This window comes from Taudactylus pleione, unplaced genomic scaffold, assembly GCF_031769625.1.
Source record: "Taudactylus pleione unplaced genomic scaffold, aTauple2 ptg000130l, whole genome shotgun sequence".
NCBI lineage: Eukaryota > Metazoa > Chordata > Amphibia > Anura > Myobatrachidae > Taudactylus > Taudactylus pleione.
In genome coordinates this window covers 6,715,152-6,822,358 of record NW_028284532.1, presented here as the reverse complement: position 1 = coordinate 6,822,358, position 107,207 = coordinate 6,715,152, and the positions used below count along the sequence as shown (strand labels likewise).

Genomic DNA, 107,207 nt, shown 5'->3' with positions numbered 1-107,207 from the left:
CAAAGCTATTTTAATAGCCAAGCAAGGATTCTTCAAGGTTTGACAAGAGAAGTAAAGAAAATTTGTTGCACTGCAGAACTGGAAATTCCAAATAAGCCTGTCTTACACAAATATTAGGAGTTTGACCCACTGGCCATACTAACCCCCTCCTCCCTCATAAATTTGCTTTGGAATCAAAAATGTAATTTAAATTTAATAACTTATCAATCCTTACTTTCCCTGCCTTCAGCTACATACTCCACCTTCCTCAGACCTCTGATCTACTTCTTGATTAATGAAAACATTCTTGGTTTCTAAAATGAAGTCATATAATTTATTAAACAGCAAAATATGGGACATGTTCACCCAGATGTAAATAATTTCTTCCCTGGCAGTCTAATGTGTGCTCTCCTTTCAGTGGTCCTGTGTGAAATGGTTCTGGCATGAATATCCGTGGGGGGGACTTATATAGAATCCAAAACCTGTGAAATCCAATGCCATAATGATGACATTTTGCCTCGATTTTGAATCCATGTCTGGCAGGAAAAACTCAAGTTGGGGCTCTGATCCATCAAATACCCCTCCCCCTTCCTCCCTCAAAATTTTTTCTCTAAATTCAAAATGTAAATTATGTTTACAAACAAATCAATCCTTACTTTCCCTGCCTTCCACTACATAAATACTCTACCTCCCGTGGGCCACTGACCTAGTTCTTAATTAATGAAAAGCTAAACATTCTTGTTTTCTAATATGGCATTGTTTAGTTTATGAAACTGCCATCCTGACTACCATTGCAGTGCCACTCCTAGATGTTATAAGTTGGAAGTGACTCTGCCACAGCCGCTGAAATCCTTGACATGCAGTTGGTGAATGTCAAAAATATCCAGAAATGTTTATGGCCACAGACAGCATTTCCTGCATGCCCCTTTAATTAAAAAAAAATTGTGAACCACCCAGTTTATTTTGTGGGCCAAATATGGAACTTGTTCACCCTGTTGTAATGCGCTCCCCTCCTCCCTCATAAATTTGCTTTAGAATCCAAAAATTAAATTAACTACCAATCAATCCTTCCATCCTTTCCCTTCCTTCAACTACATACATTCTCCATCTCCCTTGGGCCTCTGATCTAGTTATTGATTCATGAAAACATTGCTGATTTATTCTTATGGGGTCATATAGTTTATGAAACTGCCATCTTGTCTGCCACTGCAGTGCCACTCTGTTTTGTTTATATGTGCCATGTTTTAAGTTGAACTGCCTTGTGTTTGTGCCGCCCACTGTTGTTGCTTGTCTTAATCAGCCAGCTAGCACGGTCCAACCTTTTGGCCCAAACTAGATGAAAACAATATTGTGAGCTGTGAGGTGGTCAAAATTGACTGGAAATTAATGGTATTAATGTTAATAATATTGTACTAACAAAAAATGGGCCCACATTATGTGATTTTAGCTGTTTTTATCATTTTTTTAAAAACCGGTCCAAACCCAAAACACTTGAGGGTGGTTTTGGCAACAGCAAAACCAAAACATAAAGTTAATACAGATCCAAAATGAAAACACTTGGGTCGGTGCACATCTCTAGTAAAGTAGCAAAAATGCAAACTATGCATGAACACAATTTATGTCTGTGTAATGGTGCGTACACACTGGACAATAAAAATGCACGATATTAATGATATTGATATCGATCATATCATTATCATTCATATCATGCATTTTTTGGTCCCCTCCAACCCACTAATGACCTGAGATGCATGGGCACGTATGTACAATAACGATATCGTTCATCGCCCGTGCATGCAGGAAAACCTGGTTGATATCAACCAGGTTACTATAGGGACCTGCAATCATTGAACCGTGGGTTGTTGGTCATCATTGGTGGGTTGGTAGTGTGCTGGATGATGTTATATCGATTATCCAGCACTCCGGGAAGGTGCAGGACGATCAGTCAGTGATATTGTTATCGCTGATCGATTGTACCATGTGTACAAACCATAAGGGTTACATGTATTTTGCATGTATTTGTCACTAGCTCATAGAGATGGACAAATGTTTGGCAAGTATGGCCAAGATCTTCACATGTACATTATGAATGGCAATTTCCTGTGCATTCATACTGTACAGATGTGTCCGGCTCCGTCTTTGCTCCATACACCATGTAGCACACCCTGCTAGTCATGCTGTGCCGTGTATTGATTAGCATCATAACGTACTGAAGCTGAAAAAGCCAGAGAGTGTAATACAATTTTCTGTCCAACAGATGTCGCTTTTTCTAAACTGCATTGCTCATGCGTAAATAAAAGACAATGCAATGTCTGTAGTACCGCTTGCTGATTGCCTGACTGAACCTGTCATTTGATACGCTATAGTTGTCATGGATCGAGAGCTGTAATTGTGTGTAATAGATTATTAAATCATTCGGTGTGCGAGTTCTGAGTACACGTTTGAAAACAATTTATAAGTGTGTTCTCCCATCATTATTACAGTATATTATGCTAGATACATGCATCAGAAAGATAACACCTCACTTTAGAAAATTCAGTATGAAGTGTGACATTGTTTTGCAGTGATCTGCGGCACTACCACAGTGATCACATGCCTTAGAAATGAACAGTTGGGTTTGAAGGGTACCATATAAAACCATCACTGAACTAGAAGTCTCAGCCCAGAAAGTATCTTTGAATTACAAACTGACTGTGCATTTTATGCCACACACTTGTGGCAATGTCGGCATTGCTGTGCTGCTAGGAGCTTGACTCTAATCATTACACATCAGTAAGGAGTTCCAGACTATAGATAGACAGTAAAAAAGTTCACATTGTCTAGATAAACACCAGATGTTAGATGGACAAAAGGTCAACCTGGACAACAGGTATGTAAGAAGGTCAACAGGGTCAAAAGGTCGACATGAAAATGGTTGACACAAGAATGGTCGACCCATGATATATATTTTTTTTTAGGTTTAGGCACTTACCAGATGGTTAGGGTTAGGCACTGTCTCCGATGGATAGGGTTAGGCACTTAGCCTATTGGTTAGGGTTAAGCACTTACCCCATTGGTTATGGTTATGTACCAGGAGGGAGGGTTAGTGTTAGCCACTTACCGGAGGGTTAGGGATAGGCACTAGAGGGGATGGTTAGGGTCAGGCACCTACCCTGATGGTTAGGGTTAGGCACCAAGGGGAGGGTTAGGGTGTAGATTAGGGCTAAAAAACAAAAAAAGTAATGTATCGACCAATTTTGAATCAACTATTTCCATGTTGATCTTTTGTCCATGTCGACCATCTGTACCTGTCAACCTTCTTACATGTCAACCTTTAGTGTGTCGACCTTTTATACCTGTCGACCTTTTGACTGTCTAACATCTGGGGGTAAATTTACTAAGAATCGAGATAGGTCAAAATTAACATCTCGGGTGATTTATTCAATTTTTTCCTGCTTGCAAATTTACTAAAAGGCAAAAGTCGGGTAAGTTAAAGAGAGATTTCTCTCATCTCACTCGTAAAACTCGGGTGAGATAGCAATCTCGAATCAAATCACCATTGGGCAAATCGGAAGTACTTTTCAAGTACTTTTCCAAGAATCGGGAGGACAAGCTCGGGTGAGACATTAGCAAACTCTCTCTCCAAATCACTTTTCAATCTCTCAACCCCCTGAGCTGCAAGATAGTCAGAAACATACACAAATCATTGTGATTTGTGTTTTGTTTATTTCTGTAAATGGTTAAAATAGGGTTAATTTTTTAAACAAAATGACGTGAGGTCCCCCCCAAAAGACTAACCAGCCCCAGACTTGCCAGCCAGTCCTGGTTCTTAAAATTACAGGGAAAAAAATGTGTAGGGTTCCACTGTAATTTAAGAACCAGCACCAGGCAGCAGGGACAGAGCTGGTTTTAAATATAGGGATAAAAAAATTGGTGTGAGGTTGTCCCTGTATTTAAAACCAGCTCCAGTCCCTTTCTAGCAGGGGACTGATGGGGTCTGTTCGAGGGTGGGTTAAACAGTTTTGGGGCCACTAGACTGTCAAGCATATTGAAACCAACAGCTTACACACATGTTGTGCTATCCATCCATAGGGGCTGGCTGTCAGTTGTCCATTATATAGGGGCTGTCTGTCTGTTGTCCATTATATAGGGGCTGGCTGTCTGTTGTCCATTATGTAGGGGCTGGCTGGCTGTTGTCCTGACCATAGGGGCTGGCTGGCTGTAGTCCATAGGGGCTGACTGGCTGTTCTCCACTCCATAGGGGCTGGCTGTTCTGCTGTGTTGTCCAGGGGCTGCTCTGTCCATAAGTAGTGCTCTTCACCCCCAGTGTGAAAAAAACAAACAATTTATTTCTGTGTGTGTTTTAGCCACACTTGTCATCAGCATAAGTGTGTAGGGGTGCTGTGCTGCTGTCTGTCAAGGACTGCTGCCTCTTTCAGGGGTTCACCCCCTGTGTGAAAATAAAAACTATTTTTTGTTGTGTGCTTGTTAGCCTGCCACACCACCAGTGAAAAAATAAAAACAATTTGTGTGTGTGTGTGTGTGTGTGTGTGTGTGTGTGTGTTAGCCACACTAGTAATCAGTGTAGGTGTGCAGGGGTGCTGTGCTGCTGTCTGTCAAGGGGCTGCTGCCTCTTTCAGGGGTTCACACCCAGTGTGAAAAAAATAAAGTATTTTTTGTGTGTGCATGTTAGCCTGCCACACTACCAGTGAAAAAATAAAAACAATTTTTTGGTTGTGTGCGTTAGCCACAACTGAGCTGCACTATAATTGCTTTGTGACACTGCTATAAGACCACAGTGAGTATGGAGGACAGTCACATGACAGGACAGCAGGATCCACACACCAAATTTGTAGCTGCCAGCAGCAGTCATGATGACAATGCAAGGCCGTCAACGTCATCTATGAAGGTCGATGCACCAGAGCTTAAGTCAGGCCATGTAAAAAAAATTAATTTTTACCCTGAAAAAAAAAAAAAGCTAAAGCTAAGTTAGCTTTAGAGAAACAAAAAATTGCAATATGCCATTCACTACACAAAGTGGCAAGGAAAGGATAGGGCATTGCCTGTATTTATGACTGATGGTTCTAATGAAAATTTAAGCCCCTCTGCTTGTAGGAAAGGTACAAAAAAAATTACAATTGTTAAGACGAGTAAAACACCGGAACCAACTATGACCTTGGAAAGATCACAAATCCCAGAGGAGAGTTCAAGTGTGTCCACGGTTGCCATGTGTGAGCCTGATCTTTCTAATACTGTACCTGAAGAGGATCCTCCTTCCACCATTTGTGTGCCTTCAGAGTCTGACATAGAAATCAAGGATGTTTCTGTGGAATTGCATGAGGACGATGAGGAGGATATTTATCAATTTGGATGTTGATGGTGAGGATGTTTGAGTAAAAACTGCAAATCAGCCAACAGTTGTTGCCCATGGTGGGAAAAATCCCATTGTTGCCATGCCTGGGCAAAAGACCAAAAAATCCACTTCTCATGTGTAGAATAATTTCCACCCAGATCCGGACAACTTTTGCCAAGCCATTTGTGACCATTGCCATGTAACAGTGAGTAGAGGTAAGGACCTTAACCATCTTGGAACCTCCTCCCTGTTATGTCACTTGCAGCACATTCATCAAATCAGAAAGGGTATTGAAACTTTGGGGACAAAAAACAAACAACAATCAGTCCAGTGTCACTAAGCTGCTCCCTTGTATCAAGATCCAAGCACCTGCAATATCCACCACCAACACCTGCATCATCATCAACATTCCCATTCGTGATTGGAAGTAGTCCTGCATCCAATATCATAAGGATTGACTCCACACCTATCCGTTGTTCCTCAGAAGGATCCTTGAGTGTTATGCCTGCTGCTACTGTTGCTGTAAGTGGATCTTCATCCCAGAAGGGGACAAGGAAGAAGTCTACTTTTACTTGTTCAGGAAGTTCAACCAAACAATTGACTATCACACAGTCCTTTGCATTTGTGAACAAGTATGACAGCAAACACCCAGCTGCACAGCGGATTACTGACACCATAACAGCTATGCTGGTACTAGATGTGTCCACCATTAATGCAGTTGGTTTTACTCAGTTAATGGAGGTCCTGTGTCCCTACTACATTGTGCCTTCTAGATTCCACTTCTCTAGAATATCAATTCACAATCTGTACAAGGGCATTAGAAAAAATCTTATTAATGTCCTCTGAATTGCCGTTGTGCCCACTGTCACTTAACCACAGATATGTGGACAAGTGGAACAGGGCAAACTAAAGATTACATGACTGTGACAGCCCACTGGGTAGGTGTATTGCCTCCAACAGTGCAAACAGCAGCAGCATCTAACAAATGCCAGCTCATTCAGAGGCAGGCTACTGTGTATCACCGGTTTCAGTAAGAGGCATACCGCTGAGAACCTCTTAGAGAAACTCAGGGAAATCCAATGCAAAATGGCTTACCTCACTTGGACTCTCCTTGGGATTTGTGATTTCTGGACACAATTAATCTGGTGGTGCAACATTTTAAAAGAAATGACAGGGGCGTGCAGGAAAGATTTCTGGACATTTTTGACATTCAGCAACTGCATGTCAGAGATTGCAGAACCAGCAAGTACTGTTGTATTCGCCCTGCCATTAGCTGAAGCAAGAGGTAGTAACTAGGTGGAATTCTACCCTATATATGCTTCAGCGGATGGAGGAGCAGAAAAAGGCCACCCAAGGCTACACTGCAGCCTATGACATAGGGAAAGTAGCGGGAATGCACCTTAGTCAAGCACAGAGGAGAATAATTTCCATGTTGTACAAGGTTCTCCAACCCTTTGAACTTGCCACACGTGAAGTTAGTTCAGACACTGCCAGCTTGAGTCAGGTCATTCCCCTAATCAGACTTTTGCAAAACCAGCTGGAGAAACTGAAGGAGGAGCAGAAATGGAGTTATTCTGCTAAGTATGTGGGACTTGTAGATCAAGCCCATCATTCGCTTCGACAGGATCCAAGGGTCGTCAATCTCTTGAAATCATATCACTATATTTTGGTGACCATACTTGATCCTAGGTTTAAGTCATACCTTGTGTACATAAATCTGAAAAGATGCAAAGAGCTGGTGATGAAAAAAGTGTCAGCTCAAGTGGACTGTGACACGGCATAATCTCCTCCTTCAGTTTCTACAGCTGCCAGGAAAAAATGACATTTTCCTAAGAGACCACTGCTGGTGGTGATGCAGATCAGTCAGCAAAATCTAATGACATTTGGTTGGGTCTGAAAGAACTGCCTACAATGAGTGACATGTCTACCGTGACTTTGTCTGATATGGTCACCATTCAGAGAATGGTGGATGACTATTTTAGGGATAGCATCCAAATTGGCATGTCAGACATTCCGCTTCACTACTAGTAGGAAAAAGAGGCAATTTGGCGTACCTTACACAAACTGGCTTTGCTGTACTTAAGTTGCCCACCCTCCAGTGTGTACTCTGAAAGAGCATTCAGTGCAGCTGGGAACCTTGTCAGTGATCGTCGTAGGAGGTTACTTCCCCAAAATGTGGAAAAAATTATGTTCATCAAAATGAATTACAAATTCCACGAGGAAGACCAGCACTTAAGTCCAAAAAATACAGAAGCGTCTGACTCCGTAATGGTGGATTCCAGCAGGGACTAATTCATATTGTGTGAAGAAGAGGAGGATACACACACTGATGGGGATGACAATGAAGATGACGCTATCTAATCTAATTTATTGTAAAGCCAGTTTGTGTATGGGATCATTGCCACCAATATCCACTGCGCATTGGAAGCTTGTTTTGTGGGGGGTCCAAACAAACCATCATTTCAGCCACAAGTGGCAGTCACTGTCGCTAAAGTGATTGCTTTGTTAAACTGTGAATGTCCTATTTCATATATACAACATAAGGGTGGGTTGGAGGGCCCAAGGACAATTCCATCTTGCACCTTTTTCCTTTCCATTATGTGTTGGTTGGGGCATTGCTGCCTGACATTTTTAATGTTAGGGATTAAGAATGTCCAGAAATTGTAATGGCCACAGACAGACTCTCCTGCATGCTCCTTTCATTTAAAAAAAAAAAATTCTGAACCAATTGGTGCTTGTTGTGTCAACCCGATGGCACAAGTCACACAACAGTGACATTCAGCCAAGGGTTCTCAGCTCTTAAGGCTGCTACACGATCCAAAGGCCACATCCTGCTTGAAGGCCCAAAGGCCACTTGTCATCACATCACTCCTCACCAGCCCTCAAGGCTGTAATGGCCACAACTTGCCAAGAGTTTAAGTCCTCAAGGCTATTGCAGGACTAATCATAGCTCTGCATTCCACTACTACTCAGCCCGGAGGCTGCATCAACAATTAACTATCAACTATTAATTCTTCAGCCAGGGGCTGCACCAATTATCAATTCTTCAGAAAGGGGCTGCACCAATTAATCAATATCAACTCTTCTTCCTTCAGCCAGTGGCTGCACCAACTATCAATTCTTCAGCCAGGGACTGTGCCAATTTATCAAGTATCAAGTCTTCTTACTTCAGCCAGTGTCTGCACCAATTATCAATTCTTCATCCAGTAGCTGCACCAATTATCAAGTATGAACTCTTCTTAATTCAGCCAGTGGCTGCGCCAACTACCAACTACAGTATCAATTCATCATTCCTCAAGGGGTACCCCAACCATCATCTTTGCACAGTCCTCAACTGTATTTATCACTCATTTTTGAGCCAGCTAGCTGGATGCTATCTTTTGGCCCTTAACTAGATGAAAAAAATCAATATTGTGAGCAGGGAGGTGGTCAAAATTGACTGGAAATGAGTGGAAATAAATGTTATTGAGGTTAATAATACTGTAGGAACAAAAAAAGGCCAATTTTATGTGATTTTATCTGTTTTATGAGTTTTTAAGAAAAAATCCAGATCCAAAACCAAAACCGAAAAACAAAACATGGAGGTAAGCTTTTGGCAAAACCAATCTAGATCCAAAACCAGGGGAGATCCAGATCCAAAACCAAAACAAGGGGGTCAGCGCACATCTCTAGTTGTGAGATGGTTAAAACTGACTGGAAATGACTGGAAATAAATGTTATTGAGGATCATAAAACTGTAGGAACAAAAACAGGCCCAAATTATGTGATTTTAGCTGTTTTTATGATTTAAAAAAAAAAAAAAATACAGATCCAAAACCAAAACACACAAGGGTGGTTTTGTCATAACCAAATCCAGATCCAAAACACAAAGGATATACAGATCCAAAACCAATACCAAAACATGGTGGTCGGCGCACATGCCTAATATTTACCAAGGTTTCACTTCATTTTATAGAGAAAACCTACTATAAATTGCAAATCACATAGGTTAATGCTGCAATACATCGAGGTAATTGATGTGAACTTACTGTTACCGCATAGGATGGGCTTGTCTCATGGGTCTGTGGCTTGGACTCTGAACCTTGGCTCTGTGACGGTACTGTCACATCTGTGATGGGGATTGGTTCGAAGATCATGGTGGTAGATGAGTCGTCATCAGGTTCATCATCAAATAGGACCTGCGATGTTGCCGGGTTCTGCTGGCTGCACTCAGCGTTGAAGGCGTGCCTGTTGCTGACAGTGTGCCAGCATCACTTGATGAAGATAGGGCAATGGGGTTGCATAGTGCTGTATGCCCAAAAATGAAACTGCAGAAATCATATAAGGGCCACTCCATCCTTCCCACACCACTGCATTTACGATTGTGGTCATGGACCTTTGTATATTGTTTCTTCATTGACTCCCCTCACATGTAAGAGCTCCCGGACCTCCTCCTCCTTACAATGAGACATGATCTGAAACCACCACTGGCACTCCTCTCCTCTCCTCTGCCCAGTCTGCCCTCTGACACTGCCACTCCTCTCCTATCCCCTCTCCAATCCAATACACTGGCCAGAATCGCTAGTCTGTCTGCAGGATGTGCAACGTCTCTCTCCCTCTCCAGCTGCCGCTGATGATGTTATCATCGTACAGCAGGCAGCCATAGCCGGCGAATCAGAAGCTGCTAGGTGCAGCCTAGGAGTAAAATCCTGGGTTGCATCTTTCAGACTAGAGCAGGGTTATCTTCTCGGGACTAAAGTCCTAGGAAATACCCTGGCCAATTGCAGGGGTGGCTACCTGGGTACATACGTCCAGGTAGGTGCCTTTCAGACATGACTCTCAGATATATGGGGCCAAATGTAATAGGTAGTCAGTTTTAGTAACAGTACAAACTCGCACTTTCTCGCACTTTTAAAAAGTGCGAGTTTGTACTGAAACTCTAAAATTTAATAGCCTGCGAACTTTTCAGCTCGAGGCTACTGCATTTGCGAGTGCAGGCGAGTTTAGGACTATGTAAACTGACACCTTTTAATGCGAGTAGCATTAAAAGGTGCGAGTTTTAGAGAAGCCATCACAGATCAGTGAGATCCGTGATGGCTTCTGTGTGTGTTAAAAAAAAAAAAGTGCACCCCCTCCTCAAAAGCATAACCAGCCCCGGGCTTTATAAAGCCTGTTCTGGTTCTAAAAATACAGGGGCCAAAATGCGTAGGGGGCCCCTGTATATTAAGAACCAGCACAGGGCTTTGTTGAGCTGGTCCTGGTTCTGGAAAATCAGGGGACAAAATGAGTAAGGGTCCCCTGAAAATTCCAGAACCAGCACCGAACTCTGTCTAGCGGGGGGATAATGCCACAGCCAAGGAAAACCTTTCAGCGGTTTCCCCGGCCAAAGCATTACCCCTGACCGCTAGTCAGTCCAGGCCGGGGATCCCTGGGGAGTTGGGTACCCCCCCAATAAAGGGGTACCCCTCTCCAGGGCACCCCAGGCCTAGACTGATAGCCTGGGTCTATCCCCGGCACCCTAGGGCGGTGGGTGCCGGGTTGATAGTGTAAAGTGTAAAATAAATTTTTCCATATTGTCTTTATTTGTAGAACCACAAGTACCAGCAAGCCTCCCCTGCATGCTGGTATTTGGAGAACCACAAATACCAGCATGTGGGGCATTACGGGCCCGCTGGCACTTGTAGTTCCACAACTAAAGAAATACATAAATAAACAAACTGACACCGTGAAAGTATAATTTTAATAAAACATACATGCACACTCACACTCACACTCAAACATACTCACCTAGTATCCGAAGTAATCCATAGGGGTGTACCTGAAAAAAAAAATCCATACTCACCTCTCCTATGCGTCGATCACGTCCTCTTCTGCAAGTAGGCAATCCAGTGGTTAAAATAAAAAAAAGGAAAAAAAACGAACCATACGGGCCGAGCAAAGGTATGTGTGTACACATACCTTTGCTCCGCGTAAATGACCGGGGCACATGTGTGCCCCGTCAGTGAAGGGGCCGCCAGCCAATCAGGGAGCATCTCCGTTGGAGCAGCTCCCTGATTAGCTGAATGCGGCCAGCCTGTGTGTTCCATAGACGTCTATGGTGAGAAATCCCCATAGACGTCTATTGTGGGAACCGCTACATCGTAGCCGCAAGATTAATTGATGTTAATCTTGTGGTTACATCAATGATACAATGTCGCGGTTCCCACAATAGACATCTATGGGGATTTTTTTTTTCAGGTACACCCCTATGGATTACTTCGGATACTAGGTGAGTATGTGCGAGTGTGAGTGTGCATGTATGTTTTATTAAAATTATACTTTCACGGTGTCAGTTTGTTTATTTACGTATTTCTTTCGTTGTGGAACTACAAGTGCCAGCGGGCCCGTAATGCCCCGCATGCTGGTATTTTTGGTTCTCCAAATACCAGCATGCAGGGGAGGCTTGCTGGTACTTGTGGTTCTACAAATAAAGACAATATGGAAAATTTTATTTTACACTTTACACTATCAACCCGGCACCCACCGCCCTAGGGTGCCGGGGATAGCCCCGGGCTATCAGTCTAGGCCTGGGGTGCCCTGGAGAGGGGTACCCCTTTATTGGGGGGGGTACCCAACTCCCCAGGGATCCCCGGCCTGGACTGACTAGCGGTCAGGGGTAATGCTTTGGCCGGGGAAACCGCTGAAAGATTTTCCCTGGCTGTGGCATTATCCCCCCGCTAGACAGAGTTCGGTGCTGGTTCTGGAATTTTCAGGGGACCCCTACTCGTTTTGTCCCCTGATTTTCCAGAACCAGGACCAGCTCAACAAAGCCCTGTGCTGGTTCTTACCATACAGGGGCCCCCTACGCATTTTGGCCCCTGTATTTTTAGAACCAGAACAGGCTTTATAAAGCCCGGGCTGGTTATGCTTTTGGGGAGGGGGTGCACGTCATTTTTTTTAAATTAAAAACATTTAACATAAGTACACACAGAAACATGTACATATCTCATGGATATGTGCATGTTTCTGTGTTAATCTGACCTGCTCAGGATGTACTCGCTAGCCTGAAGCAGGTCTATTATTTGGGGACTTTTTCGTAATCTTTTTTTTGTGAGTCTGAAACAGACACTCTATTACATTGGGCGAGTTGATTGTTTTCAATGTGAAAACATCTGGATGCGAGTTTGAGAATGGAGAGTTCTAGTAACTCTGAAAAATGCAAGTTTTAGTGAACAGACACCCTATTACATTGGAGAGTTGTGAAAAATTACGAGTTTAGCACCAAACTCGCAATTTACCAAAACAGACTACCTATTACATTTGGCCCATGATCTTTGATCTGGCACATTTGGCTCAAGCTTGCACACATTTTGGAAATGAATATGGGTCCTGGGTTAAAGAGACAGGACCACACCCAGGGACATCAGTTAATAAGCACCTGGCGATAGACTGACACAGTTTATCTTACATTTGAAAATAAAATAATGTAATAATTCTATAAAATATAAAAAATAATTAAAATAAAAGTTAAATTTTAGTGTTTTGTTACTGCACCAATTACAGACTTTTTTTCTTTGAATTGTTCTCATACTAGTCTGTGGTAGCACCCTCTTATCTCAAAGGTAATATCTGATCCTATATCACAAATTTTAGGGGAAAAGCTCATACTTACCCACTCCCACCCCGGAAGTTGCTGGAGGCTCCAGATTTTTCAGGGTTTCCCCTGCACCCCTGTAAGAGTATTCGGATCTCCCACATCCCTCCCACTTCCTAGAGAAATGGGCAGGATGGGGAGATAATTGCTGTGAATCGTGGCTCCGTATGGAGGGGGTGGATCTATATAATGGGAAAATGCATCATTTAGCCCTGCCCCTCATCGCGCTTCCATGATTTGCGGCAGTTTGCCGTTGCGGGGCCTTACGACATAGTAACACGGTCCCGCTCCACAAAGTGGCCAGCTGTGTCAGCTCATTGGGCATCTCCCAGGGAGTAGATAATAAAAGTTGCTGATGCATCATCGGGGTGTGGTGACAACCAGTACGCACTCTGACTGTGCCAGTGTCCCTGTGCGCTGGATGTGCGCCCTAAAAGGGGGTGGGCCTAAAGAAAAGTGGTGTGGCCTCGTTTGCATCCCAATTACACCCTCAGAGACTGGGCTGTTGGCTCCTCTTCTAGGACAAGAACCAGGTGCTGCAGGAGAATGTCACACTGCAGCACCCGGCTCCTGTCACTTTAGAGGAGCCGGCATTTTGGTGTCACCCCCTTCGAGGGTGACACCTGAGTTGCGTCCGCACTCCACTCATGACATATTGCCCAAAGTGCTAAGTGGGAGGACAGAAGAGCGGACAGTGGCGAATGCTGGAGTGGGGATTCATGTAAGTTTTGTGTTTTGTTTTGTGTGCGTCTTTGTGATATATGTAAGGGGCACTGCATAGGGGGACCACTACTGGGGGCACTGCATAAGGGGCACTACTGGGAGCACTGTATAAATGGCACTGTTGGCGGCACTGTATAAGGGGCACTACTGGGGCACTGTATAAGGTTGCACTACTGGGGGCACTGTAAATGGGGCACTGTATAAGGGGCACTAACTAGTACATGGAGCACTGCATAAGGGGCACTGCTACTGGGGACATTGCATAAGGGGCACTACTACAGTGGGCACTGCAAGAGGGCCATTACTACTGGGGGCATTAAGGTGCATATAGGATGGAAAGGAATGTTCCCAGAGTAACGAGAAACTGAGGTGTATCATGTTGACACACAGGAGTGGTGATTCAGGTAAGAATTGTTTTGTGTTTTGTGGGCACTTCTGGGGGCACGGTATAAGGGACACTACTGGGGGCACTGCTTAGGGGGGACCACTATGGGGTCACTGTATAAGGGGCACTACTGGGGGCATTGCATAAGGGGCACTACTGGGGGCACTGCATAGAGGGGACCACTGCAGGGACTGTATAAGGGGAACTATATAAGGGTCACTACTGGGGGCACTGCATAGGGGAACCACTACTGGGGGCACTGTATAAGGGGCACTACTTGGGTCACTGTATAAGGGGCACTACTTGGGGCATTGCATGAGGGGCACTACTGGGGGCACTGCATAGAGAGGACCACTGCTGCGGGCAATGTATAATGGGAACTGTATAAGGGTCACCACTTCTGGGGGCACTGTATAAGGGGCACTACTGGGCGCACTGCTTAGGGGGGACCACTACGGGGTCACTGTATAAGGGGCACTACTGGGGGCATTGCATAAGGGGCACTACTGGGGGCACTGCATAGAGGGGACCACTGCAGGGACTGTATAAGGGGAACTGTATAAGGGTCACTACTGGGGGCACTGCATAGGGGGACCAATACTGGGGGCACTGTATAAGGGGCACTACTTGGGTCACTGTATAAGGGGCACTACTTGGGGCATTGCATGAGGGGCACTACTGGGGGCACTGCATAGAGAGGACCACTGCTGCAGGCAATGTATAATGGGAACTGTATAAGGGTCACCACTTCTGGGGGCACTGTATAAGGGGCACTACTGGGGGCACTGCATAGGGGGAACCACATAGGGGGATCACTATGGAGGGCAATGTGTAAGGGGCACTACAGGGGCACTGCATAGAGGGGACCACTACTGGGGCACTGTATAAGGGGCACTACTGGGGGCACTGCATAGGGTAACCAGTACTGGAGGCAATGCAAAGGAGGGGACAGTATAAGGGGCACTAGCAGGGGCACTGTATAAGGGGCAACACTGGGGGCATTGCATATGATGGACCACTACTGGGGGCACTGCTTAGGGGGGACCACTACTGGGGGCAGTGTATAAGAAGCACTACTGGAAGCACTGTATAAGTGGCACTACTGGGGGCACTGTAAGTTGGGCAATACTGGGGCACTGTATAAGGGGCACTACTGGGGGCACTGCTTAAGGTGGACTACTACTGGAGGCACTGCATAGGAGAGACAACTTCTGGGGGCAATGTTTAAGGAGCACTACTGGGGGCAATGTTTAAGGAGCACTACTGGGGGCACTGTATAAGGGGCATTACTGGGGGCACTGTATAAGGGTTCAATGCTGCATAGGAGGGGGCATTATTGGGGGCACTATATAATGGGTACTGTATAGGGAGAACCACTACTGGGGGCACTATTGGATGCAGTGTATAAGGGGCACTACTGGGGGCACTGCATAGAGAGGACCACTACTGGGGCACTACTAAGGGCACTACTAGGGACACTGCATAGGGGGAGCAGTACTGGGGGCACTGCATATTAGGGCTCTGTATAAGGGGTACTACTGGGGCACTGTATAAGGGGCACTACAGAGGTCACTGAATAAGCTGGACCACTACTGGGGGCACTGCATACGGGGAACCACTACTGGGGCAATGTATAAGTGGCACTACTGGGGGCAGTCTAAAATGGGCACTACTAGGGGCACTGTATATGCGGCACTACTGGGGGCACTGTATAAGGGGCACTACTAGGACACAACTACATGGAACACTGCTACTGGGGACATTGCATAAGGGTCATTACTACAGGGGGCATTGTAAGAGGGGCACTACTACTGGGGGCATTAAGGTGCCTGTGGAATGGAAAGAAATGTTCCCAGAGTGATGAGAAATGGAGGTGTGTCATGTTGACACACAGAAGTGGTGATTCATGTAAGTATTGTGTTTTGTTTTGTGTATGTTTGTGATATATGTAAGGGACACTACTGGGGGCACTGTGTAAGGGGCACTGCAGAGGGGGTACCACTACTGGGGCACTGTATAAGGAGCACTAATGTGGGTAAGGTATAATTGGCACTACCGGGGGCACTGCATAGTGGGTACCACTACTGGGAACACTGTAAAAGGGGCACTACTGTGGAAATTGCATTAGGGGCACTACTGGGGGCTCTGTATAGAGGGGACCACTACAGGGAGCACTGTATAAGGGGAATTGTATATGGGTCACTACTGGGGGTACTGCATAGGGGGCCACTATTGGGGGCATTGCATAAGGGGCACTACTGGGGGGGCACTGCATAGAGAGGACCACTACTCGGGTACTACTAAGGGCACTACTGGGGGCACTGTAAAAGGGGCACTACTGGGGCCACTGCATAGGGGGAACCACTACTGGGGGCAATGTATAAGTGGCACTACTGGGGGCACTGTATAAGGGGCACTACTGGGGGCACTGTATAAGGGTGCATTACTGGGGCACTGTATAAGGGGCACTACTGGGGCACTACTACATGGAGCACTGCATAAGGAGCGCTGCTACTGGGGACATTGCATAAGGGGCATTACTACAGTGGGCATTGCAAGAGGGGCATTACTACTGGGGGCATTAAGGTGCATATGGAATGGAAAGGAATGTTCCCAGAGTGACGAGAAATGGAGGTGTGTCATGTTGACGCACAGGAGTGTTGATTCAGGTAAATATTGTGTTTTGTTTTGTGTGTCTTTGTGATATATGTAAGGGACACTACTGGGAGCACTGTATAAGGGGCACTGCAGAGGGGGTACCACTACTGGGGCATTGTCCGGAACACTTGTGACACCATATAAATAAAGGAAAATAATAATAATAATAATATAAGTAGCACTAATGTGGGCAAAGTATATGTGGCACTACTGGGGGCACTGTCTATGGGGCACTGTATAAGGGGTAATACTACATGGAGCACTGCATAAGGGGCATTGCTACTGTGAACATTGCATAAGGGGCACTACTACAGTGGGTATTGCAAGAGGTGCACTACTACTGGGGGCATTAAGGTGCATATGGATTATGACGGAATATTCCCAGTGATGAAAAACGGTGGTGTGTCATGTTGGCACGTAACCATTTTTCAGTGGCCATGCCCCTTTTGCCATGTTACCATGCCCACTTTATTGGGCCGTGCACACGGGTGGTGGGGGCTCCATTTTTCATCTTGCCCTGGTCTCAAATACCCTAATTACGCAACTGGTTCCAACCCCACTGTTTCAGGGCCTGGATGTTTATGTGAAGTCTGCTGTTTTGGAGGTAGTGTCTGATTATGTGAAACATGTTTCTGTTATTGCCAGAGGATTGAGGTTGTTTGACATTTAGAGGTCATGGATGGATGTTAATTTGTAACAAACTGAGCGCCTGATTCATCAGCTATCACGGGATGTAGTCAGCATTCCGACAGTCAGGATGCCAGCGGTCACAATACCGACAGTGGCATGTTGAATGTCAGAATACCGACAGAGGCCCTGTTTCAGAGCCGGACGCTCTGACAGAGCGCTCGCTCTGAATCAGGGCTGTCCCTCTTACCTTTTGGCGTGGCCTCCTGGCCGCTCGCATAGCTATAGCGAGCGGCCAAAATGATGATCACGATGGTCAAGACCATCACGACCATCGGGCTTGCGACGAGACCCTTGCGGTAGGGTCTCGCTGCCGCAAGCCCTGGAGTGCTTTTGTTCTATCAGAACCAAATCACCATCGACAGCACGTCCCCTTCGGTGCGAGACCCATAACAACGGCTTGGCCGTCGCTATTTGGGTCTCGCGCATGCGCACGATGGAGCCACCTCCGTCGTGTGCATGCGCAGTTGGGCAACATCGACCCGCTTGCGAGCGCTCAGCTTGTGGAGGTAATTATTAGGGTTAGGGGGAGAGTTAGGCACCAGGGGCAGGGTTAGGCTATGGGACGGGAGCAGGGGCGTCTTAAGAGAGGAGGGGGCACGTGTGCACTCCCTGTGCGGGGCCCCCTCCTCTCTCCCTGGTGGCCAGCAGCTGACTGATGCGGTTAGCCAGCCACCGAAGCCTTAGTAGACTCCAGGCACTAGAGTGCACCCAGAGTCTACTGCGCATGCGCAGAACACCGGAAAAATGGCCGCGGCGGCCATTTTCCGGTGTTCTGAGCAGCGCAGACACCAGACGTGATGGGTGCAGTGTGTGCGGTGCGGGGCGCCCCTGGACCCGGGGGAGCCTGTGTGCCCTGCACACACTGCACCCATTATAGATATGCCACTGGACAGGAGGGTTAGTGTTAGGCTCCGAAAGAGGTGGGTTAGAGTAAGGTTTATAGGGCCTGATTCACTACCATACGTAACTGCGAATATGCACGCAATCTGCCGATTGTTTCGCAATGCGCATGCATATGCTCCACAGTGCACGTGCGTGAGCCAGCAATGGGGACTGCGATTGCAGAGTGATTGACATGAAGTGCCATTTGTGGGTGGTAACAGGGGGGTGGTTGGGGGGTATGCAATTGGGAAGCCGACTGCCTAAACACCGGCAGCCAGCTTCCCGACTGTCATATCCCAGCAAGGGTGAAATGCCGGGCGTCTAGATGTAGACGCCCGCATTTCCCCGACGCCGGGAGACCGGCGCCCGGTATCCCGATCATAGTGATGCCGGGCGCCGCGAGTGGACAGCCGCTGGGGGGGAGGGTTAGATTTAGGGCTACCGGGGGGGACTTAGGGTTAGGCACCCCCCGGGAGGGTTAGGGTTAGGCTAGGGGGAGGGAGGGTTAGGGTTAGGCACCCCCCCGGGGGACTTAGGTTTAGGCAGCGGGGAAGGGGGTGGTTAGGGTTAGGCACTTAGAGGGGGGATTAGGGTTAGGCACTTGGGGGGGAGGTTAGGGTTAGGCACCCCTAAGGAGGGTTAGGGTTAGGGGGGTTAGGTTAGTAGATACTCACCTATCCACAATCGGGATTTCCATGCGGCCGGCGGTATTTCATACCAATTCCGGTTGGGGAAACGCAGATATGCCAGTGCATTCACACGCCATTGCAGGGGCGTGCATAAATTAGCCACTGCGATGCCCTACACAGTCTGAGGTCTCATAGCGTGTGCGGAAGTTAGCAATTAATGAGTAAGGTCTGGGCTTGTACAAGTGTGCGTTTGGGTCCCATGATACTCGATGTTACCTATTATTTTGCTATGTTGCTAAAGTATTACGGATGTGAGTAAGGGGAAGTAGGCATCCTTATGTTAGGCTGCGCTCGCAATGCGAATGTAATCATTTGCATATCTGATATTAGCAACTTCGTTGTGTGCATATCAGCAGAATAGTGGTCCTTGCTGAATCAGACAATCATAATACCTACAGAAATCTGTTGGGATCTGTCAGGATTCTGACTGTGGAATTGCCACTGTCGGTATTCTGAATGTCAGCATCCTGACTGTCGGGATCTCTTACCCAACCCGCTATCGCAGCTACTTACATGGTAGCAGCTGTGATAGCACTAATATGTTAATGCAGTGGGAGGCGTCATGCACACATTACTGAACCAAGCTGCATTCTAGGATGCATCATCGGATCATCTGCGATCCCATTAGCTGGCTAAGTGACCCATGGGGGTCATGCAAGCTGGCCACCACAGATGCACAAATGAGGCCAGGAAATCTCTGTCTCAGCCGTTTTGGGAAACGTTGGCCATCACCGCCCCCTCCCTACTCAAAACAACAGCAGACTGTCAGTCTCTGATAGTCTGCAACCGGACTGCTTGCGGGATCACAGACCCATACTGCACATGCGCAGTATGGGTCCTGTGTAAGCGTAGATTCACAACCATCGGCAATCTGCGCGATTTTGTGAGTCCTCTGCTGAATCTGAGTGTGCATTCCATAAGACACATTTAAGTGATTTCGAGCTTGAAGTGAGAAACTTGAAGGTATATTTACTAAAGGTCGATTTGGGGTTTTTGTTGTATTTATAGTCTATTTTCATTTGTTTTTGGAAACCAGACATTTACCAAAGGCAGAACCAACTATACTGTTTCAGAGCCGGACGCAAAACTGTGTTCGCCCGCAGTAGGTACGACCGTCAAAATGTCAAATCAAGAGCTCGCACGTGTGATCGCTCGTAGCGAGTCTTCCGCCCCATGTTTCCCCAACCCCTCCTCTAGCTAACGAGCGTCCGAAATAGCGAGCGCTCTACTAGTTTTTTGTTGATGTGTTCACTCGCACAAGTACTACCGGAAGTAGGCCTGTTATTTGTCCATTGCCTTGTTTCTCGTTCGGCAAACATCCGTGAATCGATTGGTGCCAATCATTACCTTAATTTACTTAATTGTTGGTCGAATGTTTTCAATCTTGTTTGTTTTTTGAATGTCAATAAACTTTATTGTTTGTTTTGTGTACATTTTGTTACGTAGATTCCGTCCACTTTTAAGGGCAAACTTGTTGTTTCTTTTAATTCCAAAGACTGTTTATTTGTTTTTGTTTTTTTTTATTTGGTTTATAATATAGAAATTCTTTTTTTTTTTTTTTGCTCGGATTGTTGCTAACGCACCAAAATGCATCAAGCCAATCCTAAGTCACAATATATTTTTATGAGTTGTTCACATGACTCACACATTAACCAATAGGATTGTTCATGTTATTTCTGAAAGTACATTAGCCAATCAAAATATAGGGGTCCCTGTAATAAAACTGATGTGTGTAAAAAAAAACATTGCCATCATGAGAGCCAGTGCTTTTACACGGCGTGAGCTGTTGGTGCTCACCGAAGTCACGGATAGCCGGATAACGGATAGGCCGCCCCCCCGTCACCAACATCCTAAAGCGATGGGCGTACGCGGAGGTGCGGCGGAGGCTGCGTACTTTGGGGTATCGCCGGACATTCGGACAATTGGAGCGCCGTTGGTCCGATTTGCGGCGCAGGTCCCCGCACCTGCTTGCACATCTTCGGATGCGGATCCGTCGGCGTAAGTGGATATTTGAATGTTTAAATATCTATGTCATTCTTATTATTATTTTTGTCTTTGCTAATGTAAATTTGCATTAATGCGTGTGCATGTGTGCAGTATGCGTTTTTATTTTGCTAAATGAGACCTTGTTAATGTAAATGTATTTTTATTATTTTTTTAGTTAATGTTTTACATTTCAATTTTTTTTGGCAATACATATTTGGTAATATTCCATACTATACATCATTTAGGTCAGGAGCGGAGGTAGAGATGTCGTCATAGGCCTGCCCGACCCCTCTCCCCAACTCCCACCATGTCCTCCCCTGCCCACTCCTCCCAAATTTCTCCACCCTCCCCTGACCTGGACATCCCTCTTTGAAATCCCTCTCGTAGACCCCCAATCCCAAATTTCCCCTCCCGCCACTGTCCTCCCCATCAACATTTCCACACCCTCACCTGATCCACCCACTCTTTATTCAACTCCCTCCCCTTTATCCCCATCTCAAATAACCCCGCCTTATTCCTCCATCCATTGGCCGACATCGTCTGAGGAGGAGGATCTTGCCCAACCTGTCCCTGAAGCTGCAGGCAATTTGTTTTACATGTGTGCAAGTATTTTCTGAAAAGGTGCCCTATATGCATACACTGTGGTATCCTGGAATACAATCTAAGGGCATTACCAATTTGAACAATTATGTGTTTTTTTGGGACATTCATCACATGTTTTTTTTTATTTGGTTTAAATGTAAAATTTAAGGTCCATTTTTAACATTACAATGTCTTCCATTTTTTTTTTTTTTAATTTTTTGTGGTGTACAACAAATTTTTATTTATTTTTATTTTTTGGGGGGTGTTTTGTTATTAAAAATTTTTACATTCCAAAAATCTAATTTATTGCCTCAAACATTAGCTACCAAGGACAATCAATTTGTTTGCATGTGTTAAATGTTGTTTGCTTCATTTTTTTGTGTTTTTGCTTATGATAATGCAAACAATGTTCCAGACAAAAAAGTTTGACAATTTTAGGGTCCAAAATTTTAAAAATAATTTGAAAAAATTATATAACATACAGTCTGAGTGGATTTCCAGAAATTGGAGACATAATGTCAATTTACCAAAGATTAGAAAATTTAATTTAACTCCATAATGGTTCGCTGGAATACCCTTATGTAGTTAATGCATTTTTTTCCCAAAAAAATTGCAAAACCAAAAATGGGAAAAGAAAGCAGAAAAAAAGTTATCGAAACTATGCAAACATGTTAATTTTTGGTCACCAAAAAAAAACAACACTTTACACTTGGAAACAAATTTTAAAGGTACTGTCCATTTGTTAAAGGTTTTTGGTGTATTTTAAACTTTAAAAAAAAAACAATAAAGTTTTACAAATTGTATTACACATTATCACAAAAAACAAGAAATATACACACAAAAGTAAAAATCACAAAATCAAGAACTGGTTGAAGATGTTGCATGCCAACATGTTGTCAAAATTCAGGATAAAAACACATTTGTCCAGGTGTTAAGTTCATTTTTGAGTCATTATTGTCACAGTCGTTCAATTTCAGGGAGTAAGTAGGTTGTTGTTTTGTTTGGGAAAAAACAAGAAAAGAAGCATTTTACAAGTCAAAACATAGGATAGTTAACACACATAATTTACCTTCTGCCCAATGTAAACAAATGTTAAAAAAAGGAAAATATAAAACCTGAAAAAATGAGAAACTACCTCATCACGTATGGCCCCCCTGACACACTCTTCTGACCATCCTCAGGCAAGGCATCCTCTGGCTGCATTGGGACACCACTCCTTATGGCAATGTTGTGAAATATCTCACACAGGACCACAATTTTGGAAACCATAGCCGGCAAATACATCAGGTCGCCACCAGAGCGGTGGAGGCATCTAAATCGGCCTTTTAAAAGGTCAATGCAGCACTCCACCACCTGCCTGGTGGCAGTAAGTGTGGAATTATATTGACTTTGTGGCCATGGTGTAGTAACCAAATAAGGAGTGAGCAGCCAGGGCCTGCAAGGGTAACCACTGTCTCCTGTGAAAATAAAAAAACATTCAGTACCATTTCTAAGTCAACAGTGTTTGTTTTTAAAATTAAGGGTACCACTTACCCAGAAGCCACGCATCACCAGCTTGTAGGTTGTTTAATTTGTGCCAAAGCCCTGATTGCCGGATGACAAATGAATCATGTGCACTTCCTGGAAATTTGGCATTCAGGGACAGGATCGGGAGGGAGGCATCACATACCACCATTACATTCATTGAATGGAAATGTTTTTGTTTCCTAAATATTGCCTCCAGCGCTGCTGGAGGCTGAAGTGGTATGTGAGTGCCGTCCACAACCCCTATGATGTGTGGGAAGCCTGCAATTTCGAAAAATTTCTGCTTAACCAGATTAAGGGACCCAAGATCCAATGGCATATTAATAAAATGATGGAGGTGCTTAAATAGGGCATCCATTTCCGCCCTCAGGATCCTTGAAAAGGAGGATTGGGAAATTCCCGCAACAATGCCAACTGTGGTCTGGAAGGATCCTGAGGTGCAAAAATGTAACACCGACATTAACTGCGTAAGTGGTGGTATTGCAGTTGGATTGTTAATTTGCCTTTCAAGATCACTCTCTATTAATGAAAGATTGTCTAGGATGATTTGGGGTGGTAGGCGATAACACCTTAAGACCACATCATCAGGCTTTCCAAAAAGGGTGACACGTGTTCTAAATAGCTGGGGCCTTGCACGCCTACGAGGCCTACGCCTAGGAGGATGTTCAGGTTGGTCGGGGGCGTGGACCATCGCCACTATAATTCGCCCAACATCAATCTGAAATGTTAGACAATGTAGTTTTTTTTTTAAATTTAACAATGTGAAAATATACTTATCTTTTTTACACATTAAGAAGAATCTTACAGGGTTAGGAAGTGACATCTTAAAGTAAACCTACGAATTAGATTTTCCATATAAATAATGTAAAAATTGACACAAAATAAAGACAGGCTGAGGCATGCACTATACAGATGATGTTGTCATTCTAGGATTTTACATGAAAATTGTAATGTACGCTTAAGCCACAGACCGGAGATGAACAAACTATATGCAATACAGGTTACAAAATAACGCTTAATGGTACGCTTAAGCCACAGACAGGAGATGAACAAACTATACGCAATACATTTCGAATTTATCATGAAAAAAAAAACATTTCCAAAAAAAAAAATTATTTAACGTACACCTATCTGCATAGTGTGACCCCTTAAATAAACATGAAAAATTAATAAAAATAACGTGGTCTAATGTATGACAAAAAACACTTACCGCACAAAGACGATAACACCAAAATAAACGAGATCCACAACACCAAACGTAAAAAAAAAACTAAATAAAAGCAAAGTAAACACGTATAAACGTTAAAAATTATAAAAATATTTGCTAGTTATAATCGACCAAAAATTCTTTCACAAAAACTTACCTCAACAAAAAAGAAAAATTTGTGAAAGAAAAAATACGCAAAAATGCGAAAGAAAATAACCAAACAAAACAAAACTCGCCAAAAAAACCTCCATATTCTCCTCCAACAACCACAACTACTACTCCGACTCACTCTCAAATGCCAACAACTCCAACGACAACCACTACAAGCAACCCACCCCAAAACAAGGCCACAAAAAAGCTTTAAATGGACCGAACTTTCCAGCTTAAATCAATTACGCACAATAGATGCACCCGTATAATGCACACGCATCTATAAAAACATCACGAGAGCCCACAATGGGTCTGCTGAATTCAAGGGTTTAATCATGTCTGCTGAACAGCAGCAAAGCCAAAATCCAGGACCTCATAGTAAGTAGCTCCAAAATTAAAGTTACCACCAAAAAATAAAATAAAAAAAACAATGTTTTTTTCTAAATTTTTTGAAAGGTGTTGAGACTGAGAATGAGGAGGCTGCGGGGCCTAATACCCAGGCCAGGGCCAAATGCAAAAGGCAGCCGCAATTCACAAGAAAGGCGATGAACGCTTTGGTACAAAAGTGCATTGATATCCTGGCACAGGCAACCCGAAATATGGGTGCATCCCAGAGATGGAAACTGTTGGAGGAAACAGCCAGTGCTGTCAATGGGGTTGATGACTTTGTCTGTTCAACCAAAGAGGTCAAACGCCAGTACGTAAATGCTGTTACCTATTTCCAAATTTTTATTAATATTACATTATGAAAAAATCTAACCATACATTTTTTAACAACAGATGGAGCGACTTCAAATATCGGCTAAAACAAAAATTGGAAGATAGGGCTAGGCATGCAGGGAGGACAGGTGGTGGGCCAACCCCTGTGTCAATGGAGCTAACAGATTTGGAGGAGCTGGCACAGGGGTGTGTGCAGGAAGAGGAGGTGTTTGGCGTGTCCAACATGAAAACAGACATGCCAGACATTGCGGCTCCACATGTTGCCGCAGGTAATTTAGTAAAAAATTATTTAAAAACTTGTTTAAGTAAATTTACAAATGTACTAAGATTTGTATTATCTATCTTTTTCACACAGGCACAGAAGAGGACGAGTCTGCTCCAGAACTGAGTTTTGGCCGCAGTAGACCTGCTGCCTCCGCAGGGGAGGAAGCAGTATATCCGGCTGGGGACCCTGTGGCAGACAGTCCAGGGCCTTCCCCCTCGCAGGCAGTGACCCTTCTCTCAGATCTCAATGAAAAAATGGATAAGAACACCAAGATTCTGATGAGGATGGACGCCAATTTGCTACGGGTGGCGAACGCCCTGGAGGAAAATGCTGCGGCCAATGTCAGAATAGCTAATGCCCTGGAGCAGCTCATCCGCCTGCGCATGTTGGAGCCGGCCTCCCTTCCTGCCGGAACATCAGGGCCCTCCACCTTTGGCGCAACATCAGCCATCCCTCCAAATGTGCCTAGCCCTATGCCTAGGCCAGAGGAAACAACATCTACCTCAGGCCAGGCCAGGCGCACGACCAGACAGACAAAGTCATGCTCCCTCCAACATCAAGCCAAGCGGGGGAAAAGGCATTGACAGCACTGGCTAATTCCCCAAAATTCAGCTCTCTGTGTTTGCCCCATATTTTTGCACCCCAAAACCTCCCTCTTCCTTCTTGTGAATAGTTTTTTTTATTTAATTACTTTGTATTTTTGCAAATGTAAAAAATTGCATTTTTTGCAGAACAAAAAGCCCCAAAAAAACCCAAAAAATGGATTTTAATTTTTGAAAGAAATAAAACTAAAAATCTAAAATTGTGTCAATTTCATTATCAACCACCCACAGCTACCACCCACAGCTATAGCGAGCGTCCATGATGATGGTCGTGATGGTCAAGACCATCACGACCATCGGGCTTGCGACGAGACCCTGTGGTAGGGTCTCTCTGCAGCAAGCCCTGGAGTGATTTTGGCTCTATCAGAGCCAAAATCACTCCCACTGACATCACTACTAATGTCAGTGGGGCCGGACCCAGACGGTAGGCGTTCCCAAGCGAACGCCTCCGTCTGGCAGCCACGCCCCCGGCACACACACCAAAGGGGTGCTGTCAGTCACCATCGAGCGGGTCTGAATTAGGCCCAGTGTTAGCTTCCGAAGGCGGCCATGGGCTGCAGGGGAGAGACTGAAAACTCTCTCCTGCCCCTGGAGCCTTCTTGGGCTTATAGTAGTTTATACAATAGTAAGATGGCGTAAACTGTCAGGGCTAAATGCCAAAAAGCTTTGCTTTTTGGAGTTTAGTACAGTACATAGGAGTTAGATCATAGTCCCGATTGATAATAATGGGGACTGTGAAATCTCCAACATTGTGCCATTAGTACATAGGGGCAATACATAAAATTATTCAGAAACTGCAATTCTGCATACTTTTATGTAACAAACAGCTTGATACATAGGCTCTCTAAGAGCCATATTCAATATGAGCCGAGCCGCGATACTTTTTCGCAGCCCTGACTTTCCGTCTACTTCGCCTGTTTGGCAGGTGGAAAAGTATTGCGCGCGGGCACGCTTTACCCCGTATTCAATATGATAGTACGCGAAAACGGCACCCGGCAAAACTGAAACAGGTGGAAAGTGCTGTCAGATTTGGGGAAATCAGTCTGGCACCCCCCAAAAGATGCTCTGACATGGGGGTTCACTATGATACCCCCCGATTTGGCTTGCTGAAGGTATTTTGGGTTTTTAAATGGGCTCAATAGCTGCTAAATAGCGTTTTTCAATACGTGATGCAGAATATTATTCAGGAGTATTTTTTTATGAAAATAACTATTCCCAGCAAATTTGGGGTACTTGAAAATGGGGGTCTGCATATTTAAAAGTTGCTAAAGTGTACTTGTAAAAATCATGAAAAATCCACCTGCCGCAAGCACCTGCAATCAAAAAAACACTTGGGGCATACTTGGGGACCCCCCCAGAGTCAAGTTCGCTAGTTTTTAACTTTGTACCCCAATTATTTTTTTTCGCCCTCTTTTTCAAAGTCATTTTTTGGGGTGTCCTTAAGTGTTTTTTTTATTTTTTTTACACAGTGTACCTTAGGGGGACTGTCTGAAGGCTGCAGGGGGTTCCCGCAATGTTGCACCCCAAAACCCTAATTGTGCACTTCTTTCCGCCTGCTATTCATAGGTGAAACTTTTTCGCCTGGTACATTGCATTGACTTTCCGCCTAGGCGGAGAGTCCTTCAAATTGAATACGGGGTAAAACCAAAACAGGTGAAAATGACGTCACCCGCGAAAATGTTTCGACAAAAACACGCGAAAACGGCTTTTCGCTCCAAATTGAATACAGGCCTTAGTCTCATAACAAAAAAAATTTGTAAATGCCAATGCACATTTTCAGATAAAATGTACATGTTAATTATGGCCCTCATTCAGAGCCGTATGCTCTGAGCAGAGCGCACGCTCTGAATGAGGGCCGGGCTCCATTTCCATGGAGCGTCCTCCTGGACGCTCGTATAGCTGTGGGTCACCACCCACAGGCTATACGAGCGTGCTTTGTGATGGCCGCGATGGTCGAGGCCATCGCGACCATCGAAATTGCGAGCCGGAGCCTGCGGTTGAGGTTTTCAACCGCAAGCTCCGGAGTGATTTTGGCTCTATCAGAGCCAAAATCACTCCCACTGACATCACTAGTGATGTCGGTGGGCCGGCTTCTGACGGGAGGCGTTCCCGTGGGAACGCCCCCGTCAGGGAGGCACGCCCACCAAAGGGGGCGTGCTGTCAATCAACATTGACAGCACGCCCCCTTTGATCGGACACAACGAGCGAAGGACTTTCCTTCGCTCGTCGCGTCTGGCGCATGCGCACGACGGAGCTCCCTCCGTCGTGCGCATGCTCAGTGCATAACATCGACCCACTTGCGAGCGGACAGCCGCTCGCGAGTGGGTCTGAATCAGGCCCTATGTCAGCAATTCTACTTTTTATTTTTGATATATGCTATTTAGTATGCTATATTCAACCACCTTTTAGTGTATTGTATTTGTATATTTTTTGTTTTATTGCTGGGTTGGGTAAATCTTTAAATGTGTACCAAGACATCTAACAGACACACCTGTCATTAATAGACATGTCTATGCCAGCTGCTGATCATATCTATGATGAAACTGGCATTTTGGCCAGGGAAGCAAAATGAAATTATCTCTTTTTTACAGAGTCTGTGCTACAATCTAAACATACATTGGGCAGATTGCTTCATCCCGTCCTATAGTGCCTGGAACCATTACTGATGAGAATTGAGAGCTGCTACACAGACTAAGCAGATAATTTTTTATTTCCCTATTTTTGACATCACTATTGGACATACTATTCATATTGCAACAAGTGGGAATCAGATAATAAGTAGAACAGAGTGAATTCTAATATTACAGACAATACAGAGTATTGTGTTTTATTTACATTTTTGCTCTTATTAGATTGCATATATAATATTGTCTATATATATATATATATATATATATATATGTATACCTTAATGTTATATACTTTTATGTAACATAAACTTTCTTATTATATTAAACATATTTTATAGCATCCACAGCTGTATGTTAATAATTAATTATTCATCATATTGTCTATTTGAGAGTAGCTAATCCCTAATTGGGCTTGTCCTTTTTCCTCCTGTATAGAGTTTCAGAAATGTAAAATAATACTCAGGCTCGTGTGTTCAGAGACACATGTGACTGATCTGTGGGAATGCCTGGGAAATGGGGATTGATGAGACATAGCCTCCTTCACATGTGTTACTGCAATCACTGATATTTATATAATATATTGAACAAGGGCCCTCATTCAGAGCCGTACGCTCTGAGCAGAGCGCACGCTCTGCATGAGGGCCGGGCTCCATTTTCATGGAGCGTCCTCCTGGACGCTCGTATAGCTGTGGGTCACCACCCACAGGCTATACGAGCGTGCATTTTGATGGCCGCGATGGTCGTGACCATCGCGACCATCGAAATTGCGAGCCGGAGCCTGCGGTTGAGGTTTTCAACCGCAAGCTCCGGAGTGATTTTGGCTCTATCAGAGCCAAAATCACTCCCACTGACATCACTAGTGATGTCAGTGGGCCGGCTTCTGACGGGAGGCGTTCCCGTGGGAACGCCCCCGTCAGGGAGGCACGCCCCCGGCATGCCCACCAAAGGGGGCGTGCTGTCAATCAACATTGACAGCACGCCCCCTTTGATCGGACACAACGAGCGAAGGAAAGTCCTTCGCTCGTCGTGTCTGGCGCATGCGCACGACGGAGCTCCCTCCGTCGTGCGCATGCTCAGTGCAGACCATCGACCCACTTGCGAGCGGACAGCCGCTCGCGAGTGGGTCTGAATCAGGCCCAAGGAGTCTGTATATCGCTACCACCACCAACTCTGTCCAGTCAAAATTGACTCTGGCTAGACAACCCAGGGGAGGAGGACCGCTGTTATGAATACAATAGAACAGAGGTTCTCAAACTTGGTCCTCAGGACCAGTGGTGTCCCTCCCCGCGGTGACACCCGGTGCGGGGAGGGACGCCATGTGCGCGGCACCCGCCAAAATGGTGGTGTGGCCTTCGGGAGGGGTTGTGTCGGGGGCATGGCCTCGCAGGTCAAACCTTCGGGAGAGGCATGGCCTCGTGGCGCGAACCCGGCCCATGGTAGCGGTAAACAAAATGTTTGATACATTATGTATCAATGGGGTGGTGTCGGTGGGGGGGTGCAGGAGGTGCAGGCATGGGCAGTGCCGGCTCCTTCATTGACAGGAGCTGAGTGCTGCACTTAATGCTATAGTGCAGCACCCGGCTCCTGTCACTGAAGGGGAGCCTGCACCTTGGTGTCACCCCTTGGCGGGTGACACTCGGGTGCGGGCCACACCTGCCGCACCCACCTTGTGACGCCACTGCTCAGGGAATTGGTATGAAATACCGCTGGCCGCATGGCCGGCGGGTCGATTCCCGTCAGCGGCAGCCCAACAGGAGCAGAGTGCGACGCAGCGGAAGCCCGACAGCGCTGGAAATCTCGATCGTGGATAGGTAAGTATCCACTAACCTAACCTAAACCCCCTAACCCTAACACTCCTTAGGGGTGCCTAACCCTAACTTCCCCCCAGGTGCCTAACCCTAATCCCCCCTCTAAGTGCCTAACCCTAACCACCCCCTTCCCCGCTACCTAAACCTTAGTCCCCCGGGGGGTTGCCTAACCCTAAGTCCCCTCCGGAGGTGCCTAACCCTCCCTCCCCCTAGCCCAACCCTCCCGGTGGGGAGCCTAACCCTAAGTCCCCCCCGGGAGCCCTAATCCTAACCCTCCCCCCCCCCGGCAGCTCTCCGCTCACGGCTCCCGGTATCACTACGATCGTGATGCCGGGTGCCGGTCTCCCGGCGTCGGGGAAATGCGGGCGTCTACATCTAGATGCCCGGCATTTCACCCTTGCCGGGATAAGACAATCGGGAAGCCGGCTGCCGGTATATAGGCAGTCGGCTTCCCGATTGCTTCCCCTGCTCAGGACCCCAAACAGATCATGTTTTGCAGGTCTCCTGGCAGGTGCATAGATGTATTTATTATTCACTGACACATTTTAAAAGATCCACAGGTGGAGCTAATTATATCAATTGTGATTCTGTGAGGAGACCTGGAAAACATGCACTGTTTGAGGTTCTGAGGACAGAGTTTGAGAACCTGCGCATTATAACAGTGGTTCTCAACTCCAGTCCTCAAGTACCTACAAAAGGTCATATTTTCTGGATTACTTTAATCATGCACAGGAGAGTTAATCTATTTTGCTGGGTCAGAAATTATCCCACCTGCTTACACAGACAGAAATCTTCAATACATGACCTGCAGGGGGGAACTTGAGCATTATACAACCAACACCCTGTGTATAATAGTCATGAGTTTGTGTGGTGTTTTTAGTGTATGATATATTTACAGATTGTATTAGTCAGCAATGAAGGGTTGTTTGAAAGATTTTCCATGAATGTTCTATCAAGAGGACATAGGGCCTAATTCAGACCCACTCGCGAGCGGCTGTCCGCTCGCAAGTGGGTCGATGTTATGGACTGAGCATGCGCACGACGGAGGGAGCTCCGTCGTGCGCATGCGCCAGACGCGACGAGCGAAGGAAAGTCCTTCGCTCGTTGTGTCCGATCAAAGGGGGCGTGCTGTCAATGTTGATTGACAGCACGCCCCCTTTGGTGGGCATGCAGGGGGCGTGCCTCCCTGACGGGGGCGTGCCCACGGGAATGCCTCCCGTCAGAAGCCAGCCCACTGACATCCCTAGTGATGTCAGTGGGAGTGATTTTGGCTCTGATAGAGCCAAAATCACTCCGGAGCTTGCGGTTGAAAACCTCAACCGCAGGCTCCGGCTCGCAAATTCGATGGTCGCGATGGTCTCGACCATCGCGACCATCACAATGCACACTCGTATAGCCTGTGGGTGGTGACCCACAGCTATACGAGCGTCCAGGAGGACGCTCCATGAAAATGGAGCCCGGCCCTCATTCAGAGCGTGCGCTCTGCTCAGAGCGTACGGCTCTGAATGAGGGCCATAGTTTGCACTAAACTTTTGGCAAGTCTGAAAGGGGGGCTAGAAAGATTCAGGTGATAATTGTGCTAAAGTGGTTTGTTTGGTGACATAAACAAAAAAGATAGTTCAAAGCGCTGTCAGATGTCTGAATTTAGTTAATAAAAAGTTGTAGGAAAGTTTATTTAAATTACATAACAATTACATCAACATAAAACATATAATACAATAAATAAAATTTCAATTATAACAAAAAATCAGCCATGATTAATATATGTCTGCAAGTTTCCCCAGTTTCCCATAATAACATCTGATACGCTACATGTCTCCAAACACCAAAGAAATCTGGTGCTACACCTCCTAGGTCAATACGATATACAAACTAGTTATGACTGCTGCCTGAGAAACAAAAGTGGGAGATATATCCACCCACCAAATGGAATAAACAAAAAAGATTGTTCAAAGCACTGTCAGATGTCTGAATTTTAATTAATAATAAAAGTTGTAGAAAACTTGATATAAATAATTACATAGCAATTACATCAACATATAATACAATAAAATTAAGTTTCACTTAACAAAAATCAGTCATGATTAAAAAAGGAAAAAGAAAAGAAAGAACTGTTGGGCACATTATTGACAGGTAGTTGAGTCCAAAAAAAGACATCCACTTATATGTATAAATTGTGTCCACAGCATTTCTTTGATTGTTAAAATTGACACATTTTGGATTTAATAAGATACTTTGTATAGAAGGATATCTGACAAGCTGGAAATGCTGAAAATCTCCAAAAATGTAATTCAGTTGTCATTATCTCTGAAATAATGACATGTGGGAGATGGTAACTGTTAATTTTTGTATCTAATACAGGATTTATTGTATCCAAAGTAAAACATTTTCACAAATAATATATCTGATGTCATAAAAAATAACGGAACATTGATACAGTCTGCCACTTTACAGGTCTCCTGTTTCTCCCACAGTACTGCACTTAATACAAAAAGAATCAAATGACTGTTTTAGCTTTCACCGTCGTTGCTTCTGATTCGCAGCAAACATTTTGCACAGTCGCAGGATTTACTCTCTAAATCCTGTATTAGATACAAAAACGGACAGTTACCATCTCCCACATGTCATTATTTCAGAGATAATGACGACTGAATGAGAGTCTGCACTACTAATTGGATATTTTCAGCATATCCAGCTTGTCAGATATCCTTCTATACAAAGGGGTAAATTTATCAAAGGTCAATTTGAAGAGTGATTTAGCTCTTCTCAAACCGACTCAAATCAAATGTGGCAAAACCAGTGATTTTGCCAGATTTACAATTATTCGATTTGTTTTGCGATTTGCAAAACAAATTCGATTTGAGTCGGTTTTGAACAGTTATTTGCTGTTCAATTTGGTATGTACAAATCAAACGGCAAATCACACTTCAAAACGAACTGCAAATCCCCGACAGCATAGAACTGCTTCATGCTTTCACTTTCAGCATGAGCAGTTAGTTCTCACACAGATACATGCAGACATCAGTGAGATGCCTGCTCGTACTGTATCTGACTGTAAAAAGTAAATAAAGAGTTAAAACAAAAAAAATGATGTGAGGTCCCCCCCAAAACAGACCTAGCCCCGGACTGTTCAAACCCAGTTCTGGATACAGGGTCAAAATTGTGTAGGGTCTCCCTGTGCTCAGTACAACCAGCACTTGGCTATGGGAACCAGGGCAGGTTCTGGAATTACAGGGAAAAATTTGCATAGGATCTCCCTGTAATTCACAGAACGAGCCCTGGACCCTTTCTAACGGGGAACTGATGCCACAGACAGGGGAGCCCTGTCACCAGGCCCCTCAGCCGCAGCATCAGCCCTGACCGCTAGTCAGCCCAGGCCAGGGATCCCTGGGGAGTTGGAGACCCCTCCAATAATGGGGTCTCCCTCTCCAGGGCACCCCTAGCCTAGACTGATCACCCAAGGCTATCCCCGCAACCCCCGGGCGGTGGGTGGCGGATTGATTGTGTTAGTGTAGTGTAAAAATAGAAGAATAAAAACATTGTCTTTACAATAGAACTCCAGGTCCCAGCAAGCCTCCCCCCCCATGCTGGTACTTGGAGAACCACAAGTACCAGCATGCAGGGCATTCAGGGCCAACTGGGACCTGTAGTTCACATGTAAAGAAATGTTGAAAGAAACACACACCTTACACAGTACAAGTTTAATACATACATACATACACACTCACACAATACTCACCTATATTACCTCAAGTGGTCCCCTTGTCCAGTGGGCATCCATGGGTCTTCTTAAAATAACAAAACGATAAACGTGACCATCGTACTTAGCAATATTCATCCTAACCAGGATGAATATTCCTTCCCGAATGAAGCTCACAGACGCGGCTTCCTCTTTTGAAGGTCTGGGCCTGAGTGTTCATTGGCTGAGAGAGGTCAGGCGCCGCCTCTCAGCCAATGAACGGCTCCCTCCATTTAACTCAATGGTGGGAGCTGCAGGGTAACTAAAGTTTATCTTGCGGTTCCCACCATTGAGTTCAATGGAGGGAGCCATTCATTGGCTGAGAGGCGGCGCCTGACCTCCGGGTCTGACCAATGAACGCTCAGACCCGGACCTTCAAAGAAAGAAGCCGCGTCTGTGTGCTTCATTTGGGAAGGAATAATCATCCTTGTTAGGATGGTATTTGCTTAGTACGAGGGTTTCGTTTATCGTTTTGTTATTTTAACAACACCTTGGATGCCTACTGGACAAGGGGACCACTCGAGGTAATATAGGTGAGTATGTATTAAACTTATACTGTGTAATGTGTGTGTTTCTTTCAACATTTCTTTACAGGTGAACTACAGGTCTCAGTGGGCCCTTAATGCCCCGCTTGCTGGTACTTGTGATTCTCCAAGTACCAGCATTGCGGGGGAGGCTTGCTGGGGGTACACAGTTGGGAAGCCGGCGGACCTAATCCCGACAGCCGGCTTCCCGACTGCTTAATCCCGGCGAGGGTTAAATGACAGGCATCTAACTCTAGACACCTGTCATTTTACCGATGCCGGGAGACCGGCACCCGGCATCCCGATCGAAGTGATGCCGAGTGCGGACCGCCATGCGGGGGGGTTGGTTAAGTTAGGGGCTCCCTGGGGGGACTTAGGGTTAGGCACCCCCCCTTGGAGGTTAGGGTTAGGCTAAGGGGAGGGATAGGTTTAGGCACCCCCGGGTGGACTTAGGTTTATGCGGCGGGGAAGGGGGGTTAGGTTTAGGCACGTAGAGGGGGGGGATTAGGGTTAGGCACTGGGGGGAAGGTTAGGATTAGGCACCCCTAAGGGAGGGTTAGGGGGTAGAATAGGTTAGTGAATACTTACCTGGGGACGATCGGGATTTTCATCCTTGTCAGGCTGCTGCTGTCGGGATTTGAACTGCCGGCCAGGGGTCCGGCGGTAAATCATACCGATTCCCTTGCTGGGACCTGCAGTTCTACTATAAAGACAATGTTTATATTTTTCTATTCTTACACTACACTAACACAATCAACCCGCCACCCACCGCTCAGCGGTGGCAGGGATAGCCCCGGGCTATCAGCATAGGCTAAGGGTGCCCTGGAAAGGGAGACCCCTTTATTGGAGGGGTCTCCAACTCCCCAGGAATCCCTGGCCTGGGCTGACTAGTGGTCAGGGCTGATGCTATGGCTGGAGGTCCCGGTGATAGGGCTCCTCTGGCTGTGGCATCAGTCCCCTGTTAGAAAGGGTCCAGGGCTGGTTCTGTGAATTACAGAGATACCCTACGCAATTTTTCCCTGTAATTCCAGAACCAGCCCTGGTTCCCATAGCCCAGTGCTAGTTGTACTGAGTACAGGGAGACCCTACGTAATTTTTTCCCTGTTCTTAGTCAACCAGAACTGGGTTTGAACAATCCGGGGCTGGTTCTGTTTTGGGGAGACCTCACGTAAAAAAATTTTTTTACTTTTAACTGTTTAATTACTTTTTACAGTCAGATACATGCAGGCATCTCACTGATGTCTGCATGTATCTGTGTCAATCTGACCTGCTCATGCTCAAATCGAAGCATGAAGCAGGTCTATTCATTTGGTGATTTGAAGTTCGATTTGAAGTCCGATTTTGAGGTCGATTTCAAATCAAATGATAGTAAATAAGGGTTTTGTGTGATGTAAAAGTACCAATGTTTTTCTGATGTCCGATTTGAGGCCAATTTGACTAAAAATTTGATTTGACATTCGATTTTACATTTGATTTGGCCTTTAGTAAATACCCAAAAGCAGAATCGAATACAAATCGAATGAAAATCGCACCTCAAGTCACTCAAGATGCAAAATCGACCTTTGATAAATTTACCCCAAAGTATCTTATTAAACCCAAGATGTGTAAATTTTAACAATCAAAGAAATGCTGTGGACACAATTTATACATACAAATGGATATCTGTATTATAGTCTATTTTTGGACTCAACTACCTGGCAATATAGTACCCAACAGTTCTTTCTTTTCTTTTTCCTTCATGACTGATTTTTTGTTAAGTTAAATTTAATTATTTTATTGTATTGTATGTTTTATGTTGGTGTAATTGTGATGTAATTATTTAAATCAAGTTTTCTACAACTTTTTTTATTAATTAAAATTCAGACATCTGACAGCGCTTTGAGCTATCTTTGTTGTTTATTCCATTTGGTGGGTGGATATATTTCCCACTTTTGTTTCTCAGGCAGCAGTCAGAACTAGTCTGTTTATCGTATTCACCTAGGAGGTGTAGCACCAGATTTCTTTGGTGTTTGGAGACATATAGCGTATCAGATGTTATAGTGGGAAACTGGGGAAAGGAATTGATTGGACAATTAACTAACCTAAACCATGTTACACAATGGATACATTTATCCTGAAATAAAGCATTTGGAAATGCTTCCTCTAGAAATCCTGCATTTCCCCCTGCCACCAGCGAGTATTTCGACAGGCAGCATGGCAGTATGAAACCCTTCCAATTTCCATTCCACAAAACTGTTTGTGTGCGCACATGGTATTCATTAGTATTGCTGTCATATTTATATATTACCTAATGCCCCTTTCAGATATAAAATCCTGGCTTCAACCTGGGTGTCACGATCCGGTGCAAGTGTTCCTCCGGAGGACGGTGAGCTGGGAGGTGCGCGTGACTAGGGAAGTGACTGGACTAGGTCTCCTAGTTGCGGCCAAACCCAGGTTTGGCTAGACCTGCCCAGAGGCGTGGAGTCTAACTCACTTGGTAGTTTTCTCCTGTGACCCCCTTCAATTGGGATTTGGTTTTCTGCTGCACCAAGTGAGCAGGTCGCGGCCCTCTGGACAGATACCTGGGAATGGCAGAAGACCGGAAACTATATTACATGAAGTTATTGCTAGAACACTGGAGATAAACTAGAACACAATTAGAAATCCTGATCACCGGCTTGCATGAGATTACTGAGAAATGTTCTGAGAATCGCTGAGAAAACCAGGAACTGATTAGCACAGCAGCTCAGGGAGATGTGGACACTGGCAGGTACTGGAGTTTGCTAAATATGCAGGTGCTGGCTGCACAGACAAACACAGAGCAGAATGGACAAATGCTTATTCTGGGAAAACTAGAAATGCTGGTGCTGGACAAAGGCAAAATACTGGGAGAGCTAGAAATGCTGGTACTGGACAAAGGTAAATACTGGGAGAGTGCTGGGAGGTCCAGCTGTAAGCTAACTAGTGATTAGCACAGTGAGACACAGAGAGGTAGACAGGCTGGGAATACTAAAAGATGCAGCTGGGAGCTAACAGTAATAGCAGGTAATCTGACACCTCAGTGACACAGGGTGATAGCCACAGAACTAACAGCACTTAACAAGACACATAGACATGGAAAACATGAAAGACAGGATACTGGGAGAGAACTGATCTCTCAGACTGAGAATAGCATGGAAGCTAATACAGGAAACTGGAGAACTGTGAGCAGGCTGAAGCAACACGCTGAAGGATTTAGCACAGAGCAACAGTGGGAGTATCACAGGCACTGGATTAACGAAGTTGAACAGCATCTTCCTGAAGTTCTGGGGGTGGATTTATACCCAGGTGTAGCAGATTATTGGAGCACAGCATCAGCTGACTGAGATCATGCTACCATTGGTTAGGAGGACTGTCACATGAGAGGAACTTTCATGGCGGTGCCCATGATGGGAACTCCGATCCCCAAAACACACAGCTGACCATGGAAGTCCGCAAAAGCACCTAAGGTAGAATACTCAGCATCTCACCCCTCACTGCACCAGGCGTCTGACCACAAGGAAGTCAGGGGAAGCCGGCACGGAGGTAAGAGATAGACGATCCTAGGCTGAACCCTGACACTGGGTCGAACCCAGGTCACCAAAGCACAGGTTGAAGCCAGGATACCCCTTTCACACAAAGGGAGATGACCCGGGTTATTCCCGGGTTGTATCCCTTCACACCCGACCCGAGTCTTTCAGCATTCAGTGGGCACTTGGAGATGATCTCACCTCCAAGTGCCACTGTCTCCCGGCCAATCAGCTTGTTTAAGGCACGACCCGGGTCTAAAAGACCCGGGTAGCACCTTTTACACTAGAGCCAGGCTGTCTACCCGGGTTGCAAGTCCCGGGAAAAACCCTGCAAGCTAACAGGGTCGCAGACCTGGGACTGACAACCCGGGTAGCGCATTTTCAGACTTGCGCCAGACCCAGGTTGATGTGCATTCATGCGCAAAAACCCGGGATTTTGGCATAAGTCTGAAAGGAGTATTACTTTCACGTTCTAGTGTGTGTTTGAGTATCAATGTAAGAGTTCAACCAGAGTTTTGAAAGGGCACTATATTTTAATTTCTCCTGGGCACCATTAACCTTAGTTACGCCACTGTTTACTAATGGAAAATTTGACTAGAAATCGCAAAACAAAAAACCAGACTTTAGATAGCAAAAGATCAATGGAGCAATCCATGATTATATAAAATAGACACACAGAAATCCTGAATTTACTAACCATTGGCTTTGTAACCATGATAGAAGCATAGAAACATCACAGCTGATAGCCCCCCCCCCCCCCCCCACACACACACACACACACAAATCCACAACAAGCCCTGGATCTCTAAGTCAGGGCTGGCATTGAAAGATCAAGGAAAAACAGCCAATTGGGGGGGAAGGGGGTGAAACTATAACAAGGAGACAAACAGTAAGGGGGTGCCCTGCTATAACAATAACCAGCTCAAGACTAGAAGTCAGGACTCTCAAAAAAACTGGGGTCCCCCTCCCAAGGGATAACCAATGTGGTATGTGCAAGTAATGGTAATACTGAAAAATTGGGCCTGATGGACGTTATTGTACAGCTGCTGGGACTTAGGGCCTGATTCAGAGCCGGTCGCTATTTGCGGTCGTTCGTTCAACAAAAAGGGGTGGCTATCAAATGAACCATTCGCTCTTTGCGGTCTGTTGACGCCTCTATGTCTGAACGAGCGAACAAAACTTGCGGTTGTAATTTTGAAAAAGAGTACATCGAACAGCGTATGAACTGCTCGCTATTCTTGTGGCTGGTGTTTGCTACCACAAATTTGCGAGCAGTTCTGGCTATAAAATAATCTAGTGACGTGGTCAATCACGCTCCAGTATTAATTATGCACACCCTTAAAACGCCTGTTTTGACCTTTAAGCACGCCTGCGTTCTGCTTTCCACTCCCCGTTTTCAAGCACCTTCCCCTGTTACCACCCACTTACGCCTCCTTCTGTCACTCAAATTAGCAGGCATTCGCTATTTAGCGAACAAACGATTTTCGGCCACACTGACTGGTTCGCGCATGCGTATTACGATCCGTACGCATGCACAGTTGGGCAAACATGGCTCGGAGCGAACGAGCGGCCGCTTACGAGCGGCTCTGAATCAGGCCCTTAGTACACTGTGCAATAATATGCTAATACCACAGGGGGCGTCTTGTGTAAATAGACGCCTTCTGACAGATTCTCTGAATTCTGTGTCTGAAGATGCAGCATTAGATTGTCTGCGTGAACATTGGTCATCTGAGTAATCCCCAAGTTACTTAGGATGGTTGGTGTTTTCACACTGCCACAACCAGTGAAGCTGCAATGGAAGAGACAGACCCTGGCCTTTGCACACATAAAAATGGAGCTGACAAGCCCTCATTTTCAATAATACTGGCTGTTGTCACCCTATCCTTGCCCCATACTTGCCTACATGGTATTTCTCTTTTGCGTGAGACTTGGGGAGAGTAGAAAGATCGGGTCGTTATGGGGGCGGGGCCTGACATTTTGTGTCATTAGGCCCCGCCCCCTTCACGGCAAATTGCTGCTATTGGCATAAATTTGCATAAGGGGCGGGGCTAAATGACGCGATTCATGCAGAATCACGTAATTAAGCCCCGCCCCCTACACAGAGATCCGCGATTGCTGCGGAAGTTCTCCCCATTCTGCCCACTTCGCTAGGAAGTGGGCAGAAAGCAGGAGAAATGCCTACCCTTCCGGGGGTGCGGGGGGTTACCCGAAAAATCGGGAGCCTCCCGCGAAAACCGGGAGGGTAGGCATGTATGCCTTGCCCCCAAATAGCTGCAGCATGCATCAGAATGAGATCTGCACATGTGTAGTGTGGCATCTGCACGTGCGCAGATCTCTCACCATCGGAGATGTATGTAAGCATCGGGCTTGCGTACATCTCTGAATCTGTCCCATTGTTCTGTACAGGTGGACTACAAGTCTCAGCAAGCCTGCCTGGCATGATGGCACTAATAGAACCACAAGTGACAGCTAGCCCAGACATTAAGGACCTTCTGGCGCCTTTAGTCTGCCTGTAAAAAAATTATTAAAAAAACACAAGACACTACATATAGAATCCATTTATTTAAAATAATAATAATAAAAAAAAAACTCCCCCACATCTCTCTTTCACCAATGTAATACTCACAAAATCCATGGATTAGATCCTCTTTGTTCCATGTAGCATCCACAATTATTTTCAAAGCAAAGAAATTTGAACTGTCACCCTTTGCAGGGTCCTGGAGCTGAGTGATAGGTTACTCCCAGTCACTCCATTAAAATGAATGGGGAAGCACAGATTGACTGAGAGCCTGAGAATAGTTTCCATGGCAGTGCCAGCTCTCAGCCAGTCAGCCCTTCTCCTATCATTTCAATCAGTGATGTGCGCTGACCCTTGTGTTTTGATTGTACCTGTAAATTATTCTTTAGTCTTGTTTTGGTTTTGCCAAAACCAACCTCACTTCTTTTGATTTTGGACCTGTTTTTTTTTCCACAAAATTGCTGAAAACAGCTAAAATCACGTAATGTGGGTCTGTTTTTGTTCCAACATTATTATTAACCACAATAACATTAATTTGCAGTCATTTCCAGACAATTTTGAACACTTCACAGCTCACAATATTGTTCACCACTATTGTCCAAAGGCTGACTTGCTAAACTTAGCAAGAGAAGCTGCACAAACACATTTCAGTTTAAAAGACTGTAGCACATCTATGAAACATTGACACACAGCAGTGGTAGACAGGATGGCAGTTTAAAAAACTATACGACCCCATAGAAAACCAAGAATGTTTTCATTAATCAATAACTAGATCAGAGGTCAGAGAGCAGTACAGGGAGATGGAATATGTATGTATTGGAAGGCATGTAAAGGATTGATTTAAGAAAATAAAATTTAAAGCAATAGAAGAATACAATGCTAATGTCCAAGGATTCCTCAGAAATGTTGAAAGAGAAGCCAATACAATTAATAGTTACACCGCAGAGCTGCAAACTCCAAAACAGCCTTTCTTGCACTAACAAATATTAGAGGCTGACCTGCTGACCATACTACCCTACCCCTCCTCCTTCTTAAATGGGTAACACAGCCCTGTAGTATATCAATGAGGTACACCAGAGAATCTGAGGGGTATATTTACTAAAGTGTGGGTTTTTAGAAGTGGAGATGTTGCCCATAGCAACCAATCAGATTGTAGCTATTATCTTATAGGAGGCGCTAGATAAATTTTAAGTAGAATCGTATTGGTTGCTATGGGCAACATCTCCACTTATAAAATCTGCACATTAGTAAATATACCCCTGAGTATGAGGCATAATACCATGTTATTTCTCCTAAATCTAGTCCACAAACAGATTTTCATCTTATTCATTATCTAAAAGCTTGCAAGCATTTCTGTTGACTGTTGTGAATAATCTATTAAAAAAATTTGTGCATATTACTGAATAATACTAAATATGTACCATAATTCTGTTAATTGTTTTTTTGTGAGTCACCACATTATTTCTGGTTACTAATCTGTTGCTAATTAGTAATCAATTAGAGCAATAACTAATAAAAATGTTTGTCTATGCAGAAAAGACTGTCTCCAGTGCCCCTCAAAAATTCTGCCCATAATGAAAATAATAGTGGTGCAAGATGGGATTGTCCTTGGGCTCTCCCACCCACCCTTATGACATGCACAGTTTAACAAACCAAGCATGTCAGTAACAGGGCTGCCACTTTTGTGGCTAAAGTCTTTTGTTTGTTTGGACCCCCACAAAACAATTTTTTGGAAGGACTACCTCTGATCATTAATGAGGAGGTTGATGATGAGGTTGTTGGCAGTGTAGATTGCATGTGCTGGTGGAAACTGCTGGTAGCAGATCCTGGACTGCTTGTTATTATTTTACAAATTATTATAATTTTGTTAAATAAGTTGCATGAACTTGCAGCAAATGACATAACAGGGAAGAGGTGCATAGATGTAAAAGTCCTTGCTTCTACTAACTTTAGCCTCTGAAATGGTACAGAAATGGTACAGAAGATGTCAGGATTTGGGTTAAAAAAATTCCACACCCAAGAAGTGGCTTTTCTGCCCAGGCATGACAATGACATTCTTTATATCATGAGCAAGAACTGCTGCCACTACTAGTGTCAGATAGTACACAAATATCCCCCTCATTCTCCTGTTGCATTTCCACACTAGCGTTCTCAATTTCTATTATATTACCATCTTTACTTGTGCTGCTCATCCCCACATTTGCAGAAGGTGCAGATATTCAGAAATGTCAGACTCACACATAGTACTCATGAACACCCTTAGACTCTCCTGTTTTTCAGCCTCAGTTTTTTTTTCTGCACTGATTTGCCTGTTTTAATTTTGACAACCCTTCTAGACTTCAAGGATTAGAAGGTGTTGCATCGTCATGTGAGGTTACAGAAGAAGATGCCTGACTGACAGCAGTTGAAGAACTACCAGTCAATAATATAGGCCAAAGCTTGAGCTTTTCTTTGCCACTGCATGTAGCATGTGGGCAATTTAGTATTTTTAAACCGTAAACTTTCCCTTTATTATTAGAGGTGATTTTTTTTTTCTTTAACATTGTACAATATTGTTTTGATTTCAGGTGCCCTTTCTTAAACCCTCTATGCCCTTGAGCCCTAGCTTTAGTACACTACAGACTAGTCCCAACACCCTCTTCTGCAGTCAGCCCAACAATGCAGTGCCTGTAGTACAGTGTCCCTCGATCTACATTGAGAAATGGCACCAGATCATGGGGAGAGAATTTTATATACACTAGAATACAAAACACATGAGATCTGGCGCTAGGAAGATGACATTTTGCCTAGTTTGTGGATCTGAATATGGCGGGGAAGATCTGAGCGGGGACTCTGGTCCCATAAGTTCCTGAAAACTGAACCCATTTGTCTCTAATTTCAATGGAGTGACAGAAGCATAGGGACCCTGCAAAAGGTGTCTGTTCATTGTTGTTTTGTTTTGAAAAAAATTGTGGATGCTACTGTACATGAAACAAAGAGGATTTATTCATGTATTTTGTGAGTATTAAATTAGTGAAAGAGGGATGTGTGGGCAGCCTGGTGACAGGCGGGAATTAAGGGTACACCCATACTGGGTCCAGAGGGGCCCTGAGGCCCAGATAGGCACAAAACATGGCCACGGACGGCGGACTCACTGTTCCACCTGTGGCCACTGGGACCCATAGCTGCCACCCAGTGGCTGGTCCCTTGTAGCCTGGCCCGGGCAGTGCTGGGCCGGGCATGACCTTTAAGTCAGCAATGCGGTGGTGTAACCTTATAGTAAGGTGATGGGGACTGCAGATGGAAGAAGGTGAAGGGGAAGAGGAAGGTGATAGGGACTGATGATGGGAGAAGGTGATATGGGCTGGAAGATGGTGATGGGGGCTGGGGATGGACAAAGGTGAAGGGGAGGGAGGAAGGTGATGGGGCTGGGGATAGAGGATGGTGAAGAGGACAGAGAAAGGTGAAGGGGACTGGGGAGGCAGGTGATGGAGGAAGGTGATGGGGCAGAGGAACGTGATGGTTTGGGGATGGAGGAAGGTGAAGGGGCAGAGGAATGTGATGGGGGCTGGGAGCAGAAGGTGATAGGGGCTGGGGACAAAAGAAGGTGAAGGGGGCTGGGGACGCAGGTGATAGAGGAAGGGTGATGGGCAGAGGAAGGTGATAGGGGCTGGGGACAGAGGAAGGTGATGGAGCTGGGGATAGAAGAAGATGTAGGTGGCAGAAGGTGATAGGGGCTGGGGACAGAGGAAGGTGAAGGGGGCTGGGGGCAGAGGAAGGTGAAGGGGGCTGGGAACACAAGTGATGGAGAAAGGTGATGGGGCTGATTAATGTGATGGGCTGGGTGCAAAGGAAAGTGATTGGGCTGGGGACGAAGAAAGTGATGGGGGCTTCTGGGCTGATGATGGTGATAATAGATTGAATATGAGGAAGGTGATGAGGGGCTGAGGAATGAGGATGGCTGGCTGCAGACATCATCCCTCCTACCCCTAAGGCATCCACAGCACTGTCATCAAGAAGACCTTGCAAGAGACGGCAGACAAGATTTACAGCCTGTATCATTAGCAGTGGCGTAACTAGGGTATTTGGAGCCCAGGGCAAATTTGAAAACGGAGCCCCCCCCATGTGCGCGCAACATGCCACACCCCTTTATTTTCAAACTGAACATTCCTATCCATATGCACCTTAACCCCAGTAGTAACCCTTATACAGTACCCCCAGTATGCAGTTGTGGTCCCTCTCATGCAGGCCCATAGTAGTGCCCCTTATACAGTATCCCCAGTAGTGGTCCCTCTTATACAGCCCCCAATTAGTTCCCCTTACTCAGTACCCCCAGTAGTGGCCCCCCCAAATGCAGTGCCCCACGTAGTGTTCCCCCTTATGCAGTGCCCCCAGTAGCAGTCCCCACAATGCAGTGTGCCCAGTAGCGGTATCCCCTTATGCAGTGCCCTTTTATATAGTGCCCCCAGCAGTAGTCCCCCCCATGCAGTTTTCCCAGTAGTGGTCCCCTTATGCAGGCACCCTGTAGTGATCCCCCCTATCTAGTGGCCCCTGTAGTGGTCCCTGCAGTGCCCCTAGCAGTAAGCCCCTTATATAGTGCCCCCAGTAGTAGTGTCCCCCCTCCCATGCAGTGCCCCCAGTAGTGGTCCCCCTGATGCAGGCACCCAGTAGTGACCCCCCCCATCCAGTGGTCCCTGTAGTGGCCCTTCCTATTATTGCCCCCAGTAGTGGTCCCCCGAGTGCAGTGCCTCTAGTAATACTAGGCCCCTTTTAGAATGCCTCCAGTGGTGGTCCTCCTCCCAAGTAGTAGTCCCCAGTAGAGTAGCCCCCCCCCAGTAGAGGTCCTCCCAATGGCACCCCCAGTAGATGTCCCCCCCAGTAGTAGCCAACTCCTCCCCCGTTGTGCAGATAGGTTTAAAAATAAATAAATATATATAAAAATATACTTACCTGATTCCTGCACCTGTCCGCGATGCCGCTCCCGCCCTCCAGTCCGCCCGGGCTGGCGCTCAGCATTATGGGACTGACGTCCCGGCGGGCGGGCCATTACCGTGGCCGGCTGCGCCCCCCCCCCGCGCCGCCGATCCAACGTCGCCCAGGGCACGAACCCCGCTCGCCCTGCCCTAGTTACCCCACTGATCATTAGTGACAGAGAGATAGAGTGGTAAGTCATGGTGTATTTTTACTTTATTTTAAGGCTGGCATAATTTCAGTTAACATTATCATGCTTCACATATCACACATGCAGGGGAGGGATGTGCAGGAATGGGGGTTGTGGTGGTGAGTATGTGGGCCCCCCAGGGACATTAAATTTCTGTTGCCGGCCCTGTGTGTGTGGGAAAGCTTTTTTAATAAAAGTGTACAATATTCTGTATCTTTTGTTTATTTTAATATTTTCTTTAGCCATTAATGTCTGAGCATGCTGGCACGTGGTTCTGCAAGTGCTATCATGCCAGGGCGGACTTGCTTGGACTCCTGTAAAAAAACTATTTTATTTCACTATTTATTACCATTACCCCCACATACCTGCAGCAATTTGGGGAAGAGTCCAGGTTGATTGTACCATTTCGGGGGGGGGTCCCAAGTTTCCAAGGCATTACATCTCTGGGCTGACCAGTTGGTGGCTGATTACCATTATGGCATGTGGATCCCTTGCTGTTTTTATCCCTGCAATAGCATTACCCACCCTCCCTCAGCCCTAGTTGGTCCTGCCAGATGCTGGTTTTTGGAAAACCGAGGAAAACTCATGCCTCGGCGGGTGACACCCGGGTGCGGCCCGCAACCCCCTTGTGATGCAACTGCATAAAGGGAACAATCAGCCAGGTTTTAGATAGAAAAAAGATGGGTGTCTCTGGCACTTTGCAATAAACACTGATAAACATTGAATAGTAAATCCTGTATTTTTGGGCACCAATCTGCTGCCAATGTCCATTGGATTGTAATAGAAAGCAAACACGAATCTTAGTACAATTACCGCCTAGACCAGTGGGCCTAAAACTCAGTCTTCAAGGCAGCCTAACAGTCCAGGTTTTAAGGATATCCATAGTTAAGCACAGATTGCTAAATCAAATTGACTGAGGGACACCCATGTCTATGCAGAGCCGTAACTAGACTTTTTGGTGCCCTGTACCAGAAAGAGCATTGGCGCACTTACCTATTTTTCAAATGGGGACAAAACGCACCCGAAAAAGGGGCATGACCTCATGGGGAAGAGTCATGTGGGGGCCAGGAGCTGGGTATAAAATAAGATAAAGCTACAAGTGAGAATGATTATAAACAGAAAATTGAAAGGCTCGAACAGCGCCCCCCTGCCCTGCGGTGCCCTGGGCGGTGGCACAGGTCCCACTACCCTAGTTACCCAAGACTAATCTCTGCTTGTGCACTCAGTTCCCTTGTCAGGCAGTGAAAAAAAAGGGTCTCATTGTAGAAACTATAAGAAGAACCTTATCCTCCAACTTTGACAACTAAAAGAACACTGAAAGACTTAACAGGACAACTAAAGCATTATTGAACTATTATTAACAAATTGTGTTTGGCGCAGCTGAAGACCGCCCAATCCAGATAATTTTTTGTTCCTGACCTGGCAAAGGACTTTACTTGGGGAAGCAGCCTATACTAATATATAGAATTTATTGAATTATTTAGTATAATTTTACTATATATTTAGCGTATTGTAGGCATTGTGTTATACATATATATATATATATACACATATACAGTACATCTAAAGTGCCGCCCATCCACTTGCTATAAGCAGTATATATATATATATATATATATATATATATATACAGTCAGGTGCATAAATATTGGGCATTGACAGAATTTTCATATTTTGGCCTCTATTCACCACCACAATGGCTTTGAAATTAAACAAACTAGATGTGCTTTAACTGCAGACTTTCAGATTTCATTTGAGGGTAATTACATCCAAATCAGGTGAACGGTGTAGGAATTACACCGGTTTCTATATGTGCCTCCCACTTTTTAAGGGGCCAAAAGTAATGGGACAAACAAAACAATCCTGAATCTAACTTTCACTTTTTAATATTTTGTTGCAAATCCTTTGCAGGCAATTACAGCCTGAAGTCTGGAACGCATAGACATCACCAGACGCTGGGTTTCATCCCTGGTGATGCTCTGCCAGGCCTCTACTGCAAATGTCTTCAGTTCCTGCTTGTTCTTGGGGCATTTTCCCTTCAGTTTTATCTTCATCAAGTGAAATGCATGCTCAATCGGATTCAGGTAAGGGGATTCACTTGGCCATTGCATAACATTCCACTTTTTAGCCTATAAAAACTCTTTGGTTGCTTTTGCAGTATGCTTCGGGTCATTGTCCATCTGCACTGTGAAGCGCCGTCCAATGAGTTCTGAAGCATTTGACTGAATATGAGCATATAATATTGCCCGAAACACTTCAGAATTCATTCTGCTGCTTTTGTCAGCAGTCACATCATCAGTAAATACAAGGGAACCAGTTCCATTGGCAGCCATACATGCCCACGCCATGACATTACCACCACCATGCTTCACTGATGAGGTAGTATGTTTTGGATCATGAGCAGTTCCTTTCCTTCTCCATACTCTTCTCTTCCCATCACTCTGGTACAAGTTAATCTTTGTCTCATCTGTCCATAGGATGTTGTTCCAGAACTGTAATGGCTGTTTTAGATGTTGTTTGGCAAACTCTAATCTGGTCTTCCTGTTTTTGTGGCTCACCAATGGTTTACATCTTGTGGTGAACTCTCTATATTCACTCTTGTGAAGTCTTCTCTTGATTGTTGACTTTGACACATATACACCTACCTCCTGGAGAGTGTTCTTGATTTGGCCAACTGTTGTGAAGGGGTTTTTCTTCACCAGGGAAATAATTCCTCTGTCATCCACCACAGTTGTTTTCCGTGGTCTTCCGGGTCTTTTGGTGTTGCTGAGCTCTTCGGTGCGGTCTTTCTTTTTAAGAATGTTCCAAACAGTTGATTTGGCCACACCTAATGTTTTTGCTATCTCTCTGATGAGTTTGTTTTGATTTTTCAGCCTAATGATGGCTTGCTTCACTGATAGTGACAGCTCTTTGGATCTCATATTGAGAGTCGACAGCAACTGATTCCAAATGCAAATGTCACACCTAGAATCAACTCCAGACCTTTTACCTGCTTACTTGATAATGAAATAACGAGGGAATAGCCCACACATGTCCATGAAATAGCTTTTGAGTTGATAGTCCCATTACTTTTTGCCCCTTAAAAAGTGGGAGGCACATATAGAAACCGTTGTAATTCCTACACCGTTCACCTGATTTGGATGTAATTACCCTCAAATTAATTCTGCAAGTCTGCAGTTAAAGCACATCTTGTTTGTTTCATTTCAAAGCCATTGTGGTGGTGAATAGAGGCCAAAATATGAAAATTCTGTCAATGTCCCAATATTTTTGCACCTGACTGTATATATATAGTTAGTGCCCAGCTGGTCTAGGACTTATGTTTATGCTGGTGCTGACCAGTTTGTATGAGATTCCCAAACTTGTCTCCTGTTTCTACGGCTGCTGTGTGTAAAGAGTGAGTCCATTTACCCCTGGAGTGGGACCCCTATCACAACTGTGTCACATTATATATCATTCCCTCTAATGGCGGCACTGAGGAATTTTTGAAAAAAGACAACACAGCCATCATTAGGTCTAGACCTAATGATGGCTCTGTTGTCTTTATTCAAAAATCCCTGAGTGCCACCTTTAGAGGGGATGATATGTGCGGTGTATGCTTACACTAATATATATAATATGTTTTATATATATATATATATATATATATAATTGCAATGATGGGTGTGTTATTAGAGTGACATACAGGGGTGTTACTGAAAGTAGGTGCGTGCAGAGATGCTGAATCACTCACATTGGAGGACATAGGCCATACTTAGATGGATAATCTAGCAGACTGTGTGTCTAATGGTAATGTCTAACTGCAAAAGTGGGTGTCTCAGTCCTTGCACATTCGGACGGACGGCTGTGCACCATGCAAGGGGTTAGTAGCAGCCGCGACTGCGTCCAACTTAGAATCAGAATGAGGGAGCATCCCATTCCCTCAGCAGACCCCGCCCCTATCAGGGCTGCTTTCAAAAAATTCCTGGGCTGGTTTTCAATCCCAATCCGCCCCTGCAAGTGTCACATATTATATTAATCAGCACAGTCTCCTGATGAATCCTACAGATGTGCCCAGTTTCATTGTGGCTGATCGGTACACAAACGTGCGCACGCATCACGTCATGCAATTCCTTGTGGCTGCATTCAACATGCTACGCTATGGCGCTCACTGAGATCACACCATGCATTCCTATGGAGGCACAGTCTCGTATCCGCTTGTGGGCACGCGTATCGTGCTATGCATGGCACGATTCACCGCAAACAGTTTAGCTGGCATATCTGTAGTTGCATCACATTGTGATGCATTTTCGTGCAAAAAAGATGCCTGGCGCGAGTCATACAGGACCTAGCGCACCAAAAAGGTCAGTTTGCCATAACTGCAGCAAAGGTATATGAGGGCACATCTTTATACACCTGGACGTCCTATAGTCTCAGGAATAGGCTCACTCACCACCAAACTGTCAGAATTCGTAGATTTGACACTACAACCACTAGTAATCAAACAAAAAAGTTATTTAAGAGACAGACTCAAGTTTTGGAGATTCTGAACAAGACCACATGGAGAGAAGGCTACCTTTTGGTCACATACGATGTAAAATCTCTCTATACTTGCATTGACCACCAACAAGGTGTGGATGCCATAAAATCAATAATGGAACTTGAACTGGGAATTCCAGAAGAAAAGATCAAGTTTGTGATAGAAAGTATAACATTCATACTAACACACAACCATTTTTGGTTCAATGGCTCCCACTACAGACAGGTTCGCGGCACAGCTATAGGGACGAAATTTGCCCCTAGCTACGCGAACCTGTTCATGGCAAAGTGGGAGAATGATACCATATGGCACAATAACCCTTTCAATCAATACATATTGGTTTGGCAACGATATATAGATGATGTCTTTATGATCTGGAAAGGGGGTTTGGAAGAACTGCAAATGTTCAGTAAGTATATCAACGAAAATAATATCAATCTAGAGTTTACATCGACTTGGAGCAACAGCTCACTAGACTATCTAGATTTGACCATTTATATAGAACACGACACAATACAAACCAAGACTTTTACTAAACCAGTGGATATGCACAAATTCATTCCCCCAACAAGCAATCATCATAGGAATTGGATTAGAAGTATCCCAGGAGGCCAGTTCAAAAGAATACGATGTAATTGCTCAAAAATGGAAGTATTCGAAGAACAGACAGATCTTTTGAAAAACAAATTTATTAATCAACATTACGATCCGGAACTCTTAGAAACAGCACTCCTGGAAGCTAAAACAACAGAAAGAACAACTCTCCTTAAATACAAACCAAAAAGAAAGGAAAAAAAAGGACCCTTCTTCATCACGCAATTTAACAGTCAATTTAAAGATATAGAAAAAATCATTCGTAGACACTGGCATATCCTTCTAAAAGATGACATCCTGAAAGATCTCTTACAGAAGAAACCTCAATTCGTGTATAGAAGAGCACCAAATTTAAAACAGAGAATAACCACAAGTTATTTAAAGCCAATAAAAGAAAATAAAAGTATTAGGAACACCTGGATTGAAAAAAGGAATCCAGGATTTTACTACTGTAACAGATGCAAAGCATGTAAAATGACCGGAAAAAAACAGACTTCATCAGTGTGTGAGTTTACATCAAATATCACGGAAAAGCACTATAAGATTAAAGAAACCATGACTTGTGACACCCAAGGGGTGATTTATCTTCTGACTTGCCCTTGCGGCCTACAATATGTAGGCTGCACTAAAAGGAATCTCAATATAAGGATTAAGGAACATATTAACAACATCGAGAAGAAATTCGAGGCCCATAGTGTCTCCAACCATTATAAAAATGTTCATAATGGGGACCCAAGCACACTTCACTTTCATGCTATTAAAAAAATAAACAAACCCTGGAGGGGAGGGGATTATATAAAGTTAATGTCGCAAGAAGAATCAAAATGGATTCATGAACTCAAGACGCTCAAACCAAGAGGACTGAATATCGATTTTGAATTTACATATTTCCTTAAAGACTAAGACAAGAGGGCCCCAAGTAGTATCTAAGAGCATCACTAGTACGGGAATTTCCAATCTGGGAGATAAGGGACACATTAGAGGTCACTACTTACATACCACCCTGTCACCGCCCAACCACTTCCGAACTTGGAAGCTAAACAGGGTAGGGCCTGACAAGTAATGTGATGGGAGACCTCACATGAACATCAGGTTATGTAGTTCAACCTCAATATGATGTCATTTGCTCCCTAAATGTGGAAATACGATGCTAGAAGATAATCATCATGCAAGGGCCCTAAGAACCACAATTCAACTTCACCAATAAATAAATCAACTTCGCCAAGAAGAAAAAGGATGAACCAAATCAATTAGAAACATTTAACTAATAGAGAATCCATTAAAAGAGATATTAATATATATCTGAATCAGAAAAACTAATAGAGAATCCATTATAAGAAAAATAACATACATTAGAATTAGAAAATATATTACTTCACTATATCCATATAGGGAAGTTTATAATTCATAACTTCGCTTATCCCTAATAAAAAATCTTCTATGTTTTAATTTACCCCATTAGATCTTAGTGCCATTTCTCATCTTTACATATGTATGATAACCTACTATGTATCTATATGTAACATTTTTAGTCTCATTATGTAACACACTCATTCCAGGTTTTCTCATGTTATACAACTCACCACCGTCTTTATGTTGCTGCAGTGTGAGCAACGAATGAGTTAAATAGGAGGGTCTGAAAGCCCTACAAAAGGAAATCACTGACAAAGGACACGCACTCACAGCCCTGACGAAGCCCGCATTCTGATTGGACGGGCAAAACGCGTAGGCCACGCCCCCTGTACGGAACAATACCCGGAAGAGGGAAGCCGACGGTGACACAGACGTGCACGCACACCGCCGGTAACATCCCTCTACAGCGGCTGAAGGATTCCATCGCTCTGGCTGCTACCCCACGGGACCCACCCAAGACAGGTCTCTAACATCTCCAACGGGACCGGGATTTAACCGTAAGGAGGCAATACACGACACACCAGTAAGGAATGCTGACATTGCCTATACTGACACAGAGGTAGGAGGTGCATGCACCGACCAACGTTTTAAACCTTTTTTTGGAAACTGAACTCTGACATGTCTTTTTACATGACTATATACAGCAAGGATTTATGAGACATCCATTATTAAAAGACATTCTTGGATCTTTTATACAGCTGCTGCTATTAGCTTGGACTTTACTTATTATTTTATTTTATTTATTTATTATACCCACGCCACTTAACATACTTGTTTTTTTATTATAATTTTTTATAAAAGTTATATGCTGCATTATTATATGTTTCAATATCCATTTGTTTTCATTATTGTGATGTATCCACTCAATTAGGGTAACACTATACCATTGTTAATATAGCAATCCTGATCTAATTAGGATAATAGAATATCACCATTTTAATCAACTTTCATATTAATTTTTTTTTTTTTTTTTTGTTTTAACCCTAGTCCTGCCAGGATCATATTTTAACATACATGTAACCATCAATAAATTATTTTTGTTATCCCTTTTTACATACCATTATCTTCACTCTATTTTGCGCCCTATACGATCTCTAACATCTTTATACATTGTTTTATAATAAAAAAAACCGACTTCATAATTATGCCCTTAATATATTTTATTCTACAGTAATACGGTTTGTATTTTAATTAAATCCTCCTTTCACAAAACAATATATAAAAAAGTTAAATGCTATGAGATAGAAGCATAAAACAATACATAGAAAGAATGTGTTACCTGCTGTAGCTGAATGAACAGGTTTGTCCCCTTTTTGTCTGTGCAGTCTTGAGTTGTTCTCCTCCCTTTTTGCTCAACATTGCACTGTATGACTTTTAGGACATCACTTTCTCTCTCACTACAGTGACTGTGGACTGAACCTGTGCTGCTCGTTACTCAACTGTAGAGGTGAGTTCTACACAACTTAATTTAAACTGAAGAGCTATCAGCCATTCTAGACATCAGAGTTAAGGTGCGTACACAGTAGATGATAGAGGAATGAATGTACGATTACAACATAGTAATCGTACAATCGCTCATCTTCCCGTGCAGAGGGATAATGTGCCTACACTGAATGATATTTCATTCAGTGCAGGCACCCTCCCTCATTCCCGAACAGGCCCAACCTGCCATTATCGACAGGTTGGCCAGCATTTTCAGGCGATGATTGTTGTCGAAAACGACTAGCGGGAGCGTGCATCGCTGGTCATTTTTCGACATTATACTGCACGATTACTGAACAATTAATGAGCGATTGAACAATTCCGATGTCGTAATCATTCAATCGTTCATGTTAATCGCCCAGTGTGTACGCACCTTTCGGGCTTAAATATATCCTAATTTTAAAGGATAATCCTATGTTTCCTACTGGAATCCTTTCCATTGCAATTTTTTTTTTTTACTGGAATCAGAAAACCGATACACCTTAATTACACAGCTTATACTGTAAAATGATTTTCAACCAACATTGGGCCTGATTCAGCAAGGATCGCAGTTGCTTATACGCACGCAATCAGCCGATTGTTGCATACTAAGCATCCTTATGCATCACAGTGCGCATTCACGAGGCGGCCGCTGCGATCGCAGAGGATACGCAGAACCACGGTAGAGTGATTGACAGGAAGTGCCATTTGTAGGTGGTGACGGGGGTTGATCGGGTGAACAAAGGCGTGCCAGTGCATTGGGACGGTGTTGCATGGGCGTGCATAAATTAGCCAATGCGATACCATACGCAGCCTGAGGCCTCATAGCGTGCGCTGAAGTAAGCAATTCCTGAGTGAGGTCTGACCTGCCTTAACTCTGCGCATGGGTCCGATGTTACTCAGTGTTACCGATTATTTTGCTATGTTGCCCAAGTATACAGATTTGAGTAAGGGGAAGTGGACGTCCTTATGTTAGACTACGATCGCAAAGCGAATTGCAATTATTTACATATCACCGCTGATATTAGCAACTGCATTGCGTGCATATAAGCAGAATAGTGATCCATGCTGAATCAGACCAATTGTCCCTTTCCTAATCCTATGTCTTCTGTTTTGGAAAACACCCTCCCCCACCTGAGTTGTAATGTTTTTTTGTCCTAGCAATGATAGCTGGGAGCAGTTCTGATATAAACAATGTGTCTGTTAGAAACTGACACTAGGCTGTTTGAACTTGTTTACATCTCCTGGACAAGAACCATTATGACACTAGCTAGGGTCAGTTTTACAAAATTATGGAGAATGTTGCCCTGGAACCCCCAGCATTCTACTAGTTTGGATTTGTCAGGGAAAATTTTCATTTTGGATGATGTAAGCCACTAATATGGTAATTGGGAAACGGTCCTAAGAATTGCTTTCCTTAATTTAGCACACAAAAAAATGAGAAATACGGTGGCTAAACTTTTAGTGTTATGAGTTATTGGGTTTTTCTTTTGAAGTCTATAGTATAAGTAATGTAATTCTTAGTATTTTAGATTTTTCTTTAAGTTAAGGCTGAATATTGTGGGTCAAAATTAATCAAAAGAGTTTAAAAAAAAGTTTTTAATTATATAGTGTACATTCATGTATGTTCGTCAACTCTGTTGTGTTTTTGGGTGGTGGCTTGGACTGCACACCCTAATATTAAACATAATAAGAAGTGTTGCCATGCTGAGACTTGTAGAACAACACAGGTGCACACTCTGAGTACTAAGAACACTGATAGTCAATATAATCCTAATAAACTCTTGTTTGCCCATCGACCACGTCAAGGTGAACCCCATAAGCTGGGTCCATAACATCCCTACTACTAACACATTATATCAATTTATCCAGGACTTGCCTATCATAGTGCCCATTCTAATATGTAGACAGCAAATGTAGGAACCTGTGTAGATGATTAAAGGGCAGATGGCACCAAGCCCCCTCCCCCTTTTCTACCCTATTTGTGTATTTTGTACACTTGAAGGCTGAGACTCCTTCTGCTTAGTATTTGCATTAGAGATGAGCGGGTTCCAGTGGCAAACGCAGGATTTTGAAAGGGGGGTTTCCAAATAATTGGTTACAGACTCAATGACAAGAACGTCTAACCAGAATAAGCTTGCAACATACACTTTATTGTGTACTTCAAGTGTATTAATATAAATAACAATAAATAATATAAATAACAAGGCATCTGGGCATAAAGCTTGCTTATGCACAATGTGTAACAGTATGTATGAACAAAATTTAAACTACCAGTGCAATTTCAACATTTGAACTAAACGTAAAGTAATTTAATAGTACTTTAAATGTCAATATGTCCCAGTTCCATTCTACGGTTAAGGAGGCAAATAAACTCTGCCAGGACATGATCTATAGCAGGAGGGGTTTTATTATGTATATGGAGCAAAGCTAAACCATTCAGACGGCTTTGCCCCATAGTGCTGCGCAAATGGCTTTTTAGAAGCTTTAGAGAACTAAAGCTACACTCTGATTCACAGGTAGTGACTGGAAGTACACATAATATCTGAAGTAGGGTGTTTATATTGGGGTATGCCAGCTTACTAGCATGGCATAGAGATTCAAAAGGTGTGGAGGGAAGAATGGCAGTATCCTGAGCTTTCCAATGATTTTTCCATAGCATCAGCTCAGCATGGAATGTTCTTGGAGAAGGAAAATCATCCTCATACATATTAGTGAAATTAGTTATCATTTGGCTCTGATCTGCACTGTCTGTAACAATTACAGATGGAATGATGGTCAGTGCTGTCATGGCTTTTGTCTGATGATCAGAGAAGGTTGTCAAGATACGGGACAGTAATGACACGCCTGTAATAGATTTCAGGATTTTCTGCTGGCACATTGCTTCTATGGGTTTGATGACCACGGGTACGTGGGAGACTAGATGTTACTCCTCACATTAATCCTAGATCACTGGCTTTCTTAAAGAGCATGGCATGCTCATTATCAATATCCTGTCTGATTCCTGCCATTGTAACCTTTAGAACCTCAACTGCAGAACAGGCCTTCACAATGTCATTTGCTTTAGCTTGTAGTAAGACTGTAAGTCCTTTAACAAACGACATACAGTGCTGTACTACTACTAAAGTAATGATGTAGTCAAAACTAAAGTAGTCAAAGTAAGGTGCAGAGATTTGGCATCAACCACACTATCTTTGCTCCAGGATGCTGGATTTTCTGATGGTGGACTATAAATGTCCACAAAACATTTCACTATTGCAGGATACAAGTCAAGGAAGGTCTCCAGTGCATGATGCCGTTCTATCCAATGGGTCCTGCACAGAGACTTCAACCTTTTTCTTGTAGCTTCTGGGCACTCGCTAGAAATAGCAGCCTCAAGAGCAGTTTGGCGTTTTGGGTGAGAGTCAAAAAAGTGTGTACTCGATCCACAGCACCAAACATATTGCTCACCATGGAAATATTAGAAGCTGCCATGATGGCTAGGTTTAAAACATGGGAGCAGCAATGGGTATAGACCGCCTTTGGGTACTGCCGAGATATAATTGCAGTAGCACCTTTCACCTTCCCTGCCATTGACCCTGCACCGTCATATGCCTGACCACGAAGTTTGTTCACAGTAAGTCCGGCCATATTAATGCCTGTGAGGATTTGTTGTGCAATATTTTGCCCAGTGACCCCCTCGCTGCATTCTATATATCTTAGGAACTTCTCTCTAATTAAACCTTCTTTACTGACAAATCGAACGACAAGAGCTAGTTGTTCTTTATTGCTGATGTCAGCTGTTTCATCAGCTATGACGGTAAAGAATTCATCCACATCTGCAACTATCATCCTAGTCAGAATGTTTCCACAGATGTCTATGATTCCGTTTTGAACCCGCCAGCTAGTGTACCTTGAATTTTTGGCTGACTTACTTAGATGTTCTCTCAACTCACTGTCTCCCTCACTTCTGTAATCTAATATAGCCTTGAAGTTGCCTTTGTAAGCAGAGTCACCTGCGTCACTGTCTCTATGGCCTCTTAGACCAATATTTTGTTGCCCACACAGAATGATGGCGCTAAGTATTGGTCTAAGCTTTGCTCGATTTTCTTCAAAATTCCTACCCCTTTCTGCATTTAGATAGTGGTCCACTGGCTTCTGGAGTCCCTTATAAGTGTTTTTAAACTCTGTGCCTAGTGATACAGCATTCATATGGGTTAAACTCACTTGGTGCTTATTTAATGCGCTAACTATTTTTGTCCAGTTAGAATATGGTACAGACACAACGTTTTCTGCTGCACCACTTGGCAGAGAGAAAAGAGTACATAAAACACAAAGTCCAGCATCAAGGCATTTGGAATATGCCAGCCATTTGATTTGTGACAGATAGTCATGTTGGAACTTGCGTTGCTTTCCATACAACAGCTTCTTTGGAAATTTAAAATCTTTTGGGGGTTTATAAAAATTCTCTAGAACATTGAACTTCTCTGCATCACTCAGGGAATAAGATAGGGCAATGCTGCTGTCCGGTTGAAATGGATGAAGCTGTTCCACAAGTAGACCTCTCGGTGCATTCCCTGTGTCTGCCTCATTATCTGAGCATCCTTCTGAAAGACCTGGACATTCGTCTAAGTTTATTATTGACGTGGTTATTTCAGCAGAGGATGCTCCTGCCTCACTCTCAGAGTTTCCCTCCAAAAGAACTGTTCCAGGGTGTTCTACCAAACAGTTTTCAGAAACAGTGGAAGCCGTCACTGATGGCAGTGCTGTAGCTTTTGAAGCTGCTTTAAAATATATCTGGATCGCACCCTTTTGTTTACATGGCCGCTTTGACATTGTTCTTATGTCGGAAACAACTTGTGACTTTTCTATAAGATACAATTAAAGTAAAATATGTAAAAAAAAAAAAAAATTATATAGTATTATCATGGATAAAAACAAAACACATCCCTACCACATACTAATGGTGCATACACACGGTCAGATAAAGTGTACAAATTAAACTATAAGGATCAGATCATTATCACTCAAATAGTACAATTTTAATGCCCCCTCAAATGATGGTCAATGAGCAGGCACGAATGGTCGAATAACATACAGCAGCTGGCATAATCTTATAAATATTATCCTCCCATCCCCCGGGAATAACATACAGCAGCTGGCATAATCTAATAAATATTATCCTCCCATCCCCCGGGAATAACATACAGCAGCTGGCATAATCTAATAAATATTATCCTCCCATCCCCCGGGAATAACATACAGCAGCTGGCATAATCTAATAAATATTATCCTCCCATCCCCCGGGAATAACATACAGCAGCTGGCATAATCTAATAAATATTATCCTCCCATCCCCCAGGAATAACATACAGCAGCTGGCATCATCCAGTAAATATTATCCTCCCATCCCCCCACCCCCCTGGAATAACATACAGCAGACAGCAGCTGGCATAATCTAATAAATATTATCCTCCCATCCCCCGGGAATAACATACAGCAGCTGGCATAATCTAATAAATATTATCCACCCATCCCCCGGGAATAACATACAGCAGCTGGCATCATCCAATAAATATTATCCTTCCATCCCTCCACCCCCCGGGAATAACATACAGCAGCTGGCATAATCTAATAAATATTATCCTCCCATCCCCCGGGAATAACATACAGCAGCTAGCATAATCTAATAAATATTATCCTCCCATCCCCCGGGAATAACATACAGCAGCTGGCATCATCCAATAAATATTATCCTCCCATCCCCCTACCCCCCGGGAATAACATACTGCAGACAGCTGGTATAATCTAATAAATGTTATCCAGGATAATATTTATTAGATTATGCCAGCTGTCTGCTGTATGATATTCCCGGGGGATGGGAGGATAATATTTCTTAGTTTATGCCATCTGTCTGCTATTCCCAGGGGTGGGGGGATGGGAGGATAATATTTATTAGATTAAGCCAGGCTGTCAGCTATTCCCAGGGGTGGGGGGATGGGAGGATACCTCCACTGAGGACACCGCTGGCACCCCTGCTCTGCCGACACCGCCGGCACCCTGCATTGAGAACACTCCTGCACTACCAACACAGTCAGCAAACCTGCAATGAGGACACTGCTGGCACCCACGAACTGCCGACACAGCCAGCAAACCTGCACTAAAGACACCGCTGGCACCCCCGCACTGCTGACACAGCATGCAAAACTGCACTAAGACACTGCTTTCACCTCCGCACTGCCGACACAGCCAGCAAACCTGCACTGAAGACACCGCTGGCACCCATGCACTGCCGACACAGCCAGCAAACCTGCACTGAAGACACCGCTGGCACCCCTGCACTGCCAACACAGCCAGCAAACCTGCACTAAGACACCGCTGGCACCCCCGCACTGCCGACATCACTGTTACCCTTCACTGAGGACACTGCCAGCACCGCAGCACTGCCACTCCATGTACTGAGGACACCGACAGCAACCCTGCTCTGCCGACACTGCTATCACAGTAAGTGCACTATTGGTGTATCCAACCCACACTGTATAACACACTGTATCTGTGTTGGAGATTAGAAACTGAACTGCCACATGTTAGTGCCGCCCACTGTGTCACTTAGCTTAGTCAGCCAGCTAGCTGGATGCAACCTTTTGGCATTAACTAGATGAAGCAAATAACATTGTGAGGTGATCAAAATTGATTGGAAATTACTGGAAATAAATGTTATTGAGGTTAATTATACTGTAGGAACAAAAACAGGCCCATTTTATGTGATTTTAGCTGTTTTTATGATTTTTTAAGAAAAAAATCCAGATCCAAAACACGAAAATAAAACACGGAGGTGAGGTTTTGGCAAAACCAATCCAGATCCAAAATCAGGGTAGATCCAGATCCAAAACCAAAACACGGGGGTCAGCGCACATTTCTAATTTGCATCCCACCCATCTACCCTTAGGTGCTTTTATTCACGAACTCTGTTGTGTTACCAGATATGTATTTATTTTATTAAAATATGATTAATGCTTACAATTATTTAACCACAGTTAATAGTATACATATTTTGTATTAAAGAGTAGATTAAACAGTTTTCAATGTATAAGATAAATGAATAGATAATTAAGTAAACTTGGAAATGATGTGTGTGTACAGGTGTTGATATTGCACAGTTACAGTACTCAGGGCTGGATTGAGGGCCACATGGGCCTGGAGCTGAAAATGATCAAGGGCCTATTATGAAAAGCAGAGGAGGTGTGACCATTGCTGCGTGGGTATGGCCAGTGCCATGTGGGAGTGTACACACCCTACACTATCATCCCCAATGTCTCCCTAAAACTGTAAAAGAAAAAAAAAGCTTAATTTTGTGAGGTAACTAGAAATATAATTTTTCTACTTATGATTTATGGCTGACCTTGTGGACAGCAGATGGCCAGTCAACATCATGCTGTCATGATGATGGGACTATTTTTATGTGGAGGCCTGGAGATGTAGCTTCATCCACCCCATTGTTAATCTGGCCCTGACAGTACTGTATGTAAGCAGACACCAGCGGATCACTGAAACTATGAACATCCCAGTTAAACCCCTTTCACACTTGCACCAATAAACCGGGTTATTGCTTTTGTACATGCAGCAACCCGGGTTACTGTGCAGTGTGAAAGGGCCGGGCTGACATAAGCCAGTTCTAGTGACCCGGCATTTCAACCATGGTCATGAGAAGGGTTGAACGAGTGTTCAACCCAGTTCGTGATGCAGTGTGAATGGGTAACCCTGGTCAATGCCACCTGGGTCCTGTTCACTGCATAGGAAGAGCTGGCGCTCGAAGAAGAGATCATCTCCATGCACCGCTTCATCATTTGATGCCAATGACATCATGGACCTGGCATTAGTGCCAGGTTCGGGCCGCCAGTCTGAAAGGGGTCGCAGCTGGGTCACATTCGGGATGGGCACATGAACAAAATCCCAAGTGCGACACAACATGCAGATGTAAAAGAGGTATAACTTCACCAGTTGTATTGGTTTAATTAGAAATAGCAGGTACAGATGTATTCAATGTGGTGTACACACTGGTGATGGACTGATGCTTGAACAGAGTGGGGTTTCATACTACTCACCATGCGGTGAGTGTGTGATGCTTGTCAGTAACGGTGCAGGATGATGGAACAGCGTAATAGCAGCTAATAAACAGTTACATTATTAGGAGCCAAGTAAGAGACTTCTGTCTCCCATCATGTAACTCTACGAAGTGGCAACATGGTGCCGCACATGCACAGTACTAACTATGGTGACCATCTTGGTACAGGGAATAAAGTCTCCCTGGAGGGACAGTAAATTGGGGTCTGTGCAGTAGCGCACTCCACTTTCAACATAAACTAGGTTTGTATATGTGTGAAGTAGAGATGACCGGGTCTGGTTCCCTGAGAACTGGACCCACCCGAACTTCACTATCTGGGCTGGGATTCGAGTCCAGCCCAGGTTTTCCCACCCAAACTTAGATCCCAAAAGAAGGCAAATGTCATCATCCCACTGTCGGATTCTTGCGGGTTTTGGATACTATAAAGGTACCTGTCATCTGCGCCATTTCACTATGGCTGTGGAGAGTGAACTGAACAGATGTGCTGTGTCTGTCCAGGGCAGGGGCTGCTGTGTCCATCAGGGGCTGCTGTGTCCATCCAGGGGCAGGGGCTGCTGTATCCATCCAGGGGCAGGGGCTGCTGTGTCCATCCAGGGGCTGCTGTGTCCATACAGGGCATAGGCTGCTGTGTCCATCCAGGGGTAGTGGCTGCTGTGTCCATCCAAGGCAGGGGCTGCTGTGTCCATCCAGGTGTTGCTGTGTCCATCCAGGGGCTGCTGTGTCCACGCAGGGGTGCTCTGTCCGTCCAAGAGTGCCCAGTGTAAAAAAAAATAAAAGCTAATATTTTCTTTTTTTTGTGCTGTACCCCAGTGTACTACATTATTTCTTTTTTTCTACTGTGTCGCTGCCGGTCAGACCGCAGTGTAATCTATTTATACACGTATTGTGACTAGAGATGTGCGCCGACCCCCGTGTTTTGGTTTTAGATCTGTATCTCCTTGTGTTTTGGATATGGATCTGGTTTTGGATCTTTATCCTTGGTGTTTTCATTTTTTGGTTTTGGATCTGTATTTTTTCCCAAAAAATTATATAAACCGCTAAAACCACATAATTTGGGTCTGATTTCATTCCTACAGTATCATTAACCCGAATAACAATAATTTTCAGGCATTTCCATGCATTTTTAACCAACTCACAGCTCACAATTTTAATTTCACTATTTTTCATCAATATAGGCCAAAGGCTGCAGCAAGCTGGCTGGCTAAAGTAAGCAACAGAGCAGCGGCACAAACGCATGGCAGTTTTAAAAAATATAGGACATCTATGAAACATTGCCACACAGGATGGCAGACAGGATGGCAGTTTAATAAACTATCATAATGTCAGTCGGCAAAGCCACAAATGTGCAAATGTAGAAGAAAATAGGAGCAAGATGGAATTGTCCCTCCTACCCACTCTTATGTGGGATATTAAAAAGAACTTGCACAGTTTAACAAACCAAGCACTTTAGCGACTAGGACTGACACTTTCATGGCTGAACTCTTTGGTTTGTTTGGGTCCCCACAAAACATTATTTGGAAGGACTACCTTCAATTATTAAGGAGGAGGTTGATGATGAGGGTGTTGGTGGTGGAGATTGCATTTGCTGGTCCAAACTGCTGGCAGCTGATAGTGGACTACTTATTATTATTTTACAAATTATTATAATTTTGTTAAACAAATTGCATGAACTTGCTGCAAATGACGTAACAGGGAGGAGGTACCTAGATGGTTAACATCCCTTCCTCTGCTAACTTTGGCTTTACAAATGGAACAGATGCCTTCACAACTGTTGTCAGAATTGACATTAAAATAATTCCACAACCAAGATGTGGCTTTTCTGGCAAACAACATCCTCATCATCAACATCCTCATTAGCGTCAGATAGGACACAAATTTTCCCCTCATCCTCCTTTTGCACTTCCTCCACACTATCTTCCTCATTTTTTATTATTTCACCATCTAATACTAGTACAGCCGTCATGGCGTCAGTGATCAGCTGTGAAACTGGATGACAGCTGTTATACTTACTTCCTCTATCAAAGGACTATTTAATAGTCAATTGTTTTTTTAAATTACTACTAATAGTAGTCTTCTTGGTCCCTTTCTGGGAAGAAGATCCACCCCCAGCAGCAGCAACAACAGGCGTAGCACTCAAGGATCCTTTTAGGAACCACGGATAGGAGAGGAGTGAGTCATCCTTATGAAATTGGATGCAGGACTACTTCTGATCATGAATGAGGATGTTGATGATGATACAGGTGGTGGTGGTGGTGGAGATTGCAGGCGCTTGGATCCATATAGAAGAGAGCAACTAGGTGACACTGGACTGATTCTTGTTAGGTTTTTTGTAGTCAAAGCTTATGAATTTTAAATACCCTTTTCAATTTGATGAATTCGCTGCAAGTGACATAATAGGGAGGAGGCTCCTAGATGGTTAAGGTCCTTACATTTACTCACTGTTACTTGGCAACGGTTACAAATGGCTTGGCAAAGGTTGTCCGTATTTGTGTGGAAATAATTCCACACATGAGAAGTGGATTTTTTGGTCCTTTGCCCAGGCATGGCAACAAAAGGATTTTTCCCACCATGGATAATAACTGTTGCCTGATTTTTACACAAACATCCTCGGCATCAACATCCTCATCATCATCAACATTCTCATCATCCTTGTTGTTATCACCAGCTACATAAATATCCTCCTCATCCTCCTTGTGCAATTCCACAGAGGCATTCTCGATTTCTATGTCAGCAAGTTGACTTGTGCTGCTCCTCCCCACATTTGCAGAGCGCACAGAAATGGTGGAAGGAGGATCCTCTTCAAGTACAGTATTAGAAAGGTCAGGCTTACACATGGCAACCATGGACATGCTTGGACTCTCCTCGGGGATCTGTGACTTTTTGGAGCACACAGTTGGTTCCGGTGTCTTACTCGTCTTAAAAATGTAAAAAAAACTGTTGTACCTCTCCTACAAGCAGAAGGGCTTAAATCTTCACAACTAGAACCACCAGTCATAAATAAAGACCAAGGCCTTATCCTTTCCTTGCCACTTCGTGTAGTGAATGGCATATTGCCAATTTTTTGTTTCTCTAAAGCTGACTTAGCTTTAGATTCTTTTTCTTTAACAGGGTAAAAGTTGATTTTACATGGCCTGACTTAAGCCCTGGGGCATCGGCCTTCATAGATGACGTTGACGGCCTTGCATCGTCATCATGACTGCTGCCGGCAGCTACAAAACTGGTATGTGGATCCTGCTCTCCTCTCATGTGACTGTCCTCCATACTCACTGCAGTCTTGCAGCAATGTTACCAAGCAATTATAGCGCAGCTAAGTTGCGGCTAACGCTCACAACCACACAAAAATATATATATTTTTAAAACTGCTGAAGAGGAAGAGCACCCCTGAATGAGGTAGTGGCCCCTTGATAAACGACACAGGCAGCACCCCTGCACAGCTACATTGTTGATAAGTGCAGTTAATGCGCGCGCACACACACACACACACACAGATAAAAAAATACTTTTTATTAATTTCTTTTTTTTTAGTAACTGGGGGAGGGAAGCACCCCTGAATGAGGCAGCAGCCCCTTGATAAATGACACAGACAGCACCCCTGTGCAGCTACGTTGTTGATAAGTGTAGCTAACATGCACACACACAGAAAAAAAAACACTTTGATTAATTTTTATTTATTTTTTTACACTGGGGGGGAAAGCATACCTGATGGACAGAGCACCCCATGACAACACAGCAGCACCCCTTTATGGACTACAGTGACACATGAGCCACTGAAGCCCCCCTCTTCTGTCTGCAGCATCTCCTATAGAGTATAGAGTGGACAACAACACAGCCCTTATGGACAACAGCACAGCACAGCCCTGGACAACAGCTAGCCAGCCCCTATGCATTACAGCCAGCCAGCACCTATGGACAACAGCCAGCCCCTATGACAAGTGACAACAGCAGCCAGCCCCTATGCACAGTAAGTCGGCAACAGCACAGCACAGCCGCTATGGACAACAAGAGCACAGCCTCTCCCTTGCTTCCTCTTCACTCTCCACAGCTGGAATGAAAATGGCGGTGAGCGCGGAACCTTTTTTACAATCCAAAACCCGTGAGAATCCAACAGCGGGATCATGACTTTTTGCCTCGCTTTGAGATCTGAGTCAGGCGGGAAAACCCGGGCCAGCTTGGATCCGACTCAGATATGCCAAATTCGGGTGGGTTTGGATCTCTGAGATCCGAAGTAACTCATCTCTAATGAGCTGATACAGAGTTGTTTGCATAACAACTGTACTTGGCCTATTTTAGACCACCCCTCCCTCCCCCGTTCTGCCTCTCCAGTCATAAAGAGACATGAATATCAGATATCAAGTCTGAATTGGTACAACATTGTGGTCCTGCAGCAGAAGTTACACAACGGAGACTGGCATGAGTTCAAATTAGCATCAAGTCCTTTGTGATGTTTGCAATTTTTTACCTCTGTTGGCAATCAGTGAAGGTTTGAAGCTACATAGGAGGTAACATTTATTAGGAGTCTTCACCGAGGCTTTCAAACAAGTGATACTGTAAATGCCACAGTACTTTTTAAGTAAAGTATCTGTTTTTTCATCGTCATCAAAAGACAGATCCACTTCCTGGAACGTCCTTGTTTTGTTCCGGATAGCGTAACTCCATACACCAAGGACGTGAAGTCAGGCAGAACCTTCCCCGTCATACTCCTTGACATGCTCTAGAGATTTTAAATTAAAACGGTTTACTTTTCATACATGCGTGCCTCCCCGGCTATTGACCTCACCACATGTCACTGCCATCCACTATCATCATCCTCCCTCTGCCAGGAGGACTAACTAAAGAGGTTCCACCACAAAGTAAGCAGATCACTGTAAGCATACAACAGGAGTACTACTGGATCTAGTGTAAATGAAAACGAGTGTATTTCCAGGTGCCAATATAAATATCATAAGCTGCACTCCTATCTACAAATAAAGTTATACCCTATTATAACTCCAACAACACAAACATGAACAATAGAAATATTTGAGACTAGAGTGCGCTGATATCAACTACAGAGAAGGTGAATGTCATATGTCATAAAAATAAAGTACTTCCCTTCGTTGTATAGTCTGGATAATTCACATATCACTGAGTCCTCCTTCAGCATGGTATAAGATGCTATAAAAACGCATCCGGGAGGCAGGGAGGACAGCAGTAGCCATCTGGCACCAGATCCTCCTTGACTCCTGGCTACTGCTGTCCTCCCTGCCTCCCAGGAGTACTACTGGGTCCTGGCAGCTGTGAGGCCAGGAAATCTGCATCTACTCATCCTTCCCGAAAAACAGGGGGTGACAGGCCCCAGTTTTCGGTAATGGTGGCCAGCCACACGCCCGCTTCGCCCCCAAATCACAGCAGCAGGTCAACCATGCTGCAGCTTGGGGGATCCTGTGAGCGAGATCAGAGAATCTGATCTGCACATGCTCAGAATGGGTCCTGTACATGCGCAGAACCCTCACCATCGGAGGTGTGTGCTAATCATCGGGTCAGCGTATAGATGTGTCCTCATACACCTTTCCTTTTTTGCTTCATTTGGTACGAGATGCCAGCACGGCTAAGATGCACCACGATGAGTTGCAATTAGATAGATCCTAATCTTTTTTTCCTGCAAAAGTATTTGTATACTATTAAGTATCATATTAATGTAGCAAATTTAAAGAAAAAATCATATGGTGTGGCTACTTCGCAGATTTAAAGGCATGGTACTTTTGGCCATATGGCTAGATTTTAGGAAAGGTGTATGTGGACACATCTACATCTCTGAATCAGTTATTAGTCTATTCTTAAAGTATGCACCTAGTCATATTAGGTGAGGCCTCACCTTCAGAATAACAAAACCCCAAATGGTAGACTTTGCGAAATGAACAACATTCGAAGAATTTATTTGTAGACCACAGACAATATTCCAAGTTGTGTAGCAGATGCCTTCTAAATCACCTGGATAAAAGAAACATGAGTTTGAAAGGCCATACATAATATTAGCATTATTGAAATAACCTGCATATTTTTCTTTTCTGACCAATTTTTCCATTAGCCCAAACATGATCAACATTTTACATGTCAAGTGGATTATCAGACAGGGATCCCACTGCTCCTAGACATAAACCACAATAATAATTAGTGTAAACATTCTTTTCCAGTTTTGCCCGGTACAGGAGTATACACATTATTTCTACACAAAATTACCAGCGTAAATTTGTCCTAAACAACCATTCTCTAGGGAAGCACGTAATTTCTCTGTAGACTACAGGGCCGTATTGTGGAAATGGCAGTGGCTTATTCTTCCAGATATTTCAGTGCTGCTCTCATGTGTTCTCAATCTGATGCTCTATTAATCGCAAGTTGTTCACGTACATTCCATCCTATTTTTCTCATTATTTCTCATAGAGAAGCTATCATGGGCTACATGCACGAATAGCTATGAATAGAGCCTTCAATAGAGGTTCATTGGACGGTCACAATTATTATCATCACATACTGGATGTCAGCCTAGAGTTAAGAGAAAAAAAAACAAAATGTAACAACAACTGATGCAAATGTAACACCACAAAAATATATCATGCATGTGTATTCAGATAAAATTTTCATTAAAAAAACATGATTGATTTGTGCGCGCATCGTCTGTTATTATTAATTAGCGATGCAAGATTTCATTTTATATGCCTTCAGCATTGCAAGTTTTTGAGGTGAAATTAGTAAAGTTACAGAGTACTTGTTTTAAGAATAAATGTGCACATAGGGGGCCTGAGTTAGAGGTGGACGGTGTTGCAGCCACGGTTGCAATTTTTTGTAGAGTCTCAGTGGCGGTAATATGCATGTGGTGGTTTCAGCCTCCCCCATGTAGTAGTGTGCGCCGGATAGTGCTAGCCCTGAGATGCCTGTGGATGGTACAAAAACCACTAGTGCACCATCGCATTCACCATTAGCACATACACCAATCTATGGAGTTCCTTCTGAACTCCAGCTAAACATGGCCTCTCTGGCTGCGGCTCTGCATTTTGGAACGCAGCCCCATTCACTCACACGACCTTGACACTCCCATAACACGGCCATGAGACAGCCTTTATTTGTTTTCAGTTATTAAATCCATGTTAAAGGCAGGATATTTTATATACCTGCCAACAGTTCTGACTCTGACTGGAGAATCCTGGAGTATATGGTGACTATAGAAAATCATCACACCCTGTCAAAATCTTTACCCTTTTATCATGTTAATTCCCTGAAAAAGAAATTTAGTTAAGTCAAACTTCTTCCATCTTTATTTACAATTTTCCCTTACAACATTCAACTCATAATAAAAGGCAACAATTCTGAAAATCAATAAAAAATGAAAAGCTAAAATAACACGGTTGGAAAAGTGATCAGTCCCCGAATGTATAGTAATACTTTATAGAGCCATCTTCTGCAGTTACAGCCATCAGTCTGTTATACGTCTCTACCAGCTTTGAGCACCTAGATTGGGGAATATTGGCCATTCTTAATGGCAGAATTGTTCAAGTTCCTTCAAATTTTGTGGTGAGCGGCAATGGACTGCTCTCTTCATGTACATCTATAGAGATTCTATCGGATATTGGGCTCTGAATTGGCCACTTAAGGACATTCACCTATCCTTAAGCCACTGTGTGGAAGGTTATTGGTTGTACCTGAGCAAGGCAGTGATTACTCTAATCGTCCACATTGGGCAGTGTGTACCCGCTATTTCGATGACGAAGCGCACTCCCGCATGCTGCAGAATGTGCTGCGTACACATCGTTAGGGGGCACCAATCGTGCTGGGTACACCGTCAGAGGCACCGAGAGGGGGGGGAGTGGGTACTATTAACCCGTGCCCCCTGCCACCACTGTTAAGTTCATGCAGGGAGAGAGACTGCTGCAGCAGCCTCTCTCCCCAGCCCAGCACACACGCTGCTGTTACGCTGTGTGCTGGGCCAGGGAGAGAGGCTGTTGCAGCAGCAGTCAGTTTTCTTCTCCCTGTATTATATGCAGGAGGGGGGAGTGATTGCGCCCCCACCCCCGGACACCTGCGCCCCCTGTGCGGAACATATTGATTTTTTTTCTGTAAGGAAGGGGTCTAGCCACACCTCCCTGGTTGGCCACGCCCCCTCTCTGTACCTGGACCCCGGCAGTGCTGTCGGCAGCCCTGCACATCATTTAGTGTGTACCCAGCATTAGGCAGCTGTTCTCAACTCCAAACCTCAAGTATCACCAACAATTCATGGTTTGTGGATTTCTTTAATCATATCCCACCTGCTTCCACAGACCAAAATACTGAAAATATGACCTGATGGGGCTACACAAAGGTTGGAGATGGGAACCACTGCTCTAAGGGTATGACCATTTATCCAAACCAGGTATTTTGGTAATTATATTATATTAATTGTTAAGATTTGTGTAAATGTTACTTTCACTTTCATGTTGAGGGTGGGATGGATACGGGATGATGGTGCTCAGGATCCCGGTGGTCAGAATCCCGATGCCGGCATCCCAACAGGATTAGAATACTGACACCTGTCAGTCGGTATACTTACCCTCCCCTTCTCCCTACCCTAACCATAACCCTCTGCGGTGACTGAACCTAACCTCCCCCCCTTGTGTCTAACCTAACCTCCCCCTCCCCGCACCCTAAACCTAACCTACCCCTCCTTAGTACAAAACCATAAACCCTAACGCTAACTATCCCCCTAATCCTGCTACTTACCTTCGGGGTTCCGGTGGACAGGATGCCAATGCCAGGATTCTGACAGGTGTCAGGATTTCAGCACCAGCATTCTGACCGACAAAATCCCCTAGGTTGGGATATTGACTGGATTTCATTGAGGGTTATAATGTGTAAATAAAGATGGAAAAAGTTTGATTTCATTTAATTTATTTTCTAGGATGTATTTAGTGATGTGTGCCAACCCCTATGTTTTGGTTTTGAATCTCCCCTGGTTTTGGATCTGGATTGGTTTTGCCAAAACAGCCCTTCCATGTTTTGTTTTGAGGTTTTGGTTTTGGATCTGTATTTTTTTATAAAAAGAATTATAAAAACAGCTAAAATCAGCTAATTTGGGCCTGTTTTTGTTCCTACAGTGTTATTAACCTCAATAACATTTATATCCAATCACTTCCAGTCAATTTTGACCACCGCACAGCTCACTATATTGTTTCATCCAGTTTAGGCCCAAAATTTGCATCAAGCTAGCTGGTTGACTAAGCTAAGCAGCAGCAGTATGCGACACAAACACATGGCAGTTCAACTCCAACATGGCACATCAGGAAACATATTTTTATTATTCAAGAGAGGCCTGAGGGAGCTGGAGTATGTATGTAGTTGAAGGCTGGGACAGGAAGGGTTGATTGGTAGTACATTTAATTTCATTTTTTGATTCCAAAGTCAATTTATGAGATAGAAGAGGATGGGAGGCATTTACAAAAAAAATTTGACACATTCACATTAGTCCTTGCCCCAGAAGAGTCCTTGAGTGCCATGCCTGCTGCTGGTAGTGAATGTTTTTTCATTCCAGAAGGGGACCAGGAAGACTTCTAGTAGTGCTTTCCAAACCAGTTGACTGTTAAATAATCCTTTGCAAAGCTTCCACATGAAAAATCATTTCCCAACCTGTACAGGGATATTAAAAAAACATAGTTTGTTAGTGGCCTCCAAACTGCCACTTATCCAGCACAGATATGTGGACAAGCACAAGATTTAAGATTTATGGTCTTACGTTGTGGCTTTCTTGAGAATCCTGCTCCTGCTTCTGCTGCTAGGAGTGGATTTTCATCCCAGAAGTGGATCAGGAAGAGTGCTACTGCTTTCCAAAACAATTGACTCTAAAATATTCCTTTGCAAAGCTCCCACGTGAAAAGCATTTCCCAACCTGTACAGGGACATTAAAAAAAACATAGTTAGTCAGTGGCCTTCAAACTGCCGATGTACCCACTGTCCACTTAACCAGAGCAGATATGTGGACAAGTAGAACAGAGCAGAAAATGCAACATTTCAGATTTAAGGTTTAAGCCTTTCATGAGAATTCTTGAGCACCATGCCTGCTGCTGTGAGTGGATTTTCATCCCAGAAGGGATGAAGACATTGTTTTGTCTTCTCAACGGACACAGATCTGAAGAAATGTAAAGAACTATTGGCAAGAAAAAGAGGCAATTTGTAGACCCTTACACAAACTGCCTTTGCTTTACTTGAGCTGCCCACCTTCCAGTGTGTACTCAGAAAGAGTTTTCAGCACAGCCCGGAACCTTGTCAGTGATTGGCCTGAGACTACTTCCCCAAGATGTGGCAAAGATGATGTCCATCAAAATAAATTACAAATTCTACGAAAAAGACCTTTAACGTCAATTACGTACAAAAATTACAGAGGCACCTGTAATGGTGGATTCCAGCGGAGACAAATTAATATTGTGTGAAGAAGATGATGTATACATCACACCAGATTATACCAGCAACCCAGCCTATATAGTCATCCCATCCTGTGTTGTGTATAAATTACAACTGTGCTCACTGTTAGATTGGGGATTCATTGTCCACTTTAGTGGATGTGAGCTCCATTTTAGTCCATATCTCCACAACTTCTGACCTGGGCTACAGGAGGAGCAGCTGCACTCTGGAATACGGTTGCATGGAGTTGCCCCTCTTACTCGCTGAAATTCAGGTAGAGGGACCATGGGTAGGGAGTAGGGAGACTGTAATCAGAGACATTAAAGAAAACAACATCAAAGGGAAAGTTAGCTGCAGAAAGATATAAAATCAGCACTATGGCTTTCACCACAAGAAGTGGCAAGAAAAGGCAAAAAACTTGGCCTTTATTTATGAAATAAGTACAAGTGAACATGCTGACTTAGAAATTGAGGATGCTTCTATGGAAGTGCACCAGGATGAGGAGGATATTTATGTAGCTGACGCTAATAAGCTTATCGATGATGATGTTGTTAATGAGGATGTTGTTTGTGTACATCAGGCACCGGTGGAAGAAAAAGTTGTTGCCCATGATAAGGAAAAGCGCATTGTCATGTCTGGGCATAAAACAAAAAAAATCCACTTATTCTTATATGTGGAATTATTTCTACCCAAATCACACATAAATCGTCAAGCCATCTGTAACCTTTGTAAAGCTCGAGTAGGTAGAGGTAGGAACCTTAAAAATCTAGGAATCTCCTCCGTGTTACGTTATCTGCAGTGCATCCATCCAAAAATTTTTTGTAAACTTCAGAAACTTTGGCTAACATAGTAACAACAAGCAGTCCAGCATTGGCTAGCTCCCTTCCAGATCCAAGCACCTGCCACCTTCATCACCAACACCTTAGTCAACAATATCCTCAATCATGAGGCAATTGCTTTGTTTTGGCCCACAGAAAACAAGCTACCAATGGGCAGCTGCAATTGCTGGCAATGATCTCTACATGCACAAACCAGCTTTACAGGCCAGATGTTGATGCCATCATCATCCGATCCCTCCCCTTAACAGTGTCTACATGATCTTTCTTCACACAATATTAATTCATCCCCGCTGGAATCCATCATTACAGGTGCCTCTGTAATTTTTATACGTAAATGGTGGTAAAGGTCTTCTAGTTCGTTTTGATGAACATAATCTTTTCCACATTTTCGGGAAGTGGCCTCATACGCCGATCGCTGACAAGGTCCCCGGCTTTGCTGAAAGCTCTTTTGGAGTACACACTGGAGCATAGGCAACTCAAGTAAAGCATAGCCAGTTTGTGCAAGGTCCTCCAAATTGCCTTTTTTTTCTGCGTTTAGTCAAACAGACTGCCTGACATGTCTATTTGGACACTGTCATTAAAAATAGTCCTCGACCATTCTTTGAATGGTGACCATATCAGATGGAGTCCGGTAGAGGACTCATTAATTTAATTGGAGGCAATTCTTTGTAGCCTGACCAGATGTCAAAACTTGGTTTTGTTGACTCGTCTGCATCACCAGTGGGTCTTTTGGGAAAGTTTAGTATTTCCTTGGCAGCCACACTTGCTGGAGAAACTGAAGGAGAAGCCATCACTGCATCATGTTGCACTTGAGCTAATCATCTGCTTACCAACAACTCTTTGCATCTCTTCAGATGTGTGTCCATTGGGAAGAAAAACACAATCTATGACTTAAACCTAGGATCGAGCATGGTTGCCAAAGTGTATTGATCTGATTGGATGGTCCTGACAACCTTTGGTTCCTAGTGAAGTGAATTAAATGTACTTGATCTACAAGTGCAACACACTTTGCAGAATCGCTTTGTTTTCCAGCTCCTCCTCCTTCAGTTTCTCAAGCTGCTTTTCCAACATTCTAATTAGAGGAATTACCTGACTCAAACTGGCAGTATCTGAACTCACTTCACAGGTGACTATTTCAAAGGGTTTCAGGCTTTCAGCACAACACGGAAAGTATTTTCCACTGCACTTGAGTAAGATGCATTGCCCCTCCTCTTCCTATGTCACAGTTCGCTGTGTAGCTTTAGATGGCTTTTTGCTGTTCCTCCATCTGTTGAAGCATATAAAGGGTGGAGTTTCACCTTGTAACTATTTCTTGTTTCAGCTGGTGGCAGTGCAAATTCAAAATTTCTTGCAGGTGCTGCAATCTTCTACATGTTCCTGCTGAATGGCAAAAATGTCCAGAAATTGTTCAGGCTGCAGAGAGAATCTCCTGCATGTCACTGTCATTTAAAAAAAAATTGGCACCACAAAGTTGATTGCGTGAGAAAAGCACAGGATGTGTTGGAATTTACCCAGCTGTTATGCTCTCACAATTGGTGGTTGTCAGAGTTCACCCAGGGATCGGTCGTCCCTTACCATCCTGCTGGCTTCCTTTGACTTCCCGGGCAGTCGGGTGGCTGGCGCGGCAACGTGGGAGGAGCTGAGCACTCACACTGATGTTGCTGTGTTGGGCAGTCCGATGAGCAGGGATCGCAGTTTCCATCATGGGCGCCGCCATGACACTTCCCTATGACAGTGCTTCCATGCCTGTGTGGTCTGGCTGGTCAGCTGATGCTGTGGATCTATCAGCAGGCTTCAGGTAGTTGCCTGAACAACCATTGTCACTGCTAGTGTAACTAGTGGAGTCTTGTTCCAGGTTCCCCTGCTTCCAGTGTATTATTTCCAGAGAATTCTTTTGATCAACAGAGCGTCCTCACCGCAGTGCCTTACCATCGCAGCCTGTGTGTAGTTATACCGTCCATCTCACCGCAGTGCTTTACCGTTGCAGCCTGTGTGCAGTTATATCATCCACCTCACCACAGTGCTTTACTATCACAGCCTGTGTGCAGCTATACCATCCATCTCTCCGCAGTGCTTTAACCTCGCAGCCTGTGTGCAGTTATACCATCCGTCTCACCGCAGTGCTTTTACATCGCAGCTTGTGTTGCTTAGTTATACCACCCACCTCACCGCAGTGCTTTACCATCTCAGCCTGTGTGCAGTTATACCATCCACCTCACCGCAGAGCTTTACTATCACAGCCTGTGTGCAGTTGTACCTTCCACCTCACCGCAGTGCTTTACCATTGCAGCCTGTGTGCATTACCACTACCCACCTCATTACTGTGGCCCTGATTCAGAGCCACTCGCACAAAGCGAACGCTCGCTCTGAATCACAGCTTATGCGAGCGGCCAGGTGATGGTCGAAATGGTCAAGACCATCGCGACCATTGGGCTTGCGACGAGACCCTTACGGTAGGGTCTCGTGGCCGCAAGCTCCAGTGGACTTCCTGCTCTAATAGAGCAGGAAGTCCACCTACTGACATCACGAGTGATGTCAGTAGGGCCGGCAGGAACACCTCCATTTGCCCAGCCACCCACCCTCCCCGCCTACAAAACGGGACAAGCTGTTGATCAACATCGACAGGCACCCTGTTTGCTGTGAGCACTGGAGCAAGTGCTTTTTGCGCTCGCTCCGGGGCTCGAGCACGCCACGTGTGCGCACTGACCCACCATTGACCCGCTTGTGAGTGCTATGAACTTGCGAGCAGATCTGAATCAGGCCCTGTCTCTGCCTGTTTCACATCACATTGCACCATAGTGCATTCTCTCCTACCAGCAACACGGTAAGGTGTACGTGCAGTCACAGTGTGTTCTGGTGCTGTATCCCAAGCCAGGGGTTCTTCCCAGTTTTCCACGTGCCTCCTTCAGGCATTTTCCCTCTGGCCACCGGTGTTTGTTTCTCTTTTCCCTGCGGAGCTTGGTCACCTAGGCAAAGGACCACGACCTGCTTACAGGGTGCAGCTCAAGCCCATATCCCACTTGGAGGGGTCACTGGCGAACACCTCCCTGTGAGTTAGACTCCGCACCATTGACTAGGTCTAGCCAACGACCAAGATCCGTGGAAGCAGAGATCATACATCCAGGACCCTTGCCTTCATTTCTTCCCACAGCCTCAGGCCTCGACTTTCAAAAACCGCCTCCCAGCGTGACAGTGGTGTTGTCAGAAATCACAAATCTTGAGGAGAGTCCAAGCGGGGTAAGCCATTTCACAATGACTTCCCTTAGTTTTTCTAAAACATTGTCAACAGTATGCCTCGTAGTGAAACCGGTGATATAGAAAGCAGCCTGCCTCTGAATGAGCTGCTGTTTCTTAGGTGCTGCTGCTGTTGGTGCCGTTGAAGGCAATACACACACCCAGTGGGCTATTACAGTCATGTAATATTTTGTTTGCACTTGTCCACATACTGTATCTATGGTTTAGTGGACAATGGGTACAACGGCATTTTGGAGGACACTAATTAAGTTTTTTTTTAATCTCCCTGTACAGGCTGGGAATTGCTTTTCTAGTGAAGTGGACTCTAGATGGGATTTAGTAACAGGGACACAGGACCTCCATTAACTGTCTAAAACCCACTACATATTGGCAGATATTGGACTCACATCTATTACCAGTATAGTTATTATGGCACCAGTGAACTGCTGTGCAACTGGGTGACTGCATTCATACTTGCTCCCCCTTGCAAAGGATTGCTAAACAGTAATTTATTTTCTTTAAACTACTACTATTAGTCTTGCTGGTCCCCTTCTGGGATGAAGATCCACTCCCGGCAGCAGCAGCAGGCGTACCGCTCAAGGATTCTTCTGGGGCAAGGACTGATGTTAAAGATTTAAATCATTTTTTTATTTTTTGTAAATGCCTCCCCTCCTCCCTCATAAATATGCTTCAGGATCACAAAATTTTATTAAATTTACTACTAATCAAACCTTCCTTTCCCTGCCTTCAACTACATACATACTCCAACTCCCTCAGGCCTCTTGAATAATAAAAATATTTGTTTCCTGATGTGCCATGTTGGAAGTTGAACTGCCACAGCTACTCCAATCTTTGATATGTGGTTGCTGAATGTTGGAAATGTTCAGAAATGTTTATGGCCACAGATAGCATCTCCTGCATGCCCCTTTAATTTAAAAAAAATATTCTGTACCATCAAGTTGATTTTGTAGGTAAAACAAGGGACATATTGTTCACCCATGCACTCCCCTCCTCCCTCATAAATTTGTTTCAGAATCAAAAAATTAAATAAACTTTACTATGAATTAACCCTTTCTTTCCAATCCTTCATCTACATACATACTCCATCTCCCTTAGGCCTCTTGATTAATGAAAATATATGTTTCCTTATGTGCCATGTTGGGCGTTGAACTGCAACGTGTTTGTGTTGCCCACTGCTGCAGCTTAGCTTCTCAGCCAGCTAGCTTGGTACAACTTTTGGGCCTAAACTCGATAATAACTATATTGTGAGCTGTGAGGTGGTCAAAATTGACTGGAAAAGAGTTTAAATTAATTAGAGATATGCAGTTTGGTTTTATTCAAATTTACTCAGATATATATGTGCATTTCAATAACAGCATCGTATTGGCTATCCGGCTGTCACATATTTTGGATAGCCAATAAGATAAATCCGAACTAATCCGAATTTATGATGATTTGGCGATAAGAACTGAATAAAACTGAACCCACACATCTCTAAACTTAATGTTATTGAGGTTAATAACACTGTAGGAACAATAAAAAAGGCTAAATAATGTGAATTTAGCAGGTTTTATCAAGTTTTGAAAGAAAATACAGATCGAAAACCAAAACACGCAAGGGCGGTTTTGTCAAAACCAAATCCAGATTGACACACAAAGGAGATACAGATCCAAAATCAAATCCAAAACACGGGGGTCATCGCACATCTCTAGTGTGAAGTTTAAAATATGATAGGAGCTGATTGGTAGGTATTTTATCTCTCTCTATGTTAGTAGAGGGTGCAAGTGTTAGCTTGGTGGACATGTGTAGCAGATGTTTTACTGTATTACAAGGTAATGCTACACACCCAGGAGCACTGCTACCCAGGGGTGGATTAGGCCACTGGGAAAGCAGGAACATTTCTGCTGGGCAAGTCCCATGCTCCACTCTATTGGGCCACCTTACACTACCTGCCGGACCAGCTCACAAGTCTGCCTGGCTGGCTGCCACATTTTTGGGTTTTGCATTCTACTGTGGAAAAGCAAACCAGAAGTTATCATATGCTCCGGCTAGTGGTCACTTCTGGGTGCTGTTAAACGAAAGCAGAGGCGTGCTCCGGGCACTGGTTCTGGTGGGGGACATATAGTACTCACCTGAACCACCCCTCTGGCCTTCAGAAGAAACCTGTAACCCACCTTATCCCCCAGGCCTCGTGAACATACCCAGCCCTAGGGCCATTAACTATCCTCCTATCCCCAGGGACATACAATACCCACCCAACCTTTGGACCAAGGGACATAGGACCTCATTCAGAGTCGGTCATTGCGGCCGCACAGTCGTAAGGTAAAAGGGGCCGGATATGCAAATGAAGCGCTTGCAAGTTGCGTTGTTAAGATGGGATCGTTAGCTGGACGAGCAAGGGGAGGATGCGGCCGTAAGACTAAAAATACGCCCCCTTCTCGTTCGCATTACACATCATCTCCGGGCATATAAGGATTAATCGAGACCATCGGGAACCATCGGAGCTGGTCGTAGAGCTTAAGGTTGACCATACCCTCTCTTAAGCACTACGATCTAGTCAGTGTAAAAACCTCCCATGTCACATGTGCCATGACACTACTTAGTTAATTATGCACTCCCATAAAACGCTGTTTGCATAGTTAGGCATGCCTGCGTTCGGATCTCCACTCCCCCGTTCACAAGCACCTTCCCCTGTTACCACCCACAAACACCTCATCCTGTCACTCAAACTAACGACCTGGCTGTGTTCAACGAGAGAGCAATTTCTGATCGTAATAGCTAGTTTGTGCACGCACATTGCGAATTTTACGCATGCGCAGTTTAGCGAACATCGGTGGCGTACGACCGAGCGGCCGCAACGACCGACTCTGAATGAGGTCCATAATACCCACCCGGCCTGAGAGATGTACTCTCCCCATCATACCTTTGAGCCCAAGAATATAAACTCCTCACCAGCAATGGCTACTACCCTCTTACCTGAGGGAGGCTGCTGCTGGTCTGGCCTTGGCCAGCTGGGTCTCGGCCCGGCGGGCCACAGCCATACAAGCAGCAGTGGCAGCCCCCTTAGGTAAGAGGGTAGGGACCATTGCTGGTTAGGAGTATATGTATCTGGGGCTAGGGGGGTAAGACAGGTTATATGCTTGTTCAGGAGGCCAAAGGGGTGGTTCAGGTGTGTACCATATGTCCTCTACCAAAACCAGTGCCTGGAACACGCATCTGCTTCTGGTTAACAGGGAATGGGAGAGAGATATGGGAGAGGGAGACTGGGAAAAATGAGAGATGAAGAATGAGAGAAATATGAAGGATGGAAGAGAAAGAGAGAGAGAGAGACCAGAGGATAGGGTGAGAGGGGGGAAATGAGAAAAAAAAGAAGGGCACAACAGTTATTGTGAATAAAACATAAATTCCAGCACCAGGGTATACATAGTTAAGACTGCATTCTTGCCATGCAGAAAATGGAAGAACTTCATTGCTTTGTAGCAACAACATTTAAGGGTATATTTATTAATGTGCGGGTTTATAGAAGTGGAGGTGTTGCCCATAACAACCAATCAGATTCTATTTAAAATGTATCTAGTACCTTCTAGTATCTAGAATATAATAGATAGAATCTGATTGGTTGCTACTGGAAACATCTCCACATCTATAAACCATACTTGCCTACTTTTGAAAAAGCATTTCAGGGAGATGTGAAAGCAAGATTGTGGTGGTACAGTGGGCGTGTACTGCTACATCTGAGAGGCATGTCATAAACTAGCTTACATCCAAATGTAAGTGAGCCCCAAAGCAGTTAGTTAAAATCTACTTGTTGATTAAAACACTTTTCAGGGCTTGCTCATGTATTATGTTTTACAAGGGGGTCCATATAAGTGTCCAAGAGAAACCTTGTATGAAAATTCACGCAGCCATAGGGATCATTGTGCCTTTTAACCAATGCAGAGAAATGGCACTGATTATATTAGACATGTGCAGTACGGTTCTCCAGAAATCCGAATCCACCCAAATTTTGTGAATCCGGGTAAATCTCTCAGTCGCGGTTCTGATCTCCTGTGGAGATCCGGGTAAATCCGGGTCACAGTTCTGATCTTTTTGCTGTTCTGAATTTGGATTTTAAATCCGAATGTCAGGTTTTGGATTGCATAATTTACATGGTTTTAGATGTTTTTAAAACTTTTTATCTATTTAAAAAAAAATAAAAATCCAGATCCAAAACCAAAACACTTGAGGGTGGGTTTGCAAAACCAAATCCAGATTCAAAACCTTGAAGGGGATATAGATCCAAAACCAAAACACGGGGGTCGGCGCATATCCTTAGATTATACCATTTAAATAAATATATCCTTGATTTCTATTTCCCCCCAAAGCAGTGCTCAAAGTGTGCCGGTATGCAACGGTATGGCATACCGGCACTTTCAGCACTAAACATTTTATTTATATTTTCTAAAACTTTCAAGCTTGGGTGCGACGTACCATTAAGAATTTGGCCACTGGTATGCCGCACCATCACTCAGTATGTAGCCACTATTAGTGGGCCATTGCTGCCAGATTGCGACGCTGAGCAAGTACATGGTGCTTGTCGGCGTGACAGTGTCTTCGGCTCCGCTGCTTCCTGCAGTTTCTTCCAGCATTCCTGGGCTTCTGGGAATGCGAGGGTGACGTTAAGGCGTCACATCACGCTCCCACAGTTGGCACAAAGCAGCCTGGGGTCTGGGTGCATTTCTCCTGTCGGCAGCAGCTAGATGCCCTTCACAGAGCGGTGCTTGCTGGATTCACCGCCCGGTTCCGGCCCTCCCTGGCTCCTGCTTTCTCCCTAAAGAAAAATAGAGTGACAGCGGTGGAGGCAGCTTAAGGATGTTGGGAGTGGGGCGGGGGGGTTGTTATTGAAGCAGAGAGTACTGGGGGTGGGGTGCGGGGTTGTTAATGATGCTGTGAGTTGTGTGGGGGAGTGTTAGTGATGGGGTGAGTAGTGCAGGTTGTTTTTTGTTAATGGTGCTGGGAGTGAGTAGTGGGGGTGTTGTTAGTGGTGCTGGGAGTGAGTAGTGGGGGTGGTGTTAGTGGTGCTGGGAGTGAGTAGTGGGGGGAGGTGTTAGTGGTGCTGGGAGTGAGTAGTGGGGGCGTTGTTAGTGGTGCTGGGAGTGAGTAGTGGGGGCGTTGTTAGTGGTGCTGGGAGTGAGTAGTGGGGGTGTTGTTAGTGGTGCTGGCAAAGGTGTGTGTGTGTGTGGGGGGGGTTCCCAGGAGGTGTCCCCAGTAGGTGTCCCCAGGGATGTGCAGCCTCTGCTTCCTATAGATGGGCTCTTTGAATATCAGGAGCCAGCAATATTTTCAATATTTCGATGTGATAGGGAGGAGCCAGTCACCAGGAGGGGAAGAGAGTGCAGGAGACAGGGTAACAGAGCAAGGAATGCGGACAGGACTCCCCAGTCTCTCCCTCCCAAACTGTGTGTGATCCTGGAGCCACACTGGACTTCTGGATCAGGCTGCAGGTCAGTCCCTTGCCTTCCATCATTACGCTACACTACAGACACCTGCTGGTTAGTGTCAGACCAAGCCCTCATACAGACTGGGTAGGGGGGGCGCAGAGACTGAGCACAGGGGGCAGTACTCTCACATTTAATATGTTGTATGTATTATTTTAGCTAGTGTACCCTGCACTTAATAGATACAGATCAATGATCCACCTGTAGTGACAGCTGCTCTAATTGTGTCCATCATGCGAAAGATCTGGTGCCAGGCTGATTATTTGCACACTGGCAGACATCTATGGATGGAGAAATAGCGGCACCACGCAACCGACATTGCAAATCTGGCACTGTCTGTGAGCCTAATGAAACTTGCGGACTGGCAGCCAATCAGGAGCCGCCACAGCTCCTGATTGGCTCGCAGACAGCATCTGATTTTAAATGACGGTTGCGCGGTGCAGCTGTCTCGGCATGGATGTCTGCCAGGTAGGACACTAAATACACATAGAGATGAGTGTCCTCTCATCATGTAATCTCTCATCATGAGATTGAGGCTGCTGAAGGGACACAAGGGGGAGGTAAGAGGCTGCAGGGAGAGCTTTACTATAGGGCATAATGTTATAAGGGGCATATATTACTGGGTGGTATAATGTGTACTACAAATTTTGTAAAGGACATTAATGTGTGGCATCACTTTTAAAGGGCATTACTGTGTTTGTGGCATAATGTGTATAAGGGGCATTGCTGTGTGGCATGTGTTATAAGGGGCGCTACTATTGTGTGGCATAATGTGTATAAGGCGCACTACTATTGTGTGGCATAATGTGTAAAAGGGGTACTATGGTGTGGTACACTACATTAATGAAAAGGGTGTGTTAAGGACATGCCCCCATTTGAATGGTTATGCCCCCTTTTCTGGCGCATGCGCGCCTCCGGCACACACATAAGTGCTATCTTAGATTTTCCATACCCCGACTTCAAAATTCCCACTTTGACCACTGCCCCAAAGTATATACCAGCTTTATAATGGGGGTAAGGTGCAATCAGGGAGATTGCTAGACTCTTCAGGGAGTCAGGGGGATTGTCACTATTTCATGGATTCATCCTGACAATCAGGGAAAGTTGGCACAGTATGCTATAAACTTGCACTTTAGGAAATAAACCCCTTAGAGACCTATCCAACTTCAACTTGAATAGAGGCCAGGCAGGCCTCAAGCTGTGGCTGTTACAAGGGAATGATTTCCCATAATGTAGTCCAATAATCTAGTAGGAGTGGATGCTTTTTGGCAGAAGTCAAACCTCCTTCCCCTCCCGCCCCCACCCTCTCTTTTGCCATTCCTCAGTGACTGACAGTCAAGAAGCATTTTGGGAAGATAATGGGGAATGGTGAGTAAGGGTCTGATTCAGAGGCGCTCGCAAAAAGCGAGCACTCGCTCTGAATCAGGGCGGGCGCTTTTTTTTTTGACTGGCCTCCTGGCCACTCGCTAAGCTGTGGATGACCACCTACAGCTTTTGCGCAGTGATGGTCGCGATGGTCGCGATCAACATCGTCAGCCGCCCCGTTTGTATCGAGCCCTGGAGCAAGAGAAATTCTCTCTTGCTACGGGGCTTGCACATGCCGCGCGTGCACAATGCACAACCATCGACCCACTTGCAAGCGCATAGCGCTTGCGAGTGGGTCTGAATCAGGCCCTAAGAACGCAGACGTGTTGTGACCATTTTCGGGGCATGTCGGAGACTGCGACTGCAATCCTCTATACAGGGGCATGACTACTGAACATAAAGCGTGCCAGCATGACACCCCACCTATCCCTTGTCACTCTGGGGACATCCCTTTCCTTTCCATATTCACCTTAACTATACGGTGGTTTCTCACAATATGGAATCTCTGAAGAAATATATCCTCCCTGGGATGACGACGTCTTCAGTCGGTATTCAATATTCATGTAGGTCACATCATCCAGAAGATGCCTGTTTGTTTAGGATTATTAACAAGGTCTTCATCATACAACAGCGGTTCAACCAGACTCATGCCCCCTGTGTAACTTCTTTCCCCCTGCGTCTCTCAGCCACACCATCATCTCACTGCATCGTCTCTTAGCCACACCATCATCTCCCTCCCTGCATTGTCTCTCAGCCACACCATCATATCCTTCCCTGCATCGTCTCTCAGCACACCATCATCTCCCTCCCTGCATCGTCTCTCAGCACACCATCATCTCCCCCCTGCATCGTCTCTCAGCACACCATCATCTCTCTCCCTGCATCATCTCTCAGCACACCATCATCTCCCCCCACGTCACCTCTCAGCACACCATCATATTCCCCGTGTCAACTCGTAGCCTCACCATCACCCCCCCTGCATTATCTCTCAACACACCATCACCTCCCGCGCGGTGTCTCTCAGCACACCTTCACCTCCCCCCTGCGTCATCTCTCAGCCACACCATCACTGCCGCTCCTGCATCAACTCTCAGCACACAATCATCTCCCCACTGCATCATCTCTCAGGACACCATCACCGCCCCCCCGCGTGAACTCTCAGCACACCACTATCATCTCCCTACTGTGTAGTCTCTCAGCACACCATCACCTTCCCCCCTACATCACTTCTCAGCCACACCATCACTCCCCCACATCGTCTCTCAACACACCATCATCTCTCCCATCTCATCTCTCAGCACATTGTCACCTCCACCCCCTGTGTAACCTCTCAGTCACGCAATCAGCTCCCCCCTGCGTAGTCTCTGTCACACCATCTTCCACCTGCATTGTTTCTCAGCACACAGACACACACTGACACAGATACACACACACACTGACACAGAAACACATACACACACGCTGAAACATATACACACACTAGAAAATATGTATAGTTTGAGACTTAAAAGGTGCACTCCAGGGCCTCCTTGGAAAGTAGTTGGAAAGTAGTTACTCCTTAATTATAATTAAAATATAACCTTTATTAACTATTCTATTAAGATCACAGACAAAAATTAAAAAGTAGATAATAAAGCGCTGAAAGAATAGAAATTGTGTATTATTAATAAGATTAAAAAACCATTCTGCTGAGTCACACCTCTATTAATATTAATCACTCTGTATTATTTAAAGTCCTTATATGTCTCTTGGTTAGGGCAGTCTACAGAACCATCTGATGTTTTGTGCTTAGATATTCACCTCAATTTATCCATGTATTATTGATGTGATTCATCAGTATAGTTAAACAGCACTGTCTCCTCTAAAGACAAGTTCATTTATTTGTTGGTGTAATAACAGAGCAATTGTAATATTGTAAACTTATATTGTTTCATTGTTACTGAGGTCCACAGGTGATATTTATATAGCTGTTTCCTTTTCAAGACAGTTTTTAAGGAGATATAGATTAGGATGGGGGGAGATGGTAGGCAAATTAGTTAATAATAATATGACACGAATAAAAGATGTTTTATAACATTCCTCAGTGTTTCTTGTTTATTAATATGTCTCTAACAGTAAAGGATAATATCACACACATATTGTTTCTCCAGTCATTCTCCACATTGACTGGATAGCATCTATTTGTAGCGTGTAATTTCACCTTATATGATGGCAATCTAAGATATAATTAATCTTTCTCAATGTCCCATATCATGCGGTTATTACAGATAAATTTCCCGCTTATATAATGGGTCCCCCTTCCTGTTACTATTATAGGCAGTGTGGGAATGGAGCCGCGGGTCTGACACTGCCCGCAGCTACTGATCCCCTTCCTATCTACGGCTGTTATTGCCATCTGTGAAGGCAGCCTCGTGGATCTATTTATGTCCACTGCAGGTCTGACACTGCCCGCTGCCGCTACTCTTTGAGTCCCGTGTGCTCCGGACTCAGGCGCTATTGTAGCACGCTAATGCAGATAGGTTCGCTGTGCATGTGGACCATCTGTTAGTGACTCAGCAGTGTGCCGATATGTATTTTGCCGAATGTCTGCCTTCCTCAGAGCAAGCCGAGTTGCCGTCCTAGCTGGGTTTAAATACCTCAAACATGGCAACCATTGTTATGGGGTGTGTCAGGGAGTTTTTTACTTTTTTCTTTTAGTTCAGTAACTTATTTTTTACAAATAATAATTGATTAATTAGGGATTAAATTGTATATAATTTAAAATAATATAAGAAACTAATATAATAAGAGTATTGAAATCAGTAATCATATTTAAACTAAACAGTTATTAAAATAAATCTTCATGGCTATTATGTATAAATTTACTTGATATAGTGTTCACATATTGTGAGTAATAATAAAATAAAATGAAAAACATTGTGAAAATATATATTTTTTTAAATTTATACATAATAGTATCTGGCACAGACGGCAGGCAAGTCCAGTCCAGGTCAGGAAGAAGACTGCCTGGGAGAGGCTGGGCACTTCCGCTGCAGCTCTCCCCCTACAGGCAGCCCAGCCAGCAGCAGGCTAGCAGGCACGCTTGCCTGCTTGTTAAAGGAGAGACTCAGGACACAATGGTGGCGGGGGGGAGCGAGATTGCAGATACGATGCCCTGGCCAGCAGTGCCCCCCTCTGCAGGGCCTGCTACTGTACCCAGGGCACGAGCCCCACTGAACCCCCCCCTAGTTACACCACTGGTTCAAATATAATAGGGTGAGAGTTTAAAAATTTTACCGATTAGCAGTAAACGCTCACACTAATACACTGATCGAGTTGGATCTTCAAAATGGGAAAACATCTGGATGAGAGTTTAAATCGTGAGTTTTTTTATCTCTGAAAATCATGTGAGTTTTCATGTTCTCAGAGTCTATTACATTGGCCGAGTTTAAAAAGTGTGAGAGCTTACTGCAACACTCTCACATTTTTTAAACTTTCACCCTATTACATTTGGCCCCAGATGTTAAGACAGACAAAAGGTTGACAGGGACAAAAGGTTGACACACTAATGGTCGACATGTAAGAAGGCTGACATGTGCAAATGGTCTACAGTGTCAAAAGGTCAACATGAAAATGGTTGACAAAGAAATGGTTGACACGTGATTTTTTTTATTTTTAACCCTAATATTCACAATAACCCTCCCCTTCGTGCCTAACCTTTCCTACTGGTGCCTTACCCTAACCGTCGGGGTAAGTGCATAACCTTAACCCCCATGTAAGTGCTTAACCCTAACCCTAAAAAAGCAAATAAATGTGTCAACCAATTTCATGTTGACATTTTGACCCTGTCGACCATTTGTACCCGTCGACGTTCTTCCATGTCGACCTTGTGTGTTGACCTTTTGTCCCTATCAACCTATTATCTCTCTAACATCTGGTGTCTATCTAGACATTGTCGACCTTTTTCATGTAGATCTTTAGTCCGGCATCCATCGGGCGGTATAGACCAAGTTCCAACATGTGGAAATATAAAATAAGAGATTAACTTTTATATAGAGATGTGCAAGGTTCGGTTTTCTGAAACCAAACTCACCCAAATGTTGCATATCTGAGTACTTCCGAGCCCAGGCTTGGGTTTTCCGACCAAACTGGGAATCCAAAAACGAGGTAAAAGAATCATCTTTCCAATGACTGATCTTGCATGTTTTGGATTCGATAAAAGTCCCTCCCTCGTGATTGTGGGCCCCATTTCACACAGGATGTTGGTGGATTAGGATGGGTTGTGGGCTGCAGTACTGTCAGTGTCAGAGAAGGGCTGTGGGATGCAACTAAGTACTGCTGTGGCAGACTGTGAATGGCTGTGGGATGCCTTGAACACTAAGAAGACTGTGTCAGTGAAGGGCTGTGAGGCGCAAGCACTACTGCTGTGGCTGTGTCAGACTGTGAAGGACCTGATTTTCCATGCAATGCTGAATGTATATACCCGAATCTCGGGAATCTACGTGTGTGCAGGACCTGTTCTGTGCATGTGCAGATTGGGTCCTGCATGATCGCATGCAGCCCCTGCTATGCCTCTGCCTGATTGACAGGCAGAGACAATTACAATGGGGTGCGAGGATGGGGAATGCCGCTGTTCCTGGAAACTGGGGTGTGTCACTCCAATTTTCCGGGAGCGACAAGGACAGGATCTGTATCCATGGACTCAGTTTCCTGGGATTGCAAGCTGGCCAGCCTGCGTAAACTGAGGTTTACTCAGCTGGCCGGCGCCATCCACCATTGCGACCGATGGTTCTATACGTGACCTATACATGTACAGATTGCGCAGCCTGATTTGTCTTTCAATGTATATGCAGGACTGCAATGTATGATTGATGAGAGATAGCGGTAGTGGGTGTCTCTATGCTGGCTGTGCAACGGCTTTGCGATTGCATTTATTAGCATATTTTTGCAGCAGACCTCCATGTGTAATTGTAGCTGCGATCGCAATAGTGATCTGTAGTGAATCAGGCCCTTTGTACTAATGCTGCAGCTGCTGCCAGGCAAGATAATACTAGTATGTCAACATCTACTAAAGCCGGTGCTCAATGGCATAGAGGGTTTAAGACAGCGCACCTGAAATCAAAACAATATTTTACAATGTTTAAGAAAAAAAAATCACCTTTAATACTAAAGGGAAAGTTTCCTGCAGCAAAACATAAAATTGCAAACATGCCATACAGCACATGCAGTGGCAAGGATATGCTGACCTTGGCCTTTATTTGTGAGTAGTGGTTCTAAAACTGTTGTCAGTCAGGCATCTTCTTCCGTAATCTCACATGATGATACGACACCTTCTCACTGAGAGGTAAATTTACTAAGAATTGTGTTGGTCCGAAATTGCAATCTCGGGTGATATCACTTTTTTGCTAATGCCGAATTAACTATTATTAAAATCGGGTGTTTTTTTTCATTTATTGTGGATGAAATCTGGTGTCTTAATACAGCAAATTCGTCCATTTTTTTTATACTAGAAATGAATACACCATTTACTGAAATCGGAAGTACTTTTCATTCACTTCAGCCTAATTCGGGAATTTTCCATTAATCATTTTGTTCTATTCGGCCGTTTTTGCTGCCAAATCAGGGACTAAATAGAAGTTGCAAATTCACCACCTCCTGAGCTGCGAGTTTCCATCAAACATACACAGATCAGTGTGATTTGTGTATGTTTAATAATGGAAACTGTGCTTTAAGGGTTAATTTAAATAAAAATCGACGTAGGGTGCCGGGAAACTTTGGGAAATCCCCACGGACCACAGCTAATCAGAGGCCACTTTACATATAGCGGCCGCTCATTGGCTGGTTACACGTAGATCCCAGCCAATGAGCGGCCGCTATATTCACACGTGGGTCCCAGCCAATATTATTGAGATTAATAATACTGTAGGAACAAAAACAGGCCCAAATTACATGATTTTAGCTATTTTTATTATTTTTTTAAAAACAAAATACAGAAACAAAATCAAAACATGTGAGGGTTGTTTTACCAAAACCAAAACACGACGATGAATTAGAACCAAAACACGGTGGTCAGCGCACATCTCTACTTTTATATCTCAAAGCAGGAAATTTAAGGTACAGTATATGAATTAAAATAATATTTTACATGTTCCTCAAAGTAATATGGAAATCACTGAAGTGTTATATTATATGGTAAACTTATTTTTTACATAAAAGAAAGAAATTGGCCATCATGAATTATGAGTAGAGCTTATCTGAGATCTTGAGGAAATAATACCAAATGATTAGTCCTTGGCCAGGGGAGAGTTCATAATATGGTACTCCTGCAATTTGTATGCAGTGGTAGGTCCGACGGTAGTTATGGACGGTACTGCAGAAACTGTGGTGCCTTAACAATAAAAGAAAATAGTATGCGCAAAATACAAACACTGGAGCTATATCAGAGATTACGCTATGCTGATGTTTATGCAAATGGAGCAATTGTTTTCCACTGTGCATTTGTCTGTCTCACTGCGTCAAAGTACATTACCGTAGTCTTTATTTGCAGTGTGATTGACAGTCAGGGAGCATTTGGGAATGGTAACGGGGAGTGTCAGGTAATAACACAGGTGTCTCAGCAGTGTGTCACAGCCTGCATCTGCAATCCACTACGCAAGAAATATGACTCTTCGTCTCAGTTTACAAGGGCATTCTGCACGACCATAGGGCTATTCATTAGTCAAAGGATCTGCAAATGAACTGCGTTTTTGTATGCAATTGCTTGGATTTGTGATGCCGCCAGTGGCCGTATCAATGCAATAGCTGGCAGCTGCGACACTTGCATTTTTTCGCAGAGCAGCTGTGTACAGGATCGCAGCTATGTTGGCAATAGCATACAGCTCTGGATCAGGCACACAGTTACAATTCATTCATACCAATTTAACATACTTGCCTACCCTCCCGGAATGGCTGTGAGGCTCTTGAAAATCAGGTGGTGCTCCTGGGCACCTGGAAAGGTGGACAAGTCTCCCGGAGGCTGGGGTCACCTGGCTGCCTACTTCCCCAGTGAAGTGGGCGGCACAGGCATCCGATGTCGCGTTGAATTGCATCATCTTGGCTCCACCATAGTGGGAGGCTGGACTACGATGATACAATCAAATCATCCTTCTGGAGGAGGCAGCCAAAAGGTCAGCAAGCATGCAATTTGATGAAAGAGGCAGTTAATTAATACATTATCCACAAAGCAAACAAGCCTGCAAAGGCAATAACTGTAAAATAGACTTCCTATAATACTAAGAAAATAGTTCTTAACACACAAGAGAAGCATTCTGTTTCTGAAAAATACTTTGTCAGATTGCACCCACCTTACCATATTGAGTTTAACTGTTATCTTATAGTAAATGTCAGTGAGGGTACTCCATGTGGATATCTGTTATCTGTGATCAAAAATCTCCAGGCATTCCTTGTTATTTCCACTTTCATATACAGGTTGAGTCTCCCATATCCAAATATTCCGAAATACGGAATATTCCCAAATATGGAATTTGCACTCAAGAAACATTACAAAACACGAGTGAGATCAAAATATCCACATACACTGGCCGTTTGAACTTTCTTTGAACTTTTCAAGCTTTTGAATCAGATAATTGTTTATGCGCTTTCTGATACATTTGTATCTATGTAGCTTTTTGCTATGCTAATTCAGCCTGAGTATTTACATACACAGTGTTTGGATTTGTTTCAGCAATTATAATTGCCATATGACAACTTGTATTAGCCATTTGTTTTTATACAACTGCATCCTTATTTTTATTTTGTATTCTTTTTAATATATGTATAGGCTAGCATTTGTTTGTACTAATAACAAAGTGTTAAGTATACTCTCCAGCGCAGAATTTTTTGGCTTTTTATTCATTGCTTTCATGAGGTAAGCAACACCTCCTATTATTCGGCTACAGGAGGGTATTGAGAATTTCCCAGCAAGTGAGGATCAGGCGCTGAGAGTCATTAATTAATTATTTAACTAAAAAACACGGTATAATATTAAAAAAGAATCTTAATTAATGCAAAAAAAAACCTTGTGTTATAGGAAAAAAATGTCATGCTGCATCATGTGGCTCCCTCTGCTGGTGGTGTTGGCTCTTATACTCCTGTACAGATGGTACAGACAGAGTCAGATACTTGAAAACCTCTCAGATAAATATGTCTTCATCACTGGATGTGACTCTGGATTTGGGAACCTGCTGGCGAAGCAGCTGGACAGACGTGGAATGAGGGTTCTGGCTGCCTGTCTGACGGAGACAGGAGCTGAGAACCTGAAGAAGGAGACCTCCAGCAGGCTGCAAACTGTTATACTGGATGTTACTGACAATGAAAGTGTGAGCTCTGCTGCCAAGTGGGTATCAAGTGCTGTTGGAAATACAGGTGATTTTATTTTTATTTTCATTCTTTTTCTAGTCTTATTGTATTCAGCATGAAGTTGTAGAGTAGAGATGTTTGCTCTTTTCAGTGTGAATTTCAGTTAATACTTCTTATCAAGAGTTTCTTCATATTAAATATTATTCTGCTATCTCACTCTACAAAGGTGATGGAGGGTTACAATAAGTTTGTCTGTACAGTGTGAGGAGATGCGAATAGTGTACAGGGGTATTTAGAGTGCATTTTTTGCATTTTTTAATGCACTTTTTATGCCTGTAATTTAACAGTGTATATTACCTGTAATGTGCCCCTTACATCACAAACCTACAGTACATCACTCTAACCATACCGTATCCCATATGCTTATAACTCTCCCCTAGACTAACCTAAATGTACAGTACATTCTAAGTCCTAGGGGCACACTATCAAAAAACACATTTGTGAACAGGGGTTTCAAAAAGAAGCCATCCCTGTGATGTGTTAGAAGTAAAGTGAACACTAATGCAATCACTTCTCCTTCGGGACCCTGCTACTGCGCATATGTATTCTAATGAGAAAATATTGTGGAGTGAAGCTAATAGGCTAATGGCTAACGCAATCTAAAGGCGTCAGCTTCTGGGGCCAAGCTCTAGAACATGCTTGGTAAATTCAGCAACTAAGCAACCACCATAGAAACCTTGAGAGCTTCTTTAGTGGTCAAAAACAGGGGACTGCTGAAAATATCCCTGATATCTGCTGCGATCTCCCCCCTTCCCCCACACACACACTTATATCCAGGAGATGCTTAATATTTGCAGGAACCCTACACAAACAGGTGTGATATTTTGGAAATATTAGTTGATTACTATTCCCCTATACTCTTTATTTTGCTGATCTTTAAAGAGCCATGCAACAGTCTTCTTCAAGCATGGTCACATGAACATATGGTCAAGCTCAATGCCTTGTCTCTGCTATGTTGAAACTGTATCTCTTATCAAAGAAAGTTAAACCATTACTTTTCTGTAATGTAGAAATTTATATCTAGAGTAGTGCAACCAACTGACATAGATTTTTCTCAGTCTATTGTTGCAACTATGCACTTCCTACTATGGGTTCAATCCAATTAGCTGTGAAGCCTGTCAGTTGACCTTGCCATGGTGTTAAAACGGAGGAGGATTTAACCCCCTATTGTTCCACAGCACACTGAATAGTACTTGCAACAATATATGAAGACTATATGGTCATAGAAATTCAGAGATATTAGTTGCATGCATTTGCAAATACATGGAAAGCTGCTAGGCCTCGTCACGGCTTCTCTGTCACTAGCAGCCCCTAACATTAGGAGGTTCACGTCCGGGGTGCAGTGCACCCCGAAAAATGTCCAGCCCAGGACCCACCCAGGGCATCACACGAAAAATGGAAAAAGAGTGACAGTGCAGTGTAAAGTATAGATGTGTAAGACTAATTAATGAGTGTTGAAAAAAGGGGTTAAAATATATGTTAAATATTACATGAAAAAAATACAAACATAATAATATGTGATGTAAAAAGCAACTACGGTATGTGTATTAAGTGATGATGCCATGAGGGGGCCCAGCCAGACCAGCCCCGGGGGCCTTATGCCCGAATGCTCACCCCAAATGTAAATTATACCAATTATAAGGCCTCATGATAAAGGCACATATAAATTTTGGCAAATGTAAGGCCTCCTGATAAAGGCACACACATAAATGCATCCACATTGAGAGCCAGCTTACCTGGGAGTCACCCCTGGGAACTCCAACTAGCACTACTAGAACCAGCATGTCCTACTAATGCTGGGTTCTTCATGCAACTCATACCAAACAAACAAAAATGGCAGCTGCTCAATCAATATAGCAGTACTAATCAGGTGCATGAAAGGGAGGGGTCATACTAATTAGAAAAAGGAGGGGGATTTAACCCCCTATTGTTCCTCAGTACACTGAATAGTACTTGCAACAATATATGAAGACTATATGGTCATAGAAATTCAGAGATATTAGTTGCATGCATTTGCAAATACATGGAAAGTTGCTAGGCCTCGTCACGGCTTCTCTGTCACTAGCAGTCCTTAACATTAGGAGGTTCACGTCCGGGGTGCAGTGCACCCCGAAACATGTCCTGCCCAGGACCCCTCCAGAATGCCCTGGGGGATCCTGGGCTGGACGTTTTTCGGGGTGCACTGGGGTGACTCCCAGGTAAGCTGGCTCTCAATGTGGATGCATTTATGTATGTGTCTTTATCAGGAGGCCTTACATTTGACAAAATTTATATGTGCCTTTATCATGAGGCCTTACAATTGGTAAATTTTACATTTGGGGTGAGCGTTTGGGCGTAAGGCCCCCGGGGCTGGTCTGGCTGGGCCCCCTCATGGCATCACCACTTAATACACATAGTTGCTTTTTACATCACATATTATGTTTGCATTTTTTTCATGTAATATTTCACATATATTTTAACCCCCTTTTTTCAACACTCATTAATTAGTCTTACACATCTATTATTTACACTGCACTGTCACTCTTTTTCCATTTTTCGTGTGGCCCTGGGGGGTTCCTGGTCTGGACATTTTTCGGGGTGTACTGTGCCCCGGACGTGAACCTCCTAATGTTAGGGACTGCTAGTGACAGAGAAGCCGTGACGTGGCCTAGCAGCTTTCCATGTACTTGCAAATGCATGCAACTAATATTTCTGAATTTCTATGACCATGTAGTCTTCATATATTGTTGCAAGTACTGTTCAGTGTGTTGAGGAACAATAGGGGGTTAAATCCCCCTCCTTTTTCTACTTAGTATGACCCCTCCCTTTCATGCACCTGATTAGTACTGCTATATTGATTGAGCAGCTGCCATTATTGTTTGCATGGTGTTAAAACGTCAGGAACGGCACAGCATCTCGTACCCCTTGTGACCCGCTTTCAGCCTAAATTAGCTAATTTTTGCTCACAGCCCCATGGGGCTGCAAGCAGAATTGAGCAGATACAGGCTGCCGTAAGGTACCCGCTATTCGATTGACCCCTTAAGTGTCAAATCCATTAACCTATTTATGAGCTTCAATCCCATTTTTTTTTAAATCATATTAATATATTTTCATTGATCTGGTTTTCACAAGAACATAAATATACTGTAAGTAGTTTCAGAAGATTTTTCCACAAAGCGTAACTATTCTGCAAAAGAGGGCATATTGGATTTTTAATGATTCAGCATCCCTTTCAACATAGTATCGAGGCAGGAGGTGTGACAACATTATTGAGGTAGCATGGCATGATTGTGAAGCTAGCTTCCTGATCACTGCTGGTCACAGCCACCGACACACAGCAGCAGCAGCTGCGGCTATCTGCAGCTGAAGCTGCTGCTTCAATGGATGTCACAGCTGCCCTTGCAGCCATGCTGGGAATGGGGTGCCGCCAGGTGCCCGATCACTATGGCCAGCAGTGATCGGGACACAAAGGAGGGGGAGCCACGAGTGCAGGGTGACCAAGAGGTCCCTCTGATATAGGCGACTGCGGAAAGATTAGCTTCCAGCAGCTTCCTAGTGGCCATTGTCACATTCCAACATCAATATTGATTATTATTTTATGCAGTACTGTTGTCAGTGGGGACTTTTATACACTGTGAAAGTGGGTCATGACAGGGTGAAAACACACAGAATCAAGATTATATAAACAAATAGTTTATTGATAAACTATATATATATATATATATATATATATATACAGATGTTTATATAGACAGATTTACAAAATATATACTTAGCTAAGGTTAGCTTCAATGCAGTGCATATACATCAGCTTCTTCATTCTTGTGGAGCCCCTTCTGTCATAAACCGTCGCCAAGATTGAAGATTGTGGATACTCGACACACCATTTATCCATATAGGCTCCAGTCACAAAAGCTAACGTGTCATATGAATTCACCTTTTATCTACTTGAAATTAAGGGAGGTGTCTCCCAAGAATACTGTACATATGGTAATACTACTTTTATTAGCAGCAGGGGGCAGTATTGCCTCAATTAAGAATAATACATATAATTTCTGTGTGTATAAATATCAAGGCCACTGACCATATTATTATTATCAAAACTATCTTATTCAATATATTTTGTTAAGCCCTAATAACAACTTGTATGCACATGTCACTTCATGACCTGCATGTATTTGAACAACAATAACTTAGAGCAAAATATTTGACAACAGAAAAACTTGAACAACAGATGAATTTGGGACAAGGGTCACACTAACACTACTGGTTACACAGTGCCCACACAATTATACCTTGTTTTTACCTAGAAAACTTTGTAGTTTTAGAAAACACAATTAGGCTTTTTGTTCATTCTAATGCTGCCCATCCACTTAACGATGCAGGGGATGATGGCATGATTACGATGCCATCGTCTCCCGCGGGGTGAACTGCATACTCTGAACATTCAGATGTTCAGTGTATGCAGATCAATCATCCCCGTCATGTTCGGGCGATGATTGATGTTAAAAACGACCAGCGTGCGCGCGCTTCGCTCATCGTTTTTTAACCTGTTACTGCCCGATTTGCGGGCGATTACCAAGTGATTGAATGATAACGACCGTCGTTATCGCTCCATCGCTAGGTATAATCGCCTAGTGGATGGGCACCTTAGCACATCAAATGAAACTAAAATGGCCAAAAAATGTAAAGAACGTGAACCAAAAGCAAAATTGAGAAATTACCAGGCACCCACTGGGCCAGTTCAAGTGTGGCTGCAGTGGAGGAACTAGGTAGGTGCAAGCTTCAAGAAATGCAGCTTTAAGTGAACTTGTTAACTTTTCATATTGGTGATTCTATTTACCAAATCTTACTTTATGTATTGCAGGGCTCTGGGGCTTGGTGAATAATGCTGGGTTTGGGTTTTGCGTAGCCCCTAATGAGTGGCAAAAAGTTGAAGATTTTTCCAAGGTTTTGAATGTGAATTTGCTCGGTACGATCAACGTGACGCTGCACCTGCTCCATCTTGTCCGAAAAGCCCGGGGACGTATTGTTAATGTATCCAGTGCTGCTGGAAGATTAGCCATAATTGGTGGAGGCTATAGTCCATCTAAGTATGGTGTGGAGGCCTTCTCAGACAGTCTAAGGTCAGTCACCATAATCTAAACTACTGGTAAGTGATGTGTATGTGTACCATATGTGATTGTGGTTTACAGGCAGAATGCAGCAAAACATACACTCCAGGAAATTAGAATACATACATTTAACATTGCTAATAGTGATTTATTTTACTTTGTTCCCAACACATCCACAACTATGGGCCTGAATTAGAGAAGCACACATCTTTTGCTGCATCTTTATGCTAATGCCTCAACCAATGATCTTTCTACTTAGACGCCCACAGGCAGCGGCGCTGATACTTCTTAGATGCACCATTGGTGGTAACAGTGAAGCTCACATCCAGGGGCTGGCTGGCAACTTTTAGCCTGGGGGTGGAGGGAATGCAATCAATTGGCCCCAGCTTTTCTACCAGCCCCTCCTGCATATCTCCCTATTTGCCACCTCCATAATTGTCTCACAGAGTCCTCCCTGCATATATTCTTGATTGCCCATCCATAGCTGTCTCTTATTACCTCCTCCATAGCTCTCTCTTGCTGCCAGTTCCTTCCATATAACACTGAGCCACTCTAACCTCACAGCTCACTCACTGTCTCATAAATTCCCCAAGTTTTGCCAGCAGACCCTGGTATAGGTCATACAATTTTGGCTTAGTAATACTGAGATCTTTAAATTAAAATGTATCAGCATTTGTAAGCAAACACTAGATATAATTTTGTGGAACCAGATGATTTAAATGCCTATTATATTAAAATACGCATTCAAACCTCCAAAAACAACTGTTTTCAAAGGGTTTGTGTCAGTGGCGTAGCTAGCTTTTTCTAGAAGAGAAGTGAAGATGGAAAAATAGGTGCCTAGGCCCATCTAGACTATCATATAATGGTGGTACATTCTCAATATAATACCAGTGATTGCATTTACTCATTATAGTGCATATTGTACTAAATATAGGAGATGAAGGACAAAATAAGTGAAATCCACAGGAGGGCCCTGCAGCCAGTACGATGAGGAGCTCGCTTTGTCTCCTCATCCAATTGCTGTCAGTGCAGTAGACAGCTCATCAAAGAGAAGGAGGCGAATGGCTTTGGCACCCGCCTTTCTCCTCCTGTGTTTCAGCACCAGCATAAGACCGTCTCAGCACATAGCACTTAGAGGCCTCTATATACTGTATAATGTTTTGTAGCCATTCAGGGAAAACTTATCTGTCCAGTGACGTCTTCCAATAAATGGCCCCTCCGTAATCCCAGCAAGCAGCACAAAGACTGTACTATCGGTAGTCCAGTAAGTCTTCTTCACACTGCTGTGCATGCGCTGACAGTGTGTTTGTGCTTCAGCATTTGCTCACGTCACAGGGCTGACGTGAGACAATGAAGGAGCAGGAGCAGTGATCTACCTGTACACTGCTCCTCTCCCTTTCCTGAGGTATGATTTACATCACCTGATTGTGAAATTATATTGAGAAGCAAAACGAAAGCATGATATTTCTGTTCTTCTCTGAATTGCTGTCTCCATAGTAGTGTATGAGAAAGTGATATTTACACTAATTAGGGGCACTGTTGGAGAAATCTGAGATTTCTCCATGGCAACCCCCATCTGTGAATGAAGCGAAGCTGTGAAAAACCTGTTATCACAGTGGGAGAGTGATACAGGACTTTTCTCTGCTGCATGAATAGGCCCCTCAGAGTAATCTCTGCAGCTCTCAGATGGTAGCCCATGGGTGACTGGCCCAGGTGGAGGGACCAGCCACCATATGTATGCAGGATGGGCATCAGTAGTGTTTATTGTGCTGCCCAATTTAAGATTCACAGTTGCTGCCAATCTGGAATTAACAGCTGTCTGTATTTTGCCATTTTCAGTAGCAGAGCCATTTACCAAGAGACTAAAGCCGCGTACATACTAGCCAATATTATGATTGATTCAGCGATAACAATATTGTTATCATTCGATCATTCACAATAACGGCCAGTGTGTATGTCATCAACGACCATCATTGCGCACTCCCGCTGGTCATTGATGACATTGTTCATCGCCCGAACCTGCAGTCCAACCTGGTGATATCGTCAGGTTGTGCAGGTTAGGGGATGAGGGAGGGTACCGGCACTGAACGATATCGTTAACATTTATCGTTCGGTGTGTGTACTCAGTGTCTTTAACGACATTGAGCACTCCACTACCGGGAAACCACTAAACTATATCGTTCAGTGAGGATATGGTTTAGTGTGTACAGGCCTTAAGGCAGCAGATACAGTATCTCTAGTCCAACTCTTAACACATGCAAAATTAGTCACCATAACTGTCTATTGGGACTACAAAAAAAGACACATTTACCAGGCTCTGAAAAGCTTAGCATTTCCAAAGCAGTAACTCTCAATTATCCTTTTCTTTATTACATGTAGCACAATTCTTCTACTATTTGTTGATTTACAGAAGCAATCAATTTGAGCATGCTCTGGAAACCCCAGACAACGTCGAGTAGTAGTTTCTACACAGTACACAGGGGTGGAAGAGAGGGTGGGTGCTGCCAGAGTGGAAACTACTCTAGTTATTGGCTACACAGCTTGGACCTGGTCACCTTATGAAAGGGAAGCCGACAGTTCCCTTCAAACTTGTGCTCTACTGAATAGATGAAAGGGCTAAGTGGAGATGCCTGAAGATATTTTAAAAAAAGTTACCTAAATTTGAGAAGAGTAAACCGATTCCATTGTGTTAGTTGGTGGGAACATGTTATGTTTATCAGTAGTGTAACTAGGGTATTTGGAAACCAGGGCAATTTTAAAAAAGGAGCCTCCTATGTGCGCGCACCGAATGTATACATGCCAAAAAATGGGTATGGCCACTGGAAAATGAGGCATGTCAACATGACACACATCCCTTTCTCGTCAATCTGGGAACATTCTTTTCCATTCCATATGCACCTTAATGCAGTGCCCCTTATACTGTCCCCCCTATGCAGTGCCCCCAGTAGTGGTCCCCCTTATGCAGGCCCCCAGTAGTGCCCCTTATACAGTACCCCCAGTATGCAATGCCCCCAGTAGTGGTCCCACTTATGCATGCCTCCATTAGTGCCCCTTATACAGTACCCCAGTAGTGGTTCCTCTTATGCAGGCCCCCCCATTAGTGTCCAGTGCCCCCAGGAGTGTTCCCCCTTATGCAGCCAGTCCCCCATTAGTGCCCCTTACACAGTGCCCCCCCATTAGTGGCCCCCCTTATGCAGGCCCCCATTAGTGTCCAGTGCCCCAGTAGTGATCCCCCTTATACAGCCAGGCCCCCATTAGTGCCCCTTACACAGTGCCCCCCAAGTAGTGGTCCCCCTTATGCAGGCCCCCATTAGTGTCCAGTGCCCCAGTAGTGATCCCCCTTATGCAACCAGGCCCCCATTAGTGCACCTTACACAGTGCCCCCCCAGTAGTGGTCCCCCTTATGCAGGCCCCTAGTAGTTATCACACACAAACATACACACACAATACATAAAAAACAGGCTCACCTGAATCCCCGCTCCTGTCGCTGCTCCTCGGTCTCCGTCCTCCCGCTCTGTCCTGCTCTGCATTATGGGAGAGATGTCATGACGTCTCTCCCATTACCCACTGCAGGAGCTGGAAGTTGGAGCTCATGAGTGAGCTCCAGCCTGGCTCTGGCAGCGGGCACAGCAGCCAATGAGAGTCTGTCTGACTTTCATTGACTGCTAACACACACAACGTCACCAGGTAGTACAAGCACCAATGTGTGTGTAAATGTGTAGTGTGACCGCACTCTCTGCGGTCTGCACTACATTGGCTGACTAGGGCGTACCTGTACCATGGCCAGCTGCGCCATCCCACGCCGTAGGTCCCATGGCACCCACGGGCACGAGCTCCGGCTGTCCTGGCCTAGTTACGCCATTGATGTTTATACTAATGTCTTTTTACTGACAGCTGCTTTTCTGAAACTTTAACTAAACTTAAAGCCCAAGTTAACAAAGCAGTTATCAAACTCACACCATAGTGGCCATACCAAAAAGTAATTGTAATCTACTGTAAAGAAAGACTGGTATGACAAAAAGTTTGAGGTCATGGAGCAGAGCCAGTTCAATTGAATTTCTAGCTGGCGCTGTTAGTTTGAGCAATGCCTGTGCTAAGAAGGGTAATAGTTGATATATTAATAGAAAACATTTCAAAGTAACAATCACTCCCACCCTTTTTTCTCCTCTACATCCCCAACAATTAACCGCTTCCCCCAGAACAGTAACTGCACAAGAGAAAAGGATCCATCCATACATCCAGCTTTCATAGTAACAGTTTATTTATCTTTTTCTTTCCAGAAGGGAACAGCGTGACTTCGGGGTAAAAGTCTCAATGATAGAACCTGGTGCATTTCAAACAATGATGACTTGCTCATCTGATGCTCATACAAATAATTTGAAACGTCTATGGGACAATCTCCCTACTACAGTGAAGGAGAATTATGGTGAACACTACTATGAATATTGTAAGTTATTGTGTTATTCATATTATTCTTTATTTGGAGGGTACAACAAGGTGCATACAAAATCGTCGTTGCAGGTCCTAAAGGGAAATCAAACATACAAATTAGGCATTGCAGGACAAAGTGCATACAAAACTACAAAACCGTAAATACCTATAAAAGTACGTTACAGACATACTGTAGTAGTATGACAAAAAATAATATAGATAGATATATGTAGTTTGTGGAAAATCAGCCCTGGCTGAATCGATACCCTAGTTCTTGGCTACAGTGGAGGGTTTCAGAGCCACTGATGGCAATGGAAATACCATGAGGGGGGGGGGGGGGGGGTGATGATGTAACTAAGGAAAGAAAGCATACTCAAGGGAAAAGGGACCTGCTCATGAGAGCTTACAATCCGTAGGAGAGAAGTAGTCACACAGAAGAGTTGAGTCAGTGTGTGGGGGCAAAGTGTTAGGGCAAGTTAGAGAGGTAGAAGCCTTTGATAAAGAGATGGGTTTTGATAATTTGTTTGAAGATATGGGGACAGGTGGCAATAGGAGGGTGAGTGATAAGAAGAGTGAGTAAGTTCCAGTGTTTGGAAATTGGGAGTAAGATAAAAGGTGGGAGTGAGAAGAGGTGATCAGTGGGAAGGAGAACCAGTGGTCATTGTCAGAGCGAGGAGAGCAGACAGGAGAGTGGAGTTTAGTATATTGTCTTATAACCAATGCAAGAAAATGGCACCGATGATCCCATTTGAATGTATATATCTCTGATTTATTTTTTTCTTAAGTATATAACAGCTACATAATTGTTGTAAGGTGCAATCAGGGAGATTGCTAGACTCCTCAGGGCATCAGGGAGATTTCCACTGTTTCAGGGAGTCTCCCTAACAATGAGGGATAGTTGAATATGTTGCATATAGATTATTATTATTACTCTAAAACTTGGGGGGGGGGAAATCACCTGCTGAGCCACCCTGAAGCACATAGATCAGTGCCTCCAGACATCATCACGCCCCCTGTATGGAGGCACTACTAGGGGTATATGTACTAAACCTTGAAGAGAGATAAAGTGGAGAGAGATAAAGTACTAACCAATCAACTCATAACTGTTATTTTTCAAGCACAACCTGTAAAATGACAGTTAGGAGCTGATTGGTTGGTACGTTATCTATCTCCAAGGCTTAGTGAATAGACCCCAAAATACCAATCAATCAGCTCCTGTCACTTTACAGGCTGTGTTTGAAAAAATGACAGTTAGGAGCTGGTTGGTTAATACGCTGGTCCCCATTTATCAACAAAGCATTACACTTTAGCGCTTACTAAAGGGGTTATGTCCTCGTTTCTGGCTTTAACAAACAGCTGTAATCTAAGAATACAGCTATTTGCCACAGCATCATTCTCGCTATCTTCCCTATTCAGCGAAGGCTTCCATGCACATGCACAGACGGACCACTGCGCATGCGCATTACGCCGGAGCCCTGTCACTGGCAGCGTTAGGCTGCCAGCAGCCCAGCGGAGCACCTCGCAGAGGAGGACTTCATTGGACTTTGCGGGAGGTTGCCGGAAGAGTAAGTATTGGCACATACTAGTGGATTCTATGTTTGTATCACAGTGATACTGAATGAAAAATTCCTCTGGTACTGTATTTGCCTTCATGTAAGTGTTGCTATGGGGGTGTTGGTCTATTTACATATGTAATGCTCCCCTTCCACATCTCCTTAAGTTTACATTACCCCACATGCAAATGCAATCTTTCCCTGACCCCAGATTATTTACCTTTAATCTGTGTTTGTAAATGTATGTAATTTAGATTTCACAGTTTAAATAGGTGCATGTTTTCAAGAAAGACAGACTATAACCCAAGGTAATAAGGAAGCCTATTATATCCACCTTTACTATTGAAATATAGGTAAATTTCAGCTTCTCCATTTTTGTTTAAGCAACCCTACTATAACATCATTGTCTGTTCCTAAATCCACCTATATACTCTTTGAGTCTGATAACTGGTGGAGAGCAGAACTGGTCCATAACAAGCAGCCATTGAGGAATTAGCTATTACTATCCAGGAGCTGCTACAGCAGCGTGACCACACATATACCCAAAAGTGAGCAATTTCAGTTGCCAGTACTGGAGCATGGTGGTAAGAGCGACTTCACCTCTTACAACGAAGGTGGTTACTGGCAGTGAAATGGAATCCCTATACCCTACAGGTGGCAAAGTAAGCCCACTGGGGATGCTCAAGTATAGTGACCCCTAAACCGGTTGGCAGAGTATGTCCATCAGGTCACAGATTGGTTGTTATGGGCAGCATAATTGCCTTACATCACTGAGGTCCTGAATTCAATTCCTTACTAAGACCCAATCTGTGTGGAGATCGTATGGATTTCCTCTGTGTCCTTTGGCTTCTTGCTATACTCCAAAAACTAGAAAGCTAATTGGCTTCTGACGACAAAAAAATGAACCCTGTGTATGTTTGTATCCATGAGGTAGGGAATATAATCAATATGTTCCATTGAGAGAAAAAAAATGTGAATGACCAAATATTCTTTGTAAAGCACTGTGTAATTTGTGTGCACAATATAAATAACTGTTATTACATAATGATATTTTTAAAGTTATATAATGCTTGAACTCTTGTGCCTGGTGTACTTGCAGATATAAACCTACTGCAAAATTTCCTGAGAACAGCCAGCCCAGAAGTTTACAAAGTGACAAACTGCATGGAACATGCTCTGACTGCTATCTACCCCTGGACAAGATACTCTCCTGGTTGGGACTGCAAGCTCATCTACCTCCCTCTGTCCTACCTCCCTACTGTCATATCTGACTATGTGCTGTGTTACATAGCACCCAAACCAGCTTGTATACGTAAGTGATTGTCATCAGAACACACTACAACAATGTGATGTATCCTATTACAGTACGTATAAATAGTATTTTAGTAACCAACTAAAAGTTGATAATTTCAGAAAAAATCAGTGCAACAATGTTTATCATTCATTGTATGTATAATGCTGACTTTTAATTTACTATGAATTAATCTGAAATATTCAATAAAAATAAAAATGCATTTCTGTTTATGACCCTGATATACAGTATCAATGATGACCCCATCTCACCAGATCAACAGATCCGCGGCCACTGCATTTCCTCCCACTAATGGAATGGCCAAGCAACAGTAGAAATAAAATGGTTAGCAGTTTCCAGGTTCTCAGAAATGCCTTGGAAAAATTAATCTTTATTGATAACAATCTAAACTATGGTGGCAAAGAGAAGGTGCCCAGAATTGGCGAGTTACCACTTACGCTGTGTGTCCATACAGCAATGGGTATTAAAGGGACTGAATTTCTACCTAATGACATACCACAATGAATTTGATTTTGTGCATTAAGATTTGAACCCCTTCAACACTAAAGACGAGTGGGACTCATATGCCTCAAAAGTGGCACTACATTCGGAATGGGTATGAAATACCGCCGGCCGCATGGCTCGATTCCCGTCAGCGGCAGCCCGACAGGAGCAGAGTGCGACGCAGCGGAAGCCCGACAGCGCTGGAAATCCCGATCGTGGATAGGTAAGTATCCACTAACCTAACCCCCCTAACCCTCCTTAGGGGTGCCTAAGCCTAACATCCTAACATCCCCCCCAAGTGCCTAACCCTAATCCCCCCTCTAAGTGCCTAACCCTAACCACCCCCTTCCCCGCTACCTAAACCTAAGTCCCCCGGGGGGGTGCCTAACCCTAAATCCCCCCCGGGGGTGCCTAACCCTCCCTCCCCCTAGCCTAACCCTAACCCTCCCTCCCCCTAGCCTAACCCTAACCCTCCCGGGGGGTGCCTAACCCTAAGTCCCCCCCGGGAGCCCTAAACCTAACCCTCCCCCCCACGGCTGTCCGCTCGCGGCACCCGGCATTACTACGATCGTGATGCCGGGCGCCGGTCTCCCGGCGTCGGGGAAATGCAGGCGTCTACATCTAGACGCCCGGCATTTCACCCTTGCCGGGATAAGACAATCGGGAAGCTGGCAGTCGGCTTCCCCATTGCTTCCCCTACATTCCACCCAAAAAGCAAAGCAAAATAATAATAGAATATAAATGTAGCTAAAATGTTCTGACATATTGGCCAAACAAAAAGTTTCACTAAGTGCATTTGCACAATGTAAAAATTAGAGATGAGCGAGCTTGATTCTCTGAGAACTGAGGCAACCCGAAGTTCTCCAATATGAGGGAATCCGGACCCGCCGCTTGGATCTTACTGCTGTTTCCAGACTTTGTAACAAAGTCTGTCCAGTGTGCATCCACTCCACTGCTGCTGACGTTTATATATCTGTCCAGTGTCCATTCACTCCAGTGCTGCTGACGTATATATCTGTCCAGTGTACATCCACTCCAGTGCTGCTGATGTATATACAGTATCTGTCCAGTGTCCATCCACTCCAGTGCTGCTGATGTATTTGTCCACTCCAGTCCCCTCAGGCTCAGGCTGTACCTACGTTCACATACATCTAAGCAGTGTCAGTTGTCATTTGCAAAAAAAGTTTTTAAAAAAGGTTTTTTTTCTTTGTAAAAATTGTTGTGTGCTGTACCCGACTGCGTTTGTTCACATATGTATAAGCGCTGTGATATTCCACAGTATGACCTGTCATTTGCGAAAAAGTAGTAAAACAAAAATATATTGTTCTATTGTTTGTACTACTTTTGTGTGTTTATCGATATGGATAACTTCACAGTTGAGACAAGAGCAGGTGCAGCAATCAAATACTAGCACTGCAGCTGCTGCTACCAGTCATGATAAAACTAGTCCTTCAACTTCATCTACTTAAGTTGATGCCCAAGAGCATAGAAAGTTTAAGTCAGGGCATCTAAAATAAAAAAACACTATTTCACAGTGGTAAAGAAAAAAACACCTCTAGTAAAGGGAAAGTTTAGTGCAGAAAAACATAACACTGCCAATATGCCATTCACCACACACAGTAGCAAGAGAAGGCTCAGACCTTGGCCTTTATTTATGAGTGTTCTGCAATTGGCATTTTTCCTGCCTCTCATGATGATGCAAGACCTTTTCACTCAGAATCTTGAAGAGGTGTCAAAAAATTAAAACCCCTAAAGCAGTAGAACAAACTGTGTGTTCAGAAACAGAAATGTCACAAATCCCTGAGGAGAGTCTAAGTGTGTCCACAATTGCTATGTGTGAGTCTGACCTTTCTGTACTCATAAATAAGCCTCCATCCTCTATTTCTGCACTCTCTGCTAATATGGGGACTTGTGATCAGCACAAGTCAAGAAATCACTGACCTAGACATTAAGGATGCTACGGTAGCAGTGAAACAGGATGAGGGGGATATAGCATGACACAGGCGCTAATGAGGATGTTGCTGATGAGGATGTTGATGATGTGGATGTTTTTTTGTGTATGTGAGGCACCAGTGGAAGAAGAGCTTGTCCATGATAAGAAGAAGGCCTGGGCAAAAAACTTAAAAATCCACCTCTTATGTGTGGAATTATTTTTACCCAAACCCAGACAACAATTGTCTTGCCATCTGTAGCGTTTGTAAATCTACAGTAAGTATAGGTAGGGACTTTAACCACCTCCTCCCTGATACGTCATTTACAGCGTGTGCATAAAGTTGTAGTCAAATTCAAAAAATCTTACTTTCTAATATGGGGTAGTATAGTTTATTAAACTGCCATCCTATCTGGCACTGCAGTGCCACTCTGTTTTCAAGATGTGCCATATTGGAAGTTGAACTGCCACGTGATTGTGCTGCCCACTTTGTAACCAGAAAATAAAGCTATTTTAATAGCCAAGCAAGGATTCTTCAAGGTTTGACAAGAGAAGTCAAGAAAATTAGTTGCACTGCAGAACTGGAAATTCCAAATAAGCCTGTCTTACACAAATATTAGGAGTTTGACCCGCTGGCCATACTAACCCCCTCCTCCCTCATAAATTTGCTTTTGCAATCAAAAATTTAATTAACTTTAATAACTAATCAATCCTTCCTTTCCCTGCCTTCAGCTACAGACTCCACCTTCC

General features: G+C 44.2%; 1 protein-coding gene and 1 pseudogene across 2 annotated transcripts; both read left to right on the top strand.

Moving 5' to 3' along the window:
• The first annotated feature begins 38,158 nt into the window (after window positions 1–38,158).
• On the top strand, window positions 38,159–104,367 carry LOC148523556 (retinol dehydrogenase 7-like). Of its 2 annotated transcripts, XM_088473176.1 has the most exons (6): window positions 53,796–53,842; window positions 91,327–91,661; window positions 96,502–96,760; window positions 101,029–101,195; window positions 103,832–104,044; window positions 104,273–104,367. In XM_088473176.1, exons 2-6 carry the CDS (start codon window positions 91,334–91,336, stop codon window positions 104,356–104,358), a joined length of 1,053 nt encoding a protein of 350 aa, XP_088329302.1. In that variant the 5' UTR covers window positions 53,796–53,842; window positions 91,327–91,333; the 3' UTR covers window positions 104,359–104,367. The 2 variants fall into 2 exon arrangements, with proteins under 2 accessions (XP_088329303.1, XP_088329302.1); XM_088473177.1 differs by lacking the exons at window positions 53,796–53,842; window positions 104,273–104,367 and adding an exon at window positions 38,159–38,230 and having other exon boundaries at window positions 103,832–104,187.
• On the top strand, window positions 51,968–52,086 carry LOC148523557 (5S ribosomal RNA; annotated as a pseudogene).
• Window positions 104,368–107,207: the final 2,840 nt, after the last annotated feature.

Excerpts from the sequence above, each read along its gene's own strand:
- LOC148523556 (XM_088473176.1), top strand. The coding sequence starts at position 91,334 with ATGTCATGCTGCATCATGTGGCTCCCTCTGCTGGTGGTGTTGGCTCTT. Across the intron at positions 101,196-103,831 it reads TGAACACTACTATGAATATT|ATATAAACCTACTGCAAAAT; the intron begins GTAAGTTATTGT and ends GTGTACTTGCAG. Across the intron at positions 104,045-104,272 it reads ACCCAAACCAGCTTGTATAC|TATCAATGATGACCCCATCT; the intron begins GTAAGTGATTGT and ends CCTGATATACAG.